Genomic DNA, 129,337 nt, shown 5'->3' on the forward strand with positions numbered 1-129,337 from the left:
GCATGTACCCTTAAATGCAGATTGTATAAGACAGTACAGGTGGTAGAGGAGTTTACTCTAGAGAGTTATAGCTACCATCTTCCAACTCTTCTTATCCATCCTCATGTGACCTCCTTTCCTCGAATGACCTGTTTGAATAGACATATTGGGCATCCTCCCACATTTTGTTTTAATCCAATTTCAAAATAAGGAACTGGAGAGGGAGCAGCATCATTATAGAAAATTACTTGAGTCAGTGGCCTTGAGCTCATTCAGACTTTGGCATGGGACACTGTTGGTGTTTCCCACTGCAGTGGAAGCTTATAGTTACCTTTAAATCAGAAATATTTCATCCTAACACATGTCTTCAAGTTTCCTCTTCAGTACAGGTCATTAGGCTTAAACTTTCCAATTCTGACATCCACAATTTACTGCAGCGTCCAGATATTAGCAGCTGATTCTAAAATAATTGTATTTCTTGATTTTTCTTTGGACTCAGAGTACTTGGACAAAGTCTGCCCAATGCAAGTTCAAAAGGCCACACGTTAAAAACAGCACAAAATGAGTCACAGAGATAACCATAACATTCTTTTTTTTGAAATGGGTAATGTTAACTTTTAAGTTGTTTATTGAGGCTGACAAGAGATGATTAGGGAGTGGGTAGTTTTTGCCAGAACCAAATGTGTTCCATCATCATCTGGTATTAAACAAACATTTTGGTTTAATAGTGATGTGTTATCTTTATTTCTGAAAACTAGTCTGTCCACTGCCTCAATCTGGACTGAAATATCGCCGCAATTATTGAATGGATTACTGTGAAATTTTGTGCAGGTGTTCTTGATCCCCAGAAGTTAAATCACACTGACTTTGGTGATCCCCTGATTTTTCCTCCAGCTCCACCAGATTGGCACCAAATTTACAGATGCTCAGACAATGAAGTTGACATGTCTAGTTTAAAGTGAATTTTTCAAGAAATGTGGTACAGATGTTAAATTCTCCTACTGGATGAGTTGTAATCACTGTGTTGAGTGTCTGACTTCTGACTTCATTCTGACCATCATCTGGTCAAAACTGCACAGGTATTAGACCAAATGCCTGCAGTCCTTCTGTTGTAGACATGTACTGTAAGCTATGGCCACCAATCGCATGCTTATACTCTTCACTTGAAAGTGAACTATATGCAGAAGCATTGAGAAATCACAGAGGAAGCATTTGTATGAAAAAGAACTTAACTTTTATCATTACTTTGTCTGTCAAGTCTCTAGATCCCCTAAAAGGTGGGAAGGAAGCAGCACAATATTTCTTTATTTCTAAACTCAGCTGTTAATCATAGGAAACACTTCCCCTATTCACGCTTTGTTGATAATGTAGTGATAAGGAATGAATAACAGTGATGTGGAAACGGCCCCAGCCGCGAAGCAGAGAGCCCTGCGCTTTGTTGAGGGGAGTTCTGACTCACACTAATGCTTTTCTCAGATATGGGGTGAGAGCCTAAATCTGGGTTAAATCGCCTCTCTGTGGGGTAATTTTATCCTTCCTCTCTAATCCTTTGATTTCCGTGAACATTGATCACCTCTGATAACATGCTGAGTTCCTCACTCAAACATGCTAAAAGAACAGCACGTGACCTTCGAGACATGGTGTTATTTCAGTAGCATTTCACATTTCTGCTTTGTTGAGCTTAAAAAGGTTTCTCAACACCAAGTAATTATGATACCAAAAAAGGAAAAATGCCTGTTAGACCAGCACACCACTTTTTAAAATGATTTTTAACTTCCCCGTGTTGTTTTCTTTAGTCTTACCATAACATATTAACATAAGCACACTGTCAGTTTCAGAATGGAAAAGTTTCTGAGCTCGCGCTGTCATTCTGTGGTGAGACAATGCATTTCTCGATCTCTAAATTGCAATAAAATATCCTCTCAAAGTACTTTTTGTCTCAGCCTGCAATCCAAGAGAAAACATGTTTCTTATACCGCACTAGCCATCACCGTCTTTGAGCGGCTCTGAAGGCAGCACTATGCAATTTACCTGCATGCTGCATATGCTTGACAACTTGTTAGGATTGGAGAGGCCATTGAAAACACATTCCAAAATAAACACATTTTTGTAAGTTAAGTCCTTTTTCTTGGTTGAGCCAGGAACAGCTGTCCAATCTGGCTGATGAATCGAAACCATCTGAAACAACTCTTTTAGCCTTAGTTCAATAAATACACCTTTCAACACATTTACAGGAAAAACATGTGGAGTCACAACACAGGCTCTGCTTTTGTGATAGCCCGTACCTGTAACCTGCAGAGGTATTATGGAGTAGCTTGCTTGGCTGTTCATAAACATCTCAATTAGTAAGAGCTTTGTGTATCATCTTCTGTCTGAGGCGTTTACCCATCGCTATAGAAACACTTGTATTATTGGTTCATAATAGTGAAAGACATTTCTGAAGATCTCCAATGACATCGCTACAGAAAACATGCTTGTAATAGCCCGTTTACAGGGTTTTCTCACCAACTGTTAAACAAGAACAGAATGTCAAGGGTGGTGGTGTAGTCTCCTCAGGCAATGGAAGGAGAAAGGAGTTTTCTGTCTTTTATTTGAAATGGTCCCCTCCCCACCCTCAAACCCCCACCAACCCATCTCTTCAGAGCTGAGCTGCTGACTCGTGCTCTGAACAGATGTCAGACATGTCAAATAGACATTTTTGTTTGCAAAGTATATTGTGCTTTTGTGGTGTAAAAGACAATATTTGGAGGACTAACAGCAACATCAGACCGCTTGACATCTACAGCTTGTATTACAGTCAGAGAAGAGTTACTGCATCTTCCTCTTATTTATTACCATTACATAAGAAGCTACAGGTGTGTCACGGGGCAACAAGATCTATTCTATTCTATTCTATTCTATTCTAGCCTAGTCTATCCTTTTCTACCCTAGTCTATTCTATTCTGCTAACAGCTGTGCATTTGAAAGTGTTGCTGCCTGTTTGTTTTTAGAAAAAATAAATTATCCATATGCAGCAGACTCACTCTTTGAACAAGCACATGTCTCCCACTGAAAAAAGGAGAAAAAGAAAAAAAAAGATCATTGGTAGCAGAAGTCATTAATCGGACTTGTCTCCCATCTGAACAAATAAAACATAAGTGCAGATGAATGCGGGAGATCTGAATGTGTTAGTGATTTAGTGTGTCACCGTGCAGTAAACACCATGATTCAAAAACCCCATATGACCCCCTGCTGCACAGAAATCTGAAATGATCACACGTCTACTGCAGACATATGCACCCCCAATGGCACTTTAATAAACACGCTACATTTGTCCTAACGACTCCTAATTGACCCTCTAAGAATGACTTTGATTGGATTTGTATGTGAGTTTGTAAGTACAGGGAAGGAAAAGAAAAGGTGGAAAAAAAATTCTGACAAGATTTGGTTTCACCCAGAGGGCTTGAAAGTCAGTTAAACTGTCTACAAATTGCTCACAGCCCAATAACTGAGCTCAAGTGCTGCAGTAGGAGACAGACCCTATGGAGGATCGAATAACTGATTACTTAGGAAGAGAAAGCAAGGTTGCCAGTGAAGATTTGTTGAGGAACCAAAAGATATGGCACAGACCGGGAATTCCTCTAAATCAAATCTTGTGTGTTTGAGATGAAAGTTTGAGGGGAAATATGCAGGAAGGATGCCATCACTGTGGTTGCACATTCAGTTGCACAACTTCTGTCGAACGCGAAAGAGCACAGACCAGTCGATGCCAGCGTTCACCTCAGTTCTTGCTTCTTTGGACAAATGCCTTAATATCTGAAATATAGTACACGCACAAGTATAGTGAAGGCATCCTGAGCGGGACGTTCTGTAGCAGTCATCTGGGGGGAATTGAAACCGCTGTAGACCCTCAGAAAGAGGGACTACAGTCTGATCTTAGCAAGTAGTGGTCACAGATTGAACTGTGCAGCATGCTGTACAGATTATAATAAGTTTTTAAAGAATGCAATGATTTTTATCAAATAAGGACTAAAAGCCTTTCTTCAAAAGCAACAAGCCCAGATTTATTTTGGAGACATAAGAATTGTCTCTAGAAGACTTTTTGTTTTGCAAATATGACTTAACAGATCTAATCAGTGCAGAAACAGAGTAAATGGGAACACAAAGAGACTGGGACATGAATGAAATCCCAGACTTGCACACAAAAGAACAACAACAAACAGGACACTGAGCTTGGTTTCTCCAAAATTTATCCCAGCTGTCTCAAATGGAACTACTATTTTGCTGCTAAAGACAACATTTAATATCCTGTAATGTGGGTTTGATAGACTGCAAAAGCATTCTTACATGTCACATATGCAGACCTTCGACCCTGCGCTTCCCTTAGCATACATGCCGACCGATGTTATCTGTTGGGTGGTCAGCGTGGGTCAGTAAATTTCCACTTTTAGCTTTGGTTGCTTTAGTCTCCTCCTCTTTGGACAAAAGAGTTTTGGACAGCTGTTAAACTCGAGTTTTCTTATTGAATCACCGGGGATGGACACCTTGTGATTGTTAAATTTCCAACGTGGGGGAAAAAAAATCATTTGAAATGTGTGTGCTTGGCTGGGGAGTTAAGGAATGAGGTGGAATAGATTTTCTCTTTTTCTTCCTCTTCACCTCCAAATAGGACACCTAAATTATGTGTTTGACTTTGATGTTTCCCAGCTTAGAATATTTACATTTTCTATAGTATAAAATTAAAAGACAAAGGGTAAAATGTTGCATGGATAAAAAACATGCTTTGAGCATCAGATACAGTAAACAAGGTAATGTTTCTCCTTCTATTATTCAGTGTTATTCTATGAGCAACGGTCAAAAATGCCATTGTTTTAGCTTGAAGAGCAGATAAACCCTGTGACTCTAAATACTTATAATGATATGAGCCTTGTTCGCCCTAAAAACAGTTTATCTTATTAGTTTAGATTTAGACATAAGCTTGACACATTGCCTGAATAGGTAGGGCTTTTCATCTCTTCCAGTCCATCTTGATAATAATAATAATATAATATTAAAAGCAGAGGATCGCGCCCATGCAGGGACTTGATTAAATATGCAAAAAATATGATATTTTTTCAATTAGGGTTTTATTTTATAGCACTTTTAAAGAAGTTGTAACGTCAAAACCGTAAAGGAATACAAGCAGTGGAGGGAGAGGAAACGAGGGATGCATGTTCCACAGATTCTCCAGTTCCACATTCCTGCAGTGCAAGGAGGTGTAGTTCACACATCCTATCTGCTCGCTCAATTTAAATATTTTGCTGTGTTTTAAGTGCTTCTTAATTTTTCACAGTCTCCAGCCCCTCCAGCTGATCCCTTCCAGATGTAGTTGAAGTGGGATGTGAGTGAGGAAGCAGGGGCAAAGACGCTCCATCCTATGTACACATACACATGCACACAGCTCATCCAGTTCATCTTTCCTTCAACCTCTTTGGTTCTCTCTCTGCGTCTGTTTAAGAAGATATATTAAACACACAAAAGGACACACACACGCACACACACAAGTAAGGGTAACAGATTCCTGTCCAATTTTTCCCTCAAATTCTGTGGGTTTTTGGGGAAAAAAATCACAAAAATGGAAGAGGGGAAATTGATCCCCACAGCAATCGACTGCCCACAAACTCTGCCGCTGGGCCAGTCACTGTCACGATGAACGTAGACTTGCCATATCTTGATCAATCACAGAAAACCTCCGGGCTCATTTGCTGCAAGGTTCAAAAACATTTTTGTTTCAAATGGCCCTGGAACAAATGAATAGTGAGATGATCGTGCCAAAACATTGTAGAAGAGCTCATGGCCACAGAGTCGCAAACACAATGTCCTCGCTTGCAAAAAAGTATGTTTCTGCTCCTGGCCTCACTTGCATTGACAGTCACAAACTGTTTCTCCTCATGTTAATCTGACCTATTACCATATTTTACATATCAGTTTACATAAATGTGACATTACTGATAGTTTGATATTGAAGTTTTTATTTTATCCCATTAACTACAAATTACGTTACTGTATACAGTATGCTAAATATTTGGAGACATGGTTACCCCAGCCACTGGTATGAGGTTATTTCAGGGCAGTGGCTTATGAGGATCAGCTGATATATGTAATTCATCCCAGTAAAGATGAATACAGCTTCAGCTGTGGTCAAATACAATTTATTCTTATGTGACAATGTAAAATCTCCTTTAGACAAATGGTCAAGTAGAAATTTTCATGCAACTTCACATGATCCTTTTCTTAATTTTCATATTTTTGCTTTTCAGCTGCCCTGCAGGCTGAGCTGTAAGAACAAACCCACTGAACACCAAAGAAAAAGGAGGTTTCAAAGCAGAGTCAGGCTTCTTGAAAATGCATTATCGTGCAACGTTAACAAGACCGTAAGTGTCTGCATATGTAAGTTGATTTTTGTTTTGCACTGACTATACTCTCTTAAAATTAGAGCCCGTCTGGATGGAAGGTAGGAAAAGAAAAACTTTAAAAGCTATCCTGGCTTATTAGAGGTAAGTATTTGTTAAGTGTAATTTGTAAGAATGGGCTTAAACTAACTAACAATGTGGTCATTAAAATCCCCACAGGAGCTTTAACCTTAATGACGATAATGTGATAGTCTTCAAGTGTAGGTGTAAAATGTTGAGCAGGAAGAATGCGTTTCATGAACTGCATGTAAAGCTAATTTAGGGGCTTAGGTGTCACTGCACAGCATGAATTAATTAGAGGGTAAAAACTTTATTAACATATGGACACAACACAGATGTGAAGTAAACAAATGCTTTTGCCTCTTACCTGAGATGTAGAGTACTGAGAAGACTTCACAGGAAGATGTGGTGGCGTATATGACTGACGGGTTATTTAATATGTCCTCTCTCCTTTAATGTCATCATCTTTGTCCTGGTGTTCCCCAATATGTGCCGTACATGCAGTAGATGGACAGCTATATTGAGCAGATACGGCCTATAAATGTCTTCACAACAGTTTTTGTTAATCTTATGTTTGCCTGCTAATATATTGTATGACCACAAAGAAGAAATGCAGTCACAAACGTGTCAAAATTGCATCCAAGATTGGGAGACTGGAAAGAGTGATCTAAGGAGTCTCACATCCATCTACACCAAACTTAATGGTGCACAAATGATGGACTGTTTTTGAAAGTAGGTGAGGCATGAAAGAGCCCATAAATAGGCTACCAGGCCCAGGATTTGGGAGAGGTTCAATGCAACATTACCCGAGTGCAAAACAACACAGGAGCAAGCTGAGTGTCTTCATCTCTCCTCATCCTCCAGACAGACAGAGTGAGGGGAAAGGCAGATCGACCTCAGTAACACCAAAACTCAGCGCAAAATTTATGAGACTCTGCACAGCAAGACAGTCAGATTAATGCCAAATCGGCCGTTTTTGCCTGCCCAGATAGAAAACACCATTAGATTGCTTCAGTCAATTCATCAAAAAACAGGGGATTTGGGGGAGTTCGTCTAATTTACAGGTCCTCAGGCCCACCATGGAGAGAGTGTTGTGGTTGGCTTGGGATGCCTCAGCGCCAAAACCACAGCCAATGGCAAATTGTTCCTTTCTCTTCAGGTCAGGTCAAACTGAAGCCATTAGAGAGGAAGGGCAAGGCAGTAAAATAACTGAGGTCAAAAGTGTTCTTGAGAAATATGGCACTAATGAGCATCTGCAGGCAAACGTCATGGAAACAGGTTTTTTTTTTTTTTTTTTTTTTTTTTTTACATCCGACTGACATATCAAACCAACTTTACAGATGTTGAGTCATGTAGTTAATGGACGTGAATCTTTAAAGAGCAGAACCTAATTTTCTCAGCTCAGCGGACCCAGGGAGTAGAGTCAAGCACAAAGACGAGCGTGGAGAAGGAGAGAGGGGGGCTGGAGGGCATAAGGACTACATGGGAACTAATAATCCCCTCACAATAGTCTGCGCGTCTGGGTTCCGATCTGCACCACAGAAACTCTCTATGGTCTGGAACATTCCTTCAGACTCAGGTTTAGTTCCTCCTGGAGACAGACGCAGGTTGGCTCTTTATCCTAACTCCCCTGTCGAAGCCAATATTTCAGATCTCATATAGCTCATGGCAGGGGGCCGGCAGACTAACCGCTTATCATTTTCTCAACAATTTTAGACGACTATTGTATGGAGTTCAACACGGTGACCAAAGCAGTCAATTAATTCAAGTGAAGTTTTCTCGGCATATATAAGGCGAGAATTAATCTACCCCTGAGGACCTTCTCTTAAGGGCTCATTTGTTAATCTGTCTGGGTGCCAAAAAGTTCTTTCTGGCCTCAGGTTCGGAAGCCTTGGCTTTATCATTTTTTGCATATTTGTGGACAATACTCAAAGCTCCAGCCAAGCAAGTCTACAAATTGTTTATAATGTTTTTAGATTGCATGCCATTCCTGACTTATTTTGTGAAGAACAGAGGACTTGTGGCCCCTGAAGACTGGCCCGAAAAATAAACTTGCTGCTCTAACGTCATTTAGGACTACTGGCAAATTCCACTATGGCAAAGTATGAATTTAATTTACAACAAAGATTCCTTTGACTGTATTCATTCTGGGTTGATTCAGAAAGCAGTACACTCACTTCTCTGTCTCTGCTTAAAAAGACTTGTCATCATTTCCTCAGCCAACATGCATCACCATGAATTGTTGATAGCACCGAAAGGCAGACTCATTCGTCTTTTTCTTGGGACCAACTTTGCTGTAGGTTCAGAGGACATTGCTCAATAATAGGCCTCGGTGTCTCTGTATCTCTTAGACTTATCCCTTATTTAGTCTACTTTTTGCCTCCCGTGAAGAGGTATATGCTCAACAGATGTGTGGCCAAGGTAGACTGTCAATCCTTCTCCGATGATTTCTGTTATTTGATCAGTCTTAAGAAAGCAGAAGGAGTCACATAGAAAAAAGGAATCATGTTTGAGAAAGATGGTGTAGGTAGAGTGGATGATGGACAACAGGTAAGCAGGAGCGCGACAGCATTATGGTAAACACGTCCCAGAGCTGTGTAAAAGTCGATCATTGCTGCTTTTTCTCGTCCTGTTTGGTTCCGGCAGGTTAAATGCTGAGCTGCTAAGCTGCTCTCGCCTTTAAAGGTAACATTTGAACCATAGTGACACCGTATCGCTTGCCAAGACATGGTTGGGAAACGATCACATCTAGCAACGATGTGGGACACAGATCATTAAAGACCTGAGCTGGTGGAAACAAACATCCCCATGTCTGTTTCCATTGGTAGCTTGTGAGGATATTAAGCATTTACTTCCAGTGGTGTTCAGTAATACAAACCTAGTTCGTTATCTACCACAGTGTCATGGATGAACGCAATGGAAACAGAAACAAACAAAACCATTAGGTCTGAGCAATCTCAGTTTTATAGAGAGTTTGTGTAGAGTGACTTTTTCCTGGATGCAAGGGTGTAACGCTTTTAGATTAATGAGCTTTCTACAACTCTTTTATTGTCTTTGCTCAGAAAATTCTGAGCACGATTCTTATGTGCGCACAGACCTAGAAAGCATCAGACAAAAAGATGCAATCGATATGTTGTTTAACAGTTTTGCACGGCCTTCACAAAGCACACAGAATTGATTTTTCATGGCCATGTAAAGTCTATGTATATCCGCTGCCATATTACAAAATATCGCCTGTATGCATGCAATATCAATTTGTGTGTGGACATATTTTCAGACCACAGGGAACACATTTGTATCCCATTCCTCTCTCCCTCGTTCTTTTTTTTTTTTTTTTTTTTTTTACAATCTACTTGTATGTACAGAGTTGACCTCGGCCAGTTACACAGTCCCACCCTGCGATTCAGCACCAAATGTATCCTGTCTTTTCTCTTGCTCTGAGTACACATTTGGGTATGTTTGTCATAGGGTAGAAAGAGGGGTAATGTGTCCGCCAAACCACACTACTGGCCCATAGATAGGAATTTAGGAGCTAAATGGTCCAACATTTTACTTACTCTAGTTACATCCCTCTGTGATTTGCAGTATTTTTCCATATTTCTTCACTTTCACAGCATTTAATGCACTTAGGTGAAATAGCTTTTACTGTGGACTGTAGAGAAATGTGATTATAAATATGTAACTTTATAATATTGTTGGTGTCTGTGTACTGACTGTGTACGATTCTCTGTAAAATTCCGATTGCCTGATGTGGAAAATGCAACAAAAAAGAAATTTGAGAATGAAGTTGATACACAATTTCTAATAGTATTATAATTATTACATTAGACATTTGTGCGCTTTGGAGCTTGGGTTGGATATGTGGGTTCTTATGCCCTTTCTGAGCCAGGTCCTAACTAATTAATCCAGCTTTCATTTGGGTCCAAGAAGACCCAACAGGATGATCAGGCCAAGGAGGTCAATTGTTTAACTATGGCAATCCAGCCCATTCAGCCCCAGTCTACTTAGCTTGTGCCAGAGTAGGACTATGGATCAGTGGAACCAAGCTTTCCATGCTGAGCTCTCAAAATCTGTCTTTGAACTGAAGCCTCTTCTCCCCAATCACTCATCTTCATATATTTGAATGTGACACTGAATGCTTAGAAAAATCACATTGGAAGCAAAGGAGGTTCCTCACTCAAAGAGCCTGTGTTCTCACGAAGATCAGGATGGGAATGAGAGGCGCAGCACTTCTGCTCCTTTTCCCAGAGCCCCTCATGCCTCTACCGGCCAAGTCTACTGCCAAGGGAAGTTCCAGGTGGTCTCCAGGCTTCCTTTGATCCACACCAGCCAGGGTCCCTTGGACAGATCAGTCAGTGTAATCACTTGTGTTTCAGAGCACTCAGGGGAAACAGTAGTGCTCCATTTCCCTTTCATGGCATGACCTCAGAAGTGGCAACCATAGTCTTGAGGTGACACAGACCTCTGTCCAAATAGGCTTCTCTGTTGTCCCTATCTAACTGAAAGGGCAGCAGATAAACGTTAGAGACAAGCTGTCTTGGTGAGCCACAGAAAAACAAGCAGAGAGAGGAGAGAGGGGTGGTGGTGCCCACCTCCGGTGAACACTGTTTCGATTCAAGTGGAGAAAATTGTTGGCAAGAAGCACCATGGCAGGCAGCCCACCAAAAACTTGCCATGCACGGCTTATTTTTAGCTGACCCTTTAAGTTTACATCATGGCTGCACCACAGTCCAGTTACTGACACTCAAAGTGTTGTCCAGGTCCAAACCATACTTGCACAAACACCCTGCACTGGCAAGGTCAAGCTGGTGCTGCGGACCAGATGCACCGGCATGGTGCAAAGAAATAAAGAAAAAAAGAGAAAGGTCTGAACTCCATGGCAGCTCATCTTTGGACTTTGGAGCGAGAGGAGTGTGTTTGTCTTGGATGAGCTAGAGACAGACCTGCTGCCAGCTTCTTTGAGCAAGTGCTCAGGCAGCCACTGAACTGGTTCGGTACTTCAAGACTGGGGGTGGTGAAGCGATCTTGCATTTCGTTCAATATTAGTATTAGGTTCCTGAGAAACTCTTGCATGCACATTTTTTGTTATCAAAATGTAATTATTTTATTGTTCCGTTAAACACATGGGATGACTTGCATTCCTGCCTTTCTTAGTACATTTTATTTGACATATTAGGCCACAAGAAAAAGACAAGATTGTTTTAGGCACCGGGAAGACAGACAGGCTTCAACTTCTCTTTTCACTCTCCTTTATGGCGAGACTGGGAGAGCCCTTCATTGATGCTATATTACCATGGAAACTGTTCGACACAAGCCTGTCTCCGTTAGGTCAGTTATGCACTGTGGTTTACCATTATAGAAGCCCTTAACATTGTTCCATTAAAATCCCTTCAAATCGTGGTTATTTAGACCATTTAGGCCTATTTCCCTGTAATGGTTCCCACATGTTTCTCAAGAGATATCAATCTTATCAAGCAAAATACTAACCAAAAGTGAAAAAAAAAGTTTCAGGTAACCAAACAACTTCTTGTAAAGCCTCATATTTCCATAAACCACATTCAGTTATTGACTTCACCTGGAGGCCTGGCAGCGGGATCGCCAATGCATTTTTTTTTCTCTTTACTAACATCAGAGGAGGATTGCGTGTCAGTGGCTATGAAGTGATCATGCATGAATTTCCAGCAAGTGAGAAGTGTCCATGTTGAAATTTGTAAATGTATTCTGACTTATTTTTATGCTGAGGTTCTCCGTGACGTCAGGAAATAGTAAATATTTTGGCTTCACATTTATATTACACTTCAAATTGAAGGTCACTGATTATACAAGTGGAAACTGACCTGTGAGCCAAGTTCAGTGAGTGTACAGCCTGCACTAAACACATTGAGAAATCAATTTTCACCTTATTGTGGCTTATCTCAACCAAAAATGGTGGTTTACATGCCACAGATTAGCACTCATAAACACCATTCATTAGAGGGCTCCGAAAACGCCTCCCAAAGTTCCTTGCCAACAGATTATGCTATGATTTATGTGGTGTGAAACTTGTGGCTGCGACAAGCCGTGAACTAAATAAGTGGAAGATTTAGGTTTGGTAAAAATAAACACAGTGGATATTACGCATTAGTGAAACACATTCAGTTGAAAAACATCATATTCCATCACTTCATCTCCAGCTGGTTTTTTCCAACATTGGTTTTTCATTTGTTTCATGATTCATGGTTCTCACTTGCATTATTCCTTCTCTTGCCTCTATGTAATGTGAAATCTGTCTAATCCCCTCTTGAAACTGTCAATAGTATCTCTATATATAAATGAGGTGTGTGTGCTATCTGCAGACAGGAGCTCTTGGGCTTTAGTGCTTTGCTCTCTTCAGCACTCTGAGATGGGAGAAAGTGGTGTAATGGACACAACAGTTCATGATTTGTAACCAAGACCTCAATATTTAGAGACCTAAATTTAGAGGCTTGTGCATTTAATGTCTGGGCGGTTATACCGGCAGGCTACGACATCAAACCTTTATGTCAGCTAAATAATTTATAGTACTTGTTATTTGCCATGATTTCACTTTAAGTCTGTAATAGTCCATAATCTGTAGGTTGGGGAGTATCCAAACAACTATAAAATAGATTACCATAATGTTTTCTCCAAACATTACTGGTCACCAGGTGATGAATCCTGACTTTGGTGACATATTGGGATTTTAGCTAAATGTTTTAGGGATTGCTAAAACAGATTCCTTAACCTCAGGTCTCGTCAAAAGTTCTATTTGTCCTATACTTTGGTTTATGACCTAAATAGCCTGCACAGCTACAATATGCCCTCTTCAACAGCCTCTGCACAAGCTACTGTTTAGCAAACATTAACATGCTAAACTAACATGAACACTGTACCTACTTGTGATTTAAGCTATAACATCAGTCTGTCAACCTGCTGATGTTATGTAGCTGTGCTGGAGAACAGTCACTCAGAGACACTAGAATTGTCTGTTTCCTTGAAAAAGCTCTATTGTGTTTCTGCAAAATCACACCCTAATTTCAGTTTCTTCAGTCTAAATGCAGGAGAACTTGATGAAATAGGTCATAACAATGACTATCAGCCTTCATCGTATCAGCGCCCTTCCAGTTAAGCTACAGGAAGCACTCTCAGCAGAAACGTAGGCTTCCTAGTGCAAACCCTCTCAACAGTGAGGCCATAAGGAGGAGCGACTCTCAGGCCTTCGATAATTTTTCTCTTTTTGTTTAGTCAGGCCCACCGGAGGCTGCGCTCTGTCATCCAGCCTGTCTTCCAATTTTGACTCAAAGCAGAGACTCAGCGAGTGAGCCAGGCTGAAATATTATCCACAAATGCACACATTCACATGAACGGGTTATGAGGAGCTTCAATACACTACTGCTGAGTTGTGAAGCGGCATCCATCACACTAACCCCATTTAACTTGTTCCCATCTTACTGTGTATTGTAGATTTAAAAATCTCTGAGTACCTTTACCCACTGAAATCCTCTGCATCTGGTATTTCTCACCAAATGAACGTGGGATGTGGGGGTGCAAAAGTTTTTAAAGCAAATGTTTATAATTCCTGCCACAACATATTATGGCCTTGCTGAGCAACAGTGAGGAAGTAATAGCTTAATGATATTGTTTTTATGATGAAACTCTGTACTTTCGGGTGTTGTGGTTTTACGACCCACTGTAAATTTGTAACTGGTGTAAGCTCGTTAGATTTTCACTGTTTTCCATTAAACAAATCCTATTTTAAACAATGTTTATTGTTATTTTGTATTTCACTCTGTTTGCTTCATTTCAGCTGAACATGATTAAAGATACTGAGGATTAACAGTTGTGTTTGTCAGGAAAATCATTCAGTAAATCTAAAATGCTCATTTAATTACATGCTGTCCAAGCAGGTGTTTTCCAGGTCTAGTGCCTTTGTCAAAGTTGAAACATCTCAACATTTTTGATGCGTTTTATACCATTAATCACTTTAAAAGAATGTGTAAATATTTTTCCTTTTGAATTTTTTTTTTTCAAACAGTAGACATCTCATCATTTACTTCATTTTGGAATGAACCACTTTAGCTGAATACAAAAATCTGTAAAACACATGGGGGGACTGAGGTATCAGTCTGTGCAAAGTTCTGCTATAACCTTATGAAATACAGGTGCTCTAATGCTGATGCCTCACTGCTTATAACTCCTGAGCAGTCAGTCACAAACCATGGAGACTGATGGATTAAATGGGTATTATGCGTGAGATGCATGCTATCACTGAAAGCTGGTACTCCATAAAGTTACAGAGAAATAGACAAGCTATTACCTGCCATACACCAGAGTGAGGAGACCAAAGAAGGGAGGCAAACAGGAAAAATTCTCACATCATCTGTCAAGTGTTCTCACTCCAGCACCCTTATGGAAGGCCAGAAAACATGGAGCTCCTTCGCTTTCAACTTTTTCCCAGTTATATGGGTCTATAAAATGTAGTGTACAACAGAATTGTGTTTTGTACTATAAAACTGCTCCCAAATCTGCTATTTATTGTAGTTGTTCAATTTATAGCTGCTATTTATGTGTTTTTATGTTTGTATGAAACAAGAACAGAGTAACTGCTTATGTCTCCTCGGTTACCGAATATTGTTTCGACGAGCAATATAATGTTACTAAAATTACTGGATTTTATACTTCCAGGCAAACGCATTAGTTCATTTTTCCGTCTTGTTTATGCAGCATAATGCACCCTATCATAAGATTTATTAGTTTAAAATTGTTCATAAGCCTTGCATATGTCTGGTGTTTTTCCTGCTGCTGAGGGGCATCAATCACAAGTTGTGGTCAATCTGTCATTGATGGTAGATGGATGGTCCATCCTTGCCCTGTTGCCTTCTGATTGATGCTTGCACGACCATTTAGGTTTCTCAGTTGTGTCAGCTCTGTGCCTAAATATACACTTTCATGCAAATCAAGGTCACATGAAGTTCAGCCAACCTGTTGGTTCAGCAGCTGTAAAATGCACAACCACTGAATACGGATGTGAGGACAGACAAAATATACCCTGCGTTTGTTCTGATGACAGAATGACTGAGGTTACATACTGTAAACTGTGTTTAGTGCCTCTTCTAATTGAAGAGGTTAACTAGTGGTGGTTTTTATGGAAGGAAACTAAATTTCCTCAAGGCAACAAAAAAATTCATCTTTTTTCAGTCTTTTGCTACAAAGTGTTTCAACCAGTGCGAGAATAAGAGTTTCAAATGAGCTTGAAGACATTACAGGGGGTGAAAGGATGATAATTTCTTTATTCAGGTGCTCAAACGCAACATGCAGAGAGACGTGTAACCTATATTTTAAGTCAGCACTCTTCAAGGTAGGGCAGGGGATCTTATCACTTAAGTGCTGTAATTGTATGGGCCAAACCAGAAGGTTGTGTTTAGGCATACGATTTAAAATGGTCACATTTAAAGGTAAAAATTGGCTGAAACTGCAAGAGAAACAACCTCTGGCTGTAAGCCATTTGAGTTCAAATAAAGTTGGCTTGAAATAAAAGGGATTTAACAATGTTTGTTTCTCTCCTGTCTGCATAAATATGCTTTGTAAGGGGAACTTTTAAATTGTAAATGAGGATTTTAAAAAGGAAGACATGTTTGGATTGAACCTAAACAGCTTCTTTTTGTTTCTTCTGCCTAGAGTTTCTTCTATGTGGATTTCAGCCGGAAAAGGGGAAGAAAATGCTACTTTCTGATTTAAAAAATCATTTATTGCATTGGATTGCTGATGCAGTCAGTTCCAATTTCATGTGTATGAAAATGAACAGAGAACATTCCTCGGTCTCCCTGCTGTATAAACTGAATACTGGATGGCGCCTCTCCAGACCGGAGTCTCTACAAACTTGCCTACCTTGGCACCAGGCCACACTTGTGTAACATATCATACACACTGTGAAGGCAGCATCATCACAACCAGACAAACTTGGCCTTTCATACATTCTGGTGTCAAACAGGCTGACTAAAGGCCTTCATTAGTTCTGCATTACTAATGAAAATCATTGGCCTGGGTGATCAAAGTATTCTGCGACTATTGTCTTATTTCTATTGCAAATTTTTTATCAGCTAACTTGAATCATTCAAAATTCTTTTTTAAATAATATAGAAAATAGCATTAATTGTTTAATGTGAATTTGTATTTTTGCATTGCATTGCCATAGCCACCACGAGGAGGACACCAGGCCATCTTGGTACTTTTAGAACAACAACAAAAAAAGCATCCTGTAGGTTCCCCATCTGAGTTGTATTTTTGCACTGTGTGGAAGGCTTTGAATGAGCACTTATATCTTCATTTATGGGAAAACATAATTCAACAATTAAAAACTTTCTTGAGACCCTTCTGGTGAACCAGGAAAAGTCACAACCTTTTTCTTCCCTATCTTAACCTTAACACATTTATTCAACCACCACACCTCTTTTATTGAGCAAAACATATTTTTCTTTCAAGTCTTGTGCCTCCTGTGACCCTTATTATTCACTTCAGATTGCGAACAGCAGCCTCCTCAGGTAATGATGGGCTAAAGTAAGCACAGCAGACCCATGGATATTCAGCAGGACATGTTGGCATGACAACTTCACAATGGAGACTGTGTTGCACCCCCTTCTGGGATAAAAAGAGCATGGCAATGCAACATTTAGTTGTAGATCTGTTACTAAGGTCTAGATTATGTTTAAATTGTATTTGTAATTTATCTGTAGCTATTTCAAAGTAACAGATGTTTGATTTACAGTTTTTTCCATTAATCATTAACATTTTTTATTTTTCAGAATAACATTTGTGTTTGTAACTCTGAGTTTTGAGTTATTTTATTTTGAATGAATTATAATTACGGTAAGCGTCCATATGAATTTGTCACACACATGCAGAGTGACATACCGACATGCTGTGCGCGGCTGCACCCCAGGAGCTCTCTGATTGGTTCTTGTCGTTGTCGTTTCCCCGGTGACGTCCTTCCTGCTTCCCCGTACAACACGTGTACGGTGTACAGATTCCAGCTGAGGGGAATAACAGCAGCTAAACCTCCGCTCCAAGACTTCTTCAAGTGGTCTCTACCGTTTTTGTGTCTGTACGGGGCTTTGCCGACTAAGCGGTCAAAATGGTGAAGCCACGCTTTAAGGGGAAAAGCTCCATAAACCCCTCGTCGTCCAGCAGCAACCCCGGTGAGCTAACGCCTCCATTAGCCACACCGTTTGTTTACAGCTAATGCTAATTCTTGCTAGCCGGGCGATACTATGCTCTGGAAAATAAAAAATATTGCTAATTTTCCTATGTTAAGTTTATATAGCCACTAACAATGTGCAGTGCAATGTGTCTATATGAACCAAACAACGCGGGGTGACGTAATGAAAGTTAACTTCTGACACACGTTGTTGCAGCGGTGGCGTCAGGCCTTTTAAATGTGACACTGACGTACTCATTTTTAAAATAAAGTGTTAGCACTAATTGTTTTCAAAGTGCAGAGACAACTGCTACTATTAAGTGATCCTAATGTGTCTTTTAAAGCTGCTCCGATGTATCCCAATAAAGTTAGTTTCACACAACTGCAACTAGTGTTGACAAATGCAGAAGTCCTGTTATTTAGTCAACCTTAACCAACGTTATAATGTTGTATTTATGGAAACTGTTTCAGATAAATAGTACAAACACTTCACGAACAACACAGCAACACCATACATCGCAACAATACGCTTAAACCATTAATTATGACCAGTACAACATATATATTTATTATTTATGGCAATACAGGTGTATTAGCTTTTGATTTGGCATGCTGGGGACTAAGTGTATTCTCATTACAACTGTGTGTGTGTACATATGTATGTGTAGTGTAACAGACAGAAACTTTAAAGCAATTGTGTGTGTATTTTCTCAGATCGAGCCAAAGGTGCTGGCGGGAACAACATGAGGGACCGAGCAACCATCAAGCGTCTGAATATGTACAGACAGAAACAGAGATGGTAATTGATTGTAGAGAGTTACATTATTCTTGTGAGAAGGTGATCTGCAGATTTTCTAAGTGGATGTGAGAAACCACAGGTCAGACTTACTCTGATTTTTTTGTTTTTAGTAATGATCGTGGAAAAGTCATCAAACCTTTACAGTTCCAGTCCACAGTGGCTCCAGGGACTGTTGCCAGAGTTGAGCCGAACATCAAATGGTTCAGTAAGTGCACTTTATTGTTGTTGTGTATTTTTGCAGCTTCTGCTTTGGTAGTTGTCAGCATATTGCATTTGTTATAACTTGATATTACTCGTCAGTGAGCCTGCAAACAAACGTGAAATCAGTGACACAAAGCATATCTGAATTAACCAGGTCATACTTTGCATCTCCATCAACTGTATTTCAGCAAATACCCGTGTGATCAAACAGTCGTCTCTGCAGAAGTTCCAGGAAGAGATGGGGGCAGTACAGAAGGATCCATATCGTGTGGTGATGAGACAAAGCAAACTCCCCATGTCTCTTTTGCATGATAGAGTCAAAGCCCATGTGAGTATGAAGGGTATAAACCTATTTTTACTGCTTTTGACTTGAAGCGGAGAAATGTTTCTATTTTCTGTCTTGTGCAGTCTCTATGATGGTTCCTGTGGCTCTACAAAGGCTCTCCACAGGGGACGCGCATTGTTAATCTGAATTTACACCTATAAATTTTTATTGCAACCGTACAGGCATATAAAACTATTGACATTTTTGCCTGGCGATAAGAATCATACCTCTGTTTCCTCAGTAGCTTGTGTCAAGATATTTTATGAGGTGAGATGAACACCGGTGCTCACTTTAATCCTCATTCAATTCTCACTCTGCCCTTCAGTGACCTTGAGTGTATTTTCACTGTGCTTGGCATCAAAGAGTTGCCTGCTGCCAGGCTGTAACTTTTCCACCAGAAAAACCACCATGATTCCAAATAACATCCACTTCTTCTTGTTCTCTTCCAGTATAACATTGAGTCTGCTTCAGTCCTCTCTATGTTTTCAATATACTCCCTCATGAGAGTTTATCTTATAGGTTAAAGCATCAAAGTGTAGAATAAGATTTCCTGTTACTTTTATGGCTAATTAATCATTGACAAAAAAGTTGTCAAAAAGTCTGTATCGTGGCATATCTTTTCTTTCATCTGCTGGTTCTTCTAGTTGTGCTCTTTCCATTAAAGCAGTGAGTCCAAGTCATCAGTGGATACACGCACGCTATTGTTTTTCATTTCATTTTAGTGAAGTAACCCTCATTCTCTAATGGTCACACAACCATCAGACGTCCTGACCGTTGATTGACCAGTGGAGTGATCTTGCTCCAAAAAGAAAGATGGAGTGAGGATAGTTTGTGGTTCAAATGAGGAAATGTTTCTTTTTTCAGAGACCCAGGAGAGGCCTGCAAGAAGATCTTGGCAGATAGTCAAATCAACCTGAAGCCTTAAACGGCATTGTTTGTGACAAAGCTGTGAACTGTTTGTCCACCGCCCCTCATAGCAGTGTTGCAATAGACGTATGGCTTGTGTTATGAGATAATTGGAGCACAGCATGGACACAGACTTGGCTCTTTGTTTGGCTTGGTTGTAGCATATTTGGGTGTTCTGCTGATTGTACGCATTTGTTCTGTGATTCTGTCTGACACCCCTCAGAGAGCGTTATCACTTTGACCGTATCAAGCTTTGACAAAAACCCATTTCTCTTTTCACCCCATCTGTTTCAATACAACATTACTGTATTGTGTGTCCAGTAATAGCCTACTTTGATGAGAGGTTGTCCAAACTTTCATGGAACAACAACATATTTTTTCAACAAATACCAGAAATGATGGCTACTATATTACATCAGATAACACTCTCTCTATACTCTTCTTTTAAATAAAACTTGCTTAAAATGCCTGTAATGTGACAACACTGATTCACTGAAAAATAAGTTAAAATAGACGTCTCAAGAAACTACTCGCATTTGTTCTGAGCAGAGTGAAATATTTCTGGTCAGAGCTGCAACACAAGTCTGATCTAATCATTTTCTCTCGTTCTACAACTGCAGAACTCCAAGGTGCACATTCTAGACACAGAAGGGTTTGAAACCACATTTGGACCAAAGGCTCAGAGGAAAAAGCCTAGTCTGATGGTGGGGGATATGAAAGACCTTGTGGAGCAGGCTGAGGCCTCAGCCCTGAGCTACAGTGCAGACAAGGACAAAGACCTGGTGACGGAGGACACCGGGGTCAGGTAAGACGCTCAGTAAGATACGCATCTATACGAATATAAGGTAGAAAAATATAGTTTTTTAAATTCTCATATTGCCATAGGGCCGAAGTACGTGAGGAAATCTTCAAGAAGGGTCAATCCAAAAGGATCTGGGGAGAACTTTATAAGGTATTGTTGCCTCCCTCCCCTCTCCTTGGTGCCATACATTATGTTTAAGTAGACCTAGTACATCAAAGAAATGAAGGGACATTCTTTATTCCTGACTGTTTTATTGTAATAGGTGATTGACTCATCTGATGTCATCATCCAAGTCCTGGATGCCCGTGATCCCATGGGAACACGCTCAAAAAGCATAGAGACATATCTGAAGAAGGAGAAATCTTGGAAGCATTTGATCTTTGTGCTAAACAAGTGTGATCTCATCCCCACCTGGGTCACGGTAAGATATTTACAACATGTTGGTCTTTTGTTCCCTCCGTTTGACTGAGAGGCCTGTCTTTTCATGATACTAAATCACACAACTGTCCCCCCCCCCCCCCCCTAAACTTTATACCAGAAACGGTGGGTCGCTGTTTTGTCCCAAGAGTACCCCACTCTGGCTTTCCATGCTAGCCTCACCAATTCATTTGGTAAAGGCTCCCTCATTCAGCTGCTCAGGCAGTTTGGCAAGGTAAGCACGCACTCACAATTCAAACAGGCAAAATATGTTTGATTTGTAATGAGCCTAAATTATTTCCTGATCCACTGACAGAGTGTAGACATCTGAAGCAAAGCCATTTCTTTAGTTTTTTTTTAGTTAATGGCGTTGAATGAAGAGTGCAACTCTTGTGATCTTGGAATATGCTGTTTACACACTTTTAGAAATACAGATCTTCTTATCATAAATTAAGGTATTCAAGCTCAATGAAGCACAATTATTTTGTTTTAATATTGTACAATTTGCAAGATAAGAGCCAGTTAAGGACATGGTAGTTATATCACATTCTACTTCATATAGATAAGAGTTCAGGAATTATGAAGATATGAGAGTTTTAAGAACTTTCCCGTTGATGTTTTCTTCATGATAACATTAGAATCACTGACATCATTAGATGTATATATCAATTAGAGGTAGTACCCAATATGTAACAAGTCAATATTCTTTATGAAATTCACTGAATGCTCACACAGTATTCCTGTATCATTCCTTTAGTATTCGTATAAAACATTAACTACACAATGACATGCATCTCTAACCAGACCTAATGTTACATTTACTGTGATAAAATGTTTTTCTCTGAACCTACCTGAACATGCAATGTGGCGTAGTGGCTGTGGAATGAAGTGTGTTTATGAAAGCGTGAGAAGACCTAAAAGGTCAAGAAATCAAAAGGGTTTGATGTTCAAATGGAATGTTCTCGTTAGATTTAATATTGTGATTTAAAGAGGCTTTTATGGGAGAGACACAGAAAAAACTTGTGTGTTCCTTTCCCCTGTAAAAGTTTCTCTCTGTTGGACCATATTCACCAAAAAGTCAGGAGATAACAAGGCAAAAAACCTTTTCCAAAACAGTCTTCAGAGTTTACCTCTTGTTTTTAAAAGGTTTTAGACCTTCGTGATTCTGATGTTTACATGAAAAAATCCTTTTTAAGATATTCTTTGGTATGTGTTTTGAACGAACATTGTAGTTCTGGAGCAATGACAAGTCCACTTATTTTATTGCTAATGGCAACAGAGCCCCATCTAAAATTACCTCAGTGAACCGAAGACAGACTGAGACTGTTGTTTACGAAACACAACACTCTGACTTTATTTTTTTGTCTCCCACAGCTCCACACAGACAAGAAACAGATAAGCGTGGGTTTCATTGGCTACCCTAATGTGGGAAAGAGCTCAGTCATCAACACACTGCGGTCTAAGAAGGTCTGCAATGTGGCACCGCTCGCCGGAGAAACAAAGGTAACATCGATGCGTCATCTCAGCCGCTCCGCAGGAGGCAGTCCTGTACGACGCACTGCAGTGATTATTAATGTCAGCTCTACAGGTTTGCATACATTGTGGTTTATATTAACATTGAAGGTATTTGGCAGTAGATTGGGATGAAAAACTGTGCAGTTCACAGTATAATGGAAATTTGTCTGATGTGACTCAAATGCCTAAACATTAGAATACTGATGAAATGATAGGAGCAATAGTACATAAGCTCTCTGGCATTTGAATCATATATGAAGCCAAGAGGAGCTTAGATTCAGTGGGAGGGCGACTGGAGGTCAAAAGATACATGTTACCTTTCTAAACTCAGTAATTGTTGATAGCTGCAACAACAGAAAGAGTCTGCTCCGTGTTCTTAACCATATAACCGAAAATCTAAGTGGAGACGAGGCCAAGAGAAGGAACAACAACCATTTTTATCCTTAATTTCCTCTCTCCTGGGCTGCTTATCCTGTTTGGAAACGAACAAGGGCCTGAAAACTCAAATGTCCAACGAAGGGTCAAGGGGAAAGAAAGGGGAAAATATATTTTACTTTTCCATGCTTGCGAAAATTGTGAACTTGGACCACAACAGAAGGGAGATTTATATGCACACCTATCCAGTGAATCTAATGGGCCTGTGGCCAGTACTTCTTTTATTCAACAACGTTAACCAACAGCTTAACAGGCTCAAGACCTGCAGCGCTGTTGTTACACCTACTCCATTGTTTTGATTTGGATGTGCATTTGTGTTTATAAGAATAGTCACTTCTACCGGACTGTAAATACACTATTCGCTTTTCCTGAAATTAAATTTCCTTAACATTTTTTGTGGTTCATCACACTTCCCCCATCATTTCCTTTCAATAGATAGCAGCTGAAATGATTTTGCCATACACTCAACATTTATCTTTTCCCATTGTAGGTGTGGCAGTACATCACTTTGATGAGGCGCATCTTCCTTATTGACTGCCCTGGTGTTGTCTACCCTTCAGAAGACAGTGAATCTGATATTGTCTTGAAAGGAGTGGTAAGTCTTTGTATCATTCTTTTCCTTTATCTTTGGAGGTTTTGTGGAATCTGCCTCCACATCAATACAATCCTTGCTTTTCATGGCGATGAAAAACAGTAGCCTCTGAAAAAATGACCAGCCAGTTCTTTGCACAAACACTGTTCCAGTTACTTACAATAATCCACCGACTGCTAATGTGGCATTTTTGACAGCTCCTTAGTTACTAAAGAGTGATGAACAAAGACTTTAAAGTGGGTTGGACCTCATAATGCTCATACTCTGCTGCTCCAATTCTGATCCTCTAGATCCCTTTTCCGGATCACAGGTTTAACTTGTAGGCCATGCAGTCTCCGTAACTAAAAGGTTACAGGTTCACATCTTCAATTGCACACTTTTTTTCCCTCCCCCTTCCCTGACAGGTTCAAGTGGAGAAGATCAAGAACCCAGAGGAGCACATTGGGGCAGTACTGGAGCGGGCCAAGCCAGAATACATTCAGAAAACCTACCGCATCCCAAGTTGGGACAATGCTGAAGACTTTCTTGAGAAGATGGCAATTCGCAGTGGGAAACTTCTAAAGGTCAGAATGATCCTCACATGACCTTAACCAGCAACACTTTTTGTTTCAAGTCTTATTTCTATACATTTATTTTATAAAACTCTACCTTAAAGGTTCTCAGCAATAGTCAGTGGAGTGGAAGTTGAATGTTTTGAAAATGCTTGATTATTTTATTTGTCCATTTTATTAAGTGCCATTCCATAGCTGGTCAGTTTCTAAATATCAAAGTGCATGTGAACTACTTTTTCAAATCTTTTTCCCGGCATTGTTCAGGGTGGTGAGCCAGATCTTTCGACAGTCTCCAAAATGGTGTTGAACGATTGGCAGAGAGGACGTATCCCCTTCTTTGTGAAACCCCCTGGACCTGAGGGGGATCAAGAGGTGAGACTTTATTGTATTTTCCACCTGTGTTTGTTCAGGACATTACTTTTTTCTACATCAACCTGTGCCCTGTGCATCAGCCTCTTTTTTTATTGTTATTTTTAATACAAGGAGTCATTGCCAGTTGAAGGACCCTCAAAGATAGCTGAGAATGTGCAGGAGGAACAGCCAGACAATCCGGGCGCCACGTCAGAGGAACATGAGGATCACCAGCCCCAACAGCAGAGACAGAAAGAGCAAATCCAGAAGATTCTGGCTCATGTGCGACAGAACTTTGGCAAGATTAATGTGGCACCTGAATTCAGCGAGGAAGACCTGGTTCCCGTGGAGATGCCTGACCTGGAAGTGTCTGACTTCTCCGGCTCTGATGACGAGAATGACAGTGAGGAAGAAGAGGATGGAGAGGAAGACGGGACCAATGTTGAGCCAGCTGATGAAGAAGCTGAGGAGTCCGAACCCACAACCACTCAGACTGGCAAAGCAAACAGCAACAAGAGTTCACGCGAGGTGATCCGTGAGCTGGATGATAAGATCGCTAAATATAAGCAGTTCCTGGACCGGGCCAAGTCCAAACGCTTTTCTGCGATCCGGTCAGTCTGCTCTCGACAAAACATCACTTATATTTATTCTTTTATCCAGGGAAGTGACATATGGTCCATGATCATCGGCCTAGCTGGGTAATGATTTACTCTTTTTCTTCTCCTTGGACAGGATACCAAAGGCACTTTCTGATAAAGCGCTCACAGACATCAAGACTAAACAAGAGGCAGCAGCTAAACAAGCACAACAGAAAGGTAGTCAATCTTTGACTTTTGTCATGACTTTGTTTGGTTTCTGAACACAGAAATTATTTTTGATTCAGTGAGGAACACAAGCATCAACTTTGTTAATCTTTGTTTGAATTCAGCTGCAGCCCAGAGGAGCAAGAAGAGGAAAGCTGGGGAGGATGAGGAATCCACCAACTCGCCAAGATTGACCTCTAAACAGGTATGCAGTGTTTGTTCTCTCTGATGTCAAACAAGCCAGTCTCTAAGTAGATATGTTAAGATGAATGTCTAATCCTTTTACTGATATAACATAAATGAAGATCAAAGCCCTTTTTGCAGCAGAATAATTCATCAATTGTCTTCTCCCCCTCTGTTCCTCTCGTCTGTCTCTACAGAGAAGAGCGATGGACCGTGCTGCGAAGGCGAAGAAAGTTGGCGTACGCTATTACGAAACACACAATGTGAAAAACAAGAACAAGAACAGAAAGGTTCCAGCATCAGCCACAGAGGGCCAAAAGGCCAAAAGATCAAAGCACTAGACTGGCATTATAAAAGACAACACCTGCAATAAATCTTTATGTAAATTGGCCCAAAAAAGGCCATGTTTTTATTGGAAATGCAGAGCTGGTAAAAGGCGGAATGAAACTGAGAGTTAAATGGTCCTTGTCAAGTGGCCACTCGATGCCTTATCCTGACCTTGACTCCCTCAGGAAGATGACTATATCTTGCCTTTTAGCTTATTTTCCTCTTCACTCTTTCTATTTGTGAATGACATTTCATTCAGCATTTACAAGTGTAACGCTCTCTTGATGTTCAAGAGAAATGTACAGTAATTGTTTGAACTGTACTTGTCAAATCATGTGGTTACAGAAAAAATAAATATGTGCTAATCACACAGAATGAAGTCAAATGAATTGATTTCAATGACAAACAAGACAACAGACATAACATATACTTGGAAGTGGCATCTGAGGTTCAGCTTGGTCAGGTTATTTCTTTGGTGCAATGATTCCTTCCAGTTGGACCTAAAAAAACACAAATACACTGATATAAATCTTGGGACAGACTGAGCTACTGCTTAAGCTTGGTCTCAAGAGGACAATTTCCTTTAGCATGAAATTATGAAACCTACCTTGAGTTGCTGGTAGCTTTTCTTCAGGGTCTGGACCTCCTCTGCGTGCTTCTTTTCCTCCAGCTGCTGCCTTTCTTTTTCTCTCTTTTCAATTGCATCACATTTAGCTTTCTGTTCATTCAGTTGCTCCATCAATGCTAGTTTCTCATTGTCCAGATCAGAAATCTAGATACGAAGTGAGACACACTTGATTAGACACAGGATCAAGTGTACCACCATTATCCTTATTTTACAGTAACACATGAAGAGAAATGGTGCACTCTGCTGGACACCTAACTGAAAAACGACTGTGCAGTTGTATCCATCCTCTTTGAGGACGGGCAAAAATTGAATCTCTCAATTAACTATAAATGGTAATGTTGAATTTATAATTAATAATAAATAACAGAACTCTGTGCCCTTACTCTTGTTTCCATGTCAGTCTTTCCCTGCTCAGACTGCAGTGCCTTCCTCATGCCAAATGCAATGCTGCTTTCATACAGGGTCTGGTAGGCAGCAATAGTCATTTTAATCTCATCTCTAACCCGCAGCAGCAGCAGACCTCTCTCGGCACAGTTGATTGTCACCTGTCGGATCAGCTCATCTTCAAGTAAAAGAAAAGTAAACAGACAATAGGATGATAAGAACTGAGTTTCTATAGCTGTGGGTGAAAATGTGCCTAGAACATAAACATCTAGAAATATGAGAAATCAAAACTAGCTGTGATCAGTGTTCTTCAGCAATTCATGTCTCTTTCATCAATGTGGCTATAGTGACCTCAGTGATCACCAGCATCTTGGTCTTGTCTTTACCAAAGCACTGGGAATACAGCTCCCTGCGGACAGGACAGATGCCTGTTTCTCTGGCCTGTCTCTGCTGCAGCTTTGTGTCTAGGAGTTCCTCAAGGTGCACAACATCTGCTCTTGTACAAGGTGCACTGGATACTTGCTGCACCCACAGTTGGCTCCCCTCCATCCATTCCCTTCAATAGCATAAATTGAGATTAATAACAAGGTATGTTAAATGTGGAGCAATAGGCTGTGAGTAGGTAGGAAAACTATACCTGGGTGGAAGGATGGCATTCAGGATCTCCTCATTTTCCTGCTTGGTTGCCTCAGCTGACGGTGATTTGGGTTTAGGAGGCGGTGGAACAGGGCCAGAGTCAACAAGCTGCTGAGGGCTCACTTTCAAAGAGCGTGCCTGTAGTGAAACGTGTGTGTGATAAGCCATGTACTTTTTAAATAGCGGCCACCCATTTATGCATTTCTTTCTCTACCTGTGGATCTGTATTATTACTTCCTCATACATTCACAAACATAATCATTCACATTTGGCAGGCTGCAGATTCTCCACTAGGGGAAGCTGTTCCACCCTAGAGACGACCACGAACAACAGACCAGTCCTGCAAAGGTAATGTTGCTGCCACACAAGTAAAAGAAGAAACAACTCGATATAAGGTCCACATTTAATTACACTGTAAAGGTTTTAGGCAGACAAGAGGAACAAGCAGTCCTACTTCAAATGGTTTTGCCCCCATAGACCACTGATCTCAACTTCATGAAGTCAGTCTGGGATTATATGGTGAATAGATTATGACATCATCTAAAATCCACAGAGGATATGTGACAAATTATCCCAGATGCTTGGAATAATTGACCAACCTTAAAGGTAAAGGACGGTCATACCAAAAATGAATATACATTTTTGTTAACTGGACTTTGTATTGATATGAATATAAGGGGTCATTTTGAATCACCATCTCTTTACAGCAATTTTCACTGGTCCGTATTCCGTAAATACACATACAAAACACATACACGTGCTAAACTCTGTCTAGACAGCCTACATCTAGGTTTATAAATACCACATTTTACTATAATTAATTTCTGCATCCGGTGTGATTTTACCCCGGTAACGTTCACTAAACCTGGCTGGTGTCACTGGTAAACTCACCTTGGGTGATTTCCTGTCCGAGCTTTTGGTGATTAAAACCGGATTGTTGTACTTCAGGAGAGAGTCGGCCGGTGGAATCATTGTGATGTACTATTAAAATAGTAATAGTCAAGGTGTTTACTAAAGCCAAAAGCTTCTTAGTTTGAGCTCCAGTTGCAGAAATTTCGATGGTGGTGTTGACAAAAACTTAGCGCTGTTTGCGTTGTCATGGCAACGTCTTCCCAGCGTTCCACTTTACTCGACCCGAGTGGAATCAACGTTTTGATTCGGTTGCTTGAGAGAGGTAGGTAGTATTTTTAATCAAACAACATAAGAAGACAGTATAATGGATGATGGGTTTGCATCTGTGGTCATTTTTAATTTTTACACAAAATTGCGTTTTTCTATTTTTGATTTTAAGGCAAATATTTGATCTTTCTTCTTAAACTATCTTGTGTTTTTAATAAAATTTGAATAGAGCAAATAAGAGACGCAGTCGGGGCGGAACTAACGTGAAATGTCGACAGCGGACATGCCGAGAGAAATTTCTCGGCGCACCACAAGAACCGGAAGTGCGTGACTGATTACAACTGTCGAAGTTTGTACTCGGAACATTTTTTGACTTTTTCTTTGTTGTTAAATACTTTTTGCGCGGTCTGTGATGTGTGTTTAGTCACATTAACCGTCGTCTTTGTGTAATTACTTTAGAATGACCAAAGAAAAGCGACACAGGAGAAGGGAATCTCCCGAGCGGGATTCTAAAGTTAGGATAAAGCAGGAGAAGCTAAGCCCTGTTAGGCCACACACATCCCGCCGCTCCAGGTCGAGATCCAGCGGCAACTCAAGTCCTCAGAGGAGGAGAACAAGCAGGTATAAACCATACAATCGCTAAAGCTACGAGTTTTATGTCATTTTACTTGTCTGACTAACAGCTAGCTAACACGGTCGTTTCGCCTGTTAACGTTAGCCTTTGACACGCACTGCTAAAGCCCCGTAGGCTACTAGTTGCACCTGAAAGGAAACTGTTTGTTGTGAACGTGAAAGTCGTGTAAAGACCTTCGTGTTTCTTGTTGTAGGTCTCCTGCCAGGCCAAAGGATCGCTCACCGGGCAGAAGGGAAACATCTCCGGCCAGACGAGGCAGCAGATCCCCCAGAAACAGGAGAAGTCGCAGTCCTCCTCATCGTGGTGCTGATGTCAAAATAAAGCGGGTGATTAGGTTTTAAGTTGTGTGTAACAGAATGTGCATACGCAGACCACAGCTACATTTTATAGCAGAAATACATTATTGTTAACTGTTATCTATCTGTGTTGCTATTGCTGCTGCTGCACTGGCATATGGTATTTTATGATGTCACTGTACCACTCGTTTCACTGACAGCACTGCTCACTGACACCAACCCACTTGGGTTGTTATCTGACGCTCCAGGTCATGGCATGCATTTACATTGATGGTACCATTAATTGACATAATAACATTGTAAAAATTAGTAAATACACACAAAACACATGGGCCAAGGGATGTGTTTATTGTGAGCACAGCCAGTAGTTCTTGTCAAAAGATCTGTTCACACACAAGACACACACAATATCATATGTTTAGGGTTTAGTATTATTATCAGCTGTATATTTAGAGAATGTAATATCTGTCATTGCTAATAATAAGCTATGTGAAACAGCAATGCTGTAGTCAGCAGTTTCAAATGTGTGATACATCATTGGAGTAAAAACTGCCACTTTTCAGTCTTATCAGTCCACCTGAATGAATAGCTTTGATCACAATGGCTGCTTAAAATTATAATCGCTCAAGTTTATCTTGAGCTAATGAGCTTACTTTCTTTAACGGGCATATCTCTTAGGAGCGAGATGAGCATCGGGCTGGCGGTGATGACCGCAGAAGAAGAAATGAGCAGCCAGAGGAGAGGAGGAGCAGGTGGGAATCCGACAGACCACGGGAGAGAGACCGTGGCGCGGACAGACACAGAGACCGGGGTGCGTTCGCCTCCCAACAAGCTGAGCGGCAGCAGCACAACGAGCGGCGCAGGGAAAACCACCAGCAACGAGAAGAAAACCAAGAAGATGCTTTTGGAGAGTTGGAAGGAGGGAGCAACGATCCGGATGCCGCTCCTGTTGATAAGGAGAAGCCCAACTTTGGACTGTCCGGGGCGCTCACGGAAGATACCAACACATTCCGAGGGGTGGTGATCAAGTACAACGAGCCCCCTGAGGCTCGCATTCCCAAACGCAGATGGCGACTGTACCCTTTCAAGAATGATGAACCCCTTCCAGTCATGTACATTCACAGACAGAGTGCCTATTTGCTGGGGAGGCAGAGAAAAATCGCTGATATCCCCATTGACCACCCATCCTGCTCCAAGCAACATGCAGTATTCCAATATAGGTAAGTATAACAGTCATGAGCTAAGGTGTTTTACTTTGCTCCGTTGTAGAAATCTTGATAACGTTAATCAGTATAGCCCAGACAAAGTAGATACAACTGATAGTAATTGGAACTTTGCAATGGATTTTCTTATAGGAGTCTAAATAAACATTTCATCTGTATTTTTCCAGATTGGTGGAGTTTAGACGTGCAGACGGCACCTCTGGCCGCAGGGTGAGGCCTTACATCATTGACCTGGGCTCTGGCAACGGCACCTACCTGAACAACCAGCGCATCGACGCCCAGCGCTACTATGAGCTCAAAGAAAAAGACGTTCTCAAGTTTGGCTTCAGCAGCCGCGAGTACGTCCTCCTGCACGAGTTCTCAGACACGAGCGAGGTGGACGCCAAGCAGGAAGAGGAAGAAGAGGACGAGGGCCTCGATGAGTAACACTGTTCCCATGAACTGTATTGCCCAAGTTCATTCAGGTTAAATAACATCATCACCAGTGTTCGACGAACGGCAGGTTCTGCAGGGAATGGAGCAATGTTGATAAATGTGGAACTTCAGTAGAATAATGGATCAAGGCTGGTTTGTGTATTCTGTAATTACTGAACTGTTGCTTAAACCTGCCACAACAGTCTCAAAGAAGACTTCCTATTCTCAGGTTGTTTGTGCAATGTCTGTGTGATGCATGACGACTGATCTCTCAACTGACAGTGCTCACAAAAAAAACAAAAAAAAAAGAGTGTTCAGTGCCAGATAAAAGGTATCTTGCTAAATACAAAAGTTAATTTTATATTTTTTTGGATCACAGCACTGAGTACAAAGTATACCTGAAAATCTAATGTCTCGTCTAAGTCCAGACTGCATACGTCAATGTACAAGATAATGTGGAATGTGAACTTTAGATCTGTGTTTAATAAGCATTGCTTATTGTCAAAGTAAACATACATACGTACAACTTTTAATGATATTGCCTTTTTTGCTTTGTAGTGCAGGGAAATAGTCGATGCTGTTGTGTGTATTTAAAGACTCCTCCTTCTTATTTTTGTCTGGTCAGACACCCACAACATTCATAGTAAAGATTTCCATTTTTGTACTGTAAATAAAGGGGAAAATTTCAGTTGTCTCTGGAGTGTGAGTGTGTCATCATTTGACTTTACAGATCATGAGGCTTGGATCTTGTTTTCTAGATATTGTCTTTGTTTTTCATCTATTTACAGTGTGGAGTTATAATTATATGCAATGAGCAGAAGGACATCATTTGCCTTAGGGTGTGGGACACAAACAAAACAGCTCCCATCACATCAGTCTTGTTCAGAAATGTGATCCAGCAGCAGAGGTCATGCGAGAGCCGGGGCTGCGGGGCTGCGGGGCATTCAGTTTCACTGTGAATGTCAGCGGGCGGAGCAGGAGCGGAGGGCGGGTCCAGGGGAGAGGAGTGTCGGGAATGTTAGAGAACGTGTGGCGCTGCAACGACTCACCTGGGGGAATTACAAGAACAAGCAACCGAGCTGTTTCATTTTCAATGGAAGTCGTCCCGGTTGAAGACATGTTGCACCGAGTTTGAGCTGCGCATTACAGAGCAGACAGAAGATGTACACTACAGAGCGCAGGCGAATGAGCCTGCACGAGCTGAGGAGGAAAGATCCGGTGTGGGTGTCCGCTGGAAGTTTGTGGCAGGACACTCTGGCCATAGAGCTGAGCTCCGGAAGCTCGGGTAAACAAATCGTCTCTCCCCGGAGCCGGACCAGGGCTGTGTCCGTGGCATATATTGTGAACGAGGACGCGTCGGTGCCGCAGACAGAGGAGAACTTGTCACTGAAGTGCCTGAAGGAAGCCTGCGCAGACGTACACGCCGTGTTCAAAACCATTTCATTTGAGAGGATCTCACTGGGGACAACTGACATCCTGGATAATTTCTACAATGCAGGCAAGTGCAGGCATGCTGTGGCTGACTGACTGACTAACTGTCTGCAGGGTAATTTGTCAGTTGCGCAAACTGACCCATTTCTCTTCTTTTTTTTATTTTACCCCCCAGATGTAGCAGTGGTAGAGATGAGTGACTCTTTCTGCCAGCCTTCCCTCTTCTATCACCTGGGAGTGAGAGAAAGTTTCAGCATGACCAATAACATTATTCTGTACTGTTACAAGCAGGACACTGATCTACAGGCTGTCAAGGTAACTCCTATAAACACCCCATTGTTAGATTACAATATTGTAACATGTGCACATGACCTGTGACTATGTTTGAATAATAGATCATGGGTACCTATCCCATAGGCCATATGCATAGTGGTTTTGGTCGTTCTCTGTGCCTATAGATTCTAAGTGCTCTGTTGTTTGCACTGTGCTTTAAACTATAAGTGGTACTTGTGGCTAATATGGGCTCAGTTTATTTTAAAGGTACTTTATTTTTGCCCCAGGGCCCACTTGGCAAGTTGGGCATGGCTGCAACTAACATTTTTAATTATTGATTAATTTGTTTTGTATTCTCTTCAATTCACTAATGGTTTAGTGTGTAAATATAAAAAATACACAATAATGCTACTCCTCAGACCCAAAGCTGACATTTTCATATCATGGATTTATCTGACTGGTGCATGAATAATGCAAAGTCCCAAGATATGTATAATATCCCATGGACATGAAAATAAGCTTCACCACGGTCCTACGTATAGAGATAGGAGCAAATCAGATCTTATGCAATAATGCAACTGGAATTAATCCTTAGGTATTCAAAGCACAACAATCAGATGCCTCAGCTCCACTGAGCGTGAATTTGCCCGTGTATGATGCCTGCATTATTTTCCTTCAGGAGCAGTGTGGAAGTTACACGTTCATCCCTTACGTAGTGTCACCGCAAGGTAAAGTGTTTGCCTGCGATGCCTCCATAATGACTGGGATCAAAGAACTGATGCAGCCTAGTTTCCAGCTGGAGCCCCTGCTGACCCCTCTGGTGGAGAGGCTGGTGCATCTGCTCAACAACGTACACATTCAGTCCAGGTCAGGCACAAACTGCAGGGCTCTGTCCACCACCATGTGCTTTTGCCAAAAAACATTATCACCTCAGATTACATGTACATTTGCTTTTACTGTAGCTTGCAGTGTGTTTGAGTCCACCTGGCTGATTTATTGAAGATTGTGAAAGTCTGGCATGTTATGACGCCCTGTGCTCTTTTTGCTGACAGCGAGTATTTCCGGGAGTCGATCAGGCATGAGATCCGTATGGCACGGGAGCGGTTTACTGGCCAAGCCCTGAGTGAAGAGTTGAGTCGCATCCAGAAACGGCTGGATAGTGTAGAGCTGCTCACCCCTGATATCGTCATGAACCTGCTGTTGTCCTACAGGGACATTCAGGTCTGTTTCTGGACATTTATGTGTGCAAAGAATGTATAATAAAATGTTTTTTAATATTATGAAATAGTTCCTGGGATCCATTCTTGGTTATTAGATCAATTAAAGACTAATCAACTGAACAACACTAGTACTGTACTTAATGTTAGTAGTACTTTAAACTAAACTCTTTAAATGTGAACCCTATGAATAATATATTGTCATTCTACACTCTTTTTCCTCAGGACTATGACTCCATGATCACACTGGTGGAGACTCTGAATCACCTGCCGATGTGCATCGTAGCAAGACATCAGAATATTCAGTTTCACTATATATTTGCTCTGAACAGGTATTCACATTGGATCTGCACAATTATGCAATTGAAATCTTCTCTCTTCTGCTCTCAGCTCAGTCTTTTTGTGCCATTACCATCCTGTAGCCTCTGTTCTTCCTGTAGCTATATAAACATATAAGGGGCTTGTTGCTATAGCTGCATCATTGCTGATATTATGACATTTTTACCATGCCAGGAGGAATCACCCTGGAGATCGTGCCAAGGCCTTGAAGGCCATTTTGCCTATTGTGGAGTCAGGGGGCAAGGTGGCATCAGACGTCTACTGCCTGTGTGGACGCATCTACAAAGACATGTTCATGAGCTCGGCGTTCACTGATCACTCCAGCAGAGACCAGGCCTGCTACTGGTACTACCAGTTTGTTTGTGTGTGTGTGTGTGTGTGTGTGTGTGTGTGTGTGTGTGTGTGTGTGTGTGTGTGTGTGTGTGTGTGTGTGTGTGTGTGTGTGTGTGTGTGTGTGTGTGTGTGTGTGTGTCGGGCTGCTCATGCAAACTTATTCACACCTAGCCAGAAGAGAGTATTTGTCTCCCTTTTATATTAGAGCACAGTTTGTAACTTCCTGTCTGTGTAACAGCTGAGCTTTTGTTTAACAATTGTTGACCATATGTTGCATCAATTATTCTGTATTTGTTGTTCCATCTGTTGGTGCTGTGGGGTGTTCTACAGGTGTCCTCTTTATTGTATCTCTCAGGTATGGAAGAGCTTTTGAAACAGAGCCAACCCTTCACTCGGGCATCAACAACGTGGTCCTCCTGATGGCAGCCGGACATGAATTTGACACTTCCATTGAGCTGCGCAAAATAGGTGCCTCATATTTTCTGCTTTGTTTATCAGAGTGGAATGACGAAAAATATGTTGCTTTGATCATCCCCAGGCAATACAACTTTATGGTCTGCAGATTCACTGTGCCATGAAGTTAAGTACACTTGGAGGATAACTATGTACCATGTGGGTTTTTTTGGGGGCGGTCTTATTCTACCATGTCCACTGAGCAATAAGACTATACCCAAACAGCTGCTGTAATATAATCAAATGGTGCATCTGTTCATGTCAAAGTCTGATAGGCTCAGACAGACTGACAGACTTTTTAAGGCCATGAGGTTCTATTGATAAAAACCTCACAGAACAAAAGAAGATACTGGTTTGCTAGTTAGTTTATGTTATTGTGTGATCTGAAAGTCACACTAGGGTACATTTCTCCAAATGCATTTCACAATACACATTAGAATTAGAAGAAAAACTTTATTGTCCCGCCAAGGCAGGAAATTCATCTTTGGTCTCACTTATAGACAAAACAGTCACACATCACAATATGTTCTTTAGATTGATGCAAATACATAATAGACTTCAAAATGTATTTCTCAGTTAGAATCACAGTAATTTGACATGTCTAATAGCTGAATAAGACAGTATATAGTATAGTAATAGCTATAAATTGCTGCATTGTTCATAATTGAATGAGATTATAGTTGTGCACAGGTTCATGTTGAGGATGTGATGTGTACAAATAATTTATGTTGTTTAGGTGTGACCTTAAGCACCCTTCTTGGTAGGAAGGGTAGCTTGGAGAAGATGAGGGACTACTGGGATGTCGGCTTTTACCTCGGTGCAAACATCTTATGTAACGAACACAAAAAAGTCATCGAGGCCTCTGAGAAACTCTACAGGCTCCAGGCTCCAATCTGGTGAGGCTTCACCACAAACTCCCGATTAGCACTAATAAACATGCAGATCAAGATGTTAAATCAACGTCAGGATGGAGTTACTAGAGAATGAAAGTCTAATTCGATTAAATTAATACCTTTTTTTCCTTAAAATATCAGAAAGGAATTTCGGTCATATTCATTTTCTGTAGATTATTGACTTCACCATCTTTATTTCAGGTATGTGGCATCCATAATGGAGACATACATCTTGTACCGGCAAGTTGCCAAGCCACCTGAGATAGTATCTCCTAAACAGGAAACCATGGACTTATGGATGGAGCTGCTATTACAATCCTGTAAACCCACCAACTCTACAGACCGCTGCCCAGTAAGACAACACATTTCCCTCAGCAATGAACACAAATATAAGTTAAAAAGTCATTTCTGAAAGCTGTTGTCTATTAATCGAAACAATTTTGATTACAAGGTTAACATACATACTGTGATACTGATTGACTGTAATACTGTGGATGAATATGGTGGGGAAATAATAGAAAAACTGGACAGTTTTCACCTCCCAATAGAAATAAATGAAAAATGTGTCACTATTATAAAAATATGTGTAATAGAATTTGAATTTCTTGAATTGCTGCTTTTCAGGTGCTCATTCTGGAGCCCAGTAAAGTGCTTCAACCAGCTATTGTGTGTGTGAGTGAAGAGGACGAAAGTCGTACTGTCCAGTTGAAACACGTCACACCCTTTAAGGTATGTAGAAACCTCTATCCTCCACCACAGCCCCCCACTACTTGATGATGTTTCTGAGTACCTGCCATTCACACAGAATGCAGAATCAATTGCGTAACCGACGCGTTTACACACAGATTTATTGTTCAGTGAATGTTTAATCTAGGAAGTGTGTAGGTGTGTTTGCTCTGTGTGAAAAAATGACATCATGCCTCCAGACTGTTTACTTTCTCTCTCATGCGAACATATATGAAACCTGTTCTGACATGTCCAGCACTCCTTGTCAAACTGTCAAACTGTCCTCATCCTTTGTGTTAACATCATCTTTGATTCTACAGAAAGGCTTGCACCAGTGGACTTTCCCAGCCTCTGCAATTCGTGGAGTGAGGTAAAGTGGAGTACAGCATGTGGAAATACCTTTAAAATATCTAGCTCTCATTTCTGGGTGTGTCCGAACTGCAGAGCTAGACGACCCAAAACATGCGGGTTGTCAGGGAAACCCTGGCTGCGGGTCAAATTTTGCTCTGTCAGTATGATTTAAGCCGGTTGTTTGCAGGCCCTTTGTCAACTGCACACTGGTTACTCATCAATATCACTGTGTACTTTAGACCTGGTCTTGCCTGCTGATTTGCCACAGGGGTCATTTTCAGCACCCTAAACAGTCTGCTGTGGGGCCATTTGAAAGAAAAAAGTGAATGAACAAAATTCATTAGATTGTCATATCAGCAGAAGAAGAGATGTATGTGTTGGGGCTGGCCCTTGTTCTTCATCAGCATTTACCTAATCAATCAATACACCACATTTGCTTACTAGGCTGACACTAAGATCCAAACATTAGCTAGTTTAGTTTAGTTTCTAGTTAATAAGGGACCGTGTGCAATTACATTAATCATTTAAAGGAAAAAAAAAATGAAAAGATGGTTGCACCAGATTTAGCTCCCAGCTAATTTCCATCTGTAGTCCCTACACATAACATAAAAGTGATAAAATACACAGAATACAAGCTACTATACAAAGGTGAGGCAGAATACAAGCTACTATACAAAGGAGAGGCAGAATACAAGCTACTATACAAAGGTGACACATAAACAGACACAGTTAGACAATGGACATTATTACGTCACTGAAGCATAGAAGGGATGAACAGTAGCCTACAGGCCCTGTTTTAATCAGTGTCTTTGCCATTTATCTACAGTTTCTGACTCAGCCTTATTGTATTCTTAACATTGGAATTATGGATTTTGACTGTTTTAGTCGCTGAAATCCTTCTTCTTTCTCTCTGAAGTGCTTCGAAGATTGACGAGCGGAGCTGCTTCCTATACGTCCACTACAACTCGGATGACTTCCAGCTCTGCTTCCCCTCCGAGCTTCACTGTAAAGGGTGAACAGCTACTAATTTTGCAAAGATACAGTGTGCGTGTGTGTGTGTGTGTGTGTGTGTGTGTGTGTGTGTGTGTGTGTGTGTGTGTGTGTGTGTGTGTGTGTGTGTGTGTGTGTGTGTGTGTGAGGCTGTGCGAAAGACTTGTTTACTGACCGACGGGCTACTTAAAAGATAAAGGGATCATTGCAGAGGTCGACAGGACAACAGGCAAGACAAGTCTGCAGACAGTATGATTGGTACCTTGGTGAAGTGAATGTGATGTGTGAGTCATATTTCCTTTATTGCCCCTTTGAAAAAAATCCCCTGGAGGGCACATGTTTTTTTCATTCTCACCTCAAGATTCAGTTGACCCAAATCACAACAAGACTCAACCCACAAAACTATATAGGCCTAGTACTGAATCTTTCTCACTCTTACTTGGCCTGTTTTGGGTAAACTAAAGAATCTGCAGGCATGTCTCATGCTGTTGGCTGCTCCTTTCAGTTTAACTAATATTCACTGAAGCTTCATATAACCACATGTTTCACAAAAACTGTATTTTCTTCTGTGGGAATGTCTTTTCACTTTGTTGTAGTTTCTGCGAGCTGGTGAACTCTCTGCTCCAGCAGGCTGAAGACTCTGCAAAGGACCTGGACCATCTGACTGGAGGAATACTAGAGGTCGGTCACAGAGCTGCACTCCTCTGACGCAGAGTCAACTTTATATTTAGGTCTTGCTTGCCTCAACAAGTAGAAACATGACTGCAGTTACTGGCTACAAATGTTGTTTTCAAGAACAGAGCTATTTCCCTAGAATAATAACAGGCGCACATTTTCACGTCCTGAATGAAACATCTGTTCTCTCACTCTTCACATTTCTCTTTGTCACTTGCCTGTAAAATTCCTCACAATTCCCGGCTCTCATTCTTGCCATCTACGTCTCAATCCGCAGTACATCTATGAGACCAATGAGAATGGCGACAAGGTGGTTCTGGGTAAAGGGACGTACGGTGTGGTTTATGCTGGGAGGGACCTGAGCAACCAAGTACGCATCGCCATCAAAGAGATCCCGGAGAAGGACAGCACGTACGGGAAACAAACAATGTTTTCATCTCTCGCTTGGAGCCATGGGGCTGCAGTGTTTCTCACATGAATGTTTTTTTTCCGTAATACCCATAACGGGAAGTGATTTGGCAGAGAGCGCTCTCACTGGCATGCTCTGGCTCTTGAGCGATCTTGGGGGAAGAGGGATGAGTGTTTAGTCTTTTCATTCTTTCTCTAATATTCCATAATATGCACAAAGAGTTTGGGCCCATTCTGCAGCGTTGTATGGAAATAATGATAAATTCAGTGGAAGGAAATTTGATATTTAAATCACTTTATAAACATTTGCCAAAGCTCCCTGAGTCAAAAATGGAGCAGAGAGTTTATCATGACACTGATCTGATGTTGTAATTATCCGGCTGGACAGAGAACAGTGAAGATCCTGTAAACTGAAGGCGAGACAGAGAAGGAGGAAAAAAGAATAGGTTTCAATGTGATGCAATAGCAGCCGTCATGTGATATAATGCGTATTGGTTTTTCAAGTTCTTCAAGTACTGAGTTTATTTTTAAATGCTTAAGTCTAACCTTCAGCACATAAGACAGTTCATCAGAAAATAAACAATCAAACTGCTACTTTACCAGAAACAAAACGGATCATTTGGCCTTGACCTTGATTTGGCCTGCACATTTTTACATGTTGCATGCACGTTTTGTTTGTGTGTGTGTATTAAAAATGTCACATTGTATTGAAACCTCAAACAAGTATTACTTGTGGGTGTCTTCCAGGTATTCCCAACCCCTTCATGAGGAGATAGCGCTGCACAAGAGGCTAAAACACAGGAATATTGTCCAGTACCTGGGCTCTGTCAGTCAGGATGGTTTCATCAAGATCTTCATGGAGGAAGTACCAGGAGGTAATGGATACCATAATATAACAGCAAATTCTAACATGCAATGTCTTACACCTCACCCCTGAACTGCATGAAAGTGTATAAAAGTAATTGGTTATAATGAATAAGGGATTTTGAGGAAATTTTGGTGTAATAACTTCTTGCAGGTTTTATTGGTAGGGCCTATACATTCTGATGTACAAGACTCTGATCTGCATGTGCCGTTGCTTATGTCTTTCTGCTTTTAGTTGACTCAAAAATCCTGACTCATACATCACTCTGTTTCCACTTAAAATATTAGGCCATGCTAATATTAGGTCATTAGACACGTTATGTTCTTGGAAATTCTCACTGGAATAAAAACAGACTAGGGGAAGAATTCACATTGCATTGCTCCTTTTGGAAATTACACAACAGGAGGAAGCCCTGCCCCGGTTCATTGCTGTATAGCTTTTTTTGTTTTTTTACAGGATGATGCCTGTATTAGTATCAGGGAGGTTTGCGCCTGTTGTATGTGTTCAGATTCGAAAGCGAATGTTTGATTACGTAACATCTACTGGAAGCCGGTTTTAGGGAAGTGGGTGGTTCCTAAGACATCCTGCTCACTGGGGGGAAAAAAATCACTAGAGGTGATTTTTAGAAGAAAAAAAACATGTTAACAAATCAAGTCAGTTGTATTTATATACAGTTATATACAACCAAATCATAAGAGACGTTCTCTCAGAGCAGCTAGACCTGATCTACTAATATACAGCAGGTCTAGCCTGTACTAGACTGTCTCGACTGTTAGAATATTATTTACAGAGACTTAAAATCCCCCATGAGTAAACACTTGGTGACAGTGGTGAGGAAAAACGCCCATTTCACTGGAAGAACCTGGCTCACTGTGGGAGGCTGTCTGCCCTGACCCTGACCATGAGCTTGTTGCATCATGGGAAGCCAGGCAGCCGAGGCGTACTGGTGGACACTGTAGGAACAACAATAAGCATGCATTCTCGGAGCACAGTGATCTGGTGCAGTCAAAGAGCCTTTTATGATTGCATCTTTTGTTTGATGTTGCCACGTGTAGATAAAAAACTTGAAATATAACTTTCATTTTCAGTCAGGCACTAAAAGTAAAAGATCATGAAAATATGCAAATCGGAAATCGCAAATAAACAAATCGGATGATTCAATTTTACGCTCTAGGCAGTTTGTCATCCCTCCTGCGCTCCAAATGGGGTCCTCTGAAAGATAATGAAGCCACCGTCATCTTCTACACCAAGCAGATCCTCGAGGGGCTCAAATACCTTCATGACAATCAGATTGTCCACAGAGACATTAAGGTGAGCAGATCACAGTTTGATTTATTTTGCATAATAATGGCTTTTATAGCAGTATTTGTGAAATATCTCAATGGTGTAATACATCTTTTTACAGGGTGACAATGTATTGATCAACACATATAGTGGAGTGCTGAAAATTTCTGACTTCGGAACCTCCAAACGTTTAGCAGGGATCAACCCCTGTACGGAGACGTTTACTGGTAAGATGATACGTATTATGATATTAGTATATTATGATCCAGATATACAAAGTAAAAAAAAAAGTAAGGATATGTTGTATTTTTATCTTTTAAAAAGGTTATGTTAGCTGTATTTTCATCACTTATGATGATTCTCCAACAGGAACTCTCCAGTATATGGCCCCAGAGATTATAGACCAAGGGCCTCGAGGTTATGGGAAGGCAGCTGATATCTGGTCCCTCGGGTGCACTATTATAGAAATGGCAACAGGAAAAACGCCCTTCCATGAGCTGGGAAGTCCTCAGGCAGCCATGTTCAAGGTAAAGGAGGTTGTATTTTATCTTGATAGTGGACATTAGTGAGGCTTTGAGGAAACATCACAAGAGTATCAAAGGATTTAGACTGCAATGTACCCTGAGGATGAATTGTACCAGCTCTGGTCAGCCTTAATTTTACCTTTAGCTCCATCACCAGGTCACAATTATAATGTGTTAAATATTTTTATTTTATTAAATTGCTGCAAAATTAATGACAGTCTAATCAGTTTCACTAGCAAATGTTACCACACTAATATGCCAAACTAAAATGGTCCTCATAGTGAATATTAGCTACAACTGCTAAACATCAACTTGATTGAGTTGTGTTTGTGCGCACATTAGCAAGGCCACGTTAGCACTTATAGGTATAACCACTATGGGCTTCTTTAGCAAATGTAAGCAACTTCCACTTTTTTTAAAAATTCTCAATCTAATGTTTAGTCGTTTAAATTAAGATATCATCTTTTCCAGACTCTGTCATTAACCCTTTAAACTTTCCTGTCCAGGTGGGCATGTTTAAGATCCACCCCAGAGTTCCAGAGTGCATGTCGGACGAGGCGAAGGGTTTCATCATGAACTGCTTCGTGCCAAACCCAGATGAAAGAGCCACAGCTGCAGAGCTGCTCAAGGATGCCTTCCTCAGGTCGTCCCCCAGGAAGAAGATTAAGGCTCCGCAGGAATCGGAACCTAAAGACTCTGGTAGTCAAATTCAACATAGTGTCAGCTCGCTCATATCAGCTACTTTATCTAAATCTTATCTTTCTGTTTTGCATCCTCAACTCATTTCTTTGAGTCACATCTCTACTTCTCTTTGTATTATTTCTCCCTTTCCTCCTATTTCTTCCTATACACTGTTGTTACTGAACCTGTAATTACACCTGTGTGGTAAGTTTTTGCCATGAAACCTGGACAATAATCAGAGATTTTGAACAGCGGTGTATGGTATCTAACCACAACTTCTCTGGGTTTTGCAGCTGACTATCATCGCAGCATGTCAGTACCGATCTCCATCCTTGTTGAGGACACTGATTCATACTCGGATTCAATTGACCTGTCCTGTTCCCTGGACTTCAGGAGGCCCCACTCCGCCCTCCTCAGATCACATGAAGTCTCAGAGAGCCCACCCAGCACCAGCAGCTTCCTGCCGTGAGTTAGTTTATTGCTCAACAGAAGATAAAAACCTCATAATCTCTGCATAGGACATAGTGTTACAGGATCTTACATCAGTGGCAAACCACAATGAGGTTGCAGTCAGATATTCTCTAAGATACATGCAAGCTTTATAGGTATAAAGAGGGCATAATGCCACAGCATCTGTATCACTGTGTGAAGGCAGTAACCTGTGCATCAGACATTAATTATCAATAACCATATCTTTATTTACATGTCATTGTCATTTTTCATTTGATTTTAAATTAAACACATAAACTGCTTTTAAAAAAATCATCTTTATCTGTTGAGCCAATGTGATTTTTGTCTTTATTGCCCCCTGCTGTCCAGAATACCAGAGGACTCTGCGTCCGACATGAGCAGTCCAGTCTCGACAGAAGAGAATATTGGTCTTTTTATGCTTAGAAAGGACAGTGAGAGGAGAGAGACGCTGCACAGAGTTCTCAACGACTTCATCGGTTTCGTTATCTCTAATTTACAGGAGTCCGTGCCTCAGGTGGGTGAAGGAAAGTAACAACACATCAAGTGAAAACACTGAGTTATACTTCTTAGATTTTAGTCCAATTGATTACTGGATGTTATTGAAGTGACAGATGCTGTATCATTGTTGGTTAAGTTTAAGATAATTTGCTAAAACTCAACTCTGAATATCTTAGTTTAATCAGATTTACTTGGACAGATTGTTCAGACATGTTGTTGAATTGTTGATTAAAAAAAAGGAATTTTGGTAACACTTTACTTGGTGCCTATCTCTATAACACATTATAACCGTTATGCTTATTGTTATAAAGCCTTATGATAATTTATGAATGTTTATAATGATAGTTACACACGTTTATAAGCCAATTATAACACATTATAACTATATTTATAATGCATTATCAATGTGAGCATTGTCAGCCAGTTACTAACAATTATAACGTATTATAATACCTGACCTTATAAATCATGATAAAATGCTTTATAGTGTGTTATGATTATTGTTATAAAGCATTATGATCATTTATGAGTGTTTATAACTATAGTTATCCGGTGCAATAACTGCATTTTAACTCATTATAAGTATGGTTATAATGCGTTATAGAGATAGGCGTCAAGTAAAGTGTTACTGGAATTTTATATGATTCATCAGCTACATGACTATCAGCAGCTGCAATCTTATTTTACCCTGACTTTGGAATTTATTTTTCAAGGCGACATTTTTTCCCCCCACAACAAATATGTCAGCTGTTTGTTCTGTTGCTTTTGTTTCCAGATTTAGAACGATAGACAAAACTCAATTTTAATCCTATTTATTTATTTATTTATTTTTCTATTAAAAGTATGGCAAAGGAACATCCCTCAGTGCAGAACACATCACCACACTCATTGGTTGCTTGCGAGACAACATCCGCTCCCCGGACAGGAAGCAGCTGACCACTGGCCTGCTGGACCTCAGAGCCTCGCTGCTCGCCGCGTCCATACCTCTGAACAGCCTGCAGGCGGTGCTGTTCAGCTTCCAAGATGCAGTAAGTTTGTCTCTGAGTCAACTCACAGATATGTCCCTGGTGATTTTAACAGCTGTCGACTTCTTCTCACAGTCATATTCAACTATCTGAACTATCTGCTCTGAATGTAGGTGAAGAAGGTGTTGAAGCAACAGCAAGTGAAACCTCACTGGATGTTTGCTCTGGACAACCTGCTGAGACAGGCAGTACAGGACGCCATCACTGTGCTCCTACCAGGTACAGCTTCATCCTTCTCTATTAGGTCAATTCATTTAAGATTTGTCATGAGTAAAGTTCATATTTTTCTCTTCTTGTCTATCCAGTATGTACATTTTCAAATCTTCTTATTTAGTTGTTTACTTTTTAACGTTTTCCGTCTGCTATTTTTGGTCTTTGTTTCCTCTGTTCACTCCCACGCTCCCACACCCCAGAGCTGAAAATCCAGCTGCAGTCCTCATTTGAGATTGAGGACAGCATTCCTGAGGAGCAGTCTGCTGACCCAGACACTCCTGTAGTTATCGTGCCTGAGCAGCTGGGGGCGCCAGGAGACCTGCACCAGACGCCACCCATATATGAGATCCTGCCTACAGCTGACCCCCACTCTCCTTCAGACCTCGTTGTTAATAACAGCTGTCCCTTCAGCGAGGACCTGAGAGATCTACGAGCAGAGACCAGAAGGTAGCCTTCAGCTCCTATTTTGGTTGTGCTAAATTCATTTTTCATACACATATATAAATTATTATATTATATAAATATTTAACTTTCAAGGGTACATAATCTGACATTTAGTATGTAAATATGATGTAATTATCAATCATTTATGTTGTTAAAAAAGCACGACTAAGCATAACAGGCATATCCACTGGGCAGTGCACAGTAATTAATAAGGATTTCTAGTTGCACTGCTTTCTGCTGACTGATGATGGCTGTTTGTGTTTCAGACTGCTGAGTCAGCTGAGTGAGAAGGAGAGAGAGTACCAGGAGCTGCTGAGGACCACCGTCCAGAGGAAACAGGAACAGATAGACGCACTGAGGAAAGCAGCATTCACTGAAGGTGATGTTTGCATTTTATATGATGATATACATATCACAATTTTTACGGAATACTCTCAACGGAAACAAACAAAAAATACTGTAACAATGGAATATGCCTTTCTTGTATGTTGTATTGTGGATGAAGGAAGACCTCCTTCCTTTAAATGGTTGTCATGCCGTCTGTTCACATAATCTGTCTTCCAGTAGCTGTAACTTTAACCTCCCTATCCAGTACACCAAGACGGTTAAAACAAACATACGGAAGTATTTTCATATTTTATTTTGACTAGGTCAGGTGTCACCATAAATCATCTAAAGCCAGGTGATGTTCCCCCACCCCTCACTCCCACCCTGCTCACCCCTTTCTTGCAATAATCAGTAGAGATAATGTATCACATGAATGGATGATATTTAGCACATTCTTATAATTAATATTGCTAGTAATTACAAGTAGAGATCTCAGCCTATAGCCCATTAAACAGACACACAAGCTGCAACATGACCAGCATGACATCACAGGACCAAGCCCTCTCAGGTTTATCAATACCCTCAGTGATTCCCATTACTGTTTCTTAACACATGTGCCAGTCAATCCCCACCACACCTCAGCTTCAGGCTCTGGATTTCTGCCTGACTGGTTTCTGATGGAGGCGTAGACCAATAAAGCACTCCTCCAATATGCTGCAGCTTGACTCGTCGCTTGAGATAATGATTATTCTGTCAGCCTGCGGAAACACAACAAGTCTTAAAGTTGTGTGCAACATTAATAACATAACTTTTTATGTCTGTTTTTTGTATTTAATCAAAACAGACAGGCTTAATGGTTTCTAATCTCTTTTACAACATAGACGGGGAGTTGGCCTCACAGAAAAGCTCTGATCCCGAGGTGATGGCTTTGGTGCACTGGCTCAAGTCTGTCCCTGTGGATCAAGACACCATTGATAAGGTAAACTCAATGAAGCCCCAGCCTTGTTTTTCTCTCTCTCTTTTTCGAGGCAGGTCGATAATACTCATCCACATCCACCCACTGTTAATCCACACGTATGTCATCCTGTTTTCCAGTTGCTCACTCATGAATTCACCTTGGACTGTCTCCTCCATGTGGCTTCCAGGGATGATCTGGCATATTGTGGAATAAGGTGAGGCTTCCTCCACTCATCGCCCTCACAGAATGGGCCCATGCAGAGACGTAGACAGGGATGACCTCAGAGATGAATGTAGAGAAAAGAAGCAGTCTGCCTCATTAGTTTAAGGTGTTTTTGAGATACACTGTATTTACTGCAAATCTCCTTTAATCTGTCTAATATTGTCGTTTCAGAGGCGGCATGCTGTGTCGAATCTGGGCTGCGGTCACAGCTCACAGGAAGACCCAGCTCAGCACGAACAATGAGGACAGCGAGGACACTCCTCTTTAGTGGCTGCTGATGTTGTACATCAGGGAACAGATTTTATTGACAGGCTGGTCCTGTGTTATCTGGAGGAAGAGAGGCTGTGGTGGTGAACACAACTGACTTGCAGGGAACTAATGTAAAGCACAATAGATTTTCAATGTTGTTGAGCTGTGTATGTATTTGTTTTTGTAAGATACTGAACGCTTCTCCATTTGTGCATCAAAGGAAGAATACAAAAATCTTCACTTCAAAGCTAGATCTTGCCAGCATTTTCTCATGGCTTTGGCTAGTGGGGCTATAATTATGCCTTATAACAAGTTGCCTAGTGGAGCATTGATTTGTGAGCAAAAAAGTATTTTAATGTTATTTTAATGATGCCTTCAGATGATACAGTTTTACAGAAAACTTGGCAGGAACTAAGTTATATATAAGGGCAAAGTCTATTTAAACTGAACATATTTGTGTTCTTGGGAGAATAATTTCTACTGTATAACCAAATAAAACATGTGCAAACAACAAACAAGGGCAGTGAATCTCTGCGAATGCCTTGTTATCTGCATGTAACAGGCGGGGAAGAGGTTTGTGTGGGAGTGACGTAGGCTGGAAGAAGCGATGAAGTAGCGAAGAGTCTTTAAATTCCACATGTGTTTCCTCATGTTGTTTTCACAATGTTGACATCGCCTTAGAAACAGCGACATAGACTCAGTGTGTGTGTATGCCGGTGTGTCTGTGTGTTGAGGGGTGTATCATTGTGTTACCACTCTTCTGGGCAGGTCTACTCTTTTCTACCCTTTCTGATGGATCATATCTTCTAGTCTAGTCTTCTAGTGTTTTTGAAACTGGGCTTAAGTTATATTAGGAATGTTACTTTGTTAGGGAATTAATGTTGTACGTAAAAACTCTCACAAGTGTAAAAAGGCATTTGTGCACAAACCTGATTATGTGTTTCCAGTGTGTCATCAGTGCCTTTTGTTCTCAGTGGTCATGTGTCACACCAGAGGATGTTCATTATTTTTCACGAGCTGCACATAGACTTGTTGAAAGCCATGTGTATGTCAGCTCCGGTGCTCTCTCAGTGGGGATATGACTTCATTGAGAGTCTGGGCTTGGCTTTTAAAGTCTGTGGTACTCACTGATATGAGTAATGTCTGATTCACTTGGCTTCGAACAATCAACAAAGGAGGTGTTCAACAACCTATCCTACCATTATTTAAAAAATGTTCATGAATATGTTCAACATCACTCAGCTCACATGTTGTCAAACAAACAATTACCATACGCTTCAATGTGTTTTTATCTCATATATAACAGTATGCTGTACTTTAGAAATGACATTTCTGCTTTCTCTGTTCATAAATTTATGACAACCATTATTTTATTCAGCATCATAAAAACCTGCCACCACCTTCAGCCAAAATACTGGTTCAGGCCTCTCACACTGAAGGTCACAGACTTTGATTTACCTCTGCAATAATCAAGGATGCAGAACAAACGAGAAGTTGGAAGGCTAATAAATCAAACTAGACATCCTCTGTCCTTGGATGGTGGTGGAACGAAAATGAATACTTTGATTTTATCAACCAAATTAAATGTGGTATCAGTGCTCTCACTCAACTCCCCTGTTTCATCATTGCTTGTGTAATAATTTAATATTGTGTTAGATATCTATCTAAAATTACCATGCTAATACTTATATATATCCTAGATTTGAAGCCTTTTAGTGGTGAACTGAAAAATGTTCTAACACTACAAAGCTGTCCTTATCTGGGTTTTCTTCAAACGTATAGATCATTTCATTGATTATTTCCTCCTCTGGTTACTGCTAACAAATGTGATCAGCTGTAATACTCTCTGGCTGGGATGAAACCTGTATCCATGTGGCACAAACAGATTGCTTTAATGTAAACTGACAGGAAGTGGCTGTTGACCAAGTAATGCTAATGTGCTACTTTTACTGTGAGTCACAGTGCCCAGCAGCTACAACGATGGCAGCGGCTGTCACACACAACTTGCGTTTTATTTCAGATAATCGAATGTAATGTGAGTGCAACCCCCGAGTCTCCTTTATTCTAATAAGCTTTGTAACACAATAGCATTAGGATTGTCCGTCTAATTGGATGCAAACTCTTAGCTTTGATCAGACATACTGGTGCACCGTCAGTGTCAACTGGCCCATGTGGGAGAATTTATCTATTTACAATAGAGAGAACTAACAGTCAAGATGTAAGTTTTGTTTAATCATCGCACTGGGAGTTTTTGTCTTAAAGCTGGAGTCCATCGTCATCATGATTCACATTCCCAGTCAGATTCACTATTTTTAGTACAACTGTGGGATGCAAGGAAATCATGTTTCTATTGTCTTTTTTCCTCTGTGCGCTCTCCAACTAATCTCCCTATCTCCTCTCCATGTGGAGGTGGAGCTAAACTACTGATAGGCAAATAATGAGGACTGCTGTCAGGGGGATTTTGTCAGGGTCTTGGGGGGATTGAGGATACCACACTGGGAGGCCCAGGGATTACCCAGTTTACCCACTTCCTCGCCAGCCGGGTAGGGCAGGACTCCACGCTCTCCCAGGCTAAACTCAGAGGAAATCAAAATGTGGCCATTTTTTGCAGGTTGTGATTAAAGATCCAGCAGTAGGGACTCAAACTTTTGCTTCCGCTGTGAAAATGTTAATGCTCTAGCACTGAATGCACCATTGACTGCTTGTTCATTACCAATTTGTCATTTGTTTAACATTATCAATAACCACAGACCTCACGAATGAGCTGTGGGCTGTTTGTTTTGGTGAGGTCTGTATAAAGTGTGTACTTGCATGCTTTCGTACACGCAGGTGCTCACACATTCGCGCTGCATATGTGCACATATCAGGTCAGGGCATGATTTCTTTTCTAAATTTGTACACCCGTCTCCACAACACACACTATACGGTGTAGTGGAAGTGTGCAACATGATCACATGACACATTATAGACACATATTCTGCATTGCTGTCACTGCCCCACTGTGTTGTGTTGGAATTTTGACCTATATAAATAGGTTAGTGTTATTTAGTCTTGGATTACATCCTGGAGGTTTATACAACATTTTAGTATTTGTTTGCATACAGTAATTGTCATCAACTGATTTAAGAAATATTTGAATTTTATCATTAATTGCTTATGTGCTCTTTGTCATCCTCAGGAGATTTTAATGGGAATGGGAATGTTGTTATCTTTATGACCCCTGGGAGGAGGAGATGATAATCTTACAAGCAATTAACTGGAAGCCAATATTGTCACGTTATCTCCTCCACTCTGCCATATTTTAGGAAAAGAACAGCTTGTAAGTTGCAGCTAGTATTAGTGCAGGCCAGACTTCATGCTGACACATAATGGATGGATGACTATGATGGCTGCAGCTGGACACAAATATTCCCCCCTCCAGTTCTGGGGGGGTATAGAGTTAATCCTGGCTGTAATCCAGGGAGGCAGTTGAATTAAAAATCTAATCTTATGTGTGAGTGCATGTGTGCATATGTACACATGTGTAACAGCATGTGTGTCACCAATCTTTAGTGGGGCTTGACCTCGAGACCTTCATTCACCCTCTGTTTATCTCTCGTGTTTGTGTCCTTCTGAGGGCCGCCCATTCATACTGTTACTGACACTGAATCACTGATTTCTGTCACAGTGGAGCGACCATTGACCCTCAATGAGAGCTTTCCTAATCAAATCAAATAAATTAAATACGAATGAATCGAATAAAATACAGAATTTAGCTCTTTGAGAAATATCCCCATGCCCAATGGAAGCATTAATGTACTACTAATTATTATTATTCCACAAAAACAACTTTTGTGTCCTCTAGTCTTTATTTTAAATGGGCAAAGTGTGTATTTATAACCAATTTCCTGCAGAGCTAATGTCATTCAGCCTCAACTCCTACTCTCTGCAGGGCTGATTAGCAAATGTCAGCATGCTAGCATACTAATTTAAGATTACAAGCATTACACATGCTAAACATGAGTATGTTGTCATTGTCACTATCCCCGCGCTGTTGATTGACTTATTCTTAGCCTGTGTTTTCTTCTTTGTCTCTTTCAGTGCCTGTTTCTTTTTTCTTTTTCCTGCATTTTTAAAGCACAATCACAGAACTAAGTTGACTTGCTTCATGGGTGTGTGTGGGTGTGATGACTGAGCTATTTTGCTGCTAGTGCTCTCCTGATTGGTCAGTTTAACCTCAGTGAAACTCCGGCTGTTGTAGTGAAGTTTCCCCTCCTTAACAAATGGAACCGAGGGTCAAGGGACAGTGCTCCCACCCTCTCATTCACGTTTCTTTCCCCTTCCTCCGCTGTTTCCCCATCTCTCTCTCTCCCTCTGTCTCTCTCTCCTTTTTGTGGGTTGTCATGGAAATGAAAGCACAGGGAGGGGGGCTTCTATTATTGAAGCAGTTGTGGGATTGGTGGTGGGCTGGGAGTTGGGTATAGTGAAATGGAGCGATTCATGCACTCATAAACAGAGAGTGCGGTGGAGCAGAAGGGAGGTGGAGGGGCTGTGGGTGAGCGAGGGAGAGACGGGGAAAAGGAGAATAGAAAGGGGCCTCGGGGGCAAGCGGAGAGAGAGGAGCCAACTCCACGTGTTCTGGCCCTGCTTCTAACTGATAGCACGTTTTCGGGCATTACGTCATGGTCTGCCAGGCTGTGTGCAGTTGTTTGAGACACACTGCTGCAGAATCACATTCCTCATGGAAGACGGCGAAATGAGCCCATCGCCACCTGTTGTCAGAGAGGCCAGGGAAAACTGTACAAGGAAGATCAGTGCAAGAGGCGTTTATGAGCAGTGGCAGGCTGTGTTAACTGCCGCCTTTATTGTACGCCACATGGAGAACAGTTTAAAATAATTGAACTTAAAAATAGACTTGACAAATCCACGAACAAAGACTGATTCTGTTATTTATTGGTTGACCTTGGACACAACAAGTGCTCACTGTTTGTTTAGTTTCAAACTGGACAGAGCCCTTAGATAGAAAAGGGCACAGCATGCCACATGGATTAGTACCAGAATCTTAAATAGCTGATGAGACTGGTATTATTTGTATATTTGTTTTTTAAAGAGGGACAAAACTGATTTTACTCATAAAAGGTCAGTTTACAGTCACTGGAAGTACTATTCAGTCTGTGAAAATGATTGTGTGTTTTCTAAGGCTCTGGAGGAAGCTTTCCACAGTTTGGAAAATGTGGAGTCCACTGTTTTCCGAGCTAGACCCACACAGCAGAGTAAAAGTCAGGATATCTCAGCCTAGTCTTGTGTGGTTTTGACCAATTTTATGTATCTACTGATGGGGTTTTGACTTTGTTATTTATTTCTGGTTCAATGTATCCAGCCATACATTGGTGGAATTCTGCTTGGCTCAAGCACAAAACCATGTAGCTGCAGGTCCAGACATACTGTACCTAAAATATGCAAATTACAAGACTCCTGGTTGTGAAACTTACAATACAGCAAGACCTCCCAAAACTCCAGCCCACAATGAGAGGCAGACCAAATTCAGATGATTCAGACCAAACAGTGCTCTTTTTCCCAGCACCCTAGAGAGAAATACAAAGAAACAGGCAACTCTCCCACACTCTATCTCTCCCTACCTCTCGGCCAGAGCTTACGCGCACATTTTTCCAGTGTGACATGTGATGTAGTGCCTGATTAAATCACACTACAGGAAACAAAAGACAACACAGTCGTAAATTATTTGACTCTACAAGCTCCCTCCAGGTGATGGTGACCTTCGACCCTGCTGAGTCGAGGCAGCGATGCGGTAACCAAAATAGTGTCACTTTCTGCAACCTGAACCAGCAACTGTTTCACAACATCAACGCTGGGGATGGCACTGCTGAAATGGTCAAACTGTCTTTGTTAAATGTTAGTTAGTTGTATAGCTGCTCTTGCATAAGTGTAAACAAGCGTAGTTCAGCACTAAATCCATCATAGTCAATTGGCTATATATATCCTTGCCTTATGCTACCCCACCCCCCCTGTTGCTTAAATTGCTACCACTTGCTAAAGGCTGAGTTAGTGTATTCAGTAGTAGTCTATAACATAGGCTGGGTCTATGTTCTCTAGGGACATTCTGAACATTCCTGCTATTGTTATTTCATTACCAGGCTGAGGGCTACCCTTGCCATTCATAGTAGCTGACCTCTAGACTAACTGGCGGTGAAGGTGGTGGTGATGGTGATGGTGACCATGTTCCTTGGAATATAAAGTGTATGAGATAGGAGGTTTTTCTATAACAAAAATGATTTATTTTTATAGACTGGCGAGTTGTTTAGGGTTTTACATGGTGTAATGCATTTCAGTTATGTCTGAACCCGTCATTATCAATATACTGGTTGACCGAATTCTTAATTTACTACTTTCTTGCAGAAGTGCTGTGGCTGCACAAATATTCAAGGGCCTAATTGATCCAGCACTTTGGTTTATGAGCAAATCCCTGCTAAACTAATGGCATTTCCACCAGAATCCACTGTGTTAGGTGCTTTCTAGCAAAGTAGGACATGCTAACATGATAAACTACGTTGGCTAATGTGCTAAATATTACATGTTTGCACATATAAGCATAGTTTTCACAGAGCATGATATCGAGAAACTGACAGAATAGTCAATCAGCATCTCTCTGGAATGATGGAAATGGTCATATTTAGCATGCTCATCCCAGATTGAGCATAACTGTTAACTATGTTTTGGCAAAGACCTGAAACAGGGACTCTTGAACCTTTACTGAAGAGTTTTCAAAAAGAACAAGCTTACTTTTGTGATCTGTAAGTCAAGTAACATAACTTCCACTTGAGCAGGATGTTGCAGCGCTCTCTATCCCTTGTCACCGTGGGTTCACATGGGTCTTTTGTTTGTCACGTCGGACTGTACTTTGTCCCTTTCAGAAGCAGGAGTCCCATTGTTGGTTCCTGCTCAAACAACACAATATAAGGAGATGCAAAGAAAGAGACACAACGGGCCTCAGAATGCTATCTCTCCACAGATAAGCCTTCATCATCAGTTCCCAGTATCAGTTGTTCCATATAGGCCCTTACAACATGTCTACTCCCTCTTCCTTTTCCTTTTAGCTTTTTTTCCTCTGCCTCATAGTCTCTCCAATAGTTACTCTTGTTTTTTGTCAGGATGTGCTATTACTGATGCAATCATGTTCCCTTTGCAGTAATGATTTTTGCTTATTGTCTTATTCCTAGTGTTCTCTGTTAAGCCCTCTTTCAATGCACGAACTGCTTACGGCGATCAGTGGCACTTTAATGAGATCTGTGTGTGTGTGTGTGTGTGTATGAGAGTCTCTGTGTGTAAAGTGAGGGGTGCAGCTGCAGCTCCAAAATCAAGTCCTTTCTTGAGCACTCAAGGATAGATAGAGGAGGAGGGGTTCCTCCACTTCCTGTGTGCAATGAGGTCACACAAGTGGTTCACTCTTATGAAGATGACACGGGTTCACAAAACCCGTCATGAAAACAAATCAAAACAAAAAAGGAGAAAGGGCTGTAAGAGTGGAAAAGGAGATAGAGGTGTCATTAGTCTGCACTAATGTGTGTCTCTTTCAGTGTGCAGACTTCTTACAAGACACGCAACATTTCTACACTTCTGAAGGAGGCCGACTGTGTTGTTTTCCTCTAACTGCATCCACCTTACTCTGAATGGCTCATTAACACAGCATGGTACAGTGATGTGTGATAAATGGACACATGCCTCCTGACTTTGAGTTATGCTTTTATCCACAGTCCTTTAATTTCCCTATCAGACTGTTGGCTCAAACACTTGGTATTCCGGTCTAGAGTGCAGGGCTGTGATGCTTTATCTGAGGTAGATCTGTAACACTGTCTGATCTTAAAAAAAATGCAAAAGCATCTTTATTTTGGTAAGTTTAGGAAAGAACATCTATTATCATATATACCATATTAATCATAATCACTCTTAATGATCTAAAATTCATTCAATTTTCAAATGATAAATTCAAGTATAGCATGAACAACATTTTTTCCTTGAAAATCTATATGATTTTGATTCAAGTATGCAAAGCAAATGCTCATTTGTGCCTCATTTTGACACAGGTCAATGTGTCAAAATAAGAGCTCTTCCCAACAAACCAAATATATATTACAGGCAATGTAAGCGTCTATAGCATAAATAGATAACAAGCTCACTAACATCATTGAAATATATGATGCTGATTCCAAAAAACTTTTCCCCCCAGGAAATAGTTTCTTGTGTGCATGTTTGCATGTATGCATATGTGCACAGGTGCCCGTGTGTGAGCGTGTGCACATGTGTTGGCTGAGGAGCCATAGAGATGGGAATGAAAGGATGAAAAGACTAGAGGGTTTACTTGGGTAAAGAAGCAGAACAAAAGATCCAACGACAAGCATCTACTGAGCACTTGAAAAGTAGAGGTCTAATGTTTTTTTATTTCTACATTAGGTCTTTAGTTTGTTAATAATATTTTAAGAGTAAATTCATGCCACCGATATAAACACTACTTTTTAGTCTCCAAATGGAATGACTTGAGTGTTTGTTTTGGATTTGTTTTGCTTTGGTTTCTTTCCAGAGGACACAAAGAGTAGTATGAAGAAGAGACAATGAAGTTCAGTGTAGTAAGATTGCGGTTTTCTTTAGTTCACAATATTGAGAATGAAAGGATTTCATACATCTGATGGGAAGCAAATTCTGTGTTTTTCACCCTTCCAATAATTAAATGAGAAAAATGTAAATCCTCTTAGTTTCACCTTCCGTTGTTTTGTGTGCTTGTTTATAATTTAAGGACTTTAGAGAGTTTATACTAAGCGCTTTAGTTATTTGTCCAAAACATTCTCTCTTTCAAATCTCAAGTTATTCTATTTTATGATGCTGAAACAGTAGAAGCTAAACTTGTGTCACGCTTTATGCCATGAAAAAGTGTAAAATAATAGTAACAGTGATGTAAGAAAGAATCTCAAAGTAAACAAAACATTTAGCATATCTTGGCTGGCATATGACCCCTTGATCTTTCATTACCACTCAAAATCAAATCCTGTTCTCCATCTTTCCTTGACCTGAAAGGAGAGGAAACATGACTCTTTATAGCCGATGCCCCAGTAAATAAAATACCAAACTTATCTGTGATTCAATAACAGATAGTTCTTGAATCAACATACTTTAATGACTTTAGGGGAAATGGGGTCTTTGACAAAAAACACTTCATAACAGAATGTGAATCAATCAAGGACAGTTAAGATGTAATCACAAGTACAAGTAGACTTTGAAACACACACGTTAAACAGCCCCTCTTGGTTTTAATTCTGGAAAACCAGGCCAACACACACACACACACACACAGACACACCCAACCCCCACCTCCTTCAACATCCCCCACTTTCCAGTTGCAGTGACAGGTGGCTCTTGGGGGTTTGGGTGAACACGACTCAACAGCTGCACAAAAGAGCCCTACTGGGGTCCTTTTGACGGGGTGTCCCCTCTCAAGCGTGCCGATCAGCCCCTGGCCCAGCCCCCACCTTGGCAGATGCTCTGTGAGATCCACAGGTGGTAGATGAGCAGACACACTGGACTTCTTCGAGCTGTTACGTAACAAAGATTCAAGCTCTTGTTTTGACCAGGTTTATGTCTCTGATAACAAAAATCTGGGTATGTGACAAGAAGCTCGGCTTTGGGTGGAGTAACTAGTTGAACACATCAAACATCCATCACCCAAAACAAAAACCAGGCTGACAGGAAAATCTAGCGTTCATTTTAGTGTGAAATCACATGCATGTACAAGCTATTTATTCTTGACCAATTATCCGTACAGAATCAGATAATGCTTGAGTCTACGTTGTAGCACAAAGCATGGCCTCCCATAATTTAAAAGCAACTCTATAATGCGTCTTTCTCTGGCTTTTGTTGTATGTTTTCTCGTCCTCTCTTGAATTGTTCAGATATTGTAGAAGCAGGATGACCCCAGGTTTCTTTTTAGATGTCTCAAAATGCCTGACATTACAGGATGACCTCTCCTGGTCTCTGCTGTATATTTATGGGACAGACAACAAGTAGGTTGCCAAAGTATGACAACTTCTATTTGGATACAAAATCTAAAAAACTTGTCTTGCCTGGAAAAGACCTTGGACAGTGAAACACTGTGTTTATGCTGCTTTTGTCCTGCCCCTGTACCCTGCTGGAGCTCACTTTGGAAACTGTGCTCTCTACATTTGAGTGGCTTAGCAGGGATTCAGAAACAGACTGATGCTGATCTGAAACACTAAAAAATGCACATGAACTGCCCAGAGAAAATAAAATGTGTATACTGTAATATTACCCAACTTAAAATATGTGATTTCCTGCTATGCCTGTGTGTTTTTGTTGATTGTATTAGGCTACAACAATTTCATGTTATTAGATATATAGGCTAATAGTTGTGACAGTATGGCTCTTCACTTTCTGTTAGAGACAAATGCTTCAGGCAAACCAAAACAAGGAAGATATAGCACAATTATATGTGTTTTCCAAGTCAAAGGTTTATATTCTACGTGCACTGTGAACTGTCTCTGAGTGGGCGAACCGACAAGACGGTAGGTTAGAAAGTATTTTTTATTTTTAACAGAGACAATGTTGTGTTCTTTGTATGGGAACCGCAAATACATTACGTTAGAGCCGTGTTTAAATCAACACTACCTATAACCTGTCTTTCTTCGATAACTTTAAAAACGAACTGTTATTTAACAAAGTTTTATGAAGCTCTCAGCCACACCCCCCTCTCTGTGTAATGGTACAGTCCGATCCGGAGGCCAATGAGGGACCATCCGCACGAGCACAGCATCAGCTGTGGCGTGTCGGAGAGGGAGAAACTTCCCTCACTCCTCCCCTGCTTTTCTTTCTCCCAAATTCCCTCCGACACCTTTTTTTTTTTTTTTTTTTTTAACTCAGTTTCTCAGAGGAGCGGCCACAGCCACCGGCACCTCCCTCCACAGACTGGTAACCGGCCGGACTCTGTTTTTATCCTATTCTATTGTATTTATTTATTTATTCTTCGCTCGCTCGTGTTTTTCGGGTCTAATTTGGACGTTCAGTGGACGCTTTCCTAACCCGGTTCGTTCAGGACATCGAGAGCAACTGGAGTGACTCAACCAAGTTTCCCCCACCACCAACCCGGGACCCCCCCTCACCCCCACCCCCGGTCTGCCTGAGGAATGAGAGGACCGCCGGAGAGGAAGAGCAGAAACTCGCATGTTTGAATGAACAAAAGACAGGAAAGCGTGGGTATTACCGCCGAAATGGAGGAAAATACAGTGGAAGCAGCAACATGTAAGTATTTACGGACTGTGGTTTGGCTGTCTTAACGTGTGTCTCCAAGATAACTGCACCACTGCTTTGTCATTCATATCCTTTGACATGTTGTAACAGAAAAATGATTTTAAAACGCTGTCTACAGCTTGTGTCAACTTCCCAGCCCAGCCCAGTCAGCGGTTAGAGAAACAGTGTTGCAATGTAGATAAGTGGAAAGTGTAACGATAAATTTGTCAGATGAATTATGAATCATCTCTCAGGAGGTGCGGATAGAGACAGACCGAAAATTCACACAGCTAACGCAACTTTCTAGTCGTCAACACTTCAGCCCCAAGTCACACTTTAATCTGCGTGATGATGAAAAGGTATTTTATCATTAATCAAGACCCGTTTGTGATGAAATCAAAACAGCTGTGTTGATCATCAGCTGACTGCTGTAATGGCTGTATGTTGTGATTTCTTTTTGGCATATAGAGCTCACCCACTGGCGTTAGAATAACACACTTATAGCCTACACCAGATGAGGTAATGTGACCAGTCCCATCCCATCCCCCTCCTTATGCTATGTGAAGCTGACTACTATCATGATGCATTCACAGGCGGTCCGGCATCCTTTTCCTATCTCCTCTTTGCTGCTGCTGCTCTACTAGAAGATGTGGTGAATAGTTGTTTGTGCGCAGGTGCAGTCAGGCTTATTTTCAGATTGGTGCAGAGATGCATCAAGCAACTCCTGAAATCAAGATTAAAATTTTTTTTTTTTAATGAGATCAGCTCAGGGCCAAAGTGCGGGATAAAAAAGTACACTTTACACACTCTGGTTCGATCCGGCTTTGTAACACGTTTATTTGTGCAATTGCAAACTGTGTGATCCTGTGATCATTACAGTTCAAGGCCACATCTCCTTGCTCAGCCATAACTAATGTCTCAGTTTGTGATGAGATGAAATACCCATGATGGAAACGTGCCAGTGGGAAGTTGGGTCGTGCAAGTCACGCAGCTTTGGTCTAATGTTTGAAACTCCTGAGCAAAAGTATTGTGTAGCTATTGACATGTTGCATGTTTTCTGGAAATAGAAAAGGAGGGGACACACAGACACACAATGTGACCTTTTCCTTCTGACAACAGAAAACTTCCTTCCTGCTGACAGGGGGGCTTCACGAAGGGAGGTCAACTTGTTTTGGCTCTGCATCAAGCAGGAGAAGAGTTGTGCATCCACCCAGATTGTGGGAAACAAACTCGAGTGTCTTCACATAGAAGTCTTTACATGTTAGAAGCCCCAACATCAGGCCTCTTGTTTCATGTGATGTACAGTATGTCCATCAGACCATTGTGCATCTCATGATTACTGGGAGTGATCGAGAGGTGTTTTTGCAGCTTGCACTCATAAGTAAAGGTCAGGGCTCCAACACTCCTCATGCATAACTCAAGGACAAAGCGCTACATTAGTCTCATGATGTTAGCTGTGAACATGTTTTTCACATCTGCACAGCTGCTTCACATGAGGATGGCATTCAGAATAAACTCACAGTGTTGTTGTTGCTGCTGAGGAATAGCTTTACGTTTTATGTTACCATGATATGACACTCTCTTATGATATGAATCACATCGGCCATTAAAAACAGATAAAAACATGTTTTCCTGCCCTATCACAAGCTTGTTGCATGCAAACATCCTTTAGAAAGATGTGTAAAGCTAGAATCAGCAATGACTTTTGTTGAAATACAGCCACTAAAGAAAGCTCACTGGATCTGTCATGGTTGTGAACCGGATGCCCTTGCAGTGGAGCTGCTGCGGGCCCGGCCCCGCATTGTGAAAATCTGCTGTCAGGACTTTAAGAGAAGATTTTTTAATCCCTCTTTTCTTAACACAGGCTTTCTTCTTCTCTGTGCTCTGTGTTCTGACCTTCTTTGACACTGGGATCTACATACCTGAACAGCTAAACTGTGACCAGCTGAGATTAATACAAACTTTTATCTTTCCTCTCCTTTTATGATTGGCCTTTGCGTGCATATTCACGGAAATATATAGATACAGGCTAATACTTAACACGAGGTACACAATGTACAGTTGCTGTGTAATTGTGCATGAGCCATTATGTAAACTTTGTTTAGGCAAAAAAGACTCGAGCTCCTACAACCACAGTTGTATGAGGATGAGGCTCCCTTGGCAGACTGTCAGGGAGACTGATCAGTGTTGTCTTCATCTATTGTCTGATATGGAAGAATCCACCAGCTTTAGCTGTCAAGCCTGTAGTGAACAGGATCAGTCAGTGAGCTACACATCTTCAGCCGCAGGAGTTCTTATGTAATCAGGGGAACCGTGTCCCATTTTTGGAGAGAGGCTCTTCAGTATCTTTGTCAATTAGCAGTGGGCTAGATCCCGTGGGCCCTCCTGGATCCACTGCCTGATAACAGCAGAGGGGAGACACTTTTTTAATGCAGCATTAAATGTGAACAGTGGGGAGGACAAGTATTTGTGATGGTGAGGTTCTGCAGGAGTTACTACCATACTTACAGCTCTGACAGGTTATCCACATGTGAAACCACTAGCATCTGAAATGTATCAAGAACTGTCACATCCTCTGGTGTGTAGAGAATTGAATATTTTTGAACATGAACATGAGTATTTTACCTCCATGGTTGTGTCTGGCAGTGTGAAATGTTGCCCACTACACAGTTATGACATTTACTGTACAGGTCAAGCAACAGGGTTGTTATGGCAGTATTACAGTATGCTATTTTGTCAGCTGGAAAATTTTAAGCTTCATGTCTTTTATGCAGTGAAATTAAAGACTGTCTCTCTGCGTTAGAGGGAGAGGTACAACATTATATTCACCCTGCTGTTCTTGCTGTTATTTAATCTCAGTTTCACATTACTGGGTGGTGTGAGGGGGACCAGCCTATGTGTGTGTTCCTCCATAATCCATTTAATTCAGCATATATAGCTGTAATCACAGTTTAGTTTGTCAATCAAGTGGGATTTTAATCCGCGTTACCTTTTTGAAGAAATGGCAAACTGCACATGGGGCTAAAGGGATTTAAGTAGCAAACAGGGGGCATTTTAAACTGCACCACACTCTTTCACAAGATTTCTTTTAGATGTGATTGAAGCTACATGCCGGTGTAAGAGACATGGGGGCTTCCCAGTCCCCTCTTGTTCAGATACGTTCAAAGCCTACATTCAGCACATTTTACAGAAAGGACTGAACCCTGTCCTTATGAGGTTTAGGGAGAGAGAGAGACGAGAGATGAACAGAAACATCTGAGTCACAAAGAACCTGACTGAAGTCATGCCAGCACTGTGGCGCTGAGGTCTGCTTTTGAAACTACAGTGCAGTTTTTAGACGGTGACACATTTTCAGCCCCTCTCTACACTATTACACTGGATTTGAATTGAAACACCGGTACAGCTTTAAGGGCTTCCACATCATTTGAATAAGGGTGCTATCTGCAGTGTTAAATTTGTCTGCCCATTTGATGTAGCACAACATGACAGCGATAATGTAATGTTCAAGTCCTCAAGTTAAAGCCAAAAGTTGGCACTTAAACTGCAAAGTCAGTGTTTCATTCCAATGCAGTATAATGGACTGAGCCAGAAAAATGACCAAAGTAATGACCAAATGCTCAAAAGGGTGCACTTGTAGTGCAAGTATGCTCAAATTCTCCCAGTACTATCCATGAGAGGGAGGCGATTCTCCATTATATTGGGCCCTTAATGCATATATTTCTAACTTTTGCATGGGCATGGTTTTGTTTGTACACAAAAATTGGAACAGGATTTCCTTTGGCAGAGTCTGGCGATCCAGTCCAGATTGCTCAATTCTAAGAAATGAGAAATCTAAACAAAAGAGGAAACTAAAGCTACAAAGCCAAGACCAAAAGAGGGGAGAGAAAGGCAACACCAGCAGTAATGGGAAAAATATGGAAAAAAAACCTGACTATCCTCTCTAGAGCTCTGCACATAGAGGAGGTATCACGTCACTGCTGGTCCGCTCTGTAACACCCAGATGATGTAAATCACACTGCCCAGACACTGACCTCTCATAAGGGAATAGAGGTGGATCTCTAATGCAGCACTCTGGAAAAGGCAAATAATACAGAAAGCCTTCCCATTAACCAGCACTCGAAGTGTGTGCAAACTCTCAGTCTCTGCAGAGTTCTACCGGGAAATGGCTGCTGAAAATGGTCAATACGTACCTGACGCCACAGTTCATGTTTGCTCTTGTGAATGCTGTCGAGTCCCTCACAACAGATGTGACTAAATTGAGACTCCGAACTTGTGTTTGTTTGAAGGTCTTTAATTTCAGAGCCCCTATGTTCACTCCACAAGGGAGAAAAAACATGATAATAACAGTGTTTACAGTGAAAACATGGATTAAGTTTGGATTACAGTTAAAGTTGCTCAACCATGAACCTTTAACCTGTTTAACCCACCTGGTAGCTCAAATGCTCCAGGGACTGTTTGTTTGTGTGGTCTCACCTCGTGAATAATCAGCCTGATACAGTGGAGTTGATGTTACTTAAATGCTGACATATGACAACTATGGTATCTGTAGCCTCATTATGCATGTTATTAGTCACATCTAAAAACATGTCTGGGGGCTACAGTTGTGGTAAATGAAAATGAACCAAAGATCCTTGTCATGTCTGGCTTGTGAAGAATGTGTTTGAAGAATGATTTAAAACCTGTCCTGACTTCCTCAGATCCTTCATTCTTTTTCTTGTAATAAGACCCTTTGATATAGTATAATACAATTGATCATTGAGCTAGCTATGTTGTGAAAGACCACCTGTAACTAACAATTGGTAGCACAGCATGAATTGCTGATTAGTTGTTGTGTTTTTACATAAAAGAAAACATTTGAAGAAAGCCAACCAGTTATCCCCCACTCAGTTCAAACCATATGTGACTGGAACAGTTTGTATGTATATCATACTCATATAATACATATAATACTCACAGGCAATTCAAAGTGTTTTACTTTAAAGCCACTGTCTACAAAATGCAGTGTAAGACATAAAAGCAAATACATCTAAGTTTGGTTCTGGATGCTGCACAGCTGCTGCAGCTCTGCAGTAAGACAGTGACTGAATGCCAAAGACACATGCCGTTCTAACTACTAACCCCCCCAATTTAAAAGCACAAGAGGCCCATGAAACATACACACATGCTACTTGGAAGACATTCTTCCTCCTCTAACCCTTTCAGTCTCGACTTTGACATACAGTATGTTTTTAAGGGGTCGATGCTGCAGTGCTGTGGCCTACATTTATTATCAGTCAGCTGTACTGCCCTTCTTCCAGGGACAGTAGAAGAGGGACAAGGGGAGGGAAGTCTTGATTTGGACTGTGTCGCTTGTTCCTGCCACCTCCATCAAGTCTGAAAATATCCCAGACGTGTCTGCTTGTTGCTCTCTGGTAGTCTGGAAGTTCCAGTCACCAGACTTCTCGGCTGATATTAACCCGTCCCTCTTCTGGCTCTTACACCGTAAACAAATCTTGATATCCCTAACATTCCTTGGCAGGTGTACAATATGTCATCTGGAGTCATCGTGTGACCCATTTTGGCAATTTTAGTTCTTGTGCTTGTTTCTAAGAAAGTGCATGATTTAAAAAAAAAAACATTGAATTCAGACTGGGGCGTCATTACTGAGGGAGTAGATGGGAGTGAATGTTTGCCTCTTTGTAGCTACCTGTCTTTATGAAACCTATGTTTGGACCCTGTTGCCCATAGAGAAGGTCTGGGGTTTTTTTGTGTGGGGAGACAAAAATCCATTTAATGATAACTGTTGGATGTAATTGTATGTTGAACACTCACAAGATTACTGCTTGGGGCAGAATTTTTGCTTGAGGTAATGTTCATAAAAATAGCCATTTTGGAAGAAGGTGACAAACAACGGCGCTGGGAGTTAGCTCAGACATGAGCAGGGGCAGCCACGCAGATGCTAAATTCACTGAGGGGATTAGAGGTCTGAGACCTTTGCAGTGGCCTTAAGGACCTGTCAGACGAAACTCTACCAGTGCTTCCATTACTGACCAGGCTATTAAACCCCACTTGTCACCCAACATGAATATCGCTTAGCACCATTTCCTTCTCAATGAACAGTGTAGCTAGTCTTTAGTTATAAATCTTGACCACGTTGCCCCTGAAGGCTCAGTGAAGAATTGTTCCTCTAGGTGAAACAGCTTTTGGTATAATCACATCAGATTTTGATTAAATAAGGGTCTTCACAAACTAAATTACAACATCAAAAAACAGTGCAAATCAGTCACATCCTATTCTGACTTGAACTGGTCCAGAAACCTCACATTGAGGCTAGTCAGAATTAGATCATGCTGTCACTTCCCAACCCCCAAACGGGACATGGAGCAGGTTGCCAGGAGCAACTGGCTGGCATGCTGTTATACTGCTTTCAGTTATGAATGGCAGCTTGTGCGACCCAGAAATCCAACCACGTTCTCTAAAGACACTAAGAAAGGCTAAAGTTTGCCGGTTCTTGACACTACTCCACCACCACTCGGTCAGGCTGTCGAGGTTACTTATTGGTAACGTGTATGATAGAGTGTGTTGGTGGCAACAGCAGACACACGGTCCCCAGGGAGCTGCTGCTAGTTCAGATAAGCAGAGCTTCTTCTTTTCTTTTTTCTTTTTTTTATCAGCGTGGAGTCTTTGGCACCTACGCCAGTGCAGGAGAAAGAGCAGCAACTAAATGCTAGGCATTGTCCTCGGCCCGGGGCAGGTGATGGGGATGAGAGTTGTTGCAGTCACTGACAGAGACATCAGTATTCACTGACCAGTTGCCATGAAGGAATGCTTCAGCTCTGTTGGCTGGTATGCAGAACCATTTTTGTCTTTATAAGGCAGACGCTGGTTGAAGCCTGATGACTGGGTTCATCAGTCTACATCAGAAAGCTCTAACTTATTCCTTTTTTGTGTTGTTTGGTTTTGAGCTGAAACAGTTATTCGAGTAGTCCATTGAAGAAAATAAATCAATCAGTAGCTTATTGGCATTCTGACTGGAGTGTCCTGGTCACAGCTTCTCAATGTACCTGCTGGTGTGTTGATAAATTGATAATTGTTTTGGAGTTTTAATGTTATTTTGCTTCTGGGATAATATAGCTAATGTTTGTTTTTTTTATTATAAAAGATTAATCGATTCATTTAGAAACAGTCAGTGAATTTTAAACATAATGAATATGAGTAATTATTTATTAAAATGATCATTATTACCACCCAGCTGGTATTTCAGAGCAGTTTGTGTGCATAATGTAATGATTTTTTTTAACCCAATTACCATTTCAAATGGGTCGGCCCTCAGTTGTTCACAGATCCAATGAAAACTTTGCTCTCTAAACACACACACACACACGCAGGTCCTGGTCAGGCGTGGAGTCAGTGCTTGTTGTTTACACTGCGCTTCCTGTGTGTCTGGGCCCCCTTGCCCTCTTACATCACCCTATTCGGTGCAGGAGGGACACAACAGGGTGAAGGGGCGACGGGTTGGTGGTGGTGGGGAGGGGGTAAGCGATGAGGTAGTTCATTAGTCTCCCCGGCCCATCCCAAATGAGATGCAGATCCATTCTCTGTCTGTTTCCAGAGTTCCTCTTTCTTTTTCGTTGCCGCCCTTTTCCCTTTCCAGTCTTTTGATTTCACACTCAATACTGTTTCCTCAGCTCTTGTTTGCCTCATTTACATTTTCCAGGAGAATGTCCTGCATTCACACCCTGTTTACCATGGCCTTTTGGAAAAAAAGATTTGGAATATTTAAATTGTACAAGGTTGTACTACGAGCCTTTAGTTGATTTTGTTGGTGGTCTGATAGTGTGCTAAATCCTTCTCTTATCTTCTTGCCAGGAGACAGAAAGGGATGTGTTTAAGAGTTCAGCACTGGGCTTCATAAATATTCCACGCCTTGCTCTATATTTTTTACCCTGCACAGCATCTTGGCAAGACATTGGCAGTGCTCTGGGTGTTGCATTGGGAATGAGCAGCAGTTGTAAGTTGTATTCATCCTGACTGATTACTACCTCATAACCAAGAGCATTTTAAAGCTATAGTTCATCCGTGTACAGTGAAGCTCCAAACCTCTGAGTGCACCTGGACTTTTGGACCCCGCTGTATTTTCTCCATACTGGAAATGTCGGCTTGTTTTTTTGTAGCCAGCAGTTTCACAGTCCTGTTGCTTTTTACAGCTTCCTACAACAGAAAGTATCCCTCCCTGAGCTGTTAATGAGCAAACACTGTCATATGAACGCATTGTCATAGTTTGCTGATTCTGTCATCCGGTGAGTCATGTGTTTTGTTCTGCTGCGGAGGACGCAAGCTTTTCTTCCCCTGCTTCATTTGTCCCACATGAGGTTGATGAACAGGTTGAAAAATAGTTCTGTGGTTTATTGTCTGAAGGCTGTGCCCACAACAGTTAACGATAAGCATGTATACATCCTAGAAAGAAAATAAAATACTTAGATAGTCTGTTATCAATATAATTAAAAAGATTAAACTGGACAGCCGTGCAGGTTTAGAGGTGACTGTTAAATGGCACTAGGGCATACATGGAGAAGCAGGCTCTGCAGGTTGTATTTATAACCTGCCCCAACAAAATAATATGCTGTGAAATTGGATTTCTGCTAAATCTCATTTTCTGTGACAGCATTACCAGCTGTCCCAGTTTTAACCCAGCTTTTTTATTCACATTGTCATCAGCTGAACTGTAAAGTAGTAAATTCCTTTGTAATTATACTTGGGGAGTGGACGTACAATGGTGATTTTATGAGACTTGAGTTAGGAATATATATTTCCTGGCTCTACATTTGGAGTTGGTAACACATTGTGTCCAAGCTGACATGTCTCCATGTCCATGAGATGGCAGCTACTTACCTGCTGATTCTCAACCTGCCACTCTGCTCCCACACTGTGCTCGTGCATGCATGCATACACCCACTTCTGCAGGGGTTCCTTTACCATTTCTGCTGACTTTTACAGTTATCTTATCCCATTGTATCACTTTTTTTTCTTTGCACGTAGGGTTCAGCCGAGTGCCTCAGGCTTTGTTTGACACCTGCAGCTGAAGAGGCCCCCATGGGGGAGACATGAGGGGGGTCAACTGAGCCATGGTGCAGGGTGACAGTGTGATGTTCAACCAATGATCATGCACTACATGCCGCAGATTCCTGAGCTTCCCCTGACCCACAAAGTGGGTCAGTAGGAAGGTTAAACAAAACAACCACAGCAGGACAGAGCCTTGGATACTCTATTTACTTTCCACCACAAGATTAGCAAGATATGGTGCTAATGATGCAAACAGTGGGGTAATGTAAGGGCAGCAGTGTTATCATGTCTTTTCCTGAATACTTAAAGCAATCAAAATATTTTAGTATTTCTTTATAACTGTCAAATTTGTGATTTAATCAGCAATTATCAAAGTAAAAGTTTGAAAAAGTATTGAGATTTATATTTACATCCACTTATTTGGTGAAGGGTTACATTTTTACTGACTTAAGCTTCAGTGTAGTAGGAAACCTTGGCAATCAGTGCAAAGAAAGAGGTGCACCAAGTATGCACAGTAAATGTTAAATGTTAGCTTGGCATGTTAGGGCATGAAAGATGTCAAGAGATTCTTGAAGATAGAAAGGGACATCCCCGCTCTCATAGCATTTCCTAACTTGTTCCACTGTAGGGGACCAACCAACACACATGAAACCCAGCGGCTATTATCAGATCATGATGACTATTTCGTTAAAGTTATGATCATGTGTTGAAGAAGTTCCCTGCCAGCTTCACAGCAGGGAGAGAAGCACAGACTAAAAAAAGCAGGAATCAGGAACACTAGTGGTGGGCCGGTGGAGTCCACTGAAACCTTGGCAAGCTTGAGAAATCCTGACCAAACGTTGGTTCTGTCTATTTTCTCCCTGGCTTTTCCGATAATAAGACGCATCAAAGTGATTTTCCATGTTTAGGCTTGTTGGAGACGCCTGCATCTCCAGTAGAAGCTGGTGTGCATTGATTTATGAATATGAATAATGCAAGTGATGTCACAAGAGGGAGGGCTAATGGCTTTTGGCTGTAGTCGTCTCCTGGGTGCAGATCCTCTGGGAAGCTGGAGTGTAAATGTGGTTCAGGAGGCAGCTACTCAGGTGATGCAAGCAAACTTGTTATAGCTGTATAAATATATAATATATCCAAATAGAATTAAACTAAAATTGGTGTTTATGCAATGGTTTCCCACATACACCGCATGAGAACACTGTTATGTAAAACTGGATAATTTGATTAGCTTGGCTCAAGTCATATATTTTTTTGTGTCTGTGTCATCAGCCAGAACACAGAGTCCTGGGATTCCTGAGCAGATTTTGTCACTGCTTTCAGTACATCTGTGCAAATATTACTAAAGCATACTCCTGAAAGCACCGCATGAGTATGTCCCAATCTTGTTTGCCCTGGTCACTGTGTGTGGACAGTTCTCCAAATAGATTGTACTCATCGGTATGTCAGACTAGGACAGGCATATGCCCCCGAGTGATTCAGCTCAGCAGACTTCCCTTTTTGTTGAAGCTGATGGTGGAGATTTCTTGAAAAACAAAGTCCTGTTTACATCAAGAATTCCTCCACTAAAACGCACCACTTCCTTCTTGTGTTTCTCTCCTTAAAAATATTTTCAGAACCACAAAAGTCTGCTGTCAATTATGTCAGTGTTCACCAGCAGTCTTCCTCACTGCCTTCCGTGACTTATTGTAATGAAACTTTATATGTTACAGCAGGCAAATGCTGAATAGCACTGGCAGCAGGAATGTATCTTACATTGCACACATGCACGTGTCGTATTGCACACAAGTAGGGCAAATGGTGAAATCACATTTTGATTATTATGGCCCATACTGCAATATTAAACAGGATTTAGTGTGAATGGGAAATTGTTAAATATAATTTTCACAGAGGAACAAAAACCACATGCTCCCGCACAACTGGAGAATATTATTTTTGTTGGCAAATGAAATGTAGCCAAGTGCAATAACTTGGCTACATGCTAGTGTTCAATTTCACAGGGTGCATTTAAGTATGAATTTGCAGCTCCATCTATTTCTGAGATGAGTAGTTGATTATTTGATTAATAGGAGGAGACTATTTGCTGATATGTTAATGTTGAAGTAATTTGACAAGCAACGATTCCAAACAGTTACAGGATCAACATCATGGTGAAGATTTGCTGCTTCTCTAGATAGATAGATAGATAGATTGATTGATTGATTGATTGATTGATAGATAGATAGATAGATAGATAGATAGATAGATAGATAGATAGATAGATAGATAGATAAAATGTCATAGCAGCTAAGTTTAATACAAGGAACAATGCCAAAAAATGAAGATTTATACTAAATGCAAATTAAGACAAATAATTTTTTCTTTTCTTTTTTTAAGTATATTTTTGGGGCTTTTTCGCCTTTAATGGACAGCACAGTGGAGAGAGAGACAGGAAATGGGGAGGCAGAGAGAGGGGGAATGACATGCAGGAAAGGGCCGCTCGATGTGGGATTCAAACCGGGGCCACCTGCAGCGAGGACTGTAGCCTCAACACATGGGGCGCCTGCTCAACCTACTGAGCTAAACACTGCCCCAAATTAAGACAAATTCAGTTATGAACAGAGCTGTTAGTTGCAGCCATAGTTTAAAATTTGTATTACTTCTACAATTAGTCATCAGTTGTCTTCTGGCCCAGACAGTTGAGCATTGGATCAATCAGCCCTTGTTTCTGTCCCTTGCTACGCAGCAGCAGCAGCAGCAGCAGCAGCAGCAGCCCTCTCCCTCTCCCTCAGCTCTCATCCCATTTTCCCTCCAAGGAGCTTCAGGTTTCATTGGTATTCATTGTCAGGGCCACCTACATACCAGAGTTTGTTACATTCTCAGTCTCTCATCACCATTGACAGTATAGATCACAGCGATTGTCTCCCACAGTCCCGTCAGCCAGCCAATTTTAGAGGCTCCAGTTCCCAGGTGTATGGGAAAGTGCTCCGAGGAGACCAGGCAACACAATACCTGTCTATCAGGGCTGCACCCGCTCCTATCACCTTTAATGCCCTCGCCCTCGTCAGATCTACCCTGGGGGAGAAAAAATGTATAACACAGTACATACAGAGACGAGAAATGTATGAGTCATCACCTTAGTTATCATAATGGTGTATAACACCTGGGGTTGTGTGTAGCATCATTTGTTTGCAGGTTGGCTGATAATTGCATTGGTTAAATGATCTCTTTATGTTTTTTCCCTCAATAGAGTTAGTGCCAAGAGCAGGCAGTGGAGTGGATTTATTGATGTTGAAATGAAGTCGCTCTAACCCTTGGTGCTGTGTCACTCTAGGCATTTCATTTCATTTTTTATTTCATCACTGAACACATGACTAGCTCCTACTTTTCAGATTTTTTCCACAAAGTTGCATTTTTGTCCTAAAATTACACTGAAACTATCCAACGAGAAAGAGCAGCAGAATATTCCCCCCTCTTCTCTCAGTTGATCTCACTACCATCTCTTTCCGTCCTTTCTCCTCACACTGTCATTGCAGTGTTTTGGCTGCTGTCCCGTTGCCATGCGGAGACCACAACAATGGCCCCTCTCTGTCAGTGCACATCGCTGCCTGAGGAATGCTTATTTAATAGTGGCATGCTTTGACAGGGGAAACACAATGTCTTGTCTCTCAGCTGAACTCTTTCATAGACTCATGCCGCTATTCTCCCTCTGTCTCTCTTTCTGCCCATCGGGCTTTGTCCAGCTCAAGGTCGTCAGTAAACTGCCTCCATTTCCCAGTGTGATGACATAGCCTTTCCATGTGCCTAGATGAGCTCAGACACTCTTTGCCATAAGGGCTGATATCTCACTGAATGCTACTAAGCGTCTGCAGTTGCAGCAGCGAGAAGGCGAAGCCTATTCATGCAGACCTTTGTCCACCTCTTTGCCTTTTAGACTTAATAATAATCTCAGTTTTACTCCAGAGGGAGCAGATCCTTTGGAAAAAGTTAAATGGGCTGTTTTGTGGCTTAAGAAGCTCACTGTACAGTTGCATACTCCATACAAAGCTATAATCAATTCTCTTTGAGGTTGCACAGCATTGGTCTCGCTCCTCATTGGTGCGGCCCTTTGCAAACTGTTGAATAGCCCAGCTTTGTGTAGTAAATCCTCAGTGCACTTACTGTCTTGATGTGACAGCCCCCTGCTGCCTGTGTTGTTTTTAGCCAAAATCAGAATAATTTACAGCATGTTGCCCCAGTGTTTACCTTCAGAGACTATGCAGAAGAAACTGTGCTCCAACATGGTTCCACAGGGAGCACAGGGGTACAGTGCTGAGTGGACAAAGCCAAGTGTCCCTCGCTCGGGGGTCTTTGTCCGGCCGTCAAAGCCTGGGCAAACTGATGTTTGAGTAGGAGATTCAAGTTCAACAGCCTGCCAAATGTGAGTCATAGTGCTGCGAGTGGAGCTGCTCTCACAACAAACCAGCACAGCTACTCTTTTAGCAACACACTTGAAGAATCTGAGTGCTGGTTTGTTACTTTCCGGGCAGGTGATCGCTCATATTCTTTTCCCCCCCACGCAATTCATCTTTACCTCAAAGAAAAGCCAGGATGCCAAAATCCAATTACTGTGCTTTGTCCTGCCAGGAAGTGGGGCCATTTGCTCAGGCCAGTCTGTCGATCTGTCGCACAGAGCAGAGATGGTATTAGGCATAGAGTTAAAAGAGAAGGCTTAAGACCTATTATCTTGTGCTTCTGAGCAAATGGTGTAATCTCTGCTGCAGATAATGTTGCTCAACAACTGAAGAGAAGCATTGTACTGAAACAGAGCAGCCCAGATTGTTTCTTTGGGAGTTTTCAGTTTCATTATGTTGTTAGAGTATGGAAAACTGGATATTTCACACTGAAATCCGTCTGTATGCACTCCACCCATCACGCTCGATACTTGCGGCACATGTGGAAGATTGTGTCATCGCCACTCAACTACCTCATAGGTCCAACACTTAAAAGAATGAAGACCAACTGGTTGAGCTCCATTTGTGTGCTTGTCTCGCCTTTTTTTTACCTTGTCGTTTTCTCACTTGTTTTTATCCCTTCTCGCCAATCAGTTCCCTCAGATACGGACACAAACCCCACGAGGCCCGACCCGGAGGGGGAGAGCAGCCCCCCAAAGATGGACAACACCCAGAGAGTGGAATCTCCAGTGAAGAAGGATACAGACCGAAAGCTGACTACCCCCAGGAAATCTGACATCCTGTCTAAATCACCCGGCTCACCGGCATCACCTGTCCCCAGGTCAAAACAAGGTAAAGGAAGGGAGTTTTGCCTTTGAACCATCAGTGTTATCTCTAAAGATAAGATCAGATATCAGATAAGATCAATTGCTTAAAGGGATAGTTCAACATTTTGGCAAATTGGCCCATTGCCATAATCTCTGTAGTTTTAGGAGTAGGTTTGTTACCTTTAATTGTCGGTGCAAGCTATTTTTAGAACGGCCGAGCAGAGCCACGAGCTGCTCAGAGCTACACTACAGAGGCTAAAAGGATTTCTTGGTTTCCCTCATCAAACTCATCAAATACACAATCCAACAACTCCAAAACGCTCTTGTGGACAAGTTGAGACCTGCACATTCACCACGCTATGAGATAATAACGGAGCATTACGAGACAGCGTCGTTTTCGAGGTAAATTCATGCAAAACCGCTGATGCGTGTTTCCATCGGGGGCAGTTTTTGGGCAAGCAGTCTCTGCATTTGCCTTGAAAACAACTCCGTCTTGTAATGTTCCGTTATTATCTTATAGCGTGGTGAATGTGCAAGTCACAACTTGTCCACGACAGCGTTTTGGAGTTGTTGGATTGTGTCTTTGATGAGTTTGATGAGGGAAACCAAGAAATCCTATTAGCCTCCATAGCGTAGCTCTGAGCAGCTCGTGGCTCTGCTATGCCATTCTAAAAATAGCTTGCACCGACAATTAAAGGTAACAAACCAACTCCTACACTATAGGGATTATGGCAATGGGCCAATTTGCAAAAATGTTGAACTATCCCTTTAAAGGTTAAACTTGAATTGTGTCTGAATTTGGCCCGATATAAGGCAGCAGTCTGATAATGGAGCAATTATGTCTGCACTGCTGGGATAAGGTCAGCTCTCCTGAGGCAAGGTAATGCTTGACTGTAGGAATAACAGTGACCACATGCTTTCAGACATGAAGCTAAATCCAATAGAGCTGATGAAGTTCACCTTTAAGTGCTGGAATGAGCATCGGACGAGAAGCTGCTGCGCGAAAACAATGCAGGCACATTTAAATTAGAACAGAAAATAACCCAGTAAAATATGAACAAATGAGCTTTGTTTCTGAATGAATGGTGGGCAGAGGGAACCTGAATAAGAATCCCAGTGATGCAAAGAAGGCATTTAGTTTTGACCTGCCAGTTGCATCATAGCTGTACAGTGTTAATTTCGTCAGACGAGACGAGACGAAAAATATTCGTCAACGATGGTTTTTTTCATGACGAAAACGAGACGAAGACGAGACGAAATCAATGCCCTTAAACACTGACTGTGACGAAATTTACACGCATTTTTGTTGACGAAAAAAGACGAGACGAAATCTACTTAATCAAATAAAAACTTAATAAAATGTCTCTTTCTTTTTTCGTCACAGACTTTTAAATTACAATCCAAAAAGTGCCACATCATGCATGTCATGTTTTTCTCCTCCTGCGCTGCTGCCAAGGGTGTGTGTGTGTGTGCCTGAGTGAGGAACACACATACACCGGTGCTGTCTGTGCTATGTGCGGCGAGTAGGCTACGAACTGGTTATGGGGGGCGGGGGGCGCATGGCCATTGCAGGGGGGCTGCGGGCGCTGTAAACCGGCGGCGGAATCGCTGCGAAGCTCCGAGCAACGGAGATCATGTGCGAGCCGGAGCCCTCCCGTTCACATCATTGCATTTGTCAATCGCCGTGTTTTATTTTGAAAATTAACCGGATTCTCTCGCTGTTTCTTTGTGCGACTTCCTGCCAGACTTGACAGTCAGCTTGACAGCTGCGCCGCGGCGCTGGTGTGAACGACACAATCGTTAACATCAAAGGGCTCCGCTTCTCGGCGCCTCGCTTCTGCGGCTGGTGTGTCCCTGGCGTGGACGCCTCTCCGCGCTGGTCGGTCGCTTCTGCGCTGTGTGTGTGTGTGTGTGTGTGTGTGTGTGTGTGCGTGTGTGTGTGTGTGTGTGTGTGTGTGTGTGTGTGTGTGCATCTCTGTTTAGATACTGACAAATAGCCTACATAAACGCACACACAAGCTGGAAAGTGGGCTCATCTGACAGCTGCCTGTCAATATTGGTTTGAGTAGATTAGTTGTGATTAACATTAGGCTACTGTCAATCTGCTTTCAAAGACTAAAAAAAGACTATTGACTAAACTAGACTAAAATACTTTGGATTTTCTTTGACTAAAACTAGACTAAAATGCCAAGACTTTTCGTCGACTAAATGTGACTAAACAAAAAAGAATACAAGCTGACTAAATATGACTAAAACTTATAAGGGCATTTGACACAAGACTAAGACTAAAACTAAATTGAAAAATAGCCGACAAAATTAACACTGTAGCTGTATTCACAATGCCACCACTTGAACTCCTTGCAGCCACCGACTCACAGCATATGCAGACTCTAAGGAACATGTTTGAGGGTTTTTGGAGTATAAGCCTCTTTATTCTTTATCCATTAATCCATTCACTGTGGTCTTTATTCCCTTAGCGTGAGGTGATGGGGATAAACCCAAGTCCCAAACCTGCCCCCAAAAAGTATCACAGCACAGTTTAGGGTTAGGGTTTGGATGCCTTTATATGTTATCTTTGTCATATCAGTCATATTCATCAAGTTAATTCTTTATTTAGTTGTTAAAGTCTGGTCTATTTTAGTGTAATATGTACTGTAGTTGACTCCCAAGTCTCCTGATTCCCAAAAAATGACCCACACTTCCCTTCGTTCTCGTGGTTCCTTTTCCGCTTGTTCTGTAAAGCTCATTACTAGTGAGGTTTTGCACCCAGAGGGGTGTGATGAGGATGAAAAGCACTCTGTGGCTCCTTAATTAGTAAAATGAAACGTTGAGGCTTTTAGTTCAGTTGGGAGCTGCTGGTACCTCTCAGTCAGTAGTGTTTAGTCACATCTCAAAAAATGTTCCTGTGAAAGCAGCGATTCACATGCGTTCATGAGCAGCTTCTTGCGTAGGCGGTGCGGAGTATGTAGAAAACAATGGCTGTAACATGTTTGCAAACATCCCTCATTTTCTATTTTGTGTCCATTGTATGAGCCCTGCAAGCTGCACTATACAGCACACCCTGTATGGCACCAACTGTGCCCCAGTTAAGAGGTGAAAGAAACAGAGTGTGACCACTGGTATTCTGTTTACCTGTCTGTTTTTGTCTCAGAAGCTCTGTGCACAGTGACGTTTTAATTAACACAGCGGTGAGTTGCAAACAGCAGCACGTCACACCGACCAAGAACCTGCACGTGGGCTTTTCATTGTCCTATAAATATCAAAGTGGGTCAGAGGTTGCTCTTAGGAGAGGCTGCATGGCAGATTGTTTTCGTGTTTGTGATTCAGGCCTCCCACTATTAGATGTTGCTGAAGGAGGAGTTCCTTTGTGCCTGATGCTGAACATCTGGTCTGTGAAGACTGAGGGGGATGATGCAGCGCGAAGGCTCAAGAAAGATCAAGACGGCAGCTTGAGTCGGTGTTTCCCAGCGGTGTTACACACAAATAGATGTATGATTTCATGTATTAGCTGTTTTGATCACTAGGCGCTTTAATTTATAATTTATTTGTGTGGGCCACAGAAATAAAAATGTTTATAGGAGAAACATCCCATGATTTCTGAAAAAGAAATGACAAACTGCAGCCAAAATGATGATTGATTGATTCAGCTATAATATTCTTGAGAAGCATACATTTATTGGCTGCATTGTGCATATAGCTGCAATGAATAACTGTCATTCATTTAGCTGTTATCTTCTTGATAAATTGATTATTAACAGCAAATAGTGCAAAACTAACTCATTATGGGTTTTCAAATGAGACTAAGTGATTAATTGAACTATTGCTTTAGCTCATTGCCAGTAATTTGTCTATGAAGGTGAAGTTTGTCCAGGAAGTGGCACCAGGACGGAGGTAGTCTGAGTTATTGAAACGGCTCAGTGTTTGTTCACACTGCTGCTCTTCCTCTGCCGCTTCTTTCACTGAGTGGTCCCTCAGAACTATTTGGAAGGAATGTTATGGGCAAACATCAGAGGTGTCGCAGGGAGAGGAGATGTATGCAAAAGCTCCCTTGTCGTCATAACACATCACAGTCAAACACACACACTCGCACACACAAACACACACAGATGGCATAGGAGATTTAGTGGGCCTGCCACATGCTGCAGATTTTTATTTGCAGAAGATTAGCTTGCCTGTTGAATTTTTCTTCAGACATTTGCTCTTTTGTTCTTCTTTTAAATCTAGAAAATATAGTGTGCACCAGTTTCAGCCATGTGTCGAGAATCTGTGTTGAAAATTTGAAATGTTGACATTGACCGTTTCCTGTCATTGTCTTGAGGCCTGCATTTCCCTTGTGGTGACATTTAAAACTTAAAAGCCTTTGCTGCACAGACTTGGGAGGAGTGACTATTTGTCAAAGGGCAGGTTTAGGTTCTGTGCACAAAAACACATCAGAGAACATAGTGTACAAATAGATTGCACAAATCTAAACTAACACAATTAATGCTAAACTTAATGCTATGTTGTAATTATCCAATATCACATACATATTGAATGTTAATACAACATATGCAATGTTCTCTCCCTTTCTAAATGGATGTGCAGTGCTGTGGCAATTGATGTACCGGTAACTTTGTAAAATTGTCTCAGCGTAACACAAGCTTTCTTCAGGAAGTGATTCCAGCCAAAGTCAACTTGACTAACCAGCTTTAATTAAGGTTTAAATTATTCATTTGAGTCATTCTGATACCAACTCAAGTGTCTCAAATGCCACAGGTACTGTTTTGGGCATCGGTGAGTAATCCTGTACCAATTAGATACCACATAATTGTTTAATAAAGTTAATGGTTTCTCATCATCGACGAAACATCAGTTTCCCCGAAAAACAAGTTCTTCACTGCTCTAAAACAGTAGCCTACACAGGAGGTTGGACTGTGTAACCACTGGCAAATAATATTTTAGCACTGCAGAGAAGAATCTCCAGTAGAAAGTGTAATGTTAGTCGAGCCATCTGGCAATATGTTACTGTACATTGGAAAGTCCCAGCAGGATACGCATGGAGGTCTTTAATTTCCTGAGGTGAAGTGTAGGACAAATACATCATTATATAATTCATGGATCTATCTGTTCTCGTTTTACAGAAGGTTTAACTTGAGCCATAATATACAATGACAATATCACATCATATCCATGCAGGATTACTAGTGTACAGCTATGAATGCAGTTCAGATATCACAACTGGTGTTAGGGCAAATGGTACTACATCTGTCACTCACACTTATGTGGATGTTTGTCATGAATCTCACTCCAAAAATACTGTCAGACTGTTGTTTACAAGTATTTGTTTTGACCTATTAGGAAGCAGAGAAATGCCAACATTAATTACATGTGTAAAGAAATGCTTTAGGACTAAACTTCGTCGAAGTTTGTAAAATAAGGCCTCTCTCTCACTTACACATCCTGTTCCTCTTTTTCCTTTTTTGCCCTTGTGTCCTGATCTCAGACATCATGAAGTCAGAGGAGAGGCAGAAGCTTGCCAAGGAGCGGAGAGAGGAAAAGGCCAAATATCTGGGTAAGTGGAAACGAGGGGAGGGGGCGGGAGGGCTTTCAGAGGGGGGGGGGACATATTCATTGCACAGGCAGAGAGCTCCCCCTAGTGTTGGGGCGAAAGAGGTTGTCTTGTGTCTGCGGTTGTGTTGCTACTGAGCTGGCTATAGGCTGCAGATGGCATGCACGTGTAGCACAGAAACTTGGAGAGGACAAAGGAACAACTTGGGCTTCTGCACACACTTCAACAAGAGCCAAGCTTCCATTTTACTACAGACTACTACTACAGCATTCATTTTCTGCATGCAAGCTGAAATACTCACCAACAGTGTTCAAACATTTGCTTATTGTATGTTGTTTGACTTTGCTTCCGCTCACCTTTGCGCTAAAATGCACATCAGTACAGTTTGAATTCCTCACACTGGTTAACACCCGTCAGCTTTTGCGGTGTGATGAATGTCTCATATGACTTCTTTTTTTTTTTTTTTTTTTGTTCCAAGCAACAGCGCTGAGTCATCAAAGCAAAGAACCTTCTTGTGCAATTTATCCCCACTTAAACTGATACAGATTGATCAATTGGTGCAAAATGTCCTCAGTGCCTTTTACTTGGGCCTCACATCAAATGGCACAGCAGTATTTTTTTTGTGTGTGTGTGTGTGCGTCAGCTGATACTGCATCTCTACGGCCCAAGTTTTTATTTAACACATGGCTCACATTATCACCCGGTTACACGCTGGTGGTGCACTGCTTTGCATGATTGACAGTTGCCTCTGTCTTCTCTCTCACCCCTTCCTCCTGCAGAAGAGCTCAGCAAGCTACAAGGTAAGCCACTCACCGATGTGTCTGTGGTGGTGGTGATAGTGGTGATGGTGTTGGTGGTGAAGCTTGTTTTTGCGCATTCTGTTCTACATCTTGACTTAAAGATGTTCAGTAGTTTAACTAGAGCTGGGCAATACACCAAGAACACATTACTACTGAAATTAGCTTAAGGCCGGTTGATGCAAAGGCTGCTAAGTTCTTTTCATGTGGCTTTTGAAAAACCATCCTCTAACTAAAGACACCTAACACTTGGTCACATGCTTTGACGTTATTTCTCATTCACACGACATCTGCTGAGAAAGCAAAACAGAGATGAGTACTTATACTTATGCTTCAATAATTAAGCAAATTCAAATTATGACCTTTCAAAGGATGTATATAGCACACATGTAGGAGATCTGACTCGAGGCAAAATTCATACTTTCTTATATTATATTTTTACATTACAGTTTTATACATATAAAATGGTTTTGGTCATATTGCCCAGGCCTGGTGATTCATTCATTTAATCCTCATTGTGTTCATTGTTTTAAAATTATGATTTTTTTTAAATCATAGAAATTCCAACTAATTGTAAGCTCTTTCTCTCACTTCTCAAAATCATGTAGCCATAGACCAATCATGTTTCGAATTACCCATGTGTAAATAGAAATGTTATTGGTTGTTGAGGACATCTGTTCACATAGAATTTTTTTTTTTTTACGTGGCCTGACTTTGACCTTTGTTTATCCACATGTTCTAGCTGTGAATGCTACAGAACTCTTTTGGATTTAGAGATAACACATTTGAACCACATGCCACAAAATCACTATGATTACCAGCTCATTGGAGAAACTGGATGGTTTAGAGACACTTACCGCCAGATTTATCTTGGCTGTGAATTTACATCTAAACAACCTTTTACTGTATTCCCAAACATAAATAACAGTTCTTTTTTTTCTAAAACAGCAAAATATGTAAATTAGGGTTCACTTTTTAGATACAGAGTTGAAGGACAATGCATTTTGCATGCATTCACATACATTTTTTCCTTTGATAACACAAGGTTTTATCGATGTCTAAAAACCTTAATATGACTAATACTGACATTTATATTTATCATATTTATTATAATTTCTCATTATAATCCAAAATAAATTCATAATCTGAATAGATATCCTCACATAACACAGGTTTCTTGTAAACTAGTTGTTATCATACATCCAGTAATACCATGTTGTCTAATCCAGCTGTGTGTTCGACAGCAGTAAGATGAGTTTGACACACTTCATAGTGTGGATCGGTCTAATTGGGCGATCACCGGGGCACGCCAGATGGTACAGCGATCTAATACTCTCATTCAGACTTGGATAAAAGATGAGGTCCTGCCAAAGCTTGTGTTTACAATATCAGCTTAAAAGAGATCTTGATCAGGAAGACTTATCTCATCAACCATCGTCTGTGGTATTTCTAGTTTAGTGGTAAGTAAAGAGTCAGGACAGGAAAACCCCTACGTATTCTTCGCTGTGTCTCATTGGGTCCCTGTTATTTTTGAGCGAAGCTTGAGGGAGTCGCACCAGAGAATTGCCAACGACAGCACTGGAGCTACTCTCCTGCCTTGTCTGTCTTAGGAGGGGCAATATAAATACTTCATACACCAGGGTTTACAGCAGCCTCCTGTTTATGATTATTTAATGATCTTACTGTAGTAGGTCCCGATGGTACTTGTCAGCACCAATCACCGTCAGGAGGGGGTTGAGGAATGCCTTTTTAAAGTCGTGTCAGCTTAAAGATATTCAGAATTGTACATGTGTTTATCATTTCCAGGCCTGAAATTGATTCATAAATGACTGATGATGAGTGGCACTCGAAGAAAATTGAAAATTGTGTAAAATCATGAGCTGAACGCCGCCAGACTAACTCCTCATAGAATGGTGTAACCATGAAACCCCCCCTGAGCCAATTTCCAGCTCATTTTCCTTCCCGAGACCAGCTGCAGCACCTGTGTAGTCTGGAAAACCATTACAAAACAACTGTTGTTGAATGAGTCCAATTCAAATATTGAAATCAGTGAGCAACACACTGCCACACAGACTTGATTTGCCTGAAAAGGGGGGAGCGGGAGCAGTTTGTCACAATACGCCTTTCCCTTGTGAGGTGGGAGGAAATGCTATGGATATGGAAAACTGTAATCTATTTTAGCAAACCTTTAACATTGCATTTGTGGGCGGCTGAGGCAGTTCTCTGCTCCTCATCAAAAGCACAACGGGTGAATTATGAAGCTGTTTCCACTGGAGGTAAAAAAAAAAAAAAAAGTGCAGTCACTTAAGTCGAGGCTATGAAGCGGTGATGAGCTGAGATACGCACTGCAGCAGATATTTCCTTGGCTGCAAGGTGCTGGCAAGCAGTGCCTTGGTATAACTCAGCTTTTTGTTTTCCTCGCTCAGACAAAAAGCCCAACTGTGTGTCTACTGTCTAGCAATAAATTTGAACCCCACTAGCCTCCAGCATCTCTGCAATGATCCGTCACCATAATCTGAAATCCACAACCAGTTGCTTTTGTTGCATCAAGTGCTTTAGAAAACTAAACCTCTCCCCATTGCGGCGTCTGATTCTTCATGGAGGTTTTACTTTGTAGTTTAAAGAAATAGGACGAGTTGTGTACACACAGTGCGGCAGCTGCAGAAGGCGTCTTTACGCCCTCTGTGAATGGCTCAGGGACAAGGAGACGATTTCCATATCAAAGTGTGTGGTTTATTGAAGCTGACGTGCAGGCTTGATGCGATTAGTGGGGTGTAAAAGTGTCACTTCAGAGGTGCTGTATCTGTCTAACTTCACTTCATGCACTACTTTGTGGAAAAGTCAAGTAATTGAATTTATTTTGCAAACACAAAAAGGGATTGAGGTGAAATGAAACATATTTATTTAGAAAGACAGCTGTAGATGCAAAGTAAACTTCATAGAGGCCAAACAGGGATTTTGTGTCAAATGGGGGCTCTCAACAGATATCACACTACCTGTTCAAGACAGGAACTGGTACACACTTGTTCAGAAAGCATCTGCAAAAAAAAAAGTCTTGTGTACAACACCTATTTAGAACAAATAGGGAAGGGATGGAAAGCTCCTTTGTTTTGTGCTTATTTGGTAAAATCTTGCTTAACTGACCATGTCTTCTCCCCCATCTTAGCTGCCAAGAAGACCCAGTGGTTGGAGAAGGAGGAGAAGGCAAAGCATCTGAGGGAGCAGCAGATCGAGGAGCGCCGCAGGAAGCTCGAGCAGCAACGGCTCAAGGCAGAAAAACGGCGAGCCGCCCTGGAGGAGAGACAGAAACAGAAACTGGAGAAGAACAAAGTATGTCTGGATGAGACCACAGGCTATCTTGAAAATAATATATTCAGTTGATGATGATGTAGTAGTTGTAGGTGGGGGTGGGGAGGATATCTGATAGAGATGGATACCCTGAGGAAAAATGTTAATACCCTCCTTCATTGGAAACGGTAGCTGAGTAGTGTGAAGATAAAAGTGATGATGGTTTCTGCTCAAGGACACCTGCAGGGGAGCTTGGATCCAAGCTTTTGACTCTTGATTTGCCACACTGTGCTGCATGTTTGCTTGGATGTATTTGACGGTTCAAAGATTGATGTGTGTTTTTGTGTCCTTCCCAGGAACGCTACGAGGCAGCCATCCACAGGTCGACCAAGAAGACGTGGGCAGAAATCCGCCAGCAGAGATGGTCATGGGCCGGCGCGCTGAGTCAGAACTCCGGCCAGAAAGAGAGTGAGTATACTGTCCAACCTGGACACACATACTCATATAATCACACCTGACAAAGAGGAATAACTAGGTTATGTAACTAATATGAAGCAGTTTATGTAAAACACATTTGTTGGAATTGTTTGTTGCTGAAATATGAGTTTTTTTTATTGGCTATAGATTCTGTCTGTTGAGGTTTCTATTCATCACTGAGAAAGTGTTTGAGTTTTAGGGCTATTAACGCAATATGTCAATTAGCAGAAGATTATTCTAATGTCACGCAGCTCACTATTTCCCCTGGATATCCAACCTTATTTTCGCAGAAAGCCAGGTTGTATCAATAACAGACCTGACAACGCTAATTTCTCTTTCAGTGACTGACCTGCTGCAGCTGGTTCATGGCCTCTTTTTTTCCTTTGAAGGGGATTAGACTTGTCTGTCATCTGTGCTGTCACAGATGTGTAAACGATTAATTTTTAATGATGATTTTCGTTATTCATTAATCATTTAGACTGTAAAATGCCAGGAAAATGTCTCCTAATGTAACTGTCCCTGTCTTCATTTTGTCTTGTTTAACTAAAAGACAAACATTTTTAAATCTGCCGTCCTGTAAAACTTCTCATTTGAGAGACCTTAACCAGCAAGTTTGTCATCTTTAGTTACTAATAAGTTACAAATCAGTTGTCAAATGAACAATTTAGTGCATCATCATCCCTTGCAGCTGAATTATTGTATAGTGTTGTCTGCCTCTTAATCCAAACAGTGAAGTGGATAGCTTAGTTCGGTCTACACTATTTAATGCTCAATGCTCGGAGCTGGGGTTGGCACTTTATCATTGCCAAGAGCAGTCAGGAATGCTGCCAAAATAGATTTGGACAGCACTGAGGGGTTTGTGTTATATTTTAATCTGGTGTGCCTTTGCTGCATCAATCTCACTCCTCCACCTTTACACACTATTTCCCCTGATGTTCTACCTCTCCTTGACGACTGTTTGCCTCTTCTTCATGGTCATTAGCTCCTTATCATGACCAGACTGTACTGATGGCACACAAAGTGAAAATGTCTCCAGCTACTTCACTGCACCAGCTGCAGAAGGCAGGCTCCTATTGACTACCAGCTAAAATGGAACATGTCTTATTATGCTTAATTTAAAGTGATAAATGGTCGCATAGCCCAACAGTCGATAACATCAGAGTCTGTAGTGGCCGCAGACACAAGGTAATGCAGACATGATGTGTTAACAGCTGGATGGATGCTTCTATCCCTTTCTTCCATCCTCCCGACTTGAAGCTCTAAATCTGAGGAGTCCCTGGTTCCATTTTACGTCATGTAATCGCCTCTGCCATATGCCTGGGGAATTATTGACACTGAAATCAATCTCTCCCTTCCTTCCTCCCCCTCCTCCTTCCCTCTTCAGCCTGCTGTCCGTCAGATGATGAAAGTAAACAAGCCTAAACAGGCTGCAGTGGAACGGCTGAGAGTTCAAGATGCTATTTAGTAAATGCTATAAAGTGCCCACGTTGGCCTCTGTGGTGAAAAGAGCACGCTCTCTCATGTTCACTAGCCCTGTGTTTTGAAATGAGGACATTCATGCTCTGCCTGTTTTAGTGCCTCTGTTGCTGTAATGTTCTCTGAATCATGTCTGACGACATTTGGGGAAAGAGTGTGTTCATTTGATTGCAGTGTATTAAGGGGATAGAGAATTGGGAATTGATGCAAGGATTGCAGATGGATGGTTTCATGGATTTGAGATTTTGCTCCTTTCTGAAGTGCCAGTTCACGTCATCGAGCCTTGAAGCAACTTCATGTTTCCCCACAGTTGCTTTCCATCACTTGTTTGGTTGTTATGGTTCTTTTGAGTGATGTTTCACAGGGATTTTGTGATGGCTTGTGAAGGTTCTTCCTCAGTATTTTTAACACGCTTTTTGGAATTGGTATTTTTGCAAAAGGGCATGAACCGTAAAGCATCATTTCAACTGTATCAGAAAAGAAGTAACCTTGTTTTCTCACTGGCTTTGAACGGCGACACGTGCACTAAAATATTCATTAGCACCTAGTTTTCCCGCTTGCTCTGAATAATCCACAGTCCTCATGTGGTTCCGGTTTTTACTGGAACTACTCCTCTACTGAGGAAATGGTGCCAATGGAAAAGGTTGACACTGCACTGTGTGGATTATAAAGAACAATAGGGACACAGTTTAGGGAAAGTGATGTTGGTAATGAACCTTTTTAAAAGTCATTGGTCAATGTTTTAAGCACCAGCAAGAACATTTTTTTCCTTGCAGTTGGAACTGATATCATGGAGGAAATCTCAGGGATACATCTCACGTTTTTATTGTCTTGTAAATGACTTTTTAACATGTTTTAAAAGTTTTATTCATCATATATTTAAAAACCTGCAACGTTAAATGCCACGAGAGATTAGAGAGGGGAAAAATGTCTTATTACAGTTTCTTAAAGGGTCAGTGCAAGCTAATTATAACATGACACATGATTTGTGAAACACATGTTCTGTTCCTGCCCACACACCTAAAGGCTAGTTGAAGTGAACAGATGTCGTACTGTGTGCGTGTTTGAACTGTAAAGCAGTGGATATTGTTATACACACACACACACACAGGAATTTCCTTTAATGAACGCTGCTCACGTTACAAATACATATGTGTAGCTTCCTTTGCTATGGGTGGGTATGTTTGTGGGGACATCATCTGAGCGTAACGCACAACGCCACCGAACTTCCTCCTCTTCCTCTCAACCATGTGACCTGTGTGAACATCTGTGTGGCGCTCTCTTGGCTTTTTAGGCAGATGCTCTGTGTCAACGGTCAACCTGCCCAAACACGTGGACACTGTTATAAACAAGCGACTCTCCAAGTCCTCCGCCACGCTCTGGAACTCCCCCAGCAGAAGTAAGGCAACGTCTGGAATGCCCCCGTCTCGTTCAATGTGTCCATCACTCTGCCACTGCCACCGAACCTCCGAACCCGTCCATCATTGTCCTCTATTTTAAGTTTTCCCTTTTTTTCTGGTTTCGGTCCCTCTCCTGTGCTTGGTGGTGTACAGCTGACCCATTTCATCTTCCCAAACCACTATGAGTTCTGTTTTTTTTTGTGTTCTCCAGAATTTGGATGGGGGTTTTGTTTGACATGCTATGCATGCTCATAATTTCAATATGGGTTATGTACAGTTTTCATAATTTGTTCTGCTTTCATTTACTATTCTTTGGTTGTTTCGTTGTGTGGTAATTGGTGTGGCCATTTCATTCCTGGTGTGTTTGCAGTCAAATGGATCCTTTTATTTTCATTTTCATCACAACATGTTGGATAAGGGATGTCTTTTCATTGTCTTAAATGTTGTTGTTTTTTGAGTAATTGTTGGCTGTTATATATGACAATTTTCTTTGAGTCATGTGTTTGCCTTATGAAACCCTTTTTATTTTTAGGATTGGGGCAGCTCTCTCTTATTTATAGGTCTAAAGTTAACCAGGTCACGGTGTACTCCTGCAAAGAAACTTTTGAGCCAGAAAAAAAAAAAAAGTAAAGTTAGCGAGTGAGTCAGTGAGTCAGCATTTTTCAGGAGATAATATATTCTGAACACTCCCCGGAGCAGGTACTGTTCCTCTTTGCTGCTGGCAAAAAAAAATAGATGGGTAACTACTTTATCCCTCTTGTCACACTCCTCCCTTCCCCCTCACACACTGCTACACACATCCATACGAAGATTCAGTGTAGCATCTTTCTTGCGTTCACACTTACAGCCAAAGAAGAAAGTTTCTCTCTCAAATAAATCCTGATGAGTCTCCACTCGTCCTGCTCTCTGCTTGTGTGCTCAGGGCTATGGTTATAAATAACTGACTCACTGTCTAGACATGCATTTCAAATATCTCTCTCTCTCTCTCTTGGGTGGTACCCATACAACCCAATGTTATACTGTAGCAGACACATTTTCTGGGCACATTTTCCACCTCCCCTCCTCTCATGATCTCTTTGGGTGGCACTGAGATGTCTTGTACTCAGTCGGGGTTTTATGGCTTGAAGACATATGCTACATGTGAGCCATACAGTATCCTCAGAAACTGTCTCTTCTCGTTTCCCTCTGGTGAAATATGCTAGACTATATCTTGGTAATAAGGGACAGATTTCAAGCTTCCAGGTTTGTCCGTAGTCTGCGGCTAATAAACTAACAACAGGGCTCTGGTTCAACTATGGACATCCGTGCAAGATGTATCTTTCAAATTAATCGAAAAAGACACACCAATTAATGTTTTTTTCTCCTACACACAGACCGTAGCCTCGTACTGAGTCCGTGGGAGAGCAGTATAGTTGACCGTCTGATGACGCCAACGTTGTCCTTCCTTGCCAGAAGCCGCAGCGCTGCCAGTGTCCTCAGCAATGGCAAAGATGGGCGTAAGTTGGAAAAATATCACCATTTAATTTGATATCCATCTCATAAATACATAAACATGTGGTTTAATTTTACAACATCTTCCTGTTCAGACTCTCCGCTCTGCCCCCGTTCAGCCTCGGCCAGTCCCCTCACCCTGTGCGCCCACCAGCCCCACCACCGCTGCTCCGACCGTTGGAGGGTGACGTCCAGCACACCGGACATCACCCAGCGCCATCACAGACGGAGCTCCACACCCGTATGTCCACCTCATTAGCCCTTGTTCTTTTGTGAAATGCATCTAGCATAATCTCCACTCAGGGTTGTCACAGCCCTCAGGAAGCTACAGCAGGTTTAGAGAGGGAACCTGACCTCTATCAAGGGACTCGCTAAGGAAGCCCATCTCCAGAGTAGGAGCGTAGCTAAAAAGCCATGAAATCTGTAACAGCTGATTCTGTTTCTACAATTGGTTTTTAAATTGTTGGACTGTTCTTGAGAAACGATTTCCAATAGAAAAGAACAGGGTCCCTGACCAGACTTTTCTGCTTTTCTTTTTTCCTTGACTTGTTTCTTGCCTAATGTTGAGTTTTTTATGAAGAGTTAATGCTTGTATTTAAATGTATAGGAAGTGACAGTATTTGTGTTTATAGCCCCTTTTCACCCTTTTGCCTTGCAGATGGATAAAAACAAGAAAGAAAAGAAAGACAAAGAACGGGAGAATGAGAAGGAGAAAAGTGCCCTCACAAAGGTGTTTAAGAAGAGACAGTCTCTACCCAGCATGAGACACAGACCCGACCCTAGGTAAATCATACACATTTCACAAATGCATTCAATTCACTTCAAAGTCTGTTTATTTATTTTGATCTCATTCATAATATAAAAATTAGGAAATTGTGACATTTTCTTTTACCACCAATGAACAAAGCAACAGAAGCTCCTCACATTTCAGTTATTGATCAACAAATCAGCTATCCCTTTCAGCACTAATGTTGATGTTATCTCTTTAATTTGAGTTTTGATCTGTTGGTCTTACAAAACGATCTGAAGTTGTGACTTTGAATTCTGGGAATTTCCAACTGGCATATCCTCCTCTTTCTGACAAGTATACACACCATAAACACTATTCTAAGTTAACTTCAAAAACTATTATGTAACTTTGTATACCCGTTAAGAGCATTTAAACAATCTGCTGTTTTAATATTCATGCAGACTCGGTCACTGAAACAGACTTGTAAACAGGATTTGCCTTATATCCCCTGACCCACAGTTTGTTCCTGGTCAGCAACTGTGTTAGCCACCGTGTTTACGTCTGCGTCACACAGACAGCGTATTTCATGCACTGTTTGAATCATATATTGCTCATCCCCAGGCCAGAGAAATAAATGACGTCCATAAAAGATGAAAGAAGAAAAATAATAATCTTTTGACCCCACAAGAGCTTGGTAGTGCCGTCATTACCAGTGGCCCGGAGGAAAAAAGTTCTTCCTGAGTGTAATGGATGTTTCCCCTCCAAGTGTTGCTTCTGCCTGTGTGTTGCTGGGATGCTGACCGATAATGCACTTTAGGGATGACACAATGTTTGAGTGCTTTGTCTGGAGTGTCTGTTTGCTGAAGCCAGGGTTTTTCAGGACACAACGTATCAAACTTAAATAGAGAATCATTATTGTCCTCATTTCCTCTCAGCCTTAAATTTCCCCCTGTATCTTCTTTTCTTCCAGTCCCAGTCCTTTAACAAGACAGCGGCCATCATCACCAGCCACACCCAAGGGCCGAACTGCCTCCCCGAGCCCTGCTGCCTCCCCCAAGCCTCCATCAACACGTGGAAGCCCGTCGACTCCTAAGAGCCGACCCAAAAGAGCCAGGACCCCGGCCAGGATAGAACACCGGACCTCCTCCCCTGTCCCCCTCAACAGAGTGAAGGAACCTCGCAGGCCAGCCACGCCCGAGGAGAGAAAGAGTGAGTTCAAAAGAAAGTTGACGATGGTGGTCAGTGCACAGAGAAGTTGAGATTAAGTTATGAAGTGAACATAAAGCTCCATGTGTGGAATAGGAGTTTAACAAGATATTATAGAACTTTTCTGCATTCAAATGTCTAACCCTTAAAATTGACGGGAAATGTGTTACATATTGTACATATATTAGTGTACTTATGTAAGTGTACCTATGTTATGCCAAATGTTTCCAGCCATGTTCAAAGCTAGAAAAATCCGTGGTTTCAATCAAGATAAAGGTCTGTTCTCTTCGGCCGCTCGTCAATGACATCACATTCTCATCATATCGTTTTGGCGCATGCATCCCTGTTATTTGCCTGCCAGAATCAGTCAAAACTGACTTTTATTACAGTTGAAGCAGTATTTTGTAATACACTTTTTAGATCTTGGTCGTTTAAATATATTTCAAACAGATGAAGGATCTCACGCTACTTCCTCTATGTTATTGTTTTGACTGAGAGACTCCTATTGGCAGCAAACTATAAACTATGCATTTAACTCAAGGTTCACTTACAAGGTTCGCTTTTTTCCCCAGACCTCATCTCAGCGTTTACTTAGTTGCCATGGAGCTGGTTCAGTTGTCATCGTGTTATGTGAACACTGGTCGCCCAACTGTTATTTCTCAATTGAAGTTTGATGTTTAAACCGCATGATAACAACTACACCATATTCATCTGCTGATTAAAGCACAGAGAAGCTCTTAAATGGACCTTGCATTAAGATGATCTGCGTTTGGTAAAACATTGACAAACTCTCCTATTTGCATCATAAAATACAGAACATCTGGTTTTTTCCCTCTGGGGATGAGTCATGCTGTATTTTTATCATTATATACCCAAAGTCTTCTCCACTGTCTGATGGTCTCTTTCTGTCGCTGGCCAGGAGAACGGCTCCAATGGAAAATATGAACGAGCCTATGGAAAATCTGTATTTCTTTAAAGGAGTAATAGGTTTAAGATAACCATTAGGTTTAATTAGGCATGAAAACAAAGGGAGTGAGCCACACGCAGCTACATTTTCTGTGTCCTCACACAAACAGGACTCAGAGGCTGTCTTAATCAGCCTTAATCATGTAATTACAAAGTTCTCAGGCTAAAGCTACAACTGTTTACAATTTCCACTTGCAGGGAACAGAATGTTTCACAGTGCATGTGAAGACTGTTTGAATGTGCTTAACCATCACTAGGCCTCAAGAAAGCACCACTTTAAAAGACAAGGTCGCTTTAAACGCTAATGCACGTTGTCATTTTGTCATGTTTTAGGTTCTCCCGTGGTTCCTGCCATCGTAGTATCCTCAGCCACCGCCTCATCCCATGCACCGAGCACACCAGTTACAGCAGCCACTTCCTCCTCACCTGAGCCAAACCACTCAACTCCTTCTGTCCCCGCAGCGTCACCGACCCCCTCTCCATCAGCCAAGCCCATGGCAGGTACCAACGACCCAGAGGAGGCCGCTCGCATTATGTCCGAGAGACGCCGTCAGGCCCGCGAGCAGAGGGAGCGGGAGGAGCAGGAACGACGCGAGCAGGAGGAGAAGGAGAGGTCAGTGGGTTTTTAATAGACCTCGAGACACAGAGCAGATCAGAACAGGCTGGAGTTGACCTTGCGCAGTCCGTCAAGCTTTTTGACTTTGCAAGAGATGAGTGGAATTTTAAGCATCACTTAAACAGCTGAGTGTCGTAGATTCCAAGCTGTGTTTCTATATCCTCTGCTCTCTGTCGTCACTGCCAAGTTGAGCAGATTGCAAACCATACTGTGGACGATATGATCATACTTTTCCCTTTAGAGATTTTTCAATTTTGATTATGCAGGTTTTTCAGAATTGATTATTTATCAGACATCATTGTGAGATGGTGCATACATACACTGCTGTAGATTATATGCTGCATAACAAACTTGTGTTTTCAATTAAAGAAAAAAAGGCATTAGTGAAACCAATCCATGCGTTGTCACAGCACATGAGTGAGACTTCACTCAGCACCAGCTGTGATGTGTGTGTGAGCATTAGGAATTTGATAGCCTGGTGACTGACTCTAACCACAGCAAGTCCCTATTTACAGAAAGGGTATTGATGTGATCTGTTGTTAGCTCTCATACTTCCAATTGTTTCCATTTCCTCGTGCCTCAATGTCAACTCCGCGGAGACGTGCGTATACAGAAGAGGAAATGTCCCATCAATAGAGTCATTTACATTTTACATTGTTTATTGCAACTTGTAAGTCTTTGGCCCGTGAGTTTGTGGAAAATGCTTATCCTTAGCCTTATACCTGATGTCTCTAGGATCCTGAAAGAGGAGCGCATAGCGAGGGAGGCAGAGGAGAGACGACTCAGGGAGGAGGAGGCCCGTGCTATGGCGGAGGAGCAGCGGAAGAGAGACGAGGCCCAGCGGGAGCAGGAGGAGAAAGAGGCTGAGGAGAGAGCCAAAGCCGAGGAGGAGGAGAATCTACGCCTGCAGAAGCAGGTACGCCGGAGCACCAGTGTGACAGTTATTACTGCCTTTTCAAGTAAAGGTCACGACACTCATGCAGGCCCCCTGAGTCCTCACATTGTTTCCTGGCACTTTGCCCATCACACCACAAACCCACATGTTCTCCTGTCTTCAGTAAACAACTTGTTTGTGGGTTCAGTTGTTTACCGTCTCAGCTTTTTACCTCATACCGACCTCATTTGATAACTGGTGCAGCAAAATTTTCAGTAGGATGACATTGTCCTTAAAGGCAAATATTAGTCCAAACTGATGAGTCAGTAGCTACAATGATTGGACCATTTCTACCTCTCAGTCTGTCAGGTAATCTGCATGAGTCGAACTGATGCTTCCTGTATTTGTGGATGTTGTCATGGAGAAGCAGAGGACAGACTGTTTATGCTGATAACCCCCCCCCCCCCTTATCGTATCTCTGTAAATGCTGGTTATCCAGCCCCTGTGCTTTGCCACCCCCTTGTGGTCTTTCACAGAAGTGTCATTTGTGGTTGCATGATCAAATGTAATTATGCAAGGACTCAAGCATTGTATTCTACATTGACTGGTCCTCACGAGGCTATAAATGTAGAAAATAGACCTTTCTGGCTGAAAGATTCAGGGAAAATATCCCTTTTGTGGTTGTAAACAATAATTGTCGGCAGCAACCACGCCCTTGTTACGTAAAAGGCATGCTATTTTGGCTGAAGGTTTTTTTCTTCCCCCTTCTGCCAGCATTAAAATTGTGGTTGCATTCTCGCCTGTGTGTTTCAGAAAGAAGAGGCTGAGGCTAAAGCCCGAGAGGAGGCGGAGAAGCAGCGTCTGGAGAGGGAGAAACACTTCCAGAAGGAGGAGCAGGAGAGGCTGGAGAGGAAAAGGGTAGGGCAATACATCTGTCCTTCCATCAGTGTCCTTTCAGCCTGGTTTTAAAGTCACACATCGAAATGGAAATGTCCCCATTTCCCTGTTTCCAAACCGTAATCTTTAGTTTTTATGGGAGGAGAACAGCCCCATTATCCCTTTAGATAGTTTTATTTGAAAATAATTAACGTCCTGGAGCTGCTCTGAACTGCACTGAGTAAAACAAAATGAACTGGAGCAAGAGTACAGTAAGCTCGCCTCCCTCACTAGAGGTATTATATTCTCTAGTAGTTGAGCTCTGTGGTCTGCCTTGTGACATGACAAACGCAGGCTTGAAAACTGAGTCCCTGAAACCAAGATGAATGATGTTTTTGGCTTATCCTGGATCGGCTGTCTGCATGCCATGATTTAATAGGGCTTAGAGTGTGTGTGAGCGTGAAGCTATATATAAACACTAATAATGGAGAGCTTTCTGTGCCAGTCATCTGTGTGTGGATTTGTGCAGATCCCTTCACATGTGCTGATATGTGGTTGTGTGTGTGTGTGCTGCTCATGCCCGTTCTGTGACCATGGCCATCCACTCATGTATGCCACCCCATATCACCAGTAAGCTCACGCCTCTTGTGTGCTAGCGTCCCTTCTCTCCCTACGCTCCACTTCTCTCCACGTGTGAAAGGCTCTTATCAAGGCGTGCCAGGCCTGGCTCAGGGAGCCGGAGCCGGAGCCTGGCGGCATCCTGAAATTAGCCCACAAGAACAGCATGTTCTCTCAAAGACTTGCTGCTTTAGTCAGATTCTACACTACATTCTTACTGTATCCCACCAAACCTGATTGGCCCACATCACTCCAACTTTGTAATCAACAAGCACAGGTGGTTAAACACATCCTGAGGAGCTACAATGCGTCTTCTTAAACAACAAGAATGTTTAGTCCAGATGTTATAAAGCCAGTATAGATGCCAAGGCTATGAGTGTGTGAGCTGGCCATGAATATTACTGGAACTAAAAAATGCTTTACTTTTATGAGTGACAGCTGGTCGAGCTGTCTCTGGCTCACAGTGTCGTTAGATGAAGGTTGAATCTTGTATTCAAACCCTGTCCTCTGTGCGTACAAATTACCCACACAGAGTGGTTTATATTTTAGTACCCCCGGGTCCTTTCCTCTACCCTACTGTTGAACCATCCCACTCTGCTGTTCCAGCTGAATACACAAGTGCTGCCTCAGCTTTATTGACACAGCCCCTCCACCTTAAGACATAGGCGCCTCAGTTCATTCGCTTAAAGCGTAATGGGCTTCGATGCAAGAGACGTAAAAAAAAAAATGTTTTACAGCGTCGAAGAGAGGCAGTGAGTGAAATGTGAAACCTGAGTTTCCAGCAAAGTGGTCTGACGAGGTGTGTGGGCTCGTCCAGCCCATTAAACCTACTCAATTTGTAGAATAAAATTAAACAAAGCTATTTTGTTGTCAGTGCAGGAAGTTGAACATTTGATTAGTGTTATGGAAGCTGAAACTGCTATTACTTAATTTTATAAACACATCTGCAGGGATATTTTGATTCTGTGGCGTTTTCCCTGATCTCTTTCTCTCTTTTCTCAGCGCCTGGAGGAGATCATGAAGAGAACACGCAAAACGGATGGAGCGGACAAAGTATGTTTGTTGTTCAGTTTTTCCAAAAGCACTGAAACTGATCTTAATAATTCTGGTTAAAAATGACTGAAATCATTTCCTGTCTTCACAGAAGGAGACAAAGTCCTCCCCTGTCGCACATGTCAATGACAAAGAGGCAGAGAGCAGCAAAGGTAAGCAGAGAGTCAGTCTGAGAGAGGCTCTCTAACAAAAAAACATCCTCAAGTGATGGAGGAAAATCATTTCCCACCACATCCCTTCAATCTGCAGCAGTTTTTTCAGGACAACTGGTTTAATTTATCCTCCATTAAACTGACTCTGTTCATCTTTTACTGAGATTAACTTTACTTATCGCAACTTTTAGTGAGTGATACATGATACCACATAACTATGACATCTCTTCCTCTTTTCCCACCTCCACATGTTACAATGGTCACAGGTATTTGTTGCACTTTTGTTCTCATTTCCCATGTGAGTTAAATTCACATCGAGGCATTTTGTATAAAAATGATTAGATTACATGTCTGCCTCATATCCTGTACAGCTGCAGTTTGAGTTCTTCTTCTCTACACAATAGGACCCATGTGTGTGCTTGCTTTTTGTCCAAGCCCTGGGACAGAGGGCGTAGAGAGGAAGAGTGGGCTCATGCTGACAGCCTGCAGCACCGACCAAACATTTACTTTTAAGACAAATAATAAAATATTGATACATGTGAAGTTGCACAACATTTTGCCATATCAGCTGTGCTTGCAAATTCTGTTTAACACAACTGTATTAAGTATACAAGTTTGCACAAGTTGTTTATCTAAGCTTCCACGTCACACACAGCAGACGAGTGAGATGAAGGGGATCAATGCGGTCTGGGTGATACACTGTTTTGTTGCCAAGTTCCCCAGTTGCAGGAAGGCATTAGCCAGCTCACTGATGTGGTCGGAGGCCTGGCAGGCGTGCCACCATTCTAGTCAGGGGTGTGGAGCTCAGGCTCAACCACAGCCATGTCACCAGGAGAGCTGAGTAAGGGGAGATGAGGACTAAACAGTAAGGGGTTAGAATGAGTGATGGGGTCAGCCTTACAAAGCTGAGCGATGATCATTAATGGTGTCTCACTCCACGGTTGATCATGCAGGGTGTTTAATGTGGTGATCGTGTTGCTGTGCATGGTTAGCTTTGAATTAAAGGGCTGTCTCACTTTGTTTCCTCTAGCATCTGCTGACTATCAGCCAAAGCCAGAGGTCAATATGCCCAATAACAAGACAGAGAATGGACAGACTGATGTCAAAGAAAGGTAAAACTCTTCTACTTTTTTTGTTTTATTTAAATTCATGTGTGTGCTCATGTAAATGCACGACCACCATGAACAGTATAAAATTGGTGTGCCAGAAAACCGAGCCAGGAGCTGACTACTAATCAAGTCTGTAGGAGGGTTGCATTGTTGTAAACCTCAACGGAAAACACAAGGAGCCACACGATTATGGCGCACAGTAAACAGCTGTAATGTATACTGGGAGAATGAATTGGGTTCCTGAGATGTTTGCTCTTTGTATGTGAACACCCTTCTCGGGGTAGACTTGAAAAGACTACTGGAATGGCAGTGGAATGACTAATTTCTTGTATGAGTCATTCTGACCTTTTCTAACTATAACCACACTGTGTCTCCTCTCTCCAGCAGCCCCTCAGTCCAAGTGGTCAACGGGGTTCAGCCCGCTAGACATGAAAATGGTCTGTCCAGCAAAGCAGACACTGCCCACTTTGACGATATCATCCAACTCACCAATCATGGCAACACCACAAATGGAGCACGAGACAAGTCTGAGGCCAGCGAGCCCATCCTGGCATTCGACAGTGAGGAGTCATTCATGAAAAAGGCAGGCCCCATAAAGCCTCAGCATGTTGCAGGTACAGTTACAAGCTGCTAAATGATATGAAAGATAAAGAAAACTAAAATGTTAAAGGCTTTAGACCTAAGCTAAAAAAAATGACGATGAAAATATGAAGAGAAGAATTAAACATCTGAAAAACATATCAGACCAACGTGAGTGGTCTTATATGCAGGAAGGCAAGCAAGATGTGGCCATGGATTGTAATTACTTGACTTGGTTAGGAGGTCTGGCAGAAGCCCACTCTCATGTCTGTGCTACTAAATATCAAACTATGGCCAACAAAGGAGAGGCTAAGGATTGGAAACACTAGAATAAACGGCTACCGTTGTTAGACTTTAGGAAATCTCCCAGTAAATCTACAATCACTTCTTGTGTTTATACAGATTGATCAAAAGATGGAAATATTCTGTTGCCATGCTAACTGTGTCCCTCTGGTTCCAGTCTGCATGCTCAGTAAGCTTAGCTAACTCACTGCTGACCGTACTCCACTCTGCATCAATTGGCTTTGTCACAGTTTAGTGGCAGCAGTTTGAGAGACATTTTGGCCATAATCCGGGGTTCGATCCTCAAGAGGGTAATTTGCAAAAGCATCTTCACTTTCCTATAAAATAATTAAAATCAAAGAAACCTTAATACAATCAGTCAATTTCCTCGACAGTGGTTGCCAAACAGACAAATTCAGCGCAAAAGGAACTGGTTATGGCTGCTTACTGGCTTTGTTTTTTCATCTGTCCCCAATAAAAAAATATGCGCAGACAGAACCATGGTTCATTTGCAACAAGCTTGTGTGCTTATTTGCACTCAGCTGATTTTACACTTGGCTAAGTTCACTTTACCCAATAAAGACTGCAGCACATAGTCCCATAGTTAGTACTGTTGTCCTTGGCATGAGGCGACGATGAACCTGAAATTCATCTAATGTGCAGGTCATCACCCTGGTAATAGTGAGTACCCCCTGTGGGAAGGATGGTGTGGCACGGAGGGGTCCACTTACACTCACAAAGGGGTGGAGATGGGATATGGAAGGAATAGTGTAGGGTTGGGTGAGGAGGAGCAGGGTATCTTTATACTGATGACAGCTTTTATTCAGCAGCCTCACTGACTTGGGACTGCACCCAGGGAGGAATTCCTAGAATGTCTGAGGGAGTGAGGAGACCCTATCCACAAGTGTTTCTCTGCCAGAGGTTAGAAACAGGACCCCCCAAGCAATTAAGCAGCGTATCACCCATCACTCAACCCCCCTCTCTCAGTGGCACCGTCAGCACCACCGTACTCCTCCTCCCCCCCGCCAGATCTTAACCTTCACCTGTTGACCTGAAGACAAGCCAACAGTCATAAATATCATGTAAAGCAAACAGAGGTCAATATCTTTTGCTAGGCCTCTAAATGCCGCCCTTAAAAAAGATAAAATAAAGAAGTTGTAGTTTACGTTCCAGTTTCTCTCTAGTTAACCCAGTCAAATAAAAAGTGAACTTTCTCTCCTCTCATATTCACTCTTGGAAATTTAGAAACTTGAGACGACTCTGACCTGGCAAGGCATTTATGACGTGGGCTATGATTGGGAATAATTATATGCTGGACTATTTAATGTTACCAAGGGAGGTCAGTTTAAGTCAAGACATACTTCCAGGGTTTATTTGAGTGCTCATCTAATAGTTCAGTGTCACATCAATTATGACTTTAGATCACGTGTTGGCTGTTCTCGTGGTCCCTTCATTCCACTCCTGTAAATAAGACAGTTAAGATTTATGGCTCCTGCAACATGTTCGACATCGTTTAGCGTTTAGTATTGTCACCAGGTCAGAAGTTTACAGACTGTGTCATTACTCTGGTCAACAAATTGGAATCTGCTTTGTCTGTTAGCATGTTTTGATTAATGCTCGGTGGCTACTGCACCTGACCCTTAACCCTTTTCTGCCTGCCTCCTCCACAGAGGTCCTGTGACACGCTCCAGTGTTGAAGTGCTCGTCGCCTTAGGCCACTGACCTTTCCCAGCCCTGCCAATGCTCACATGGGGGGAGAGCCCTGTGACCTGTGCCAATCAACAACCTTCCTCTCCTAAAAGCAAAACATGTCTCTGAAGATAAAGCGGGCCACAGCAGATGACGACCAACCGTCAGGACAGAAGAGAGAGCGACACCACAGGATGAAATGAAAGGTGTTGCTGCATGCAACACAGGTGCATCACTGTTAACATTTGTAAAGATCCTCGTGGCACCGATGACAGACACCCTATTACTCTACAGTATCTTCCTTTGTACACTACAGTACAGCTAAGTAAAAAAAAAAAACAGAAGTGTAATGTTTTCTTTGTTCTTTAGTTATTTAACTGAAAGAGAAATATAAAAGACTGGGTACATTTGTGAATAATGTAAATGAGCTTTGTGCGAGACAAAATGAGGAAAGACTGGAGATTAAATTGTATGAAAGGGAGTTGTTTTATGCTACTCTGCTGTGAGTAGGGTTAAGTAAAACCCAGGTATTATACATCCTGGTATGTAAAAAGCTACTTGTAACAGTTTTTTTGTAAAGTAAACTGAGAAATCTGGAGAGATTTGAAAATGTAAGCTCACATGTTTAGGTATGAACAGAAAGTATGTTTACACACAGAAAGAAGCCATTTCTTTCTGTGTGTAAACATACTTTCTGTTCATACCTAAACCTCAGCTATGATTGATTGTATGCAGAATTGGATGTAATAATGAGTGTGCAACCTTGACAATTAAGAAACCAGAAGTCATCAAAGGTTAAATCCCTAATAAGAAAAGCAGGGGTTTACTCCACTATTTAACAGTTTTCACATGTGTAAGCATGACTCGGTTTTCTTTCATCTGCATTGAGATTTCATGGACTCATATGTATTTGAAATTCTGGTGCGTGTAAATGCTATAAATATGTTTTGATGTGCGTTACAAGGTCAGTGGGAGTATCTTAAGTCTTATTAAAGACAAGCTGTCCAGTCTTTGGTCTCAGTATCCTTCTTGTCCCGGTTGAATATGGATTTGATGTATTCAGGGCTTACTTGAGAGTGAGAAGATGCAGATGTTCTGAAGGCCGCATTCGTCAATCTGAAACGGGCACCGTAACTGATCATTTGTTATGAATTTCACAGTTTGGGAATGTTTTGTACTTTGGTTTGACTTGTTTACTCCTGAGGCTCAGCAGTGTTGACATTTGAAGGGGGGGGGTTACCAATTCCCATTCAAAGCTGTGAAAGACGGAGCGCATACTAACCACAGGAAAACAGATTTAGAGATGGAACCAGAAGGCAGGCCTTCCAGTTGATGTTTAAGGCATGCGGATTGGCTCAGCTGTCCATTTCTCCTTTTACAAAATCCCTACAGGGGGTACATGCCACTCTATTTGCTGCCCCGCTTTACTGTATTCTGGTGGCCATGGGAAGCTTGGCACTATGTGTTTTGCATTACAAACACGATTTATTTCCCCTTCTACCAAATGCTAAGACATGCCGCACCGATCATCATGTAGAGTTTAAGTATGTTAAATGACTGGTAGCCGCTGGTGTAATGTAACTGTAGTGGATCCCAGTAGAAAGAGGGAGTAGAGCTTGTTAACTTGAACCTACAACACAGAGATGCCCCCTTACCTCCCAGTGGGCAACATTACAGTCGATCACCATGCAGTGGAAAGCCCTGAGCAGTGCAACTCTGATTTAACTGCTTTTTAGAGGGAAATGTCTTCATCAGAATGAAACAGAAACCAAAACCGGGGGAAAAGAAGGCAAAGACTGAAGGAGTCCAAAATTCAAAGTAAGTGAGAGCTGAATTTTCAGAGCCATTAACAGAACGAGCCATGGAAGTCTTAACAGGAAACTCTCCTATCCTCCTCCCTCAATCAGCCAACTGCTGGCAAACTTTAAGCTGTTGTTGAAGGACCAAAATCATTTTCCAGTCACAACTGCACGACTGCCTTGGTGTGTTTGTTTCTTTTGACATGTGAAACAATGAGACACCAGTGTGACCACAAATTTCACCTCCGGTAGCTCACACTTTGAACCTCCCAACAGCCACTGGCTTCCCAGACCTTTTGGAGCAGGATGTAAAGCCCTGCCAACACACTGACTCTTATGTTTCGACATCATGTGCTCTCTGGTTCAATATGTTGCTACTGCAGTCGTTCTCCTGAAAGGCTGCTTGTGTAAAAGCTGTATTCATCAACCCCAGCAGAGGGTGCAGCACTGCAGCATGGAGCTAATGGACATCTTAGACTTCTCTGGATTTGTGCCTGTTTAAATCCAGTTTTATGCAGGAGTATGTCAACATACTGTAGAAATTGCCCACATGTAAATTTAAATGTCTACATGACACAGAGTTTTATTTTAAAGTCACAATTTCCCTGTAGTATTGGATGCAACTTATCTGCAAGTGAATCCCTGGTAATGTGCAGTACTTCTCGGAGGGGACTTGGGGATTAGTGGGCACTATTTTTAGGGAGGTGTCAGTGAAGCCGTGCACAGTTAAAGGCTGAGTAGAGTCAAGTTTCTGAATAAATTCACAGAGAATGAGGATTGAAAAAAAAAACTTAAAAGGAGAAGAATTCATAAATAAAAGTAATTGATTCACAAACAACTCATAGGCTATGAATAAATGTGTTGTCTGTCATTTATAGCTCAAACCACTTTGAGTGACGGGTGTATTATCTCCTGTGTGCTGACGGGTGAACTGGAGGTGTCAATGCCCGTGACTCTATTCTTGCTCTCACCCTCACTGGCTGAGGATGAATACGTTCTTGTTAAGGTTCATCCAAAAAAAAAAAAAAAAACACCTCCTGTCATGTGGGTAGACTTCACAGGCCTGTTTAGCTTTGTGTTAGAGCTTGTCTCGCCCTATGCAGAGCATGCCGCCAGCCTGCATTTGGACACGCGCTCCCTGTTATTTCGGTAATAAATCTCTGCACTTGAGGACTGAGAGGAATCTTGCAAATAGCTCAGAATGGCCAAGTGTGCCCACTCGGCCTCCGTTTTAAACAAGATGGGGGTGGAGGGGTGCAAAGGGGGCAGGGGTCAGCTTTGGGTCACACTGCACAGTCCCACTCCAGATAAGACCACCACTGCTACAGATATGCGTACATCACAGCCATCAAAGCTTGGGAGTACAACCTCTGCGCAGTGTTTATGCTCACACCCCCGCCCCTCCCCGCCCCCACACCCTTCTCACTGGACTGTCTCTATCTGCTCAGCAACAGTCACTTGTCACCCGGCTGCTCTCAGACGGCAGTGCATTAGTGAAAGGCCACAGAACGGCCGGCACTGTTTCTTGATCCCTGTCGGAGCTGTCAAAAGTGGGCAACCTCTCAGCTATTCCGATGGGAGATGGTAAGATTTAGTGCGGCCCCCCGTTAGACCCCTCCAGGGGGCCTCAATACCATAAAGCTGCCTTCTGAGGTTGCACAGAGAACCTGAGGCCTCACATCCTATCAGGGGTGGTCAGGGAACAGCTGAGACTAAATAGGCAGCTGCTGGATCATCGTCACAACCTGTCGGATATGGGCGCTCTTTGATGAGGTCCCACCAGAGTGTATGATGTTCCACCAGACCTCAAGTATTTAAGGAACCTGACCTCAAATGCTGCACTTTACATTCACACGATTGAGAGACGAGGGTGTGCGATGTTTCCTTGGTGCAAGTGGAAAAAAAAAAGTGTCCTCAGACAAAGTGGCAAGAGATTTATTGGACAAGAAGGCATTTAACTTTATGGGTGCATCTGCTCAGCAGCCGACCAGTACCCAGATTCTTTTGTTAACTGCTACAGTAATAACTATGTTGCTAACAAATGCTAATTTTATTGGACCATAACAAATACTAAAAAGACAGATAAACTGCAGTCACCTCATTGTGAATGAAAAGGAAATAACCTCTGTATCCTCAAGGAAGCAACCGTCTGCAGCCATGCCACACAAAATGCTAACAGAGCCATTCTAGTCTACACAAACTGATGAAGCCACCAGGATAAGGGACGAAACGTCTTCAAAGACAAAAACAAAGTCCAGTTGACTTGATTCAATTGCCTAGAAAATACTAACATCAATATGCTAACTACTGTGCAGTGGTAACGCTATCACACCCATATTTGGCCGGTATTTTTGTATGTTCACCATTTTTGTTTCACCTGTTAGCCTGCTAATAATTGGTGGTAAGCATTAAGTGGAGGAAATATCATTAATTTAGCAGCCAAGGTTTTTGGACAAATAAACAAGATTTTTGAACAGTGTTTTTCTTGAACCTTTCACATTTTATGCACAAAGAGAAGCTGAACACAAGCAAAATGAATTAAAATCTAAAAAACTGGAACAGAAACCAGATGGGGTATCCTCATGTACTGCTATCAAGTCACAGCTATTCTAACAATGACTCTATGACATAAATCATAGGCTACAATCCAACCAGTTTGATATTAGCCAAACACTTAACTGGTGCATAATAACTTTACCAGAAAACTATAGCATGTATAATACACATTAGATTTGAGGTGGTCATATTGAATTCTTTCAAAAGACTGCAGTTACCATAAAAATGCAACAAAAAAAAGAAAGAAGGAAAAGAAAAAGTAAATGAGAAAAATAAAGAAAATGAAAATTTCAAGTGGTTCTGTGCAGATTTGCCCAGCTTTGTTTCTAAGACATCAATCCAGGCTTGCAATTCTTTTGGAATTGTCTGCGGTTTACCTCTTACATTATATGTGATTTTCTCTAATGGCATACAGTGGTTAAGCTCGTTCACAAATTGCGAGTGACTTGGAGGATCCTCAGCAATCCATTTTGATAGAATACATTGTTTGGCAGCTTCTGTGTGCCAGGCCAAGGAAATGAGCAAAATGGAGGGAGTTAAACTGGAGATTTGAAAGTGGTCTCCTGACAAATAAATATTTTGACCTGAGAAGGCTCTGGGCAAACAGTAAAGCACTGACTGCAGTCTATGCAGATCGTCCTGAGGGGAACATGAATGTCTGTAGCAAAGGCCAAATCATTAGCTGATAACCAAAGCCCACATGTCTCATCCTCAAGGAACCATGGATGTCTGAGCAGAATTTCACGGTAGTCCATTTAATAATCCGCTGACAAAGGGCTCATCAATCACAGTGAATGGGCTTCACCTTATGGGAGCCATGAATGTGTGTAGCTACAGTAGAAAACAGTGAAACATATCCAATTGTCATGGAAACATTTCAGCCTGGACCAACTGATCCAACAAACACTGGCATGGAGACATACCACTACTGTGACAAGTGGGTAAAAACACCACAACAAACTACACCCCAGGGGTTTCACATTTAGACGGCGACACAGGTTTCATTTCAAAGATCTGTTTTCTCTTCATCATGGAGCTGACAGTTTTACAGCATCATCTCCAATCAGCACGGCAAGGACAAGCAGCTTCAATTTTGCCTGCTTGCTGCCTCGGTTATTTTCAGTTCATGGGATAACTGAGAATTAATCCCTGTTGCACGCTCGCTGCCAGCTACAGTAAGGGCCTCTGGATCGCTCAGTTTTCTTTTTGTTCCATTTGGAAGGAAAACTTTAAGCAGAGGCTCATGAGAAATAACTGAAGGAGCCAAATATGTTGTAAAGTAGGAAGGAGATCCTCCTGGGTGTCAGCCTGTGCTGATATTGGCTCAATGAGAAAGGACCCCATACAGTAGATAATGTCTCTGGCTTTTTGACTGGCATCAGGTCTGGTGTCTAGTGTCTGTCTCTGAATATTTCTACACATCTTTGTGTATACATAATCCGTGTTTGTTGCTGTGACACAGTGGACCATCGCAGCCACATCAGATCAATTTTCTTTCTTTCTTTCTTTTTTTTTTTTTTTTTACCATGGGGAGTTTTTCTGCTTGGCTGGTTTAATGTGACAAGACTTTCCTCAGCTTTAAAGTAGCTTTTGAATTGCAATATGATTTCTCACATTTACTGCTCCATTACCAGAACATAAAACATTATTTGAACTGAATGACTTTGACCCGTAGCAAGTTTCGGTCAACAAAGTTAAAATTTGTTGTACTTTGTTTATCTTGCATGGATACAAGTACATGGAAGGATTTTCATTTTGTTTATTGTCAAGGGCTTAATAAGATATCTCTCTCTCTCTCTCTGTGTGTGTGTGTGTGTGTGTTTAAATGAAGCTGCGTGTGCGTCAGAAAGAAAAACATACAGATGGAGGCAGTGTCTGAATTTGTGTTTGCATTCCCACACTTCTGTTTGTATGTGGATTTATGTCTATGTTCACAGACCGACTGTTTTTTTTCAAGTGTGTGTGTCTGTGTGTGTGGTTGCAAGTGTGTGTGTTTGCATGACACATGAGAACAGCCGCCTGGGACCCTGGAGAGCAGAGAGTGAGTGCAGTGCAGAGGGGGGCAGAAACTACTGTCCCGCCCGGCGACAGCGGCCCTGAGTTGTCAGCGCTGTCAGACTGAAAGCATCCGCGTAGTGGTAGGCAAGTTTTAAAAAAACAGTGACACATTTCTGTTTCACACTGGAACAAAGATCAACCGCTGGGTTAGACCAAGACATACTGAAAAAGAGACTGAAAATTATATTTACATAAACTGCCAAAAAGCACCAGGTGAGCATTCATCAATCCTTAAGGGGAAAGAACACAACACACTAAGAGCTGCATCTGACTTTTGAGCGCTCTCCGGCAAAGCACTTTTTAATGAGCCAGTTTAACCAAATTCTTTCCAAGCATTATTTTCCACGCTGTGATCTTCTGTTAACTTGGTGTGACTGTTGGCTCTACTGCTGGTCTTCATGCACAAGCAGCAAATGTGATGAAAAGTGAGTGCGTCTGACATTTTCAGTATGGCTTATCATTAAAATATTACAAGGTTCAAATTGTTCCTCCAAAAATAACCACTTACTCATCATTGGATGTTTTCCATAACAAATCATTGCTTGGTCATTATTAGTCCATAACACAGGTAAGAGTTTCTTTGCCTGAGCCAGAGATCGGGCCGACCCGGCCCGCAGCCACAACCACAGTTACAGTGAAATTTGCAAAATTGCAGCATTCCGCACACAGTTCCACCTCCATGTTGCACTCATTGAGATCTCATCTGAACTGATTTGTGTCATTCAAACTCCTCAGGCCTGGGCCCATAAATACAGTTAATGGACATGCTGGGCCGATTTTGGGTCAGTTCAGGCTTGACTTTTTGGGCCTGATCTACAACTTTTTTTCACACAGGATCAGTGAACAGGATACAGATACAGAGAAAAACTCAATACAACATAACATTCATTGTTCTTTTGCTGTAAATGATAAGTGGCACTTCCCAGATCTGCTTTCTGAATTCTCGCAAAGAAAAAAGATGAAGAACCTTTGAGGTATAGAAGAGATTATTGATATTTTCCTCCATTCTTCAAACTAATTTATTTGGAAGACACAAGAAACAGTTACCAGCTGTGGCACTGTGAGACTAATGTGAAAAAGAGTTCAGTGGTATGAGTCTCCTGCAGCCACTGAGGGGTAGCATGACAAGATAAATCAGAATAATAAGATAAATGTGCACCAATTTATAACAAGCACTCAGCTAGTATGATATTGAGACTAGCTAAGCTTTTTTTGAATGAAAAAAAGAAAATCAATAAATATTGAGTCTTCTTTTTCCCCACTCATCTGCGTTATATGAAACCAGCCATTGTCCATGATTTGCTGAGTATTTTCTCTCCAGTTCCCCGGTGGGGACATCAGGCACAGCTGGTTCTCACTCTGAGACGTGGAAAGTCCCAGTTCTGTGCATCACTGTGCTCATCTCTTTTCTCAGTTTCTTGCTCCTTCCTTCTCACATTGAGAGGAAGCCAAGCTGCCAGCGCAGTATCAGCTGTCTGTCTGTCTGAGTCTTTGGTTCTGGTGCTGCTGGATGTGACGTGGCCAGGCGGCTCGTCTCCCTGCAGATAAACCAAGATGACGGATGGTTTCTGGGGGGTGTGCGCGCCGTCTTTTAAAAGTCGAGGGACAGAAAATCCATAAATGTTTTTTTTAACAGCACTGTGTTTCAATTTTGAGCGGTAAACCCATATAACAATAGTTTCAAGTGGATCTTGCAGCTGATACGTAATTTAAAACAAACGCAATAGGCCGTTCCTATGCCCTGTGGCCCATCACTCTGCAGATCTCCTCACAGCATGTCTCTAGGCTTAGGAATGGAAATAAGGAGGAAATCCATAAAAGACACGCCATTTGAAGCCTGGACTTAGAACATCTTTGAACCGAGAAGCAACACTTATATCCAAACTCTAGTTTTCCCAAACATATTGAGGTCATATGAGGCAGATGGTCACAACACATGAAGTTACTCAAAGCATATGGTGCTGATCAAAATAACATGACTCAAAGATATAGGCTGTACTGTCTAACATGCATTTTTCACCATCCCAGCTGCATGTGCTTCTTACTCAAACTACTGGTGTTGAACCCTCTGTCTCTAATTACAGTTTAGAGACTGCACACTGAAGAGTTGGGACCACTCAGCTCAGACAAAAGCTTCTTCTTGGTGAAACTCGAGGTACTTTCTCTCCTCCGTCCTCTCAGAGCAGCACTAATTAAAAATAAACAGCAGCTGCCTGCAGGGCGCCCACCGGGCTCATGGTTCTTAGGGCCACAAGATCGGTTTCTACCAACATGAGAACGCCTGCACTCTGGTTTTGCATTTGAAAGTAAACTGGTAGAGGCCTGTATTTTCATAGACGTGTCACAGTAGTCCCACAGCAGGGTTCAGACTGGGTGTCATCAATTTGCTCTCTGTCTCTGTCATCACCCAGCCTCCTCTTGTCCTCTGCTCTCAGATTCACATTTCAGCTGTTTGGTTCAGCAATAAGGCAGCTGACCCAGGGTCTGCAGAGGTCTACCTCTCCTGCTCCATCATGTTTACTCCAACAGGCTTCTCAATGCGTAGTAAACAGGCTGCAGCTTTGCCTAATCACTTAGATTGGCTCCAGACTACATGGGTTTAAACAGACCTGAATTCAGTTTTGTCCCCCCGCTGATATTGCCAAACAAGGAAATGGTTGTCCAAGGCTGGCATCAATAAAGCCATGGGGTTGGCATTTAGGGGGAGTAAGCTGGTCCTGGTTACTTTGAAATCGTTTTGGACCTGATTGAATTCATGAACTTGCATAACTCAAACAATCGGCACAGCCAAGACAGGCTACACCGAGCCAGAAACTGGTGCGGGGAAATGTTGCCAGGCGTATTCACACTCACACACATACACCACATACACATATGTGTTCTCATGTAGTTTTGGGCATCACTCAAGATGTGAGTGCATTCTTCAGGAGAGGCTTGTGTTTTGCTCTGTTGAGAAAAACTGAAGGGTGCAAGATTGTTTGTCAGTATAATTTTGTGTCGATGATACACACTGCTGTGGATCATGAGGAGTCTCCAAGTTCCCAACAGCAAATGACTTACAGTAGAAGGAGAAGAAAACGAGAGGGAATTCAAGCTTGTAGCATTTTCTCATTTTGTGGTCAAAACAGAGACAAAAATGAGCAGATATGAAGAATATTACTTAATTCAAGCTGGGCTAACCATTAGCAAATGACACACTCGCATGGCATCATACATGAAAGGCTAGAGCACCTCGTCAAGGACATTTTATTTGGCTTCCTGCTGCGTTTTTTAGGAAGCAGTCCAACTAACTTAATTCATGTTTATTTATCCTTCGTTAAAAATGAATGATGAAGTTATTGCACCCTTCTGCACATTGGAGAATCATCTTCTGTTTTTACTTTTCCTTCTTAAAAAAAGACACGGAAAGAGGAACCAGAACCAAAAGTCCTCTACATGTGTTCTTCATCTGGTGTGAAAAAGGCACTAAATCAACATCCAGTGAGAAGAGGGCAGTCTCAACAGGCTGTGGGAGCTCCGAGAGGACGATAAAACTAGATGAGAGCGGTTGGATGGGAATTGAGTTCTGGAAGTCCAGTGCCAGGGTACTTCCTTATTATAACAGACCCCAGCAAAGCCAAGCATCGCACACAAAGATCATAAAAAGCCATCTCCCTTGGACTGACTGTGTCTATAATGTTTGCATGGATGCAGACGATGTCCAACATCTTGAGTTTCACTGGGACAGTGAAGCACAAGTTTCTGCAAGACCAGGAGCACATTGGGTTGCATCTTTTTGAACACCAGGATAGTTTCACGGTGAAAGATTAATGGTACGGTCACTCGAATGTTTTGGCCACTCTTGTCCTGATGCGATTTCACAAACCCTGTTCTGTAATGTAGCAAAAATCTCGTTTTTTTATGACTTTGTGCAACAGCTCTATAGCAAAACACTTCATTTCTGGTGCCTGTGAAAAGCTGAGCAACAGTTAGCTGTACTTGTGTGCTGCTTTGAGGTCTGAGAGAAAAAGTATTTAATAGGTGCAGGGGTGAGACAGTTTAAGAGGAGGTAAAGTTTGTGCCCTTCCAATGAACCTGTTATGATTTCATCAATCAAAGCTTTAGGTTGTTTATGGGAGGAACAATTTCAGAGAGCCTTGAAAGTTTATGAAGGTGTAGTATGTCGCCATTGCTATTCCTGAAAGCCTTGGGTGTAATGCTGACAGACAGCTCTCTTGCTCTCCCCCTCCGTCCCTTAACAGTCACTTCTCTCAGAGAGGAAACTCTGAATGCATCTGTTGTGTGAAAAAAAAAAAAAGTCTTTGTGAACTCAAAGATGTTGTTGTGTGTGTTAACATGAGTGAAAGAGTGATGGAACATGTGTGACAACGTGGCTGCTCTTTGCATTATGTGTAAAAGCGAGTACGTGTTCTGACTGTGCATGTCTCTGCAGCATAGATCAGACAGAAGGGGGAAAGGGGGAAATGCCGCTTAACCGAACCTTGGAGCAGAACCAAAAGCCACAGAAGTAGCTCTGGGTCCAGCATCCCTGAGCCCTGTAGAGACGTCTAGCAGGACAGAGCAGAGCAGAACAGTGGTTCTATTCAAACCAAACCATTTTTCCCTGGCACCAGTTTGAATGGGTATAAAATGAGATCACTCTTTTTTTTCTGTAATCACAGAAATGTCAGAATGAAATTAAATGAAAACAGAGAAATTCTTTCCGTCTTCCACAACAGCAGCTGAAGCAAATGCATCTTGTAGTTGCAATGCAGTTAAGTTTCACCGTATAGCTACTGAGGAGCATTAGGAGAAACAAAAATGCATCTGGGTTGAGGCTAATGGGACCTAATTTTTTCCTGTAGGAGTTGTTTCTTTTCGGAAGTGGAAGGGACTGGAAATGTTTCCCTCAACGGGAGTAAGACCGGACAAATAAATTCGAAGTGCGTTTCCTCTTTGACCCCTGTGACTCCGCCTTTTTTCTGTCACTTCTGTTTTTCAAATTTTTGCCTGAGGAAAAGTTGGCTCGAAGTATTACATATGATTTAGAGACAGAAAAAGAGTCCCAGTGAAAGAAAACAGGAGGGCTGGCTCATCGCAGCCCATATACTCTGTGATCTTAGTCACAAGCTGCACTGCCTTACTCGTGTTCAAGCCAATTAAGGCAGGTTTGAAAAGTCAGACTGAAATGTAAATTATCTCATGAAGACATAAAATATGCTAACAAGTGCTTGCTGGTAATTGCAAACACATTTCTTTTTGCTATTACCAAAATGTTGCAATTAAATGATATACATGTACATAAATTAACTGAAACACTTTGTTGTGCTGTTACCATGGTTATGATGCTGTTGCTAAAACAAAAACAAACAAAAAAACAAAAGAAAAGACATTTTCCTCTATAAATCTAGGCTCACTCAACAAAGTGCAAATAAATTGTATTAAAGAGTCCCAGATGAGTTTGCTTTTGGTTATAAAAGAGTCTTATATTAATGTGGATGATTCTACGTTACCCACACTTAAATGGGTCCATTTTCGATAAATATATTGTTTTGTCTTTATAGTTATTTTGATATTATTATTTAGTGGTCAGCTCGTCCAGAATTTCCTAGTTTCGGTTTCCCGGATGCTGCCCGACGGGTCTTGGTAATAATGCCGCTGGATCGCTAGTTGGCATCGTTTATGATCGGAACTACAACGGTATCTGATCGTCTTCAAACCTCCGACTTTCGTTCTTGATTAATGAAAACATTCTTGACAAATACTTTCGCTTTCGTCCGTCTTGCGAAGGTCCAAGAATTTCACCGTGCAAACACTTCACTTTCTGAAAGTCTCCGTAGTCCCTTTAAAAATGAAAAACTGAACCATTACATTGACATAAGTCCTCTCAAGTAAGATGCAGCAAACTTTGCAGATGTCGTTTGGGGAGTTTTCTGTCAGTTTTCTCTATTCTCTATAGATCTTCTCATTCTGTGTTAGGTTGATTGGAGACATCAGTGGACTGGACAGCAATTTTCAGATCTTGAGAGACATTCAGCTGTAGTCAAGTAAGGGCTCCGGTCCACTTAACATTTGTCCATAACTCCCCCATAGTCTTGTCATAGTCTTTTCAACTTTCCCATAGCCCTGCCACTGAAAACACCCCCACAGCATGATGCCTCCACCACCGTGCTTCACCTTTCAGATGGCACTGGGACAGGTGGTGAGTGGTGCTGGCAGCACCATGCTGAGGAAGTCTCTCCAAGCAGCTTTCATGTGTCTTTTACTGAGGAGAGGTTTCTGTACGGCCACCTTCTTCTCCAATTACTTAGACTGCGACCAGCTAGGCATAGCCCTGGTTATTCCAAAAGTCTTCCATCTTCAGTCCTGTCTTTGAGCTCTGCAGGCAGTTACCTCATAGTTTGGTCTTTGTTATGATTTGTATTGTCAGCTATGAGACTTTGTAGGCTATAGACAGATGTGTCTGCCATTCCAAATGGTGTCCCATCGGAAATGTGACCGGAGCTAAATTTCAAGTATCAAATGTCATTGGGATATTTCAGTTTTTCATTTTTAATATTTATATCTCCTCTTTTTCATTCTGGTGAATTTAGTGTATATCGATGAGCAACAATATTTTTCTATTCTATTTTAACATCTGGCTGCAACATTACTAAATAAAATTAAAAAGGAACGGATCTGAATACTTCATTGGCCACCTACAGTATCAACACAACCCAAGCACACTCATTAACACATTCACACACTATACCATACACTCTGTCACTGTACAGCAGATACCCAAGACGGCACATTATGGTTATGTGGTTTGCTAGATCCATGGCATGGAGCCAAATATTCAGTGTTACTTAGCAGCAGCAGCTGAAGTTTTAATCAAAAGGTGTTATAAAAAGCATTGCTTATGTTTAGCATAGTGTTAGCATCACACCACCCATTAAGAACATGTTTTAGGCCATTTATGCTGGAAGAATGACTCTTGTTTCATGGTGTGATCATAATGGACTTGGGGTGAAAAAGTCACCACTCTCACTGTGACCCTTAGTCTCTCAGTATTTAAACACAAGTGTGTCACCTTGCCTAGCAACAGCCACGTTATCTCTTATGTTGCAAGGAAGATGTTCTCGAAACTTTGTTGTATTCAAAGTAGGTGGCATACCTCCACTATCTCAAGGCTCTTCTTCCGATTAAAACTTAACAAAGCCTTCTCACACAACTTCGCTGCAAAACAGGACATGTGGTTAACAAAGTTAAATGAACACATTATATTTTTCCATCAGTAACATTGAAAAAAAAAATACCCCGGGAATATGATAAATTATATATCATAATGGTTTATCACAATTTATCACAAAGTATAACGAAACATCATCTGCATAATGACAGAACTATTCTATTCTCAAAGAATCTAGTCACAGGCCTGGAAAAATGAGAGCAGTAAAGAGAAACATAAGTGGCATAGGTTTTTTTTCTTTTTGTTGTATAATTTATTTTCCAACACTTTGTTTTCTAAGGGTGTGTGAAACTGCTGACCCTCAGAGTATTACACCAATATGCAACAGGCTGAGAGAACAAACATGCAAACAATTACTGGTGAGTCAGCACCAAAGTTGAACCAAAGCAACAACCATGCCCCTTTGAAGAGCTTCCAAATGTTCTCTTCATTTTCTCCTAAGTTTGGGCAGAGTTAAGAAATTCACAGGGAATGTGTGATATACATAATAAAACCAGCTGTCTTTTGATAATGTTGTTATCTAAACACCTGCTAGTATTGTGAGAGTTGTCTGTGTTTTGGCAAAGTTTACGTCCAGATTGAGTCCAGCATTTTGAGACTGACAAATAAAACAATACAGTACATACTAGGCCTGCACGATATCAACAAAATGTACCATGTGTGATAACACTGTTTAGTATTGTAATGACAATATGACGATGAAAATAAGTTTGACCGGTCAGCCCTAGTACACAATATAAAGTTGTTTGTAAGGGATTACATCAGAGCCCTCATTTGGATTGTATCCATAACAGACCATTTTAAAGTTTGTATTTTATTGCAGTCCTTTCTTATTTATTTATTTATTTATTTTTTTAAATCCATTTGATTTAATAATATGTACTGTTGATATTTTGCTGTTCAGCAATCTAAATGTCATCTTTTATAACCCCCCAACTATTAAATTAGTGCAACTGATATAAAACAAATATATTTCAACCCACAATGGTTTGATCTTGTTGCATAGTTCCAAGTATAAATAATTCATTTCAAAATCTTTTTTTTTTTTTTTTTTTTTTTTTTTTGCAATGTGTCATTCTCCTGCCAGCTCTTCACATCTGTCTGCCACTACTTCTGAACATAGGGGCTGGATTAAATTCTTTTGACTGCTCCAAGAATTAAAGGAGGCTGGTAATAAGCATTATTTCAGTTTGCCAGCTCACATGGAACAAACTGACCTTCTGTTTTCACACAGATATTTCAGGTCATTTTCAGACTGTCTCTGTCCAAAGTCAAATGCCAAAACCATGGGAAAACAGCTAAATCTCCTCTTTCTACTCCTCTTCCTTTTACTCCAACAAACAATTCTGTCAGTCTGTATACAAAAAAAATCTTGGGGACATTTTTTCCATTGTAGGCTTTTTCCACACCAACTATGAACATGTTGCATTTTAACATCCAGATTTACTGAAAAAATTGGTTGTAATTAAGAAGAAAACGTAGGGCTAAATAACCTGACTGCACACTGGTCATCTATTGTTCCATTATCAGCTCCTGAATTAGGTGTTAACTAGTCTCAAAACAATTTTCTACAGCAAAAGAATAATAAATACAATTTCCAAGAAAACATTTTCACTACATCTGATGCAAATTACATTTTTTGTCATTTGTAAGCACTTTGAGTGAAATCTTCAAGTCCCTGGGAAACAATTATTTTCAGTTAAGTAACAGTGAGTGAGAGTGAATCAAAGCCAGATGGGATTCTGGCACATCACAGTGAATTGGAGCACCTCCAGGAAAAGAGCCAATCACCAAACTGAATGGCTTCTTTCTGTGTATCTCTAATATGTCCTGCCTATTCTCATTCACAAAGCACTTCTTTACAGGTTAATGGATGTGTTTCTCTGTCATGGCAGTTTTGGGTGCAAACACGTAAAGAGTGGAGACACTGTGGGCTGCTACTCTACCAACCTGTCCATCTACTCTGTTTTCCACAAATATCAAGTAGTCTATCAACTTTAAAGAACAGGTCTTGTTCTTGTTATTTTGGATATCGTTTCCATTTCATAACTTCAAAAGAATTCAGACAGAAAGGCAACATCAAAGCACACAGTCATCTTATAAAAACACACTTCTGAGAACCTCAAATCCTTGGATACTCAAGAGAAATAGGCTTATGTGATGCCAGATCTGCCTAAGAGAAGCTCGGCTCTTTTGCCTGTGTATTTATCAGCAGGCCAACAGTAATAATATACTGCAGACTATGTCCTGATGAAGGCCAATAAAGAGCCAGTTGCTTGATAAAGTCATTAATACATTCATCCAGAAAAATAAGCCTTGTCCAGAATGCTCAAATTTATCTATCAAGACAGATTTACTCAAATACCTCATGTTGAGATGTTGTTGAAAATGTTTCCCCCATACAGAACTGACGTTAAGCATCAGCAAATGGTTTACAAATATTTCTTAGTCATCTACTGAAAACAACCCTGCTGCATTTGGTTGTGTTTGATGTGTGAATGTGTGTTTGGATCTGATGCGACCCATTTGCAGACATGATGATTTCCCCACAGACATCACTCATTAAGCACTGTGCCCCACTCTGGAGATTTAACACTGAAAAACAATTACAGGTCTGAACATTTTTTTTAACATGTCTGACGCTTAGAAACTCCCCTCAGCTGATGTTGTGAACCACAAATTTGAAACCAAGGGAACATGTTGATCATCTTCTTTTGTGTCTGCCAGTCTGAATCTGCCTCCAGCAGCCTCGTCAGTCAAAATTATGTACAACATAACCAGCATCACCAGTCTGGTTCGGGCCTTTGAAGCGTTCTAACTCACTTAGAGAGCATGTGGGTCCAGGATCATCAGGGTCTTAAATCATCTGGAAGATTATACCCATTCAGCCATGGATACACACTGCCAGATCTGTATGTATCACTCTCACCCATGTGTAATTAATTAAGGTCAATCTCTGTCATCAGCAGCCAACTAAAGGCTGAAAGGCAACAGAAAATTCTGCCAAAAAAATCAACCTGAATATCAGCCAATCGACAAAACACTTCAATCAACACAGGGGAGTTCAGCTACTTCGCAAGAAGAAAACCCAAAGCTGCGTTGGAGTGGCTCTTCCAGGGAAATTATTCAGACCAGATTCTGTTCTCTTGCTGACTAAATGGATTCTTTGTGTATTTTGTTTTTTTCATTTCTGTCAGTCTTGACTTAAAATTAGTTGCTATGTTGTCAGTCATGGAGAGACTTTTATAACAGGCATTTTTGTACTTTATTAAAAGTCACTCAAAGTGCTAAAATATCTAGTTATTATAAGAGATGACTCAGTGAATATTACACAATTATCCCAGGACCATTGGACAGCATTATGTAACTTTATAGGGAAAGAGAAAGAGATGGAGGACTGTTGGTTCTAATACAATGCTTCAGAAGTGTTGTGTTAATGCAGCCTTGGGGTATCAACTGAAACTAACGTCTCTGTTGTTGCAGTTACGAGTTGTGCTGTGGCGTGTCCTTGCAAATCACTAAGCGTCCCATTAGGGCTTCAGTTAGGGACGTGGCTTGTGACCAGCTGTGTACAGCTGTGGTAGGCCTGGTCAACAGTCAAAGCCAGAGGCTGCAACTATGACTGTGTGTTGCTGTAGATGTAAATTAGGATGGGGACATAGTATATGCAGAGCAAACCTGTTCTCCAATATATAACATTTGTCCAGGAGCAAAGGGGACAAACTTTGTGACTATACACTTTGTGACACAGGCATCTCTTAAAATGTCAGTTTCCAAGGCTATGTTGGCACATACAGTCCCATTCATGCTGATTTTGTTTTGGTTATGAAAAGGCTGCTGAGGTTTACACTGCTGAGACTATAAGCTCAGTTATATCTTAAGGTCACAGTCTGTCCTTACTGAGCAGCCACTTGCAACAATCACATAGCCAAAATAAATGGAAAAGCAACACGAAAGGCTGTTTATGAGAGTGGAAAAGTCTAAGAGTTTGAGCTAAGATTTTCTGAAGTATATGTTGCAGAAAGAAATAACTCTTTTAAGAGACAAGAAGTGGTATGTTAAAGATGAAAAGCTAGAGAAAACCAAGTGGATCAATGATTCATGTAGATTACCAAAAAAGTTTAGTTTCTAGGTAGCCATACAGATCATTGCCTGTTTCTACTATATAACCTTGATCAGATTTTTCTGGACAATTTAAATAATCATGATCAGTTTGGCTGTACTACCTGCAAAAACAGAGTAAAGACATTTTTACACCTCACAAAAAAATCTAGAAATATCACCTAAATATTGACATACCGGTATTTACAACATAAAGATGTACGACAGTTCATGCAGCATCTTTTGTCACTTCCTGGTGCAATGTTTTACTGGCACGGCTGTTAGAATATCTTGTGCTAGTATTAATGTGCTAGTTTCTTGCATGCAATATTTGAATTGTGTATTTGTGTATTGTGTAATTGTGAATTTTTATACAGTTATCTACACTTTGTTACTGCATTTAGCATGACCTGTAAATAATAAACCAGCATCATCAATGAGTATCAGATCACGTTTGTGCTCATACAGTATGCATGCATCTATTGGTGGTTCAGTTTATGAACTCTAATGTTACTGGTGGCCAAGAACTGCACAAGGCAGTAGACAGGGGGGAGACCAGCCCTGACCTACTGCCTTTATAGTCTTGGTCTGCTTGGATCAAACTAGTTTCCAGTCATAAAACCCACAGCCTCGGCTGTGGCAGACCGACCGAGGTTCACCTTTTTAATAAGGTCATTAGTTTAATTAGCTCCTGTTACAGCCCGGAGGCTGTGAGTGCACCAATACCAGGACCTGTGCACCCTGGTGGACTTGTTAGCATCTTTTTAATCACAGGCTTTGACTGCTAACTGGTCCCAAAGGGGCCATGGATGTGAGTTACTTGCAGAATAGTGACATGTTGTATGTTGTATCACTGTAGCATCTGATAAATCAGGTATCTAAAAACCTCAATAGTCTGTGTGGGTAGATTCCATTTATGGTAGGGTAGGTGTAATTTATTTGAACTGTCCTTTTACACATTTTCCGACGTAGCTGTTGAGGGAATTAGAGGCTGAGTCAGGTACCTGCTAGCTGGGGAATTTAAAGACTTGAAACGAGGCCTGGTTTAACTGAGGCCCACACAATTGTGAATGCTGAGACTTTGCATTGCACATAATTTCATCCACCCATTCCATGTTGAGTGGGAATAATTTAGCCCCTGTCAGCAGGCCGTAAAGGCCCACAGTCCACCACGTAAAGCTACGAGGCCAATGAGAGGCATCTTATGTCCAGTGGAGAAAATAAACACAGTGTGTCTCGTCAGGCACAGATTTCAAAAAGCCATCATGCCCATGGCATGCCACAAGTTATATGTCTGTATCACCACACAGCTGAACAATAGCAGGAGTCACTCTGGTTTACACAACAAATATCCAAGACTCCCAATGTTAAAATGTTTTTAATATGTTCAAAAAGGGTTTTAAGTCATGTGTTAGGAGACATGTAGGAGATGGTTTTCTGCCACAAGTAGTGTTAGCTTAAGTCTTTCTTTCTTTTATGTTCTTTTTTAAAAACAAAAAGTGAGTCATTGTGGTCTTCCAAAGGCATTCCTGTTTCTCTCCATTCCCTGAATGTCTTTTTAGAAGACAGTTAAATGCAGCCTAAGCCTATTCTTTTTTTTAATCTATTTAATTATGTGGACTTCATTGTTTTTTATATGTTTCGCTTTCTTTCATTGCACTCTTCCTGTTGCTGATTTATATCCTGTGGTAGTAGTGCAAGTTTGTTTGAGCCTGTATCGCAGGCATCTGCCTTCATTTAATGAAGTAAAGATTCTGGATAATTCGCTCTAGGGGGGCTGTTTCTCTCATACACTGTATTGTGCAATATCAAAAACAGAGGGGAGGTTAGGTACTCCAGCTTTGAATTATACAATCAGCTAACAGAAACTTATGGGAATGAAGACTGTGTCTCCATGATCAAACTGAACAAAACTGTTGGTCATAATATAAAATAATTCCTATATTTGCATCTCTCTAAGTGAATAGGAAGTCTCGTGTGGGCTGTTCAGAGTGTTTTGACAGTATTCTTAGGTTGTGTTTCAGATCTGTGAACTTGAACAGGGCTGTCCCACCTTACCATGTTACTCTGTTGCAAAAGTGACCTCAGGAGTCTGGCTGCAAGCCCTGAGCCTCCACCAGAGGGACATAAAATATGCCATCCATTCATTGCTATGAAGTTACAGCTAAGGAGATGACCTTTAAAAAAAATGCAGCTGCATAAATTGCAGCAGGAAGAGATCAATAAATAAATATAATTTATATGATGTCAACTACCCTCATATGTGTCTCATAGTTGTAAAAACAAATTTTCTAGAAGTAGAAATGCCCAAAAGCACAAATAGACTACTATGCCCATGTGGTATAATGAGCTAATGTGCTTATTTGGAATTCATTTTACCTCTATGGCTGCATACAAGCTCCTGTCCAAGCTTTCACTGCCTCCTATGGTTTTACTATATGGATGAGTTTTTATAGCTGAAGTAAATTAAACATGTTGTTAAACTCTCAGACCAACACAAGGTGAAAATAAGGTAGAGGGAGAAAGCTGATCAGCCACTCAGGTGTCAGGATGCCATATGCACGTTTTTATGATGAAATCTGTAGCCTCCTTCTATGCCGTCTATCTGCTGGTAACGATCTCAGGTTACCAATGGTCCATTGGAACACTAACTGTAAGCGAAACCGTTGACAGCCTGTAATACTGAGTGACAGCTCGGGCAGATAGGGCACCAAAGGTTGGGTGGATTTGCACAGGCACTAATTTTATCCACTGAAGACCAGAGATAGACGGTACGCAGCACAAGAGCGCACCTGTGTAGCATCTTCATATTAAAAAATAAATAAATAAATAAGAAAGCAGGTCAGCTTCATGCTTCACACAAACAGCCCTGCTGCCTGCTGCTGGGGTAGAGGTGAGCTTGTAATGTTTTTTATTGATGTAACAGATCACAAACTGCCCTCCACGGGACTGAGCCGAGCCCGGGAAGGCTCAGCGGAGAGTGGCAGCCTCAGCTGCTCTCATCATAAAGACTATATCCTCTGGGCATAGTGCTGCCCTGAGGGACTTCTCCTTTGGGTGTGAAACAGTGCAGCTGTGATGGAAGCTGAAGTGTTTGTCCTCATGCTTCATGAACTCCCATGTGCTTTTCACATGCACAAACAAACGCATGTTATGTATGGGATGCATGAACACACAGACGCTGTTAATTTTCCATCTGAAGATCCCTTTAGCGCAGGTTGTTTTTACTCTCAGCCTCGTCTTGCCAGAGGGAGGGAGGGAGGAGACAAGTGAATAAAGCTGATTCAGAAACCATTAACCACTAAGAAGAGAACTCTCCTTTTAAGCCGATTACTTGTATCTGTGTTTTATTAAGACCGTCTGAAACAGCAAACTCTTTGTGAAGTTAGGATGCGTGGCTGAATGTCTTATCTCAGCACAGCGAGGACAGAAATTTAATGTGTCAGCTGCTGAAAAGGCTGAATCACACCACAACATCTGCTTTATAGTACCTCTGTGGCGAAATGTTCTCAGACTTGCCAACGTGTTGCTATAGTCACCTACTACACCTTGAGCATAATAAGCCCCTCGATCCCAGACAGCCAAGCTCACAGCGTTAGGCTGATAGAATATCAAACTTGAGAAGGTGTAAAGCAACAGAGGGCAATCGACAAACAGGATCCAATTTCTTAGTCTGCAAAGTATTTGGGGAGGTGCCACAAGAAGTGTCGTGTGGCCTTAGACCTCTACTTAGTTCACTTTCTGGTCATTTATTAGCCATCATTGGCCGTTTCTACAGCCGCACCGCCAGCTGTCGCACCCGTTGAGTTGAGCTGGAGATGAAGCTATCATAAATCTCATGCCATTACAGAGAGAAAAAAGATGCATCACAAGTCAACCCCTTTGCTCTAACACTTGTATGGTATTTCATACCAGCCATGTATTTGGCCTACACTTTAGGCACAACATTTTCCAGGTCCCCCAGGTACTGATTCATCAAAACCTCATACATGGAAACCTTGGAGCCCCCCACCAACAATCCCCCAGTTGACGCAGACTGCATTTAGCTGTAACTCCAACTGACCCAGCTGCTGGGCTGCGTGTGCACAGAGAGAGTTCCTCTTTTATGAGACTGCTGTGCTGCATCATATGGGTAGTCTATTTAGGTCTGGGTTGTTGGCATGGACTCCAAGTAGGGGCTTAAGAACCAAACTTAGTTGAAAGAAGAAGCCTTCTGCTTGGAAAGTGAACACCACACAAAGGAGTGTGGGCACTCCCTATCACATCTTGGTGCTTTTTACTCTGTGCTGGAAGCAGTGGGAATCTGGAGAGGACACAGTGGAAACACGAGGGAGAATGCTGTGGTGGGATCTGATCCGAAGCCAGAAGGGGTTCAGTTCCAGATCCCGTCTCTTGAAACAAAGAGGCAAAGAGTGACTGAGGTACATGCTGTGTTGCAAATGTGGACATGCACAGCATATTCAGAAGCAGTTTTTTTAAAATGTGGTTTATAACACTCAGTCATGGGTAATTTGGAAAAAAAGAAAATCCTACAAGTGACTCACAATAGGAAATTTGAACAAATCCCAACATTTTTCAGCTCATCCGTGGTCGATATGGTAATTGCATACATCTAATAATTCATAATGATGCCAGTCGGGATGCTTAAATTACATATGGTGTGTACTTTAGCCTGAAGAGAAAAAGTATGTGCAAAACAAATCCCCCTATGAATAGCTGAAGTTTTGAAAAAGTTTTTTTTTCTTTTGGATTGAGTGCCTAACATGTGCTTTCAATGCAAAACCTATCTTTGAAACACAGTGGTGTCTTTGTTCTAAACATATTTGTCCATGTTCATGTGTTTATTTGAGATCTAGTAGCCTGATCTTGATTTCATAATAAAAAGCAGAGGCATAATTGCTAATGTAATTTGATATTCCATCCAGTCTGATAAGATTAAATTCTACCATATTTGAGATGGATCAAAGACCACACAAAGTTTCACTCGGCCTCTCTGTTAGAATGGTATACGAATAAAAAGTGTCTCACTGTGGTGCAACAGTGAATGATGATATAGCGTAAAACCTTAATTACTATGACAATTATCAGCTTCATAAGAGTAGACTAGTACTCACAACTCCTCCAAAACACAAATAAATACACTAAATTCTAAAATACAAACCTAGATCTTCAATCTAATTTGACAGAAAAAATTTATTCTCAATAATGTACCTCATAAACCCAAATGATATCATGTTTTTGGCTAATAACCTACAGTATTGAGGCCACACCCACTTTCCTCTATAATTCTCCACAACATATCCAATCAAAACAATTTCATAAATCCATGGCAACTGCCTTCATGAAGGTCATAACGTTTTACTTTTGTGACCCAGGAAGGTGCTAATCTTTATGGGATTAAATTCTATTGTAAAATACTTTCCCCTCAGCAACCGTGGAAGACTCTTTCTTTCTTTCTTTCTTTCTTTCTTTCTTTCTTTAGCCTGTCTCTTGATAGCAACAGTGAATTTCATGGTTATCCAACTATTTTCTGCTTTGTTGTTATGTTCATCACAGACAACTTGTCATTATGTTGTTTTGGAGATATAGACGTGCTATTTGGTTTCAAACAATTGCACACTTAAAACACTTTTATGACTTTTTGGCGGTCTTGATTTGTCTACTAATCACACGCCTATTTAACCAACCTCAGCAAGCAGCTCACTCTTGGGTTCCCAACTTTCTCTTTTGACGCGGGTAGCTGATGGGTAACGGTGGGATACAAGCCCCACAGAAACGTCTAGAAGGTGATAATAGGCTCTGGACAGGGGTCATGGAACCCTCTGGAGGCACGGGCAGCTGTCTTGCTTACGTGTTCATCCTCCCGGGTCCCAGCTGGGTTCGGCTGTGTTGACAACAAAGGGGACAAGAGAGACATCCATCTCGTGTTGGAGAGGTGTCAGATAACTTGATGTTTGCCGTGACGGTAGAGGACAGTGCAGATGGTGGTGGCATAGCAAGTGTCTTTTCACTTTATGGCCAAATATGATCATTTATAGGGTGGGAAAACTGGATATGAGTAGATGTACCTAAGTGAAGTGCATATTAAACCCCAAAATATAATGATCGTAAACACTAGCCGGATTTGACAGTGATATGAGTGATGAGGGATTTACAAGTGCTGTGATGGAAACAACCTTCTACTCCATGAACTGATTTTCCTGTGTATCACACTGCGACACTCAACAGGTTGCCATACTTTGAGATACTTTACTTACAGTAATATTCGTCTTTTGCTACTGTGTCATTCCAATTCACATTTTAGAGACAAATACTCTGAACATTTTACACCTTTCTATTAATTGGACAGGTTTATTTCCCATTAGGATTTCACATTAAAAGAATATAGCTTGAGTGAATAAATACATATACACTTCGTAACAGGAACAGTAAATAAAGCAGGTGTCATTAGCTTTAGGCCAGAAATGGGACTTGTAGATCCAGTTGATATAATAGTATAATGACACATTCATTCTCTGCAGAACAAACATTTTCACTTTTGATATATTATGTGCACTTTACTGATAATAAATCAGCTCTTTTACGTAACACAGGATTTAGAATTCTACATTATTACATTTGGACTTTTACTAAAGAAAAGAATTTGAATTCTTCCACTGATGTCTTAGATCATCCTCTGGGGTTTCTGACAGCCATAAATATTGGAAAAATACTATTCCATCCTCCATATAACTCAGAGCAGGGAGATGTCTTTTTCTCTCTGAATTGACCTTTGAGTCTCACTGGATGGTGGAAATGTTGTAAAAACGGCCAGTGATATCAGTGCTTTGTCTTACAGTAGGTGGAACAAGGAACATGTGCCTGGGCTGCAAAATTGAACAAAGTGATTTGACACTGAACTTGGAACCAATGTGTGGGATTTCACATCCGAGACTCTTTGTGAGTCATAGTGAATCTGGCCATGTTCTTTCATGAGCAGTGGTGTTTTATCAGCGTGGAGGGGAAATGATTTGCTTGTTTGAATATGGCTATTGTGCAAGACAATAAGGGTTTTTCATCTTTGGAACAATCAAAGCTTTATATTTAAACAATTAATTATTGAAATTGCTACCAAGGTGGCCTGAAAATAAATACACAATGATTTAGCCAGCAGCGGCAGCATTACTAAGAAGAATCTGGCTCCATGCAGGAGGTAACTGCAGCCAGATGGGCTCTATGAAACTAATCTCATGCAAAAAGCAGTACCAAGGCATGACCTAATGACCAGTTGTTTGTTTCTGGCAAAATGTCAGTCAGCCTAAACTGCCATTGTGATTCAAACTATATCTAATATACTTTAAACATTTAAATAGCAACTCAATAACAAAAAAAAACTTAACAGAACAACTTACCTACAAAATTTAAAATACTCAATTACAGTATCCTGTGAAAGCAATCTGTATAAAGGCTGCAGTAACATGCAACTTATAGTCCATCACCCCTGAGGGGATTTTAAGTGCAGTTATTAGAAGTAATGTTCATGCTCTGTGTGTTCAGACATGTCAGCAAGGAGACGGACAGCTCCAACAGGTGGGAAGGATATAAAGTAGGAGGAGTATGAACTCTTTTATCCCGGCACAGAGGGAGAAAGTGGTGTCAGAGGGATTGCCCAAAATAACCTGCCTGGTGTCTGGATAGTGGTGATATGATGCAGCGCTTGAGAGTGGGCGAGAGAGATGGATGAGAAGGGGCCACACGGGGCAAACAGTCAGCAAAGACAGTATCATAGTAATAAACTGTCAGTGAATAGGGCTAAAAGTACTGTATTACAGATTTACTGCTTTAGTTCATTTGTAATGTAATTTTGTGTGAACGAAACATAATGACTTTTTAAATGAGTGGAAATGAAGTAAATGCAATTTGGAAATGACATTATAGTCACTAAAAGTTGGCAACAGTATAGCACACAAAGTGATTTTAGAAGAAACATTGCCACAGGCGTCCCTGATATAATGTTTGTAGAGTAGAGTGAGGTGTGACACTCACAGTTGCCAAGACCCTGGGAGGGTGGTTGGCGTTGATAGTGAACAACTGTCACATCAGAGCCTGGGATTTGTATTCATACTCAGATCTGTGGTTTAAGCAAAAAATTAGAAAAAAAATGTGGTTCTGATATCATGTTATCACAATGAGTCTAAAGTCACCATGAACCTCCTTCTGAATTTCAAGATCTGTATGTCATTTCAGCCAATTGATTTGCATTATGAAACAGCATGGGACCATGGGAGCTTTTGTCTTCACAGCTGATGAAAACTATGTACAAAGCCTAAAAGACTAAAACATAATAAAACAGGGATTTCTCTTGATTTGAAAAGTTATTGTACAAATTTGTGATGATGTAAGGTCATGACTAAAAAGAATTAATAACATGGATGTGTTATTATTTGATACTTTAATGGAGAAACATAACATCATATCATATGATTGCCAACCACAATATATTCCTAACATTACCCAAATGCTGTTAGTCATAATAATAATATAAGTGTATGCTGTACAGCAAACCAAACATGCTGTCTGTGAACATTTTACTGATACAGAAAAGATAACAACATTTTCATAGTGTCAGATAAGAATTTCCTCAGTGCAGTGACAGGAAACGTAAAACGGAGAACAGCTTAAATTGGGCTAACTCCAAGAACAAGAGTATTGTGTTTTTCGTTCCTAGAGGTCCCAATGAAAAAGAATAAAGCTGACATTTACAGGTTAGGTTGGGTCTAAGTGATGTAATATTTAGTGTTCAACAGATCAACATGCACATTTATATTGTATTACATTGCAAAAGGAAGAACTCCAGACATGTGTGAGCCGCTTTGTCTCATTGGCTGTAGCGTGTTGTTCAGTTATTGGCCAATCATTGACCTTCATGGCCTCGTCAAACTGAGCTCAGTTAATCTTTTGCTGGTGCTCATTCTCGGTGTGGAATTTTCTGATACTCTATGCTCTGACGCTGTGAAACCAAAAACACACAAGCACACCACTTCCTGTCCAAGAACTCTTTAATCTGCACCACACTGATGCAACTGAATCTGAACCCCTACTTTGATTACATTGGCAGTCGCCCTCCATGTATTCTTTTGTGTTAATCTACCAGCTACTTTGAATTATTCAAATACACAGCTCTGGGTACATCAGAGGCATCAGCACACATGGCAGTGGTGAAATGTATTTCCAATGCAAATATGCAATGCTGCAGACAGGGAAATGTATGATCAAGAGATACATTTCTTCGACATCTACTGTACATTTAGCTGCACAGTGAAAGTGAAATTCAAATAGAAAGTTTGTGCAGCCAGATTGGCTGGCCAATTTACAGAAACAATGGACAGTGAAAAGAAAAACATAACACTGGAAGGAAGCTCTCTGGATATTATGCCTCTGCTAACAAGATATGTGGAAAACAGTAGTTGAACACCTTAAAGCAGAAGTAAGCGATCAAGTTGTTTTGGCTAACTTCTTATCAGCCGATGGAGTTAGCAGTCCCCGTCCTCGTCCCTACGTCACCACATTCATGCACATCCCTTGGCTGCACACACAGAGAGGACCGCCCCTTTATGCCGTTCTCTCCCCTCATTGGATAAAGGTTGTAGGATACAAGGAAAGTTTTTTCCTCGGCTTACAGCAGAGCAGAGTGACTGACAGACCCGTGTTTCAGACCAAACACTCTTCGCAAGTGATTGCCGTCGGACGATATAACTATTTAAGACTTATATTAACACAAACATTCCGCTTACTTCTGCTTTAATCCTACCCTGGATAATAGAATATTTAGTCACTGAACATAGCCTTGTGTTGGTAAAACAGCATAAATAATGTACATTGTACACTATGCACAATATTTTCCCTCCCCAAAGCTAGAATGAAGAGTGTGCAGAATTTTCTATTTGAAAATATTCTGCAGGCTAGACACAATGACCTCCATGCAAAAAAAACAAAAAACAAACGTATGACACATAGGGCTTGCACAAAGCTGCAGACGATTTTCTTCTGGCAGCTTCACAGAATATTACCAAGCTTGTACTGTAAATGCTGTCCGGTCTATGGTGGCAATCATTAAGTGATCAATGGCTCAAATCCAAGAGATCATCTTTACTTGAAAAAGTAAAAGTAGTAATGTAAAACTAATAAGTAGTAAAGTAAAAGCTGATTTTATGAAGCACATTCCAAAGGAAGAAAAATAAAATAGTAGCCAGATGAACTCTATCCTGCTGGACTGTGATGAATACTGGAGATGAGCCAACAAAACCAGAAGATAAGAGATCCCATAATCGTGCCTTGTCTGACTCCCAAATGGTGGACACCCTTCCTGATTCGGAGAAAAACAGGTATGTTAGGTTTCTTTAAAAATCACTCTCATGTTAAGATTTGTGGAACCGGTATTATTCAAAGTAATGCTCATTGTCACGTACAGAAACCCTCAGCCATTATATCTTGATGATTAGTATCTGTAAATGTTTAAACTATGGAGCATCTCCCCCCTGAAAGTGCAATTCTTAGATGGATGGAAAAGCACAATGAGGATTTTTTTTTTCTTAGAAAAAACCTTCAACTGGAAACTTTATGAAAGTACATTAATGAGCTTTTTAGAAACGAATGCCACCAGTATCAAACAGTTTAAACTTGCCACGGAAGCATCATATCAGCAGTAGATGATAGCTGATATTTATGACAGTAGTTATGTTTGTAAACTGAACATGTCATAAAAGCATCAGTGGTGTTTTATTGGCAGAACTTAAATCACAAAGGTTTGGGATCTCATGTCAAATAATCACACAATAGGCAGTCTGGAATAAAATGTAGTTCAATTAAGTTAGACTAGGGTTATTGTGATAATATAACATTATGTAACAGGTTACATACAGTATCAGTAAACTTTAACATTAAATTGGGTAGAGTGCAGTATGGGGATAGCTAGACAGAAATAGTAGTGAAGTACACACATTTGTTGGATATGTTGCTAAGAGATACATCTGTTTTACTAACTCACAAAAACCTTAGAAGCCAATAAAATGAACGCTTACACCCAAGGCAATTTATCCAGCAGCTCCAGTTCCTCAGATCACATTATGGAATCAGATATCAACGTTGATAAAAGCAAAAGGGGATAAATATGAAAAATAAAAACAACTTGATGAATTGTAAACACTCCTGTTATTAAGGTATAGATGATTTGTACCTCTCAAGTATAATAGGGTTGAATGGATCTAGTGTTTTCTGTGGATTAGTCATGAATACAACTGCAAGCCATTAGTAGTTCTGTTTTCATTTCCAGTCAGCCAATTTTACTTTGAGCTGCTTCAATGAAAAGTCCTAGAGTAAGCAACCTCACAATAGAATTACTCTCCGCTAAGTGGATTTCAAACAGCCAAACAATCACACAGCATGTCATATGGTAGTATACTAGCTGTAAGGCCCATTATAAGGCTTGATTTTTTTTTCTTTCAGGATAACTACAATGCAATGCATTAGCAGGAAATGTCCATTGTACAAGAAGTATGAATTGGTTTTGGGTTGTGTGCCACTGTGTTGTGTTTTGCATTGTGTGAGATACAGATGAAAGATCAGGAAAAAGCAAATTGATGGATGACTGTGACTTCAAGTGATGCTACAGACTAATGCACAACTTTAATATACATTTAATTTCCCAGGACATTCTGGCGCCCTGCCGAGTAAGCCTGACCGAGGGGATGTTCCAATGGCGCCATGACCAGGTTCTAGCGCAAGTAGCGGAGGGTCTGGAGAGGAGAGAAGGAGGAAGCGGAATAGATCCAAGGCCCAAGCCAAAGGCCCCCGCTTCATTGGCTTTGTCAGGCCAGGAGAGGCAGGAAAGGAGGAAGGAAGCTCAGGGATCCCAGGCCAAAGGACTGGCAAAGGCAGCTCAAGTCTCTGGAAGAGATTGCCGTCACCAACCTCCTACCAGACATCGTACTCTGGCCCCAAGCGTCAAAGCAGGTGGTCCTGGTGGAGCTGACGGTATCCTGGGAGGAAAGGATCGAGGAGGCACATGAGTGAAAGCTGGAGAAATATCAGGCCCTCATCCTTGAGAGCCTACAGAGGGGGTGAAGAGTCTGAAACCAGTGGAGGTGGGGTGCAGGGACTTCCCAGGGCCGTCACTTTGGAAAGCACTGGGAATACTGGGGGTCAGAGGAACGACCCGTAAGGGACTGGTGAGCAACACCTCAAAGCAGGCAGAGTCAGCATCCAGATGGCTGTGGCTAAAGAGAGGTGAGCCATGGCTAAGCCATGCTGGCAGAGAATGAGGAGAGGAGCAGAGGTGTAGCATCGACACTAGCCGCTACATGGAACTCGCATAAATGTCAGTTGAATACAGTGACAGTGGTGGTGGGTAAAATGCTACAGTAGGATAGGCAGTACAGTAGTTGCTGGAGACTGTAGCATCAGCACTGGCTACATTTGGGTCGTATAGGAGCACTGTAAGCTGGCACTAGGGGGGGTGACACTGGGACGCCAGAGCTCACCGCCTAGCCCCCTGGAGGTGTAGTGGGACTAAGAAGGTGAAACACTGACGAAGGGAGGCTCCCACCTGATGACCCCCAGAGACTTGTCAGTAGCCACTGCTCACTGGTAGGCAGAGTCACAGGTTAGGGTCCTAGGTATGCATTGAGTTTCTTGTGCTTGGCTCAACTGTGTTGAAGATGCAGTGTCAGAAGGCAGCGACTTTTATGCCAACCACCCACATGGGGCGCAGAAGGCGGCTCCTGCCAAGTGCAGTGGCTGTGATAGACCTTATCGTATGAAGACATTCCATGTACAACATATGTGGAAAATAGAACAATTTGATATATTGTCATATCATGTCTAGCCCATACAAATATTTATGTTTATGCCTATATATTTTTATTGCAAACATAAGTTACAGAAATATGTACCCATTGCAAAGCCAGCAGTACAGAGGGGTCTGAAATGGCCGCGTTTCCCAGAGTCAATCGTCCTTAAGGACTTAAGAAGGCTTGTAGCACCTTATAATGTAATAATTTCCTGAAAATGTAATAACGCCTGAAAATGTAATACAATTTGCACTTAAAGGGACAACGAGGAGTTTTGAAAAAGCGAAGCGTTTTCACACTACATTTATGAGCCTCCGCACGCACCGTAAAATTATTTTGACCGGCGCAAGACGGACTCATGTTTTCATTCATCAAGAATTAAAGTCAGAGGTTCAAAGAGGTTCACATACCGTCGTAGTTCCGACCATAAACGGCGATTCAGCTGCGTTATTCTCATGACTCGTTGCGAAACCGAAAGTAAAAAACGCTGGTCGGCTCGACCAGCATCTCCGCCACCACTAATAATAACAAAATAACGATAGAGACAAAACGATATATTTATCGAAAATGGGCCCATTAACAAGTGTGGGTAGCGGAGATTCATCCACATTAACGTGAGACTTTTTTATAACCGAATAGAAACTCCTCGTTGTCCCTTTAACTTGATCAAAACTGTAGTTAATAAAACGCAATAATGTAATAACTTCACAAATAATGTAATAAAATATTCTGACTGATATTGTAATAACATTTTTACCAATAATATAATACCTTATTACATTAGAATGGAAAAATAAATTAATGAAAGTAAAATTAGAAAAACAAATATGCACAAATGAAACATATAATGTTCATATATGGTAAATGTGACATCATATAGGTTCAGTATAACATCTGCATATATCCAGTTGATGAATAGGCCTATGATGATATACGTAAGTTGCATTTTGAGAGAGAGTTATACAGTTCGTCATATATTATATGAAAGGTACATTTCCTGTCA

General features: G+C 41.4%; 5 protein-coding genes across 9 annotated transcripts; 4 read left to right on the forward strand and 1 right to left on the reverse strand.

Moving 5' to 3' along the window:
* Nucleotides 1-17,388: 17,388 nt before the first annotated feature.
* On the forward strand, nt 17,389-26,327 carry gnl2 (G protein nucleolar 2). The gene is made up of 16 exons (XM_083989399.1): nt 17,389-17,602; nt 18,316-18,400; nt 18,511-18,605; nt 18,790-18,929; nt 20,453-20,637; nt 20,718-20,784; nt 20,897-21,055; nt 21,173-21,286; nt 22,426-22,554; nt 23,492-23,596; nt 23,998-24,156; nt 24,409-24,516; nt 24,628-25,106; nt 25,228-25,310; nt 25,424-25,503; nt 25,679-26,327. The coding sequence occupies exons 1-16, from the start codon at nt 17,539-17,541 to the stop codon at nt 25,820-25,822; spliced, it is 2,196 nt and encodes a 731-aa protein (XP_083845525.1). The 5' UTR covers nt 17,389-17,538; the 3' UTR covers nt 25,823-26,327.
* Nucleotides 26,273-28,428, reverse strand: dnali1 (dynein, axonemal, light intermediate chain 1; the record flags this gene model as incomplete). The annotated part of the gene is made up of 6 exons (XM_083989400.1): nt 26,273-26,308; nt 26,416-26,580; nt 26,820-26,998; nt 27,207-27,376; nt 27,458-27,594; nt 28,348-28,428. The coding sequence occupies 6 exons, from the start codon at nt 28,426-28,428 to the stop codon at nt 26,273-26,275; spliced, it is 768 nt and encodes a 255-aa protein (XP_083845526.1).
* Nucleotides 28,429-28,900: 472 nt separating this feature from the next.
* Nucleotides 28,901-31,830, forward strand: snip1 (Smad nuclear interacting protein). The gene is made up of 4 exons (XM_083989638.1): nt 28,901-29,196; nt 29,403-29,535; nt 30,184-30,725; nt 30,896-31,830. Exons 1-4 carry the CDS (start codon nt 29,036-29,038, stop codon nt 31,152-31,154), a joined length of 1,095 nt encoding a protein of 364 aa, XP_083845764.1. The 5' UTR covers nt 28,901-29,035; the 3' UTR covers nt 31,155-31,830.
* A 344-nt stretch (nt 31,831-32,174) lies between these two features.
* LOC310999621 (mitogen-activated protein kinase kinase kinase 5) lies at nt 32,175-48,040 on the forward strand. Its single transcript, XM_083990127.1, has 28 exons — nt 32,175-32,640; nt 32,749-32,888; nt 33,526-33,713; nt 33,899-34,067; nt 34,289-34,395; nt 34,577-34,747; nt 35,091-35,203; nt 35,925-36,084; nt 36,283-36,433; nt 36,706-36,810; nt 37,128-37,177; nt 38,075-38,170; nt 38,745-38,829; nt 39,101-39,234; nt 39,979-40,106; nt 41,271-41,407; nt 41,502-41,607; nt 41,750-41,907; nt 42,411-42,603; nt 42,879-43,050; nt 43,405-43,570; nt 44,397-44,582; nt 44,693-44,798; nt 44,993-45,239; nt 45,503-45,615; nt 46,445-46,542; nt 46,659-46,735; nt 46,915-48,040. Exons 1-28 carry the CDS (start codon nt 32,304-32,306, stop codon nt 47,009-47,011), a joined length of 3,990 nt encoding a protein of 1,329 aa, XP_083846253.1. The 5' UTR covers nt 32,175-32,303; the 3' UTR covers nt 47,012-48,040.
* Nucleotides 48,041-57,882: 9,842 nt separating this feature from the next.
* map7d1a (MAP7 domain containing 1a) lies at nt 57,883-98,793 on the forward strand. Of its 5 annotated transcripts, XM_083989738.1 has the most exons (20): nt 57,883-58,293; nt 72,384-72,581; nt 78,039-78,107; nt 78,884-78,904; nt 82,068-82,231; nt 82,546-82,657; nt 85,437-85,541; nt 86,916-87,038; nt 87,153-87,274; nt 87,692-87,816; nt 88,734-88,972; nt 90,269-90,548; nt 91,287-91,467; nt 92,239-92,343; nt 93,922-93,972; nt 94,064-94,124; nt 95,155-95,236; nt 95,618-95,847; nt 97,765-98,406; nt 98,442-98,793. In XM_083989738.1, the coding sequence occupies exons 1-19, from the start codon at nt 58,224-58,226 to the stop codon at nt 97,773-97,775; spliced, it is 2,349 nt and encodes a 782-aa protein (XP_083845864.1). In that variant the 5' UTR covers nt 57,883-58,223; the 3' UTR covers nt 97,776-98,406; nt 98,442-98,793. The 5 variants fall into 5 exon arrangements, with proteins under 5 accessions (XP_083845864.1, XP_083845860.1, XP_083845861.1 ...); XM_083989734.1 differs by lacking the exon at nt 85,437-85,541 and having other exon boundaries at nt 57,884-58,293; nt 87,129-87,274; XM_083989735.1 differs by lacking the exon at nt 85,437-85,541 and having other exon boundaries at nt 57,884-58,293; nt 87,129-87,274; nt 95,621-95,847.
* The last annotated feature ends 30,544 nt before the right edge of the window (nt 98,794-129,337 follow it).

The sequence above is a fragment of the Trachurus trachurus genome (assembly GCF_905171665.1).
Source record: "Trachurus trachurus genome assembly, chromosome: 16".
NCBI lineage: Eukaryota > Metazoa > Chordata > Actinopteri > Carangiformes > Carangidae > Trachurus > Trachurus trachurus.

Coding starts and splice junctions, on each gene's coding strand:
- map7d1a (XM_083989738.1), top strand. CDS start 58,224: ATGAACAAAAGACAGGAAAGCGTGGGTATTACCGCCGAAATGGAGGAA. Junction 58,294..72,383: donor TACAGTGGAAGCAGCAACAT/GTAAGTATTTAC, acceptor CTCGCCAATCAG/TTCCCTCAGATACGGACACA. Junction 85,542..86,915: donor CTGGAACTCCCCCAGCAGAA/GTAAGGCAACGT, acceptor TCCTACACACAG/ACCGTAGCCTCGTACTGAGT.
- snip1 (XM_083989638.1), top strand. CDS start 29,036: ATGACCAAAGAAAAGCGACACAGGAGAAGGGAATCTCCCGAGCGGGAT. Junction 29,197..29,402: donor CAGAGGAGGAGAACAAGCAG/GTATAAACCATA, acceptor TTCTTGTTGTAG/GTCTCCTGCCAGGCCAAAGG. Junction 30,726..30,895: donor CATGCAGTATTCCAATATAG/GTAAGTATAACA, acceptor GTATTTTTCCAG/ATTGGTGGAGTTTAGACGTG.
- LOC310999621 (XM_083990127.1), top strand. CDS start 32,304: ATGTACACTACAGAGCGCAGGCGAATGAGCCTGCACGAGCTGAGGAGG. Junction 39,235..39,978: donor ATCCCGGAGAAGGACAGCAC/GTACGGGAAACA, acceptor GGTGTCTTCCAG/GTATTCCCAACCCCTTCATG. Junction 46,736..46,914: donor CTGGCATATTGTGGAATAAG/GTGAGGCTTCCT, acceptor TTGTCGTTTCAG/AGGCGGCATGCTGTGTCGAA.
- gnl2 (XM_083989399.1), top strand. CDS start 17,539: ATGGTGAAGCCACGCTTTAAGGGGAAAAGCTCCATAAACCCCTCGTCG. Junction 18,606..18,789: donor GCCGAACATCAAATGGTTCA/GTAAGTGCACTT, acceptor ACTGTATTTCAG/CAAATACCCGTGTGATCAAA. Junction 25,107..25,227: donor AAACGCTTTTCTGCGATCCG/GTCAGTCTGCTC, acceptor CTCCTTGGACAG/GATACCAAAGGCACTTTCTG.